A 143,880-nucleotide genomic window follows, 5' to 3' on the forward strand; every position below is an offset into this window, starting at 1 on the left:
TTCATAGATATTTAAATTATCTCATTCAGATGTCAGATAAAGAAACGAGGCACGTTAAAAGTTGCATCGGGTTGTTGTCCGATATTTGTAATATGCCAAGGTGTGTGGTACAGACTATAACAATCATAGCGCATGTGCACATGCCATGGAACACTGCCTTGTTTTTCATCCCTTGGTATTTTTCCCTGATTTTTGAATCTTTTCATTCTTATAAGGTGTCTTATACTTCTGAAACAATATTTTACTCTGATTAAAAATTTGTTATACGATTTTTGATTTATTTTGAACCCTTATTTAAATAAAGCTTTTAGACTTGGGCCTTATTCTGGATGGAAAAACGAGTGAATTCCATCTTTCAAAATAATAGTCCGCTTTGGTGGATATTTCAGGCCATCTTAAATCTTGTCATATAATGAGAAGAACAGAATTTCTTTTATTGATAAACAAACAGAAGAAAATATAATATAATCACCCAATTCCGAACAAACACGGAGAAATGCAGTGCCAAGCCACAACAAAAGAGTTGCCTGAATGCTAAGGAGAGTCTTAATAATTCCTACTAATTAATCGCAAATCAAAGCAAGGAGAGTCGAGGGAGCTGCCAAATTTGACATTCGACCCTGCACTGCTTGTTCCTATATCTTTGATGGCCTAAGTTGAAATTATGAGAATGACCGTGTTCATTAAGTCTTTCCAACACTCATCATTTCACACTGCAACCACCCCACAACTACTATCCTCCCCGTGTATGATTTTCTCTGATTCAACCTATATTGCTCAACGGTATAATTTATTTATTGGAATAATGTAGTAAATTCGTTTAGGGATGCGTCGTTTTCATTGACTGGCGACGGTGAATCAGCGCGATCCCGCAGCAGAGCATCCGATTATGTCAGTTGATAGTGTTTACCCTCCGATTTCAAAAAGTTTGGTTTTTTTTTGGGGGGGGGGGGGTGGATAAGAAGAATGATGGCATTGTAGTGGCGTTTTGTTACGCACTCGGGAGAAGGTTGTGTTCACTGGTGAAAGGGAAGAGAGAAGATGCATGAAAAATTATGGATTAATTACACAATCTGTGTGTGTATTGTGAGTTTCCCCGCTACCGTTCTTGATGATGCATGATGGCCTTCCATACTTTACACACACCTCAGCTAGAAGCAGATGAAGCCATTTTTTATGCCGCGCGTGCACATGACTCATGGCAATGAATTTTTAGTCTCGATCATGTAATTGGAATCCCCAGCTTGTTTCAGATGTTGATTAAGGTTGTACTAAATAATTTTGTATATATTTTTATTTGTTAGTTGATAATTTTTTTATGTGATAATCGGTTTTTTGTCATTTATTTCTAGGTAAACAAGTTATAAGAAAGTGATATTTTTTTAATAGAATATCAATTCATTTTTCGCATATTTAATTACGAGCAAAGGAGTTTTTGCTTGTTAAACCAATATGGCTACTCCATTTTTCCTGCCAGCAAAAAACATGGTTACTTGTATTAAACGTGTTTGGAGATATGTTTCAAAAGCCCATGTCTTTTAATATTTAGAGTTTTTTTTTTTTTCAAATAAGCCTTTTGATACTCGGAGTTGAACTGCCACGAACGGAAGGATTTATTTTGGCCGATCAACACTGTGAGATCTCAACCATTCAAATTTTAATTTGGATGGTTCAAATATAATAAATTATTTTATATTTATTAAAATAAAAACTTATAAAAATTACGAAAAATTGTAATAAATCTTTTTATCATTAATCAGATTTAATTTAAAAGATCTAATTTAATATTAACATTTTATATATTAATTATCCAAATGTACTTTGTATAATTTAGATTTTAAACTTTTAACATATAATTTTTTTAAAAATATTTTATATTTTTATTAAAATCTAGAGTACTGTTAAAATATAAAATTATAGATATTTTAATATTAAATTGGACTATATAAAATATATCTAGGTAATTAATATATAAAAATTATAAATTTTTAATATTAAATTAAATCCTACAAATTAAATATAAACCCAATTAATAATAATATATTAATTTTTTTTATAATTTTTTATAAATTTTTATTTTAATAAATATAAAATAATCTTTTACCATCTCATTACCTTGATGAGCATGGCACCCATAATCAAACCGTGAACTGAACATTCTGGAGTGCTCGCATGAATAACTGCTGACGTGGCTCTGCATCTTCCCCTGCGAATTAGGGTTCACTGAAATATAAAAATAAAAATTCGATCGACACAGAGTTACTGGCCAGTAATTGATAGATGAATTCATATATAACTGAAATTGACATGCAAAATTAAAATTTCCACAGATTTACTAGCCATATTGGTGGATTCATAACTGAATCCCTGTTTATTTGATTACTGTCATTGAATAATAATTACCAATGCGCACTACGTTGGCACTCATCGGATCAAATTCTTCACACGCGTTTGCCATTGCATTCATCCCCCCAAAAACCATTTGTTACTTATTTGTTTTTCAAACATCAAGTCGCTGATTTCTCTACCTGCTTATGGCATCATTCTTAATTGTCTTCGACATAATTGAGTTGCCCTCATTTGCAAAGGACTTCAAAATTCATTATTTTTCCGACTGCATATTTTCAACCAGCTAATTTTTCTTTCCTTAACTAAATAAATGTTATATTCTATGCGTTGATTATTAATTAATATTTCCTCCGGTCATGTATATTAGGCATGTTATAAAAGTACAATCTGACATGCTTTATAAGTTATTATACATGAAATTATTTTATTTTAAATTAAAATTTTCATATTATTTTTAAAAAGTAGTAGAGAGATAAAAAAATAATATTATATATTTTGTTTACTTTTTACTTTTTATTTAAAATTTATGTTTTATTTTTGTATTTTTTTTACATTTATATTAATAAAATTAATAAAAATAATTTATAAGTAAGATAGTAGGGGATATGAATTAGTCAAGAGGTTCGGTTGCTCATCATGACATTGTGCATAAATAAAGTAAACTGCACCACGGGCACAGCTAGAGCTGGGAATTAAAATGGCTGAGCCTATTCGGGATCAAATATGTTCGATTTAAATAGGCTCGAATCACAACAAGCTCAATTTTTTAAAAAATTTAAATAGTTAAATCCGATTTAAATACTTAAAATTTATTTTTAAAATTATTTTGAATTAATTTTTTACTTTAAAAGTAATTATTTTATTTTATAAAAAATATAAAATATATTTTTTTGATACTTAAATGATGTATAGGACTCAAATGTATAGTATTTTAGTATAAAATGACTCAAAACTTAAATAATTAATTAATATTTATTATATTTTATATATTTTTAAAAATAAATTTTTTTATTCGTGTATTCAGGCCAAACCCCAAACCTGATCTAACTTGATTTGAATTTTTTCTAACATATTCGGGCCAACTTGACCTGAATTTTTAGCTCTCGGTGTAACTTTCTTTGCACTTGAACTTGGTAATTAAAATCAGGATAAAATATAAAATGACATTGCTTTAATTTACTCCGTCCGGCTCATGTTATAGGACAATCTTAAACAAATTATTATCTTAAAATATAAAATAATATGAGAAAAATAATATTTTATTACTGATTCTTTTTCAATAATAAATAAAAATAATATTATAACATAATTATTCAGTATACAAATGTATTTTTAAAAGTTTATAATTTTATTTTTAAAAATAAATTTATAAAATATCCTTATTATGCTTTATTAACATATATAATTTTATTTTAAATTATTTTATAATTTAAATTGAAAGGAGTAGTCATGCTACGCAGAGTTGAAGAGAAGGAAAGGCTTGGACACGTGCAATTATGATTGTCTGCTCCTCCCTCGCTAGCCAGCTGCGCACACCACACACATGCCTCATTTATTCTAATCGAAACACGCGTTGAGCTAATTCACCTGTTTGGATAGGTTCTATAATCAACTATACAATACTAAAGCATGGGTTTAGGGGGGAACCCAAATCCCCTCTCAAAAGCTAAAGATTCCATGAATTTCACAAATTTTATCTTTTTTAAAAAAAATGAATATTTTATAAAAACTAATAAAATAAAAAATAATTTAAAAAAAAGTCCACATAAAAATTGATGAATTTTAATTTTAAAGAATTTAAATCCAATTCTTTATATCTTTCTCGATCTTTTGGTAAGATCATAGCACGATGTGGTTTAATAACTCCACAGTTTCTTACAATTCTTTGTTTTATCTGCAGCAAGGTGACTATACATGTGGTATCGAAACTGAGCAACGAATATACAAATTTATACCGTTCTAGTTCATCCATCAAACTAAGAAATAAGGCCACGTTAATCAACGTATATAAAGTCTCCTAATAATATAATATTCGTGTCTTGGAAAATTTCCATTTAAAGTCGCACATGCACGGAATTATTATTTGTTGCTGACGGACCATATATAGTCAAGGGTAGCTACAGTAATAACGTATCATAGTCAACAACATGAACAACAAATTCAATATTCAATACATGCTCTAATATTCACACCCACACATGTGTAGATCCACGTGCCTACACATCAGCATGAATAGTCTCAACTTCTACGTCGCGTGGACAATGACAATGTGCAAAATCTTTGCTGATGTCACTCGCCAATTTAAAAATGAATTTGCTGGCACGATATATTACTAGTTTTGACCGCAAGAAATGCTAAAATTCAAGTTAAAATGTATAATTTTTTTTAATTTTAATACAGTTACATAAAAACTCATTTTACTTTTCAACATTTAAAATTAACCTCCTAACTTTTAATTTTTATTTTTCAAAATCCTCTATCATTCATTAACTATTATTTTATTAACATAGTTATTGTTGTGTTATATTAATGTAGCACGCATGATGATACTATCATTATGATTGTAATTTTATTAAAAATATTATTATTATTTTTTAACATAATTTAATGATTGTAATTTTTGCTTTTAATACACATGATGATACTATCATTTTTTAGTTAAAAGACACCGTTCTTATTACAATTTAGGAAAAAAATTATAATTTTATTATTACTTATTAATTAAAACAACTTTTTATATTAAACAAATAAAAAGAAAAATATATAAAAGTTATCACTGATAAGAGTCATATAAAATTCATTATCTATTTTGTTTATTTTTTTTGATACTTTTATTGATTTGTAGCTATTATTTTTTCCTCTGAATGAAGAAGTTTTCAATATTTATTCAAACAAAAAAAATGTTACTATTATGTTGTAAATGGAATGTGTGTTGCTGTAGAATAAAATATTTTTCTGCTATTGGTAACTTGTATTGGTTTTGTAATTAAAAACAATTGGTAAAATATCATAGTTTCCTTTTGTTAAAGGGTAAATTTTTATTTATGTGATTCCTATCAACGATAGCTTTTAGATATTTTTTTATTTTTTAATATGAAAAGTTGTTTTAATTAATAAAGAATAATAGTATTATAATTTTTCTCACAAAAATGAGAACAATGTCACAGTTAAAAAATGGAAACATCATCATGTATTGCCCCTTCTAAAATTGTGTTAAAAATAATAAAAATATTTTTTTTTGTCATGTGGCATGTATATGGTATTAATCTAACATGGCAATAACTATATTAACAAAATAATAATTAATTAATAGTAAGGGTTTTGAAAAATAAAATTATAGGTTAGGAAGTTCATTAATTTTAAATTTGAAAGGTGAGGAGTATCATATATAACTGTTTTAAAGTTCAAAAAGGTTTTATGTGCATTTTAGCCTAAAATTTAAGGTAGACATTTTCTCACGTAGGATACAAATCTGACTTTGTGATTATTTCGTGTCAATTGACTTATATCTCTAGACAAGCGAGGCTATATGCACTGTGGGATAATAATTACGTGATTCTGTGATAGAAAATAAAAATCTTAGATATAAGAGATCATTATACTTGGTTAATTAAGTTATGAGAGATCAGGCATTGATATGATGAGAAAAAACCTCTTAGATATTTTAAAAAGACTGGACGCAAGCGATAGTTGATCAAAAACCGAAATAATTTCCTCTGTACTACAGTGCTTGTTTCTCATTTTCGATCGCTTTGTCGAATAATACTTAATTAGCTATGCCTTTAATTGATAAAGTTTTATTGTTAATTGAATCCCGAGACCGCCCCGTCTAGATGATAGCTTCGGCTTTCAAATTCAGCGATAATTTCTGCTACGTATAGGTAATTATACAACTTTGAAGCAGACTTCTTTTGTTTGTTATTTATATATACTGGAAAGTGACATGCACTGTGAAGGGAAAAGAGAAGCATCGATAAGTAAGTGAGATGCATGGCTAGATGCGCACACACACACACACACACTAAAATTAAAAACGCCAGGATAACAGAAATGTGTACGGAGCAAGGAGTTAAAGTTGAAAGAAAAAGTATTAAATAGCAATTTTGTAGAATGATTTTTTGGCCGCTGTATTATCTAGTCAGTTATCTATTTACAACCTTATAGATACAATTTACATGTATGTATAAATTCAATACTGCGTTATACATGTATGGCTCATGGACAACAACAATATCTGCTAACGTCTTAATTTCACAACGTCACCTTTACGTACGTGCTTGAATTTTTTCCCGGCGTCCAATTGAAATGAATATTGTTGGTATATAATTTCAACTAAGTAGGTATGATGCTGGAACGGATCGACTTCTTTTTCACTATTTAATTAATGTTTATATATCCTGGAAAGTGACACGCCCAAGCAAAAGGAAAAAGAGGAGCCATATACATATGTAGTGGATGATCGCATGGCTAAGTCACATACATACATCCATATATAAATTTTTAAAGTTAAATGAAAGATATCTATATGCTAACGCTAAATTAGTTAAAAGAGAGATCAGTAAATGGTTCAAATAAAAAAGAAATTGGTAAGTGGTAATGTTTGCAGAATAATTTTTCACGTTATATTAACTAGTTTATATATTTAAACCTCATAAATTTAATTAATTATTTTGCTCGGTAGCCATGACAAACCTCTGTAAAATAACATTTTCAGTTACTGACGTTCCAAAAATCTTTTAATGGCTAAGCTCAAACCTACCTTTTCGCTTAACCGCTTATTTGCAAAGTAAATTGAAGAGGTGATGAACGAATTAAGAATGAAATGCAGATTGTAGGGGATTGAGAATGATTTTTTCTTTTTTTGTTTTTGGTAAAATATAAAAGAAAGTGGTCATGTTTTGTCTTTTGGACGGGCAAAGAAAGTTTTGTTTTCGATAGCTAGTAGAGCAGTGATAGACTATTATGCATAGGTGGAATATTACAGACACATAGAGCAAATGCAAATTAAAAAGGCAACTCCCAGGCCTCAGAGCCTATAAATAACGAGTAGCTACCATGTGTGGGGGCAGGGCAATAAAACAAGAGATCCACTGACCACTCTGGGAGAAGAGCCTCCAAACTCCACCATGGCTGTCGGAGGTTTCGCCGTTGACGCTCCTTCCGACTCTTTCGACGGCAAGATTACTCTCTCCGTCCTCATCACTTGCATCGTTGCGGCATCCAGTGGCCTCATTTTTGGATATGACGTCGGAATTTCAGGTTTTCCCCCCTCCCGCCTTTCATTTCTCTCTCTAACACAGCATATCTGATTATAGACTCATACCCTACTGCCTTGTCTGCAATCTTATTTGATTTCTCTGTTTTTTTAATAATTAAACAAGATCTTTCCCCTGGTAGAAGCTCTGAAAAACCAGAGACTCTGCTTTTCTTTCCTAACTATTAATTTATTATTTTTAAGCCAACCACTGCGTTTTAATTATCAGTAGATCAGTTTTACAATAGCTGCTTTTTTCTACCCGTGTCCTGTCAGCTGAAGTTAAAAGTTGATCTACCCCAAGCTCAAGGCAACGTAACAAAGGAAGTTTCTCGTGTCAATGGGATAAATGTGACACCCGTGCCCTCGAGATTTATTGAATTTTTTTTTATATAACCTTTTAAGGCAAATTCAACAGTTAAAGCATGAGAGTTAATACTATCAATTCTATTATAAGAGCTCTTGGAAGGAAGACCAGAGTAGATATATTCTTGTCCTGCTGACAAATTTGTTAACTTTAGCTTACTTTTTGCTTGGAAAATCTGTAAAAATGAATCCCAGGTGGCGTGACTACGATGACACCATTTCTTGAGAAGTTCTTTCCAGCCATACAGAAGAAAGCCGCCAGCACAGAAACAGACGTGTACTGTGTGTATGACAGTCAAGTACTGACGTTATTCACGTCGTCATTGTACTTAGCAGGATTGGTGTCATCTTTAGCAGCTAGTCGAGTGACAGCCACGCTGGGTCGAAGAAACACCATGATCTTGGGTGGCTGCTCCTTCCTCGTCGGCGGTGCCATTAACGGAGGTGCCGAAAATATTGCTATGCTCATCTTGGGTCGGATCTTGCTCGGTCTCGGAGTCGGTTTCACCAACCAAGTAAGTTTACATAGCACTGGGCTAAAGCTCAAGGATCCATTTATTAGACTATAAATCTACTGACTAATTGTCCTGATGCCTTTGGGATCTGATATGCGAATAAATAAAGGCAGCGCCAGTTTACCTATCGGAGATAGCTCCGCCAAAATGGCGAGGTGCGTTCAACACAGGATTTCAATTCTTCATAGGTATTGGAGTGGTTGCTGCTAACTGCATCAACTACGTCACTTCCAAACGCTCATGGGGGTGGCGTCTCTCCCTTGGCCTCGCCGTGGCACCGGCTGTCATAATGACCACTGGTGCTTTCTTGATTACTGACACTCCTAGTAGCTTAGTCCAGCGTGGCAAGATAGATCAAGCCAGAATTGCCCTACGCAAAGTCAGAGGGTCTGCTGCTGACGTGGAGCCTGAGCTGGATGACCTGGTCAAAAGGACTGAAAAGTCAAAAGCTCTCCAGCAGGAACCCTTCACCACCATATTTGAGAGACAATATCGGCCTCACCTGGTCTTGGCAATCGCCATCCCATTCTTCCAGCAACTCACTGGCATTAATATTGTTGCCTTCTATTCACCGAACCTCTTTCAGTCTGTGGGTTTTGGAAACGACGCTGCTCTGCTTTCAACCATGATACTTGGAGTGGTCAACCTTGCATCTATATTGGTGTCCACTGCTGTGGTAGATAGATTTGGACGAAGATTCTTGTTCATCATCGGGGGCATTCAAATGCTTGTTTGTCAGGTATGTACTTTTTCCTTTGAAGAGTTTTACTGAGTCGTAATATTATTGCTAATGAATCATTTGTGTTGTGAAGATTGCGGTGACTGTGGTGCTAGCACTTTCGAGAAGCACACAGCATATATCAAAGAGCAATGCAACATTAGTACTAGTGCTGTTGTGCTTGTATGCTGCTGGATTTGGGTGGTCATGGGGGCCTCTGAGCTGGCTCATTCCGAGCGAAATTTTCCCCTTGAAGATTAGAAGCACCGGACAAAGCATAAGCATTGCTGTGAACTTCTTGACCGTATTCGTGTTGTCACAGACATTTTTGACCATGTTGTGTCGCTTTAAGTATGGTGCTTTCTTGTTCTATGGGGGTTGGATTGCCGTGATGACGGTCTTTATTGTACTTTGTTTGCCAGAGACCAAAGGAATTCCTCTCGAATCCATGCATGCGATATGGAGAAAACACTGGCTCTGGCATCGCTTTTTAGCTAAAGATGATGCCCAAGATGATCTTCCACGGACCTAACCTTTTATGTATTCTTCTTCGAAACTAATAATATAGAAGATCTTACTCCTCCGCGATGATATAAAAATTACGACTTGTGTATAAATTTCTGCTGTCTGTATGAACATACTTGTACTGCAACCACGTTGAAAGACTTGTGCCTTTTGGTTTGGCATCACATTGACTTTGTCTATTGAGTAAAATCTCGTGGATCTCTCGTCAAATCATTGTGAGTGCAACTCGAGACTCTTCAGGGAGTGCAAAACACTAGCCGTTGACAAGAACAGCCCACAGCTAGTCCGCTCACGGACCTTTGTCTTTCTTTGTGGGCTCCTTGACTTGACACGAGTCGTCTGTGTAAGTATTTTTCAGGCCAAAAAATTAGGTCGGGCCAGATATCGGGTTGGGCTGGTTGGCCATGCGGCTAACCTAATTCATTAAAATATTTGTATATATTAAGAAAGAAAGATGACACTAAAATCTGATTCGTCTAAATAGTTTTATTTATAAAATTTCACCTATAATCTGATATTTTAAAATGTTATAACTTTACTAAAATTTTTAAAAAAATTTGTATTAATAAATTTTTAAGTGAAAATATTGTTTTATCCTTATAAAAAATAATAAGATTCAATCACAATTTTTATTTAATGAATAATAATTTTTATTTTGTAAATCACAAAAATTATACAAAAAATCATAATTTATCAAGTATATTTTTTATTACTGAAAAACAAGCCTCAATCATAACTTTTTTTTAAGAAATAATAACTTTTATTCTATAAATCACAAAAGTTGAATAAGAAATTATAATTTATTAAGTGTAATTTATGTTATTGAAAAATAATTTTTTAAAATAACAAGTTTCAATCATAATTTTTATTTAAAGAATAACAACTTTTATTCAAAGAATCGTAATAATTAAATAAGAAATCACAATTTATTAATAAGGGTAAAATGATCTTTTCAATTTAAAATTTATTAATAAGAACTTCTGTGAAATTATAATATTTTGAGAAATCATATTTTTATTTATATAATTTAAGAGGTTTTATTGTCATTTTTTCATATAGATAATTCATCTAAATATCATATAATAATTTACACAAAAATGAGTATAATAATAAATACAACAGAATTTATTTTGAGGGTAATTGTATAATTTGAGATGAAGTTTTGAAATACGTCTTATAAATTATAAACAATCAAACTTCTATTAAATCCCTTTTGAATATCATAAGCAAAAATTAAAGTTGAGAGGAAAAAAAATTAAAATTTAAAATAAAAAACACACATTTTAAAGAAAATATGCGGCAAACTTGCTTTTTGTCAATGAAATTACAGAAATGAAAATCATAAATGGATTATTGAGTTTTAAGTTATGGCTTTTTTTTTTAATTCTATTATTTTCTTTATTTTTTTTCTTACTATCTCGGCTAACCCTTCTCTATAGAGAAGGGGGTCCACACACAAGTAACCAGACACACGCCCACACTACTCACAACAACTCAAACATACATATTTAACGATATTTCCCCCGGACTACTTGGTGATTTTACCCAAGACCCCGTAAGAAGTAGGGATTGTGCCAATTGAGCTATAAGCTCTTGGCTAAGTTTTGTTCTCTATGTGTGCATTGTTTCTTCCCCTTCCTATGGATACACGCTTATTTTATTTACAATACATAAATTTTATAGACACAAAATATTATTAGATAAATATGAATTTTAAAATTTTCCATGTTCTTCAAGATTTATGAATTATGATGGCAGAGTTCAAGTCTTTGGAAAAACAAGCACTGATTGTCCCGTTAAACGCTGAAAAATATGTCTTGGGCCTTTTACCATAAATGTTATCATAATGCGTACCCAATTGAAATCTCAAAAGCAAGATACTTGTATTTAATCAAGCATTATTGGAGCTACTTTAAAATTGGTACCCCAACCAAACTGACCAGGAATTGATGAAGCGTCCAAGGCACGCAAAGTCTTTACTCAGTAACAAAAATGGCCGGACACTAACTGATGTTTCTCATTCCTCATGATAGTCATGCGCCATATAGAAGACACTTAACTTGCATATGTTGAACAAACTCATTCTCTTGTTATTCAAATACTATCCTTCCCGTCCCACCCTCTCAGATCCTACCTAACTCTGCCATTCAACATAAATTAAGTATTACGAAACCATGTATGGTCCTATCCTTTTAATTGATCCCTCAGTAAATTATATCTCCAGTGACATTTCCATAGCCTTTTGTTTTTGAGAAATCCATGCATGCTTTCCAGACAGAAAAGATGTATTCGAACCAACAAAGACATGCCATCCATTGTCATATTTGTCCATCACTTTGTGAAATACAAATATGGAGATAGATTTAAACAAAATGAAATGAGAGGAACGCAGAGATCTTAGTTAATCGCAGAAATATGAACACTTGAATGGTGAGAGATCGTTTGAGAGAAACCTGACTTTGATGTCACGGAAGAAATAAACAAAATCAGGAAATAATACCATAAGAAAATACAAAGGAGAAGAGAACAAAGGACGAATTTGAATATAAACTGTGTTATATTCATTGATTTCATTCATTTGAAACACGAGAGTATATATATATAAAGGAGAAAATTTATTCTTGTTAAGTGCAAGATCATTTTAGAATAATTACAATAAATGAAACGGGAATTCAGTCAACAAAATTACCGTTAATAGTACAAATCATATCAACTCATAATTATAATTAGCGTGAGCAAGTGCTAATAATACACTAAATCACATCGGAACTGTTATTTTATCCTGGCAGTAGTCTGTCTCAACTCTTAATCCTCAAACATCTGGCGTTGACACTGAGATTAAAGACTGAACAGTTGCTTTTTGTCTCATGTAGTATTATTTATTAAGTCTATCCTCACAAAGTACTTCAAAGAATTCATAAAATGTCGACAGGAACCACTTCTTGCTGCCAATTTCAATCACAAGAGTTGCTTCGAAGACACTGAGCTCTGCTGCCAGTACATGTATGTGTTATCGAAATACATATCAATGACTGGACATACAGACTAGCATACTGATATATTGATATCGATCGTCATCATCAAAATAAAAAAATCAGAAGGAGACCCTCGCACAATATATTAATGAACGACGATCAATTATAAATATACCCTTCTCACATTTAAGATTAACAGAGTAATTGTCGAAGCGTTGAGAATTACTACGGGAGAAAAAAAAAAGGATGAAATCTGACAGACATTGTGATGATGTGCTGATAGGAGTGAGTGAATCAGAGGAACATAAATGAGTGGGTTGGGGGCATTTAACAGGAGGAGCCTGAAGGTGTTGAGAGGTTGAGGGGGAAGAAAGGCATGCAAATGTAAGTAATAGAGAAGACAGTGAATGAGGGGTTGTTTAAAGTTGGTCACTTATTCAAGTCTCTGCATAAATGCGAATTCAAAGTGATTTAATGAAGGCAGGTGACCTTCCTTCAAAGTGATTTAATGGTTTCTTGGTAGTTGGCCTCCTTCCTTGAATCTTCAAGCCAATTTTGATTCTTCCATCTTTCTCTTTGTAAGTAAAGAAACTTAGATTAGGAATAAACACGTGAATCAGGAGGGAAGAATGGTAAAGATTAATTGATTGCGAAATTCCACTTGCACTTATGATCAGTCTCTTGTTGATCGCCAGCAAAATCTTTTAGTTATGCCGTCCATGTCGGTTGCTCGTCAAATTAATTTTATGATCGGCGATATTTGGCTAAAAGTAAACCCGGAGGCATAACCGACCAAGCGATACATGGTATGTGTCTTTTTCCAAGTTGAGAAGCTGGTCATAGATAGAAAATCCCGAGAACCTTTTTATAAGTATTTTGCAGGTGTTTTTATCACGTCTTTCAATTCTACTGCAAGGGAAGAGAAGTATAGTACGGATTGATTAATTGTGAGAGAAGAGGCAATTGTCGTAATTAATTTTGTAGGTGATGACATGATGCATTGTTATTACACGGCGTTTTAATTCGTAACATTCAACTACATTTGCAGACATACGCACACACTTACACGTCTCATAATTTGTTTCTGGTTTCAGTCTCATGAATTGTTTAGCCGTTCGAAGGAGACTCATAAAAGCTGAATCGTGGTGTTCTTAGGAGGAAGTGGGGATCGTTGGGCATGGAGTGCAGCTGAAGAAATTAAGGAGAGCGAGAGAGTGGTTGTTTCAAAGATTTATTTAGGAGAGAGAAGGAAAAATAAATTTCAGCTCATTTTTTTTGGTAACTCTTCTTAGGACTTGGTTGATTTTAATGGCTGAAGAGGGTGTTGAGAGCTTTAAGTGACCCAAATGGGGAAGATGAAGCTATTATATCCAACATTAAAAGCCATGGTCTCTCACTACCTTCCCTCAACTGTATACAGACTCCTAATATTAAATGAATCTTTGCCATACCTCCCAGCCTCTCACCCTCTTTCATAAAGTACCAATACTTACCCTTCAGCTGTCGCCTTTCGGCTTCGATTTATGGTACGTCATGGATTCAAATTAATTCATACCAAAATTAGATGGTTATTTCTGCCAGATACTTTGGTGGGGTTGTCAGTTACTCAATTCTATAGATTTGGAAGGCCAAGTATCAGAATTCAGGCCTTGGTGCTGTGTAGTTATTACGAGGGTGCCAACATGGAAAATCACGTCATGCTTAGGCAGGTAAAGTCCTTTTATTTTCGTGGACCTCCAAGTTTTAACGGCCCAACCTTATCCTATATAACCACTTCAATCTTCATGAACGTTTGGTCATTGATATACACGTAACGTAAAGAAGAGAGGGGGGGTGGGGTTAAACTACACTCCTTGAGTAGAAGTGATGGTTTCTTTTCACAAAGCCCTGGCCGAGAGTCCGGGAAGTGAAGTTGAAGCTTCTTCAAAAAAGAGAAAGTGGGAAGAGTCACTTCCTGTGGAGTTCTTCAACAATCAAACAGAGGCAGAGAAAAGGAAATCCACATTTCATATGCCTTCAGATAAACGGCAACAATACCCCAGTTTACAGGTATATATATTGTCAAACATGTTAGAAGCTATAGCCACATACATGCGTATTATTAAGTTACGTCTTTAATCTTTCTAATGCAGTCAGGGTTCTGTAAGACAAGGATAAATACGGATACGCCAGAGGACCTAAAGAATAGCCCTGCACCACCATCCTCTACTCAAATAAGCTTAGACCTTGAGCTGAACTTGACATTTGATCAATCACAGAGGAGCAAAGCAGTCCACCTCAAAATAAATGAGAAGCAGAAGGATTCTGGAGATAAAAGTCATTCGGAGGGAGACCACAGAGAGATGGTTGCCACTGTTTGCATGCGGTGCCACATGCTAGTAATGCTACGTAAGTCATCTCCTGCCTGCCCTAACTGCAAATTCATGCACCCCCCAGACCAAAATCCTCCAAAATTCTTGAAGAGAAAGTGCGGCCTCTTGTGCTAGAATCGGCAAGTTCTCAGCTTTATCACGACCAACATGTTCCTGGCATTAGTTATCTTCAATTTCTCCAAGTACAAGTACAGTATATTTGACTGTTAGACTGTTAGAGTAAGGGTGAATGGATGACTGGTAAGAAACTAACATCGGGTACCATATGTGTAAATATAGTGTTTCTCAATCATCCAAAAATTTATCCAGCGAAGTTATATGTTGCCAGATAATAGAAGAAATTTGGTGTAGACTCTTTCCGATGCTGGATGATAACTGATGCCCCTTTACTCGTAAAAGCTTGTTTCATAAAGTAGCAAAGAAATTTTATGCTATGGTTTTCTTTACCAGTAACAGTGAATGAACAACCAGTTTCCTTAAAAATGGTCACTGTGATGTTTGAACCATTGCTGGATAACAGATCTACTCTTCTGTGTAAGTGAATTTAATTCTTAATTCCGCCCCCGAGAGTCCCTTGCTACAGTAATTCTGAAGTTCGAAAGCTCATGCCAGCTGTAACAATATTATTCAGTGAAATCTTAAAAGACGTCTTCTTGCGCTCCCCCAACCCAAAAAAAAAAAATAATAATAATAATAAAACAAGGAAGGAAATCTTGAAAGAAGGTTCTATAAACTCAACCGTCCGATACAGGAGCAAAAATAAACACCATATAAAGTAAACCGAAGTTCCCAAGAACTCTCGTAACTGAAAAATAATTAGAAGTGAGACATGAATTAATGACTAAGATGGTCACTGAACCTCAAAGGTGCATGCAGAATATAATGATAGCAGATGAATATCCGTGACATGGATCACGTATTTTGTACATTTCCTCCGCCGTTTAATGTAAATTGAATGTTAGTGTAGCCACAGCCCACAAGGCCCGGGCTCGATCATTTACGTTCTCTGCTTTCTAACTAGCAAACTCGTTTTGGATGCTAGAAATAAATACCAAGTCATCAATATTTGGAATGATCCATCTAAAATTTCAATACAAGGAATTGCATAACAATGACAATTCCATTGATATTTTATCTTATAACTAAATTATTTCATCTCATTTAACTTCACAGTGAAATTGTAAGAAATTGCATAGCAATGACTAGGATTTAGTTCATTAGGTAATAGGTAACTAGATGATCTCACCCGTTTCACAGGGCTATAAATCAAACGACGAAAAAAAGAGACATAAAAAAAAAAAAACCGAAGGAATAGTATACATTGATTTTATTTTTATAATGTGTGTATATATATTGATAAGAACTTAAGATGTCAAACCATAATGATCCGTATAATATAGACAACATGATGCTAATAATTTTTGAAATACTTTCAACAACTTCAAGCCAATTGCTATTCAGAGCCTGCTTGCACGCTTCTAGTTGCAGGACTGTTTTTTGGGTAGGATTCTGAAACTTGACATGAGAGCGATATGGTCTGACGACCAAAGGGGTGAGGGAAGGCCAGCAGCGACATCTTCGTGATCCAGAAGTTCCAGCACAGCTTCAACCTCCAAAGTGTTCACTATAAGGAAGCATTTTATGCTGTTAATGATAATTTTTTTTATTTTTTTATTTTTTTGCTCTCCTTGCCAGCAATGATAAAATGGTTTTAGCATGGAACATAACTTAAAACTCAGCTTCATTAAAGTGAACATGCACAACCGTGAGAAAATCCATGATGCAAATTTCAATGAATAAGTCATGGTAATCTGTAGATTCATTTCTTGACACACCATAAGAAATTACTTTAGAGGAGCCAAATACACTCATTACAAGTCCCACTTAGGGAACTCAATGAAAAGTGGAAAGAAAATTGGAAACCGATAATTACTAGTGGAAAGAATATCACACACCAATACATTACTTGAGATCTCTTAGACAATATGTGACAAATAAGCATTGCCTTCCAAACAATTCCAAATCAAAGAAATTGATTCTGTCCACCGACAACACTCATTCCCTACTGGACCAAGACGTCCTGCCCAAAGTGGGGCACAATCTTTTTTGTATTTATCCAAATATTATCCAATATGACAAGTATATACAGTCACTCATTGGCCTTTCCTCCTCCCGGTCAGAATCAAACACTAACACGCATCTTCTAGTAAGAAAAATAGGGGGAAAAAAAGGATTTAAAAGCTAGCACAAACTACACAGCCATGTAATGGTTTACTGATAGAGCACGATATATCCTATGCCCATTCACTTCATGGAATAGCAAGTATGATTTTGAGCCCAAAAATCCCATTCCATTAAAGGTCAATTTCTTTTCCCTTTCCCATTTCATCTCTTTCAAAAAATATCCAAGAAACCAAATGGGTCCTAAAGTCTTGGTGGCGAGCAAGGATGTCAAAATGTCAAGTCAGTGTCCTGTCTTTGCAGTTCTCACATTTTCAAGGATTTTTAAATGCCTCTTCAGTTATTGTGGGACAATATAGTTTCAGTGGCCTCCCTGTGGTGTTCCTCTCGTGATTTCTTTAGAGGGGCGTCTCTTTTTGATTTTGCAAAGAGAACGGTGACATCACACAACAATGGTTAGCACGCAAACATCTTTGTGACAAGGTTTCCTATATGGTAGTTGCATAAAATGACATCGAAAGAATAGGTAACTTTAGAAAATAAAGTTTATGAAGCCGTGATCCACCTGCCATGGAGGCAAATCTGTAGTTAGCACTTTACAAATTGCTTCTTCCCTAGAGGCTTATTCTATCTGAAGAATCCTAAAAGGGAAAAATTGGAGACGTAGGCCGATTAACACTGATACTTCAATAGAATGTTTAGCATACCTGTATAAAAAATATAATCTAAGGTTTTTGAGAATCGTTTTGAGCGGAAGGTTAATTCAGGCTCCCTGGTTTCTTGGTTAAACTTCCCTAACTGTCTTTCTTGCATTGCAACTGCTAAACCAAAACTTGCATATGCACTTGCCTGTAAAGCATAAAACTTGACTTCGTAAAGAAGAGTCCAGAGATACATTGAAACCATCACAACTACAGTGAGTAAAAACATGAGGCTTACGAGTAAAAAACGATGAACAAGCTTAAGATGCTGATATACACCATATGGATCGACACTTTCACTATGTTCTAGTTTGCCAGTAACCATAAAAGTGTAGGGATCACTGTTATGCCAATAGTAATGATAATTATTAATACCATAAAAGTAAAGCCGGCAAGATATCCTTTTGGAAAAAATGCTTAGGTTTTTCCAGATTCTGGTGTTACTTTTTTATTCACATTATTTAAACAGGAAAAAAGTTCCTTAGTTAGCTCAGTGGAAGCTCTTTCACTGGACACTAACCTTTGGGGAACAGAGTTGAAATCTCCACATATTAATAGAGGTATTTCTGATTGCAGCATTTTCTCTAGCTCATTGACTAGGGTTACAACCTTTACCCGAAGAGATAAAAGATGATACAGGAGTTATGATAATGTGTAAAATTATTCAATAAAGGTTTGGAAGGATGAATCTCCATACTTTTGATAAGCACCTGAAATAATTTTACATCAGGGAGTTTTGGATCTGAACATATATGTGCATTTACCTAGGGATGCATAACAAAGTCAATTGTCAGCAGTCAGCACCAGCAATATCAGTGAAATGAAAAACAGGTAATATAATATATCCAGTACCACACAAATTCTAGATTGGATGGCATCTTTAATGCAGCAATTTCCCAAGGTTTCCAAAATGACAACAAGTGCAACATTGTCCTGCGATACAAAAATTCTATGATGTTACAGCGTTTCATGAGATAAAAGGAACTGGATATAGCACGAACGGATAATTTTCATTTGGAACAGAAAAAATAATTTGAAAGAAAATTACATTTTTTCCTTCTTTGGTTGATGTACACTGATGAGAAAAAGAGAGAATATGGAAAACACAAAGAGATAGGCTCGAGTTGTGCTATATCTATAATGAACAAAAGGCTATACAATAGAGAAAATAAGCACGTGAGACTCAAAGCTTACATTTTGTCACGTAAAAAACTTAGTAAGAGCACTCAAATTCCATCAGCCCCTTCTCTTACTGAAAGATATACAATCTATTTGAGAACTGTTTTCGAAAAACAAAACTTCGTCTGGAAGCTATATGATATTGACTAAGGTCTCCATTATTTTTGGTTAAAATCAAATCAGACTGGAAATACAAATCCTGATAAAAGAACTCCAAAGAAAAAAGGAAATCGGCTGGAATGTTACAAGTTTTTCTTGAGTACTTATAGAATGAATTTGAGTACTCGACATTTAATGGCATTATACTGACAAATCCAAAATCTGAAAGGAACCCTTTGGGATGATAAGTCAGATTCAATACCAAGAATAAGGAAAAACCAAAGAGATAAAATAAAAAGCAAAGAGGGAACCCATTCGGAACTTCTACCTTCATGAGATGTTTGCTAGCTTCACTCCTTAGATCAGGTTCCAGTGCTTCAACTACAGGTGATGTTTTCTTATTAAATTCAACCTGAAAAAAGAAAAAGAAAAAAAAATCTCAAATTAAGTTTTAAAGAAATGAACAATCCAGAGCTTCTTACCTCATGTTTTGCAAATTCTTTAAAGAGATGCCTCCGGTAAAAAGTTGCACACCCATCAGTTACAAATTGATTCCCAGTGTAAACCTGCAATGCATTCAATACAACACTGATAACTTTAAATGCAGCTGGAAGCGGCACTAAGTCTTCTAAGTTTGCGATCTTTACAATGACAAAAATATGAGTTTCCACTTTGAAAACAATCCATTATACGCCCTTATCTCTGTTGTTCTTCCCCTCCAATGAGTTGAATATGCAACATCCACTCTTTTCATTTTGAAATAAAAGTATTCGCAGTGCAGTATAGTGTATCATGTAACATGACAGGGCTAAGAATAAACCTATAAAGAGGCGGTCATCCATTACAAAAATCAGAAAATAAACTTATCGGTTTAATTAGATATCCCTAAATTAAGCAAAAAAAAAAAAAAAAAAAGATGATCCCTACGGGCCTGCAGTCCCCTCCTGACATGTAGCTCATCTTCATCTTGGTTGGTTCACAAGAAGTACAAATAATGACCTTACACATCCATTCATTTTTACCAAGCCTTTCTTCCTCATTCCAACTCTTGTTAAATCTGTACTCCATGAACCAAATCTCAAAATTCATCTGTAAAAGTTATAATAGCTATTGCCACATTACACATACTTTTAACAGTTTTTGGGACATCAGTAGAAATTAATGCATGTAGCGACAACTTAGATTGTTGATCAATATTTTTTTTCCTTAATTTTTTAAAATTCGAAATAGCATGAATGCAACAAATTCTATGATATGTTAAAATTTCAACATCATTTCTACCCTATCTGGTCATTTAACCAATATGTGGGCTAAACACACAAGAGTGAGGGTGACCTACCTCATTGTTTTTTTTCTTGTATATAGCCATGTATCCTTCTTCAGTCAACTTAGGTTTAAAGAAATTTTCAAAATGATCACTCTGTACCTGCACAACAGACAGGACTGGAATACAGCAAAATTTGCATTGAAGTCAACATACACTTTAAAGCAACAAAGCATGGTAGCAAGACAAAAGTGCTAACCTCTTGAAGACAAATGATGTCTGCATTATATTTAATGATTTCACGGAGCAAATTGTGACGACGGTATTCCCATACAAGAGCCCATGGGGGGCAGTTGTAATACTTTTGGTAAGTGTAAATGTCAGACAGGATGTTATATGAGAGAATGCTAAAAGTAAAATCGTTTAGGGATGTGGAACACAAACTTGAAGATTCTTGCACACGTGGAGTTGGAACCATAGGGCGAGGCTGAGCCTCAGGAAATTCAATCACAGGGTCAGTCATTGTTTGATTTAGTTCGGACAAAGCAGTATTTGTTAAAAGGTCAACAGCTACACAATCTAGCTTCAAGATTAGTCCGAGATCATCCACTTCAGGTACATAACTTCTTGAACAACTAACCAAAAACCAATCTTTTCCTCCTCCATCCATCATTGCTGCCTCATCAATTAAACATTCACTACAAAGCTCTGGCCAAGAGCCACTACTTCTAAGTTTTCTTATCGTTTGTGCATCATCAGTTAAAGTCCTCCTTTCAGTTTCGAGATGATGGCGCTGCTGGTGTGCTTGCCATGAATTCAGGAAGCATTTTGTTGAGCAATGGTAACTCTCTTTCCCTGGGATGTTCAATTTAACACAAGATACGCATTGAACAGTAGCCAACTTATCATTATGTATGGAGCAGATCTCTGCTTCTTTATACCTAGAAATATGGAGGTTTCAATATTTTTAGGCTAAGCAAAATCAAGAGCAAGATAGATAGCTAGGGAAGGCTTTTAAATATGATTCAGGAGTCCATGTTAATGATACTATTTGATGCCTCGGTAAATTATCATTGTATATAAAATATTAACTTCAAGCTTTAACACCACCGACTTGCAGGTGAACAGAGTCACGAGGGCATCTACATAAAGTACGTTGCATTTACAGAGTCTATTGACAGGAGAGTGTAATGAAATAGACAAATTACCAACAAACCCAAATAGAAGAGAAAATTCAATTGGCATTGATGAGATTATATCCCTGAAACATAATCTGTGAGACCTTTTCTTTTGGCTACCAAATTAATTTGCAGGAGTCGCTCCTTCAAAGAGTGCCTACATCTTAGAAACATATCAGCAGCTAGAGGTCTTCCGAGCTGTCGATACCAGACAATATGACTCGTTGCTTTTATTTATATCTTAGAAATAAATACCAAGTTTGCACGTTTCAGAATAAACTAAAAATATAAAGAAATAACAGAAAGAAAAACTACCATTTAAAATTGACAGAATAGGAGTGAAATGGTACTGGAAATGGCCCTTTCGATGTGACCGACACCGACGGATTAATTTCGCAGCCCACGACTGGTATAGTTGAACGAAGAGTGACGTTGACTTTGCAATTGTAGCTCTTGGTTTCTTGGATATCCATTTGAACTCCTGGACTGCAGATACACCACAACGTGAAGAAAGAGAATTGGCCAATTTTCAAACGAGGAAAAATTAGAATCGGGTGAACAAAGAGATATATCTCCCTCGGGAGTGAAATTTTTGCGAGTTATTGGCGATCAGCCCACTGCTAATCCCCTCACTTAGACCCAGTTTTTGGAGTCTGTCTGAGCTTGTGAGCATCGAACATAAATATATTTAAAAACGAATGTCCGTTGACGTCAAAACACCATCGTTAAACACAGAGTGCAGTGATGATCCTTTCGTTCTCTGCCAGCGCGGGAATGCTAGCAGGTTCTCTTACAAAGACTTGCCACGTGGCAGAATAGTCGCAACTGCAGATTATTTAGGGACGAAAGACCAATGAAAGCAGGAAGGGAGCAGACAGCAGAAATAGTCTAATTGATTCAAGAAAAGAAATGCTTCGACGATTGTTTTCAGGTAAGAGCATGAAAAGAATCTGATCGTTGATCCTTAATTAAATTAAAATTAAAAACAATAACTTGTATGAATTTAACAGTTCACAAACTCATTTTCCAAGCTGAAGCTGCCACCATTGCAACTTTCTTTCCCTGTTTTTTGTTTGGGAATAGCTGCAAATGTTAAATAGAGTTGGAAATTTAAATTAACCGAGCTTTATTCAGGTTTGACCTGAATAAACTTAAATAGGCTCAATTTTTTGAAAATTTAAATGATCAAACTCAACCCACCCAAAATTTATCTAGTATTGAGCTGTAAAGTGCGTCCTAAATTAAGACTTAATCATCACACTAATCATAATTAATAATTCAAATGAATTATTCATTACGAGATTAACCTAAATAAATTCTTAACATGTATGTTTTTTACAAACTATTTAATACAAAGGAATTCCAAGTCTTTAAAATATTTTAAGAACTCATATCATTTAATTAAACATATGCGGAAGCATGATAATAACTATTTTACCTGTACAAATATTTTGGCCCGTAATTATAGCACAAACATCAAATCACATTCCTCAGGGCCCAAAATACATTTTTTCCAACACAAAACTCATAATGCAAGTGGATTAAGAATATATTATCTTAGATGGCAATATCATAAACTAAATACACATATCAAATAAAAGGAGAGAGGCTTACAGAAGTGATTATTATCACTTGGCCTAATGCTCATTTCCTTTGTTCTTCTTTGATGAGCTAGCTCCTGTAATATGTTAAAAGTTAAAAGAGAGGGGTGAGTACAACCACTCAGTAACCAAGGTATATCTAAGTTATACAAATGCATGATAATTAATCATGAATGCAAGTGACCAATAAATTTATCAAGGTGACCATTCAAACAATCACATTAATAACATGTTAATCACATTAACATTTAACTCATGTGAATAATTTCAAGAATAAAATCAAGTATAAAATTTGCACAAATAGCCACATATACATTATTCACATAATTACTACATGTTCTCATTTCTACAATTATAATCATATTCTCAACATAACCATCAATCACTCAAATGGCATAATAATAATAATATGTATGATCAATTTCTTCCTTATATCCCCCCTTATTTCCTCTGACATGAAATCCGTAGGCCAACAACCGAAAGGGATCGTCCATGTGGTGAGACTACCCCAAGGCCTTAATCATATCATGAGGGGCTACCGGGTCAGGGTTACCTTACTCACTTATGAACACGGTTTCCCCCAAATCACACACTATGGAGTGTCATACCCAAACTAGCTTTACCCAAAACTCCAGATAGGCCAGTAGGGTCAAGTCCCTTAATAGAAATAATGCTACAGTACCTTACAAGGTAAGTAGCGGCTATAACCCTTGGGATTATTGGTTAATAGCCAAGTACCATATGAATTTTGTATAACTGCTAACTCCTTCACTAAGGCAAACTCCCGCCATATGATCATGCTCATGGGAAAAATGCATTTCAAAAACTCATATATATATATATATATATTTCAAAATTATCCCACATGCTCATAAACTTTTATCATTGTGCATAATCCACAACTTATAACCAATAGTGTACACATAATCATCAACCATCAATCTCATTACTCACAAATCATAAAGTCTCAACAAAGTCACATGCATTACAAATAACTATTTCAAATTTAGATATATATATATATATATATATTCTTTTATTTCACTAACATAATTAATTAATTAACATACAAATGCATAAAATAGATTTCCCCCGATTACCTCAACCTTTGAGAGGTCAAAAGTTACCCCTCAAGTTACAATACTTCCAAAACTTTCCAAAGCTTAAATGGTGTCAAAAGAAAATTAATCTACAATTAATCATATTTCAATGTGTCAATAATATTATTAACACAATTTTCACTCATACTCTAACACCTAAGTATTTATTTTATTTTATTTTATATTTATTTTATTTATATATATATTTTTAAGAATTTAGTCTTAGTCTCTTGAATTCTAAAATTTAATTTCATGTATTTGAACCTATCTACTTGGTTCAACAGTCTCCTTCACAATAATTTCATTCAAATATTTTTCTAATATCAAAATTTCTCTTTTTATTCCAAAAATTTGCACATAAAAATACCTAAAAATTACAAACTTGATTTCAAGCCTAGAATCATTATTCTATAGCCATAATAATTTATTTTTTATCTCAAATAATCATCTAAATATCAACAAATCAATTTATATTTTTAGATTTAACCAAAAATCTACCCATATAAATCTAGGGATAAACTCAAATGCCTCAAATTTCAATTCTATCAACAAAATAATACTCTCGAATATTTATTACACTACCAACAACCTCAAAAATCATATTTATTCAACATAAATTCATCTCTCTTCCAAATTCTAAATTTTCTACCACCACAAAATCAGAAACCAAAGAAAAAAGATGACTAAGAAAAATGTTTAGAACACTTACCTAATCTTAGAATACTTAAAATCTCATATGAAGTATCCTATTATGGAGTTTCACCTTTTAAATCAGTCAGCCTCTCCGTCAGTGTCGCTCGCTCTCTCGCTCGCTCTCTGCCTCAGCTCGTGTACAAGGATGAAATGAAGAAACGAAGGAAAGAAGGTGGTTTTATAAAAAAAATACTACAAGTCTCACATATTTTTTTTTATTGTTTCATCTTTCCTCTCTCTTCTTTTTTTATTTTTTTTATTATAATATATATATGTCATGATTGCCGTGGGAGCACGCAGAAAGCAACCATCTCTTCTTCTTCTTCTTATTTTTTTTATACATTTTCGTTTCTTTTTTTAATAATAATAATAATAATAATTTAATATATTTTTTAATTAATTAATTATTTATTTTTTAATTTTAATTTAGAATTATATCCTAATTAGATTTAACAATCATCTCCTATTAATTTGCTCACTTCTAAATATTTTTTAAAATTTTTATTAATCTAAATTAACTATTAAAACTTAAATTGGGATGTTACATGAGTAACTTGAATATTTAAATTTTATTTTTAAAATTATTTTTAATTTAATTTTAAAAATTAATTAATTCATTTGATAAAAATATAGAGTATATTTTTTAAATACTTAAATAATATATAGGACTCAAAATTTTTTTAAAAAAATATGTGGATCTTAAAATCTAAAAATTAATATTAAAATATAATTTAAATATTATTTTGAGATATTTTATATATTAAAAATAATAAAAATATTATAATATAAATATTTTTAGTAATGCACTCAAATATATAATATTGTAATATAAAATAATTTAAAATTTAAATAATTAATTAATATTTATTATATTCAGGCTATCCAAATAAATTCAAAGTATTGATTTTAAAAAAAAATGCACTAAAATTTTTTTTAAAATTTATTTGGACTAGTCCATCCAAAATAATCACACAAAAATGGACATGAAGGCAAAAAAGTGGTGGAAGAGTGCTAGGAATTAGCCCCGTTAGTTTCAAAATTTGGCCTAAAAAAAAACCTGACAAAATTTATGTATTTAAATGCTCAAAAACTTGTGAATTTAAAGATTGATTTTTTATTATAATTTTTTATAATTTTAAATTCTTTCAATGCTCTAATCATTTAAAATTTCAATCATTTCAAACATATCATTTTTTATATTTTTATTGTTGATTAATTGTCTTTATGACTTTTATATCTTGTTCTTATTTTTAGTTGATTAAAAAATAAAAATAAACTAATCACTCTCAATTTTATGTTTATTTGAAATTTTTTAAATTATTTAAATAAAGGATTTTAAATACAAAATTTTAAATCTAAAATGCAAATCTAACAATTCAAAACGATACCTTTTTTTTTTTACCAGGATTCAAACGATACCTTCAAAAATTCAAAGTAGAAGTAAATTTGAATAATACACACTACGCACATGCTGCGTAATGCACATTTGAGAAAGGAGACCGGATTCCGGAAAACGTGCTTCATTTGAATACGGGTCACTGTACATTCACATGTATTCAGTGGAGGCAAAGCTCAGAAATTGATATAGAATACGAGCCATATCAAATCCAGGGACATTCGTTTTCATGAGAAACTCAATTCTCACTCAATCTAAAGGGAGAATGGTAAATATTTCACTCCAACCGTCCAATCAAAATGTGGATTAAACGCAGCTGACATCCGAAGAACTAACCCATCATAGTTGGTAATCAGCAAAAATACAATCACCTCATGAAACAGATGCCATACAATTTAGAACTGAAGATTGTGAGAGACGCATCAAGTTTAAAAGTAAACCAATCGCGGGGACAAGCTGCTTCGTACTACAGAGAATGAGGGACCTAACATTTGGTTAGGTGCATCTGTTGAAAGCCTGTAACAATAGTGTCAAGATGAAAGAACAAAGATATATTGAAGCCTGAGGACAGTCACCGAAGAAGGAAGTTAAATGAAATCTACAAATAACACTACAGAGGAATAATAAAGCATTCATCAAGAAAACGGGGAGAGCAACTTATAAGGACTAATCTATCTGGACATGGAAAATGTGAAAACATGTTACTGAACGATCAGGTAATTAGGTTTGACTGTCCAATGACCCTTTGAATTATATATAATGTGATCCTAACAAGCAAATGCTCATCTAAAATTGACGTTTATTAAGAACCTTTTAAGTGTTTTTCTCGGGGTTCTTCAAGATGATAGCTGCAGAGAATGGACTAGTCAACTCATTACACGTCTAATAGGTTTAATTTAGAAGCTCAGGATTACTATAGGCTAGGCACTATGTTTTTATTAGTATTAGATTTCGAGTTTACAAATATTTTATCATTAGATTTAATGATTTAAGTACTGTCGACATCAAGTATTGGGAATTGGTCGGCAAAGTTTGTTGTCCCTTTCTTATATAAGATGATTATTTTCATTCAATAAAGTAAGTTCAGAGAATTATTAAACCCTGAATTTCTAGTGTGTGTTGTTGAATACAAATACCTCTAATCAAATGCATAGGGGTCATCCGCATAGGGATTTAGAGAACCTTCTGAAAACAAATCACCAATATTTGAAGGAGGAACATGTCCTCCTCCCTTCGTGCCCTGCATTAGAAAAAGAAAAACAAAAGATTATGAACAAGCAAATGTCAACTATTGCACTCAAGATAACAAGAAGGGCAAATGCAAAAAGATTATGAACAATCAGTATTATATAGCTCAGATATTCTCAACCAGCACAAAATAATTGGACATGAGAACATTTGAAATCATAAATTATCATATAACATGTTAAAATTCTTGTTCTCAGAAAATGATAAAAAATTTACCACACAAAAAATAATTTACAAGGAAATAAATCCAAAGTAGCAGTTAAAGTAGTCACAAAACTGATAAGACTCTCAATTCTCCTGATCATCACCATTTCTGGTGGCGTCAGCAAAGTGAACATGAAGATGAAAATGTTGGTGCAAGACAGAGATTGAACTAATTTGTTGCTGAATTCACAACGCAAAATCATGGGAGCTTTGGAACTAGATGTTTTGAAGTAACCACGCTATGCATAAATAAAGTACAAATAAAAGGAAATTTTGGTTGACCATTTGATTACCTTGACAAAACTTCCAGGCATGTTTGCTTTTGGTGTTTTAATCTTATGCTTTCTTGGATCCTATTAAAGCAAAGAACATTGGTAAGCTTGTAAAAGATCTGTACTCTACTTTAAAACCAAGCCATTTCCTGTAACAATATTGTTCACGTGCATCGCTGTAGGTCTAACAGCATTTTTAGAGAATTAGATACATGCCTCAAACATGACAGTACTTCTTGTTTTTCTTCGCTTTGTAACGGTTCTTCCATTGGAAGTCTCAACTTCATATTCATGGTGAGTCACCTGTACATCAAGTTTAGACTATAATCCGTTTACCTCCTACTATCATAAATTGATTAATAGCACCACAACACTTTTCATGCCCTAATTGCAGCAAAATAAGGGGATCTATAGATTCAGACCATGAAAACCAGTGACTTTGGCTGCAGTCACTGGTTCCTTTTATTTAGTGTGAAATCAGTACAATAGATAGGAGAATTCAGGTCTAGAGATATGAGCATATCCTCCTAACTATAGATCCTCTAGAATCTATAAAATAAATATTAAAACAAAATACTCTCAATAACAACAGACAGGTATTAAAATAACAACTAAAAGACTTTAGTAACCCTAATAGCCACATAATGGAATATAGCCTCTCCCTTCAAGATTTTGTATTTGAAGTTCATAGGGAAGTAAGTCACCTTTCTGTGATGCTGAGGAATGCTCATCGTACTTCCTGCCTTAGCATTCTCCACTTTGTGTAACAATTTTGAGACTGGTGTTTGTCTTACTTCAAGGAAAGGAGAGTCCTGTAAAGAGCACAGAAATACAAAGCAAACTAGGTGACAGGGTGAACATTATATTTACATGTCATAAGTTAAGAAATAAATAAACTCCTTTCTTTCTGTCTCCATTCTTACTAAGGCTTGTTGACTATGTTGGCCACCACGAGAGCTCCTCCTCTTAATTGAGGGAGCAGGGTAATCCTATCACAATACAACTAGTGTTATCCTCCTCACACAAACGAAATTGATCTCAAGCTAGCTTTATATAAATATCATAGTTCAACCAAATTAATAACAGCATCTTATTTAAAAAAAAAACAGAACAGGAACAGTAAACATAGTATGATTAAGTTGCAAGCTGGTTTTGATAATCTGAACAACAAGATCATATTTTGTTATCATTCCACATCATGTTAGATTGATAGATATAATAGCTTGGGACTAAAAAGGAAGTCAATACAAAGACTTACAAGATATATAAGCAATCTGAAAAACAAAACATTTTTTCATTTCAGTGAAAAATCAACATGACGTAGATGAGATAGGAAGACAGGTGCACAAGTTCTGCTAAGACAAGCCAACCTGTTTTGAATTCACTTCTTGGTCTTCTTTTGGTTTGTCACTCATCACTTTCCACTGCAATTGCAATAAAGCTCTTTGCCTATCTTCCTGCCATATAGCTTGGACAAATTTAGCAATACTGCAAAAAGAAAAAATAATTATCTTAATTGTTCAGGCACTGCATACTTTTGATTTTTGGATATGCAACTCCTCTTGCAGCTTCTGACACTCATCTTCAAGTTCACACCTCAATGATTTCATCTGAGCTTCTTGTTCATTCCTCAGGAACAATGTTTTCTATAGAAAATCAGCTTAACGTTGAGTGAAGTAAATGCCATTCGAAAGTCATAGCTTAGCCCTATATATATATATATAGTAATATATTAATGAACCTCTCTCATTTCATTTTCAGCTTGCAGTTGGACATGCTTTAGCTTCTCACTGTGTTCAGCTATAAGATCTTGTTGCTTCTTGTTGTGCTCCTGCTGTATCTGACTAACCTGCATGTAGGCAGGAGACTATTTGATCTGGTTGCTGGATTTTTAAACCTAATTTTGAGTACAATTGCGAAGGAAGAGTGCTGACGCAATGATAAACTTACAAGAGGTGCATAACCACCAAAGAAATAGCGTGATACCGAAATAATGTGAGCATAAACAAGTAAACTAATGTACTTAATGCAAATATATTTAGCAGGCTGGGTGATAGATTGTATAGATTTAGAATATTACTGGCTGAGTAATTACTTAGTGCAGAGAAAATGAGTTTGTAAAAGCAGCACGGATTATGAAAAGAAAATAGTGCCTGAAACAACTGAAGAAAAATCAGACCATATATAATTCCATTGACTGTAAGACTTGATGCCATACTACTTCCTTGCCCATAATAATGGTCCATACTACTGCTTTGCCTAAAATAATGGTTAATAACTAAAATTAATCTCCATTCCTTTTACATTCTTTTATGCATACCAGTGAAGCGTGCTCCTCCTGAATGCGCATCAACCGTTGGCTTGACTCTTCTTTGCAATCTGCAAGTTTTTGGTCACATTTTCCCTCTATTTCTGCAATAGCCTTGTCAGCCTGAAGATTCAAATTGGTGAAGAATGTTACATGCGGATAAATGTGAGGCAATAATAAATATATTGTACCAAACCTTGTCTTTTTCCATGTTGGCAATTTCCATCTTCTCCAACTCGTACCTCCTCTTAATGTCATTAATAGCCTGCTAAGTGCTGTGATTGTTACAAGATAGCTGGAGCACAATTCATACTATATAAAGGATTTACAGAATGTAACTAATTACCAATCGCACCTGATCATTTCTCTGAGAAATCTCTTTCAAATGCCTCGATAATTCTGACTGCTTGCTCTCTACCATTAGATCATACTGCTTCTTAGCTTCTAAAAGTTTATTTTCAATAGCAGCCAATGATGTCCGGTTCTGCAGTGCCCAACAGAACGTCAGAAACTAATTAAGTCCACAAAAACCTGTAGGAAAAAAAGGTACCAGAAGTTTGTTCCCAGACCTCTGTGATCTGATCTTCCAGCTTCTTTTCTTGCTCCTTGTACCACAAAATAAGCCGTTCCTTGTCCTCCAAGACATTATTAACTTCACCTACTTGTTTCTCCAGAAAATCTGCATGCTGCTCAAGTTTTACCACTTCCTTTTTCAAACTATCTATTTCCTTTGATTTCTTCAATATTTCTTCCTGCAATCTGTCTGAATTTTCTTTGCTTTCATTTTCTAAGGCTGAAAACTTCAGCAATAAACCTTGCTGCATGGTATTAGATACTTGGATAAGGAATGTGACAGAGCATGCTAAAAGACAATAATGAAGGAAGATTTTTATAAAATCTTTTTGGCCAATAATTAAGGAAGATTAAATAGACATGCCATCTGGTTCTCTAATGATCTAGAACTTTCTGAAAAAAATTCAACTTTCTCCTCTAATTTGGAAATTGATAGCTCAGCTTCTTCCTTGTTTGAGATTAAGGTTTGAGCTTCTGACTCCAGACACTGAATTCTTTCAGCAGCTAATCGGTATTCATCTTCATGCTGGGTTGCCATTGATTCCAGGACTTCCTGAAGTTCAGTCACTTTATCGTTTAACTCATGATTTTTCAATTGAATTGCACCTTTTTCTGATCTCAAGATCATGAATTTATTATGAAGCTCATCATATTGAGCTTGAGCATGCTTAGATAAGGCATCTCGTTCATGCTGGACCAAATGGAAGTAAGAATCATACAGACAATTTAGTTCATCAAACTTGCTCAAAAGGTTCAAGCTTTCTTTGTCTAATCCAACCACATTTGCAGTCAGGGCTTGAACCAATTCATCAAGGTCTTTGATTTTCTGAAGTGACATGTCAAGCTTTTTAGTAATCTCAGCGTTATACAATTGAAGATCACCCATTTCTTTCTTCAGTTTTTCCCCAGTGGTGATGTGATGAGTAATTTCATCTTCTTTGACTTCTAACTGAAGTTGCGCCTCTCCCAACTTTGAATTCAGACTCTCTGAAGCCATTTTACTAGCTGCTAAAGTTTCATCTAAACTCTTGATCATACTATCTGCATGCAAGTTCATGTTTCAAACAGCAATCAAAGTTAGTTGCAAGTTAAGGATGATAAATATTCAACTAATAAGCTATTAAGTTATCATACATACTCCATATGACTAGAACCTCAGGAGTCAACCTTGTCATAAGAAATCAAAATGATACTTTTAAAACACCTTATCAGCCTTTCATCGGTGAAACTGAATAGCAGTTTCAATACATCTCTATGAACTTCAAATATCGTAATACCAGCAGAATATAGGAAATCGCTATTCTGTGCTAACAATCCAGGCATGATAAATCCCCTTATGTTATATGTGAATTATGAGGATAAAGGCATTTATGGAATCAGGATTAGAGGTCATTAGGGTATTTGACACACACCTTATTCTAAAAGAAGAGGAGCAGCATATGTAAATTGGGTGCTGATTAATCAAGAACCTCATGTTGTTGTATTCTGATGGATTTTGCCATGCAGCACATCAACAATAATTACCGCACCTAATACATTTATAATGACACACAACTATGCAAGAACTCGTCCCTTTTTTGCCTTTTAGCAACTCTAAGGGCCAGAAGATTGTCTATATCTTTTGCTTAGAACCACCGGGCTGAAGTATTAATTGTCATATCCTTGCTACCAATTGTTGTTTGTAACTTAATTGTCAAATTTACAATATTGAAAAGCCAAATTACCTTTCTGCTTTAAGAGATTGGCAGATCTAGCCTGATCATCTCTATGAATCTCGTCCTTTGCCACTGACTCAGATTTGAGCTCTTCTATCTCCTTGTCACCTATAATAAAGATCCAAAATATAGACATGTCGTAATATTAATGTTCAGTTCAATACTCAGAGACCAGAGCTCTCCTGTAAACTTATTGCGGTAATAATAACCCTATAGTTACATTGTAGATATAACAAATTAATCTTCTTTATTTCAAACTAACTGATCCAAAATTAAAAACCAAAGCAAAATGTCAATAGGGAGGAACTTACGAGTTCTAATTGTTTCCTCTGCAGAATCTAGCTTCAGAGACAGATCATCCATATGCTTATTCAAACTACCAAGAGCCTCTGAACTTGCTGAAAGTTTAATTTCCAATATCTCCTTATCTTTCTCAGCTATAACAGCATTGCAGCAAGAATAAATTGGTCACTGATCAAAAGTCCATGATTAAAAACCATGGCTTTAAAATAAAGGCATCAAATAGAAGTAAAAAGGATCGAGGAAAAAGCAAAAAGTCTTACCGGACTGAACTAGACCTGATAGCTGCTGCAGAGTCTCAGTAAGTTGATCACACAATGTCTTCGTTGATGAGAATTTAGACTCCAATCCTTTCCAAAGTTTTTCATCTTCTTTCTGCTTGACCTTGAGTTTGGCATTTTCGTTAAAAGCATTCTGAAGTTTTTCTTCTAGAGCATGAACATGCTCCAGGGACTTCTTTAGTTTAGTATTCTGCATAGCAGTAGTGAAAGTAACATTTCTCTGAATAGTGGAAGGCAAGCCATAAACACCAGAAATCGTGATGTGCGTGCGTTTGGTGCAATAGATAACACAAAAGGCGGAATATTATATCATACCGCCATTTCCAGATCAGTCCTCGCCGAAGCTTGCTCTTTCACAAGTTTCTCTGCTTAAGAAGAAATTAATGAAACATGACCAAATTGCAATCAAAACTTAGGATAAAATCTTCATCCACAAGACAAACCGAGAAAGTCAGTATAGCAAAGCTAAATTCCGATCAAAACCTGCGGTGAGCTTCAGATTCGCAAAACTTCCCAATGAGATGGCATCTGCGGAAGGACGAGAAGTGAACGACGAAGCCTTCGCAGTTCCGGATGCGGGACCATACAGTGATTTGAATTTGTCCAGACTCTTCGAGCTGGTGAGTCCTAGCTTCTGCATTTCGAATATCGGTATCAATACCAACACGAAACCTTAGCTTCACTCTTCCCCGACCGTTCCTGTCTCGCTCTGCAAGTGCTCGTGTCAGAGAGCTCTTGATTTAGAAATAGGCGCCAAGGAATCTATTGGGCAGCATTTATACACTATGCCTTAGGCCACAAGTAATGCGTCTCTCTGCAGCTAGCATAGCAGATACAGAAACATGCATAAAGTCAGTCGAGCAATTTCTGTCCTCTGCAATACGGTGCATGAAAGTGACGCGTGTACAAGAGGCTGACGAGTGACTTTTGGCGAGGTTTGAGAATAAATCTGAGCCGTCTACGCTGTGAGCCACTTAGATTTTGCCACGTCGCCTCTTTCACCGCCATGAACGTTGTACTTGTTGCCCTGTTACTGTACCCGTTGCCTTACTGCCATAAAGGGTGGATCTGGTTTGAGGGAATTGTGGGGAGGGAAGACCTCATTTAGCTTGAAAGCCTGGATTGAAATGATTTATGGGTTCAAAATGAAATGAAGATTAGCGTGGAAATAACTTGTACAGTTTATATGTAATTTCAGTTTTGCAAAAATTACACAATTCAGCATAACCTCATGAGCGACTTGGGTATTTTGTTTTCTACTGAACTTCCATCCCAGCCAGCACAAAAGATCCCATACTGCCGCACATCACCCATACCCGTGTTGCCGTGCTTGGATATGACCCCACTTGCACTTGCAACGATTTTCCTCGTCATGTTCTTGTTGTTGTGCTTATCCATCTATCCTTTCTTTCATTTGATGGGCATCAGACCATGTCTACGCTATTTTTTCCACTCTTACTCTCTTTACCATCTGGTCCATGGTGGTTCTCTCTCGTACAAGCAAGCTCCAATGGATGTTGGAAAGCAGGGATCAGTTTACCAGGTGGTTGACTCAATCAGCTAGGCCATTGCCTAAAATTCTCTCTTCCCAGACGATGTCTGCCTCTCTGCCCCTCGCAGCATCCTTTGCTACTATAGTACTGCTCCTCTGAATCAGATGTTTCAGCTGATGGGAGGAGATTGCATGAGACGTTGGGCTGAATTTCGGGCATCTGTCAGGCTCTACCTTGAACCAAATATAATAATAAAGAGTTCTGGGGTTAAGAATCACGCGCCACACGTGTGGCACTATGATACGTCTCACCCAAGTTGCCACTAGCATAATCAAAACACCCATTTTTTATACGCTTTTTAAAATTGAGATTTATAAATTTATATATATATAATTTTACGAAAAATATCAATCAAATTTATAGCAAAAAAGGACCAAAAAAACTTTAAATTATCACTGTAAGATTGAAAGACTAAAATGAAAATAAGTTTAAGTATAAAATGACTTTGGTATTTAAAAAAAAAAAATCACCCCCACTGTCATTGCCATAGGAGACCCTATTGGTGATGAGGTCACCACAATTTTCTTAAATAATTGGTAAAGGAAGTAAAGGAGGTTTGATTCCATGGCTCTTGGATCACTTAAACGGCCATTAAAATACTAAACTTATCTAATTATATATGGCAAAAAAATATATGTAGTTGCCCAAGCTTTTGATTCAAACTTTTATAAATGTTAATTCTTTATTAATAAGTATTTATTTATATTTTGACAACAACTCATTTGAAATTAACAACAATCTATTTAAACTTGAACAAGTTAAAAAATTTGATAGGATGAGCTTAATTATGTAAATGTTATTTGTTCATTAATAAGTATTTATTTATATTTTGACAATAGCTCATTCAAGATCAACAACAATCCTTTCGTGGGCTTTAACAAGTTGGAAAGATTGGCAACACATGTTCAATGAAATGTCTTCACCTTGTATAAAACAACAAGCTACTCTGACAATAATCTATTTGTAATTAACAATAATACATTCAAACTTTAACAAAATAAAAAAAATAAATAGCACAATTCTAATGGACAAAAATCACTTGTTAACCATGCACGTATTGTTGTCATAATTAGAAGTAAACACTTATTTTGTTAGACTCATGTTGTCATTTTTTCTGACTTATTAAAACTCAAATAAATTGTTATTAATTTTGAATAGGCTATTGTCAAAACCTCAATGAATACTTGTTGATGAACAAACACTTTTATGATTAAGTATATTCCATCAATTTTTTTAATTTGTTAAAGCTTGAATAGATTATTATTAATTTTAAATAGGTTGTTGTCAAAACCTGAATAAATATTTATTGCTGAATTACTAACGTTTGTACAATTAAGCTTATTCTACCAATTTTTTATGTTGTTAAAATCTTAATGTATTATTATTAATCATGAATTAATTGTTGTCAAAACTAGAGTGATTTATTGTTTATACAAGGTGAACACATTTCAATAGATCTATACTATTAGTACTTCTAACTTATTAAAACTCGTGAATAATTGTTATTAATTTTGAATGAGTTGTTGTCAAAAATTGAATGGATGTTTGTTAATAAAAAACTAATACTTATAAAATTAAGCACGTTTTACTAGTTTTTATAACTTATTAAAATTTAAATGGATTGTTGTTAATTTTAAATGAATAATTGTTAAAACTTAGATAAATATTTTTTGATAAAAGATTAATAATTATAGAAGCTTGGATCAAAAGCTTGGGCTACTGCATATATTTTTTTTGACATATATAATTAAATAGGATTAGTGACTACTGAGCTTTTTATGTAGCTAAAAAATTATGAGATCAAACCTCTTTTTACCATTTTTACTAATTATTCAAGAAAATTGTCACCATTGTTAGCAACCTACTATGGCAGGTTTTCGACAGCAATCCCGTGGTTGACGCTAATGACAATGGGGATAATTTAAAAAAAAAACTCACACAAGGATATTATAATTATTTCACACTTAAATTTATTTTCATTTTTAGTATGTGTTTGATTTTTAATTTATCAAAAGTTCATTTGATAAAAGTCAGTTGTTGTTATAAAATTTATATTTGGATACATTTTTTTAAAAGTTAGCTTGGTACACTGAAAATTATTTAGTTTATGACAGTAAAATGTGTTTTTAAATATACAATTATTAAAAAGGATATTGATTCATAATGATTTATATTTTTTATTATACAAATATAATATATTTAAAATATTTAAAAAATATAATAAAAATTTTAAATAACATAAATTTTGATCTAGAATCCTAAAAATTTGATCTCTAGTTGTTTGTATTTTTTTAATTTATAATTTTAAAAAATATAATAAAGATTTATAATTTTTATTATACATTAATGCTAAAAATTAACATGATTAATTATTCAATTTATAATGCTAAAAACTTGATACCTAATTATTATTATTATTGAAATAATAATTATATTTTTAATAAATTAATTATTTTTTAAATAAAAGAATAAGAGATTAAATTTGGGATAACATGGTCAAATAACACTTTACTTTTTAAATTCACTTTTTAAAAATTTTAAATAGTTATCTTTTAAAAATTTACTTTTAGCTACTATTTAAATATACTTTAAGGATGTATTTTTTTATAAAATATTTTATCTAAATAATTTTTAATTTTTTAAAAATAAAATTTTACTTTATAAACATGAAAAGCCAAAAAAACCAAACGACCTCTAATCTTTTAGTTCTGCATTGACGATTCAAAGTCTTTTGGCTTTTTTTTTTTGGCTATAAATTTGCTTGTTGATATTTTCTCTTTTTTATTCTCTTTTTAATTTTAGAGGATCTATTTTTTTTTTTAATCTCATCTTTTTTGTTCTTTTTAAATATTTTGTTGTCACTTATGCTAACAAAACTTCCCAGTTCCCACCATGCCATTTTGCTTCCAGGGGTGCAATTTGAGCTTTGCTCGGTGCTTTCCGTGAGCCGCCGATATGCCGCCGTCTGGTGATGGGTTATCCGAAGCCGATGGCTGCTGCTCATGCTGTTCTAGTGAGTGTAATTGTTTACTCCACGATGGCGGTGGATCCAGCGATGTACAGTGTCCTAATTCTAGAAGATCCGGTCTTTCTCCGTCGTCCCCGAGCTCTTCGTCCTTGTTAAGTTTCGATTCGATTCCATTGAATGATCGGGAGAAGCTGAGGAGAATTATTCTTGCCTCGGCCAAGGGCTTCACGATAGGAGCTGGTCTCAAGGGAGGTCTTGCTCTGTTCTCCATCTTAGCTCGACTGCGACGAAGAAAGACACTAAACTCCCTGAGGTAAAATCTTATCGCTTTTGATATATACACCTGAATAATAGTTTCTATTATTCGACTAGCAGCTATGTTCACCTTTCTTTCATTTGAATACTTAATACCCAAAACTATGGATGTTTTGTTTCTCAATTTTTGGTATAGGAAGGATGCTGTGGTAACAAACAGAGAGGCAATTGTTTTGGCTTTAAAGGAAACATTGAGATACGGCTTTTTTCTTGGAACCTTTGCAGGAACATTTGCGTCCGTGGATGAGATTATAGTTGCTCTGGGAGGTCACCGTAGGCATGTTCTCTTCCTTCTGCATGATCAATTTTTGCTCAGTTATTGATATTTAAACTTTAAACTTAACAGGTTTGTTTTGAAATTGTGTATTTCTTATTCGTATTTCTCCCATTACTCTAGTTCAGGACAGCAAGGTGGAGGGCTCTATTGGCAGGGGCGATTGCTGGACCATCCATGCTTCTGACTGGCCTAGGGTCACAACATACAAGCTTGGCCATTTACATACTCATGCGTGCTGCTGTCTTGGCATCTCGATGTGGGATTAAGAGCGAACGGTTTGGGGGAATATGTAAACCTCTTACATGGAAGCATGGTGACATATTTCTGATGTGTCTCTCCTCTTCACAGATATTGTATGTTCTCGTACTGATTTTCGGAAAAGAATTGTTTAAACAGGGTCGTGCGTATTTACTGAATTAACTTTTTCGATTGTGTCTTGGTTCGATAAATCTTCCATTCTTTTTGAATTTGTGGCAATGCCTTGTAGTTTTTACGTAATGTATATATATTTTATTTCACTCCTCCCTCTTTTTTCTATGTACATTGATTGATGCATTTTCAGTTAACAGCAATGATTAATTTATTGTTTCAGGTCTTCTTACATACTAAACCAAGAGAGTTTGCCTTCTTCATACAAGTCCTTTCTCAATAAACATGGTGGAAAGGATGTTGTTATTCTACGAGGTGTAAAAGAGTTAGCAAGTGGCCTGCCTTTTACTAATTTGGAAGCAATAGAGAAACACTACAGGGCAATGGGTGCTGATGTGCACCTTGATCCACAAATGAAAATCCCCTGCTCGGTACAATTTTTTTTTTATTGACCTTATCCTCTTTCTTTCATTGTGTTTCAGTGTAGTACTATTTCTATTGAAATATATAAAGTAAAAGAACTATAGCTGTCATTCTATTACAGTTATCAATCTTGGAAGCTCAACACGTGTTTGTTTAAGACTTTCAATATGTAGTTGTAAATTAGTGTCACAATGTCAATATTTCTGCTTGTCCTGCAAATTAAGCTAATCCTTGGTATCATAACTTTGGCATCAACTCTTATTGGTGATTGGATTGATTTGAAATTTCACTATTGTGGTAATTGCTGATTCATACGTTTGATCTGAGAATACATTATTTACGATGCATTTAATAATGGTGTCTTTAAGTTCGTATACATTTTTGTCTTTCTTTTACTTTATTTTTTGCCCTTTTATGTTTAAAATTAACAATAAAATATGTCATATGGATTTTCTTTTGATACTTTTTTAGTACAGCTGAGACTCAGGAGTGACTTTTGTTGAACAACAACCATGTCATAACCCAAAATCTGAGTTGTGACTGGTGCATACGCTAAGCTAATTTAATTTCACTTAGCCTAGCAAGCCTTTAACTCATTACACCTCTCACACAAAAATATCTCCCAACAATAAAAATCAAATGAGAAAACAAGCTTTGTATGAAACAATGTCTGTTCCTCTGACATTACATCTTGACTGTAACACCATCATAGTAGTCACAATGTCACAATCTTGACAGTAACACCACCATAGCAGTCACAATGTCACAGAATCTCATAAGACTATCCAACTATTTGCAATCTACTCCATCCGTCTAAAGATAGCTAATCATAAAGCACCTTAACAGTTGCCTCATCTGAAAAAAATAAATCAAGAGAGGAGTGAGTCTACCACTAACTCAATGAGGGTATAAATAATAAAGTGCATGGAAGGGAAGCAAAGACGCACAAGAGTTTTTTAGCAATTGATTTTCAATGATAAAATAAATGCAAACCATAGTGTTCAAAATTTCAAATATTCACTTTTACAAATTCTTTATATACTAGAGAAAATAGTATATCAATGCTTTACTAATAAGTAAGACAATCATGTAACAACCACCAAACATTTGTTCCCAACATTTCCTACAATCAATAAACAATCACCATTCTTGGCCGGGAATAACTGTTCCACCTATAATATAGTATATGCATATCCTTTCTATGTACAATGGTGAGGAATAACCATCTTACCCTTATATTGTATAATATACCATATGATGTACAACTCATGGTGAGGAATAATCATCTCATCTATATAATATAGCTTATATATATATATATATATATCTCTCCCGTATGTAATTGTGAGGAATAGTCATCTCACCGAATAAGATATACATGTAAATAAAGACTTGTGAGGAAAAGAAGTTAAATAGAAAGACAAACGGAAAATAATTGGAATAATATTTTTAAAGAAAACAAATCAAACATTGTTTAAAAAAAAAAGAAATTAGATTTAAATTTTTTAAAATAAAAAAAAAAAGATATGATGATGTTGCAATAATAATAAACCAATACTCATAATTGTCTTCACCCTTTGATCATACAATCACTACATCAACCTTAAATTCACATAATCGTAATTTATAAGTCATCAAGATGAATAAGACCAAAATTAATAATTTAAACTAATTTTTTGACTCTAATTGTTCGTCCAATCTAAAAATGTAGAGAAAGAAAAATAAAATTTGCATTTGCTTCCCAAACAAGCCAGATTGAAAGTTAAAAACAAAGAAAATGAATAGTTGAGGCTTAAAGAGATAGCAAAGGTGAAAATAAATGGTGCTACCTTGCTATTCATACACTCATGTGACAATATAATGGTAAGGGTCTTGTTTTGTTATTGCCTATGATTTAGCTCCAATTGCAAGCCTCAAATGTATCACCTATAATTGTTTTCGGATGAAGATATTGTCATAACTTCGCAACTAAAATATCTATAATTAATTGATTACACCTTATATCAAGATCCTAATACTCAATACGAATCCCATCATCACTAGTCTAAAGTCTAGTGTTTCCACCTAGAATCTTAATTTAATTGAGTTTGAGAATTACCTTATAGAGCAGGGAAATAGATACTGATAAATGAGCCAAAATCTAAATGCAAGAATCTAGAATTCTGACTCTGGCTGGCAAAGATTCACTAGTAGCAATCTGGAAATATTCCAGATCCATGTTGGTGGTGTGGCAAAGATAGAAAGTTGAGTCTAGTAGGCATTATTTTAACATAGAGAGTTACACAATAGTGGAGGAGAATGGGTGAAGTAATTGAAAGAAAGAATAATACATGATTATACTTGGGTTAGGCGTTAAAGACAACATTAAAGCCAAAAAGAAAAAGAATTGAAGAAGAAACAGGGTTCTGCCGCATGAGCGGCATAAAAGCCATAGGGAATTTTAGGTTTTTGTACACATTCTGGCTTATATATATATATATATATACAGACTCACATGTAAATGTAAATAATTTATTGGGGCAAAATATTCTAAATCAAATTTTAATCTAATTAAGATATATCAATATCTTATTTATTTAAAATATTTTAATAATTTATTTATCTGGATAACTCTAAATAATTTATAAGATTATCTATTTTTTGTTATTTCTTTCTAATCTTTATTATAATTTAATTTATCTATTTTCTCTCTCTCATTATTTGATGGTTTACCACAAACCTTATAGTCAACATTTTTGGATTTATACATTGTGTAACTGCTTATATCATGGTGAAAAACAGGTGATTTTTATCAAAAGTTGACATTTTCAAATATTTTGCAGATTGTTCACGGGAATCAGTCGTGTGCTGAGCATGTTTTTTCTTTTCTCATCCAAGCCTACAAAAGAGCATTACCCGTTTACCTGCCAGTTTATCTGATCCCTGCTCTATTAGTTCACAGACAAGGACTTTTGAAAAGGTGATACAATTAGTATACTTAATGATCAATCTAACATTGATGCTTCCTTTTGTGAAGATCATATGAACTGTACTGGGCGGTACCTTCTCTAAAAACTGAGTATATTGTCAATGGCATGCTGGCTCCTGTTTATAATGAAAAGGCTCAGATGTACAACAGGTCATGCCATCTGATATTTCTCCAAGCACTCTCAAAATTACTAGTTTGAATATATTTTTAATTCATTATATGCATTAACCTGGACTATAAGCATGTTCAGTTCTTTGCCTTCCTGTCAATTACTTCGTTTACATTGAAAATAACAAACAGTAGAGTAAATTGATGATTTATTCCTGAACAATTACTTTCATCTCAAAATTAGTCCTTTAAAAATAAAGTATCTACATTTAATCTTCTAAAAGATTTTTTTTCTGCAATCAAAATGGCCTCTCTATCAGCCAAAACACACTGTCACTTGATAGATTTGCATGACAGCCCAAGTAGCATCATACTCCTTACCCAGACATGCTGATGGGAATTTCCCCACGATATCACTGTTTTAACAATCACGTAGTTTCATAAATTCACTTAACCAATGCCATTTAGGGGTGTAAGTACTATACAGGCAAGTCTAGATCATGGATTAATAATCACACGAGCTCCTGGTTAAGCCCCCCAAATAACTTTGTTAGGAGATTGTGAGTTTTGCTAAATAACAGAGATCATTTTATTTGTGAAAGATCTTTGGGGAACTAAACTAAGATGCTTCGTCTTTTGTGAAGCTAAGCTTGCCCCCTTTTCTTTTCTCATATATCAATCAATCTTTGATATTGTCTCCTATAGCCTTTTGTATTGCACTTTTGTTTTATATTACTTCCGCATCTAACAATTTGTCTACTCTTTGTTAATTAATCAATGGGCTTTGGTCAACTATTGCTTAATTTCGACATTTAATATACAGGCCCAACACAATATTAGCCAAAGGTCTGTTTGGCACTACAAGATCAAGCTTGTTTCTGTCTGTGTATTGCTCTACTGCCTGGTTAGCATCTAAGTTTCTATCATCCTGTCTCCTATTATGTTATTAATAATTAGTTCATTGTTTTTAAATTGTGTTTTCTTGTCTTCTAGAATTTTACGGTTCTAAAACAGTATGTTTCTGATATGGCAAATGTGGGTCAATTTGCTAAAACATTTTAAATTTTTGCAAGTTCGCATGAAATGTATTAATTAATAGAACAAATAATGGAAGTAGTGTGCTACTCTTTTAACATCTTTGGGACACACGAGGGTGAAACAGATATCCATGTATAGTTAGTATTTCTATATACCTTTTGCTTTAGATTTGATTCAAAAGATGTCATATTGATTGCTAGAGCTCGGTTTCATGCATGTGTAGAATGCAACGAAATCAGCACATTAAGGAAATTACATCAGATGGTTCCATGTGCTTGCTTTTCGATAGATCTGTCTCCCCCTCCCTCTTATGTTATTCTTCGTCCTTCTTGTCGCTGCTGTCTGGCATGGATTTTATTTGCAATTCTGACATATATGAGAGGGATGCCACTATTGTATATCAGGATGTGGACGTGCTTGCTCTTTAGGATATTTAAAAGATGCAACATCCCAATGGTGGTCATGGGAACGGTATTCAACTTGAAATCTGTTCCTTTTGTCCTTTTTTAAACTTGAAAGAATCTGAACTTTAAGAATTACATTTTTTTAGAAGAATAATACCATCCCAAATAGATGATATAGTTGAAGTTGCGGTTGCATCCTTGTGCAGTTCCCAGCCGGGCTGGCATTAGCCATTGAGAAGAAAAGCAGGCGAATAGAGATAGCATTGTACTGCCTAGCACGGGCTATCGAGAGCTTCTTCACATGCATGGCTGATGCCGGATACGTGCCGCGTTCAAGAAAGATCAAGAGAGCTGACGTGGTGGTGTTCAGCTTGTCAACAGCCATCATAATGCATTGCTATGCACAAGAAAGGGAAGTGTTTAGGTCCAAATATTTAAACGTCCTTGATTGGGTGTTTGGTGTGCCTCCTCCTCCAGGGGAAAGTCCCCGCTGCACGGACTACAGAAAAGCCAGCGTTGGCCCATTGGGGTAACTTTTTCCCGCAGTCTGATCCTGAATTTGAAAGCAACCTGAAAAGCCAACAGTAACACAATTGACGTTACCATTGAATTCTTTCTTTGGGGGCTGGGCGGAAAAGATACTTGAATGTAGCGCGGTGGTGTCGCTGTAGGATTTAGTTATTTAACACACAGCCCTTAAGAAAATAGTGTGATTGTTCTCGTGGAGGACCGCTTCATTCCACCTCAGTTATTCGAGTCTTAGTGGTGCAACGGCGAGGATATATTCTGATTCTCTGGATGCAATGGACCTGATCTATAGTGGTGCAAGTCAGCCTATCCGTTTATTGAGGACATACTAGAAGTGAGAGACCTTTTCTTTGTTCACCCTGATTATAGGTTAATATGCTCCACGTGAAGAGTTGACATGTGCAGACCAATTGGCCAAACTTCAGAAAATTCCGCCAACGAGATGGCTTTCCTTCATGACATCTCTCCTGGCTTAGGCTAGCCTTACTGAAGGGGGGGGGGGGGGGGAAGGAAAAAAGGAAATTCAAAGCGTCTTGTCGCTGACACTAATTCTATTTGATTGGTGTTACCTTTGCTAGTGTTAGACTAAATTATTTGCTTGTTGATTGAAGAAATACAACATGACAATCAATAAAAATGTATATGATATATCATTTTTTTATCTTTTAATTTAATTAAGCAAAAATAAGGGAAGGGTGAGATTGAAAAAAAATGGCCCCAACAGGTTAATTTTCATCACCAGAACCAGAACATTCAGCTCGCATGCCTATTATCACATACATGTGCTGCGGAATTGGAAAGCAAGATATATATATATATATTTTTTGTGAATACAAAGGCCACAGTAAACTCGTGTGAAAAATTAATGTCTTATTATATCTATAATTATGAGGCTATTACATTTAAGAGCTGGGTTGTCAAAGATATAAATATTAAAATTATGATAAGGCATTAAGATAAGCGCAGAGGCAAGATAAAATTGAGTCTATGCACTCTCCCTCTGGCATTGAAATCGGTTGAAGGGGAAAAGGAGGAAGGAAACGCTATTTACTCATGTACTAGTTTACTGATCATTGGTAATAATAAGATAAGATAAAATTTAAAGGGAACAAGAAAGGAATCAATCCCCGTTTATTCTTCTATATTTTCTACTGTGTGTGAACGTAAAGCATTTCCCCGCAGCTGCAGAAAAAAATAATATAATTTGTTTCGAATTGAACACAAAACTGATTACTTGGATACATATTCCCACCATTTGTGCAGAGCGTATCCATAAATGGCACCGTAAGCAATCAACCTGAGGGGAGAACTGGCAAACCTGCAGAGAGAGAAGGAGCTAGAAGTAACATCTTGGAAAGGAATAAGCGAGTCCTAGAGAGACGGGGAAATAAAAGGAAAAGGTACCTGGTGAAAGCAGATCCATGAGAAAGAAGAGAAGCCCTCTCGTCAGCAGTAACAGGATAAGGCCAGCGAGAGTAATCACGATCGAAGTAATCCCAGTCAGGCAAGAGAAGGGCGCCGATCCCGAGGGCTCCGAGAACATAAGTGGCGACCATCTTCTTCGGAGAATGAGTGAATAAGCCAACCATGAGTATAACCGCCGCAAGCCAAAGCAGAGAGGTTCTAAGAGCGGCGTCGTTTGCCATGATTAACAGGCAGAGCAAAAGAGATGAATTGGAAGGAGGGAGCAAGAGGAAGGCTTAGCGTGAGGTGAGAGGTGAAGAAGGGGCCGTAGCCATTAGAGTACTGTATATTAGTTGGAGCATCTGCTATAAATGCAGTTTCAACGCTCCCACTAACTTCCTTCTTAGTGTGCGATTAATGTCGCTTGCTGCCGCCATCCACACTCTCTTTTGATTTATTAATTTCTTCTTCTCCACTCGCCTGCCCTAGTGCCATCTCCGGCTGAGCTGGTGCTCAAGTCATAACTGCCAGCGGCTTCTGTGGGCCCACGTCGGGTCGGGTCCATACCATCCCCGAAGACTTGATCCCTTGTCGGCCCTCAAAGAATCCGAATGCCTAGTCGCTTCTTTTTTTTTTAAAAAAAAAAAGAGCTCTGACGTTCGGATAAAACGACTACCCCTTGAATCGTGCGGAGGCCAGTTTTCCTGGGCTTTCGTTGTTACGGTAAACTATAAGTCCATACAATTTTAAAAATATCGATTATGATACTATTTCTAAAAAATTATAAACAATAACGTCTTCCGATTATTTTTTTTCAACTCCATGTTCTTCTCTATTGAATAAGATTAGTTACTGTCGTTAAGATGTTTAGAAATCAAATTGAACTGAATCGATTAAAGTAAATAACGATAATAGTGTATTCTTTATTGGAAATAAATTAATAATTATTATTTTCTGTTATGTATTTGTTAAGTTGTTGGATCACTAGTGTACAGTATAATTGCCTCCGTGCGTATCGCACTATTTGCATCTACTTGTATATATTCAGATCCCCTGTACATTTTCAACTCAATCAATACAATATACACTTTCTTCACTTTATTGTTATTATATTTTTGATCTTCTCTGTTTTCTTGTACGGTACTAGAGCCTTCATGGCTGAACCATGGCTTCTGATTCTTCCTCTCAATCTGCCAATTCTTCCAAGCTGGTTGTGCCGGTAAGCTCGTTGCCTTCAATCACACAATTTTCTCCAAATTAGATGAAAAGAATTACCTCATGTGGTGCCAGCAGATCAAATCTGCTGTTCGTGGTCACGAATTGTTTCCATTTCTCGAAGTTGGTCGTGCGCTGCCTCAATTCAAGTCTGAGGCCGATATGGATGCTGGAAAAGTTTCTTCTAAATATCTTGACTAGTATAAACAAGATCAGTTGCTTTTCTCTTAGCTTCAATCAGCCATTTCTGAGTCTATGCTTCCTCGCCTTGTTGGTTGTACCACATTGCACGCTGCGTGGAAATGAATTTCTGATTTCTTCACTGCTCACCCTCGAGCAAAAATTTCTCTGTACAGGAAGGAGCTTCGAAATACTAAGAAAGATGATAGATCTATTTCTGTATTTGTATTGCACGTCAAAGCCCTAGTGGACGCCTTGATTTCTATTAACTATTGTGTAAGATCATCATGGATGGTCTCCCCGATTCCTATGAGTCAGTTGTTTCTTCTGTGAATTCTCAGAGAGATCCGTTCTCTCTAAGTGAGATTGTTTAAAGGCTGCTCTTGCTTATATGTCTAAGCCTATGGCTAACATTGCACAATCATCTACTCAGAATGATTCATCTCATCCACCACAACAACATTATCGTCCTTCGTTCAATGCTTCTCATGGTGGAGGCGGCGGCAATTTTGGTCGCTCCGGCCGTGGCAGAGGTCGTGGAAGAGGCTATGGTTTTTGTAATTAGAATTGATCTGGCCATGTGTATTAGTTATGTACCAAACCAGGTCACACTGCTATGTTCTGCTTTCACAGGTTTGATCAGACCTATTATACTCCCTCTACTCGTCCCCAAGCTCATCTTCATACTGCACCACTTTTCCATATTCTGTTCCTACTCCTCCACCACCATCTTACCATTTTGATCCTTTTGCTTACTACTCTTTTGACGCATTTGCTGATCCTTGTGCTTCCAATGTTTGGATTGCTGACTCTAGAGCAACGCATCATGCTACACCTAATGTATCCCATCTAACACGAGCCTCTACCTACTCTGGTTCGAGACAGTTCCATGTTGGTGATGGCTTAAGTTTGCCTATTCTTCATCAAGGTCATATTAGTTTTTCTACTTTACAGCCTCATCGTTCAGTATCTCTTAATTTTCTTCATGTTTCTTCTATTGCTAACAATTTATTAGGTGCCCCTAAACTTACTCTGGATAACAATGTGTTTTTTGAATTTCATCCTTTCTGGTGTTGTAACAAATCTGAACAAGCACCAAATTAGGTCCTACGACAAGGTAATCGTAGAGCAGATGGCTTGTACGCCTTCTTCCCTTCTGTTTCTTCTAGTCAGCCTACTGATAAGTCGTCTCATACTACTAGTTTGTTTTCTAATACATTACCTTCTGCACTTCATGGATCACGAACACCTCCCTCTCTTGATTTATGACATCAGCGATTGGTTCATTTTCCTTACTCGCAGATTCACAGACTTTTAAAGAGTTGTAATGTTCCTTTTTTTTTCCCCATAAAAGTACTAATGAACTTTGTTCTGCTTGTTGCTTGGGAAAAGCTCATAAACTGTACTCCCCTCCCTCTGTTTCTACTTATTCTCAACCTCTTGAATTGGTTCCTATTGATCTCTGGGGTCCTGCTTCTTGCTTGTCCACTAATGGTCATTAATATTACATTTCATTTGTAGATCATTATTCTCATTTTTGCGAGATATATCCTCTTACCAGGAAATCAGATGCTTTTTCTGTCTTTATTCAATATAAAACTCTTGTTGAAAATCAACTTCAAACAAAAACCAAAGCTATACAAACTGATGGTGGGGTGAGTTTCACTGTTTTGATCCTTATCTCGTTACAAATTGTATTTTTCATTGTTACTCTTGTCCTTATGCTCATTATCATATAGGTACTATTGAACGACAACATCGTTACATTGTTGACATTGGTTTATCTTTACTTGCTCAATCTAGTTTACCTTTAAAATTTTGGGAAGATGTTTTTTTTTAACTGTTGTCTATGTCACAAGTCTCCTTCCATCCTTTGCTATTAACTCTGCTACACCTTTTACCAAGTTGTTTCACAAATCTCCTAACTATCCTAATCTTCAATTCTTTGGTTGTGCTTGTCATCCTTTGTTGCGCCTATGTGTTGAGACAAATGAAGATCAGGTCCAACGTAGAAAGACTGAAAACAATAAACCCAGGCCTAATATTAAACAATACAAGCCCAACTTTGTCTAGACTGATTCTTTATCTGTATATATGTTAATCTTCCTATATACGTGTACAGATCCTATCTATTCTAGGGTTTAATGCCTCAACTATTTATTGTAACACCTGTCATTGATTAATAACAAGAAGCCAATATTCAGCTTTCCAAATACTTAACTTGGTATTAGAGCGATTCAGTTGGCAGCTATGGTGTCCGCAGATGAACAATCTCCTTCCACTGGTTCTGCTAACAAGCAACCATCGGGTTTGCATTCTTCACTTCTTAACACCGCAAATCTAGCAAAGAACCCTGTTGCTCTTACATCCTTGAACCAAATTTGTTCTGTCAAGTTGGACAGGACTAACTACATGATTTAGCAGACTCATGTTCTCCCTATTATAAGGGGATATAAGCTCGATGGCTTTCTCACTAGTATAAAGCCCTGTCCACCACAATTTCTTGTTGAGAATGGTGAGACATGTCTCAATCTAGTCTTTGAAGACTGGGTTGCAATTGATTCATTGCTTTTCGGCTGGCTTCTTAACACGATGACGTTAGAAGTGTCGTCACAGATGACTCAAGTATCCTCATCTACTGGTTTGTGGAATGTTGCTAAGCAGCTTGCTGGGTCAAAAACTAAGGCTCGAGTATTGTTGATTTGGGCTGAACTTCAACATACTAGGAAGGGTACGTCTCGTATGGAGGAATACTTAAACAAAATGAAGAGTTTGTCTGAATAGCTCGCTATTGCAGGCTATCCCATTCCTCTTCTAGATCTCATTCTTTAAACATTTGCTGGTCTTGATGGTGAATATAATGTAATTGTTGTCCAGCTGTCTAAGGACTTGGATGATATCACTTGGATTGATTTTCAATCTACTCTTCTAACATTTGAGAGTCGTCTGGATTAGTTGACTCAGTTTTCTCAACTTAATATTTCAACTAATTTTGCCAACTATGCTCACTTTAAGAATTTCTCTTTTGGACGTGGTCATTGGCGTGGAGGCCGTAGAGGCTGTAGTTAGCATGGAAGAGGTGGATTCAATAACAATTACAGAAGTAATGGAGAAAATAATGATAAACCTCAATGCCAATTCTATGAGAAATGGGGCCATACTGTTAAGACTTGTTTTTATCGATATGATAAGTCCTTTATGGGTTCTGGTGGCAGTAAACGTGGTAACAGCTCCACTAATCCTAACTCTGAATTTAATGCTTATTGGGCTACTCCTGAGACTATCACTGATGATGCTTGGCTTTTGAATAGTGGTCTTACAAGTCATGTGACTAATGATCTTAGTTGCATTGATAATCTAGCCGTTACTACTGGTAAGGTCCGCATTATTGTTGGTAATGGACAGAAAATGGGAATAGAATGAACTGGATCCTCTACTTTACAAAATCAACCCAATGCCTCAATTAAATTGTGTAACATTTTATATACTCCTAAAACTAATAAAAATTTATTGAGTGTTTACAAAATGGCTGCTGATAATGATGTTGATATCATTTTTAATAAATTTGGTGTGTTTGTGAAGGAACAAGCGACTGAGAAAGTACGACTGCAAGGGGAGAAGCCAATTAAGGGAATGTTTCCTGTGCTTAGTAACAAAGTAGACAACAAGGAGGACCATTTCTTGCTGAATGCAGATGAAGAAGCAATTACAGCAACAGATAATAGTTCTAGTACTGGTAGAAAATTATGGCATTGTAGGCTTGGTCATCCAAATGAGAGAGTATTAAGTAGAATTATTCATGATTGTAATTTGAAGGTTGATTTTAAGGATGCTCATCATCCTTTGTTTTGTGAACCTTGCAAATTTAGAAAATTACATGCTTTGCCTTTTAAGTTGTCTCTCTCTCGCGCCACTAAACCACTAGAACTTATTCATACTGATTTGTGGGGTCTTTCACCTTTTCTTTCTATGAATAGTTTTCGCTATTATATTCTGTTTTTGGATGATTTCAATCGATTCTCTTAGATATTCCCACTAAAGACTAAAGATAAGGCCTTACAAATGTTTATTTAGTTCAAATAATATGCTGAAAAACAATTTAAACTTCCTATCAAGACTGTATAGAGCGATTGGGGTGGTGAATATAGAAGTTTTTCCAAGTTTTTACAAGAATTTGGAATAGTTTTCAGACATTCTTGTCCTTACACTTCTCCTCAAAATGGGAAAGCTGAATGTAACACACCAAATTTTTTTTTTAAAATAATTTAACTCAATCATAGTTGGGTTACAACCACCCAACACATTTTTATATCAATAATTTTAATATAAAATATTTTATAATTGGCTTCAACTCACACACTATAACATTTCAGATAAATTTTTACCTCCCACATGCCATTAGGCTAAATCACATTTGTCCATCCTTATACTCCCAACAAGTAAACTAAATCACATTTGTCCATCCTTATACTCCAAACAAATAAAATAAGCAATTTAGTCAATTTTCAACACAAGCCAGTTATTTGGCCTTATAATCATGTCATTTTAACCAATCCAAAGTAAACCAAATATTAAAATTATAGTCATCCAAATTGTACCAAAAATAGAAATAGTTTGAAAGGCATGATTACATTTATATATTCATATAATTAACAATAAACAAAAAGCCATAATATTGGCAATATAACACATTATAAATCATAAATTAAATACCCAAAAGAGATAGTGGATCTATACCACTAAGCCTATGGGACTCCTCCACGTGTCAGTCGTGGCTCTTCTCCTGAAAATAGTTAACCACATAATGAGACTCAAAAGTCTCAGTAACCAAAGCCAATTTATGATAGTGTATACAAACAGTTAAGTGTGTGTTTACTAAGTGAGAATTAAAAATAATATAATTCTAACAAATATAAGAAATATTACAATACCCACAAACAACCATCCTTATATCCCTCCATTAACCTCGAGCCGTGACCCTCACTCGGTGCTAAATTATCCGGCCAAAGGTAGATTAGTCCGAGCCCTTACAAGCCACCTATTGAGCTCCAATAGGGGCGTACCACGTGGCACATAAATACAACAATAATAGCAAGTTTCCCAACACCTCTCACAATAATTAAACAAATTCATAATAATATTGCACAATTATACAATATTACAAAATTCATAATTTTCTCAATAATCACTCAATTAACATGAAGTAACACTAATCACAAATTAAAAGCATGGTTACCTTGTGGCTTTTTTAATAAATTATTCCTTAAAATTTCTCTCTCACCACAATCTTCACCAGTAATACAATTTACAAATAACATATTATTTATAAATATTAGTTTCAATTTTTGAAACTAATAAAATAATTCTAATAATAAATTAAAAATATAATATAATTCCTAATCTCAATCTTAATACAAATCTATAGTTAATACTATTAAGTAAAATTTTTAACTCCTCTTTTAATTATCAATAAACATTAATAATCTAAAAATCAACTTCTAAACTAATTTCTATTATCAAAATTTTTTTTTATTTCATAAATTCGTACCTAAAATACTCAAAAATTAAAAATTGAGTCTCTAGCTTAGAATCATAATCCTATAACCATAATAATTTATTTCTCATCCCAAATAATCATTTAAACCTCAATAAATCAACATATATTTTCAATCTAGTTTAGAATTTGATCCATAAGCCACAAATTCAAAATCATCAACAAATTTATACTTAGAACATTTATTATACTACTGACAATCTCAAAAACCATATTTATTTAACATAAATTCATCCCTCTTCCAGATCTTAAATTTTCTACCACTACAAACTCAGAAATCAAAGAAGAAGGATGATTAAGAAAATTTTTAGAACACTTACTTAGTCTTGAAAAGCTTAAAATCACATCCTAAATATTCTATTAAAAACTCTTACCTTAAAAATTTAGATATTTCGCACCGGCGACTCGCGTTCTCGCTGCCTCAGCGCGCACGAAGGAATGAATGAAGAAACGAAGGAACAGGTGAGTTTTTATAAAAATTCAGTGGGTCCCACATCTTTTTTTTTGATTATTTCTTCTTTCCTCTCTCTCCCTTTTTTTTATTATTATATACATAATCATTGCATTGCACCGAAAGCTGATCGCATTTTCTTCCTTCTTTCCTTCCTCTTTCTCATACCTTTTCTCTTTCTTTCTTTTTATAATAATAATAATAATAATATTTTAATAATATTTTATTTATTATTTTTTTAATTAATTAATTTTTTTAAATTTAGAATTATATCCTAAATTAGATTTAATAATCATTTTCTACTAATTTTCTTACCTCTAAATATTTTTTAAAATTTTTATTAACCCAAATTAACTATTAAAATTTAAATTGGGATGTTACACTGAACGAAAATATCGGCATGGTGTTGAAATTGGCTTAATTCTTCTGGCTCAAGCCAAGATGCCCCTTTATTATTGGTGGGAGGCCTTTCATACCGCAAATAAGCTAATAAATAGACTATCTTCTATTGTTCTAGGTGGTGTTTCACACTATTTCAAGCTGTTTTGTAAATATCCTAGATATGAGGGTCTAAAGGTTTTTGGTTCTGCATGCTATCCTTGTCTTAGCCCTATAACAAACATAAACTTCAATTCCGAAGTGCAAGATGTGTTTTTCTAGGATATAGTATTGCTCATAAAGGTTACAAGTGCTTAACCTCTAGTAGTAAGGTGATAATTTCTCGACATGTGGTCTTCAATGAAATTGATTATCCTTTTGAAACAGGTTTTATAAATAAAAAGATCTCACCTGAAGTACAAGTTCATCCCAATGTTTTCTTTCAACCCTTGACTTCTTCTGTTCCAGCACAGTGTCCTCACACTGATACCATAATGAGCAGTAATAATCCTGAGTTTTTCTCTACTGGAGAGTTGTCTCAAGCATCAATTTCAAGTAGTGAGAGATCTTTACCTAAAGCCATTAAAGAAGTTGCTAATGATCAATCAGTTGTTCCTTTTTCACCGGAAAGTAATTCGAGCTCACAAAGACAGTCTCCTGAACATCATTATGCTGCTAGATCCCCTGTTCATAACACTGTCAATGATCTCAATATTCCAGACAACAGACATCCAATGATCACTCGAAGTAAGGCAGGTATACAAAAACTTAAAACACCTTATATTGGCATGTTAATGGTTGAAAGTGATACTGATATTGAACCAACATATGTGAGAGATGCTCTAAAATCTACTGAATGGCGAAAAGCTATGTTAGATGAGTATAATGCTCTTGTCAAGAATTAAACTTGGGTTCTTGTGCCCTATCATGGTCGAAGAAATTTGGTTGACTACAAATAGGTCTTTAAAAATAAGTTTGATACTGTTGGGTTTCTTATAAAAAGGAAAGCTCGGTTAGTTGCAAAGGGTTTTCAACAAAGCCCAGGTGTTGACTTTGATGAAACATTTAGTCCTGTTCTAAAGGCTTCTACTCTGAGATTCATACTGATTGTTGCTGTGAATTTCAACTGGGCAATAAGGCAATTAGATATCAATAATGCCTTCCTAAATGGATATCTAGATCAATATGTCCTCATAAAGCAACCAGAAGGTTTTGTCAATTCCAAGTTTTCAAATCATGTCTGTCTACTTAAGAAAGCCTTATATGGTTTAAAGCAGGCGCCCCGAGCTTGGTTTGAGCGTCTAAGAAATACCTTGATTTAGTGGGGTTTCACTAACTCAAAATGTGGCACTTCACTATTCTTTCTTCAACATAAATCAAACATTATGTTTGTATTGGTTTATGTAGATGATATTATAATGACAAGGAACTCATCTAAGATACTAGAGTTGTTTGTCAAACAATTAAATTCCCTATTTGCTTTAAAAGATCTTAGTCACTTACATCACTTTCTGGGCATTGAAGCATTCAAAGATGACATTGGTTTATATTTAAAACAAGAACGCTACATTCAAGAAATTTTGAGGAAAGCTGGTGTGCTCCATTCTTCCCCTGTTCCTACTCCTATGATGGTAAACAGACACTACTCTAAAGAAGATGGCATGTCCCTTACAAACTCAGGGAAATACAGGCAGATCATTGGTGCATTGCAGTATTTAATTAACACCAGACTAGATATTATATTTGTAGTAAACAAATTAAGTAGTTTCTTAGCTGTCTTACTAATGTTCATTGGCAAGCGTTGAAACGCGTCTTAAGGTACTTAAAAGGAACGTCAGATCTTGCATTACATATCAAACCACGCAATCACATTACCTTATAAGGCTTTTCAAGTGTTGACTGGGCTATTTGCCTAGATGATCGACGTTCCATGGGTGGACATTATGTATTTCTTGGAGATCCTCTAGTGTCGTGGTCAGCTAGAAAACAATGAGTGGTTTCCAGGTCCAGTGTTGAGTCAGAATATTGAGCTTTGCTGATCTTTCCACTGAACTCACGTGGTTCCAGTCACTTGCGCGGGAAATTGGTCTTGTTTTCTTCATCCTCCTGTCACCTAGTGTGACAACATGAGCGCTGCAGCATTGGCTTTAAATCTAGTATTCCATACTCAGTCAAAACACATCGAGTTAGACGTTCATTATATCCGTGACCGAGTCCTTAATCACCAGTTATCTGTATGATATATCCCATCATCTGAGCAACTTGCAGATCTTTTTACTAAAGCTCTAACACACTCCAAGTTTTAGTCTTTAGAAGCAAACTCGGCCTAGTCAAATTTCCAAGGTCTCGTTTGAGAGGGAATGTTAAGACAAATGAAGATCAGGTCCAACGTAGAAAGACTGAAAACAATAAACCCAGGCCCAATATTAAACAATACAAGCCCAACTCTGTCTAGACTGATTCTTTATTTGTATATATGTTAATCTTTCTATATACGTGTGTAGATCCTATCTATTCTAGGGTTTAGTGCTTCAACTATTTATTGTAACACCTGTCATTGATTAATAACAAGAAGCCAATATTCAGCATTCCAAATACTTAACTCCCTGTAATTCTCAAATGCTCTCTTTTCATTCTACTCGACGTACTATTCTTGGGTACAACATGTCACACTATGATTATGAATATATTGTGCTTGACGGACGCGTTTTCATTTCTAATGACATGTTTTTTGAGGAGTCAGTCTTTCCTTTCAAGCATTCTTTAGCTCATAATTCTTCTATCTCGCTACCTTCCTCTACTTCTCTCTCTACTTTAATTCCTCTTGTCTTTCTCCTTCTATTACTTATACTTCTCCATCTTCATCCCCTTTCCCTTCTTCTTCTTCTTCCGCTTCTTTCTCCTCCTAGTCCTCTATAAATATTCATCCTATAACTACCCATGCTAAAAGTGGCATTCATAAATCCAAAGTTCTTCCTACTACTATTCAATCAACTTCTTCTAGTTGTCACACCTAAAAATGCGTGAGAGTAGAGGTTGCAGCCTTTGAAGCAAAAACCAACGAAACAGGAGTTACCATCAAAATTTTATGAGAAATCTAAGAAAATTATTTAAAGGAGATAAAAATGGTCTGTAAAATTAAAAAATAAATTTGGGAGTTTATTAAGTGTGAAAAAAGTGTTAGACACCTCTACAATACTCATTCGTGAGAATAATTACCTGAAGTTGATTGTGCTAAATTAATATAGTTTTTAAAAAAAATTAATTACCCTTTCTTATTCTCACGTGAGACATTAAAAATAATGAAAAAAAGTGAGGAAATAATTATTTATTTAGAAAGATAGACTTGACTCAGAATCAAACTCAGGAACCTACGTAGCCTATGATGTGAATTAAAATTCATATAGTTCAAGAATAAGTTTGTTGGTGAAAATATTTTTTGAAGAGAAATTAATTAAAAATAATTTACTATTTTATAAATAAAATAATTTTTTCAAATTTTGATATGCTTGTTTTAAATTATAAAAAGTAATTTAATTTTAATTATTTTCTTAATTTTTAAAAATTTGAAATAAGAAAAAGGAAAAGAGTTTAAAATTTTTTTATTTTTTTATTTTATTATATATATTGGAAATTTTACCTTTATATTTGTGAAGCTTTATTTGCTTATACGGTAATCCGCAGAGATTCTAAAATCTTACACGACAATAAAATCTAATAGCTTGATTATTTCCTTATAGTTTTAAGTAATAATAATATTTTTTAAGGGCATATATACATAGTTTTTTAAAGAATCTTAATCATCTATATACAACTTATATATTTTAATTTAATTTATTTTTTATGCATGTATATATATACAACTTATATATTTTTATATATAAAAATTTTAATTTTTATACTTGTGAAACTTTATTGACTCACATAGTAATACAATTATTCTAGAGGTTTATGGAGATTCAAAAATCTCACGTGACTAAGAGATCTAACGTTTATAATTCAAATACTTTAATTTAATTAATTAGTTTTTAAAATATTTATTATATTATATATTCACAATATTTATTTATTTATTTACTATATGAATTAATAATTGTAATATCTATGAAGACTTATTATACCACACGATAAGATGGTTAATATGAATATCTATGAAGATTTTTCAAATCTCATATGATATCATTTAAATGTTTTTAATTAATTTAAATATATATATATAAAATTTAATTTGGATAATGAGTCATTGAAACCCATGTTTCATATATAAGAGATTGATTCTCATACTAGTGAAATTTTATTAATTTATGCAATATAGGATAAATTTAAATTTAAATACTTGTAAAGATTCTTAAAATCACGCAACAAATAAAGAAACACAAATATATCCTCTCTTATCATTATCACTACCATCAATTCATCATTATTTCCACTATCATCATTATTATCACTATCATCATTATGATTTACTCCTTCCATTCTATATATAAGATATTTTTACCTGAATTACACAAACTAATAAAAGTTAGTTATCTAATTAAAAACATAGCAACATTTCAATTTTGTCCTTAATTGTTGTAAATAAAAAATAAATTTCTTTTTTCAAAGTAAATTAATGAGATTATTATCTTTTTTTCTGTCTAATTTAATAAGGGTAGAATGGTCTATTTATTAAAAAATATACTAACAATCTCTTATATTTAGGGATAAAAAAAGTTTTAAAAGACCTTTTATATATAAAGATGGAGAGAGTATATACTTTAGATTTCATCATCTATTCAAACACATTTGAAAAGCAATGTTATCAATAAATATAATTCTTTGCCTATTGCTAGTTGCTGCTTCTATCTTTACCTAATTGTTATTCACAAAAGTCACTCAATGGAAAGATTTAAGTTTATATATTTGCAACAGATTATTATAGGGCATTATTCTGAATCAAACATACACCACTTGTATTGATACAAGGACTAAAATTGAATTAACACCCATATGAATTTAAGATACAACAGATCACAATGAGAGCCAAAAGTCAAAATTTGGCATATAACCATAGGGTATGGTGCTGCATTTTTGAATTTCACTTTGCTAATCATTTAATTCAAATATAAACATCAACTTATTCCCTTAAAATAGCAAACCACTTGATCATCACTAGGGAAAATACTTTTCATAATTTGAAACAACATGAAGTGAAAGCATTAATAAAATTTCATTTGTTAAGATTAATCACAAAAATTAATTCCCAAATTTCAACTAGCCCAGAATTTTGTAAAGGTACATACACACTTTGACCTTTAAGAAGAATAAACTCAAACCAAATTTTGTCATCTAAAGTGAAGCATATGGTAGTTAAAACTAAAGATTTCACCTAGTTTTCTTTCTTTTTTTCTTTTTTCTACATCAGATTTTTATTTCATAAGGTATTTGCATGTAACAATCCAATTGTTAAAGATACAAAATCATAATTTTGCGTGACCAATGTAACACCCTTAAATTTACAAATCGATTTTTCGCAAATTATTAATTCAACAACTCATTTTTTTTTCATTGAACCCTTATCATACCCTTATCATAGTAGAAAAATTTCTACCATGATACATCCAAGACAATATACCACAGGTCTTAAAATATTTAAAAAGCAATTAGAACCATGAGGGACAGATATGATCCTCATAACATGTTATTCAAATCAGATCATAAATCAAGAGGGACAGACATAATCCTCTTGATCATATAAATACTTTTAATAAAAAGGATTAGAGTACATGCTTCACAAAGAAGATATGTCCTAATTTGGCACAAGATACATTGTATAATCCAAAATAAGAGGCAACGTAAAAGATGGTGTCTCATACACCATAGTTACACCTCTGGTGCTTTCTCGGCCGGACTCGCTCCTGTAAAAATATTAACCACGGGAAATGAGACTTAAAAGTCCCAGTAACTAAAAATTAATATGTAATGATGCATGCGGTTGTAACTAATCATGCGATTACTAAGTGGGCACACAAAACATTTAACCGAACAATATTTTCAAACAAACCGAACAAGTATTTAATTTGCATGACTGCACCTTATATCCTCCTTTCGCCATGCTCAGACGCCAAATCACTCGGCCAAAGGTGAGTTGGACTAAGCGACACGTCACTCATTGGGTCCAATGAAGGCTTACCACGTGGTAATAATTAATCGAATAGAAATTTCCATTAACACCATACATTAAAATACCTTGACAAGTCATGCATCATTCAAATATCCAAACAGAAATATATCCGAATAATAATATCTCATCATAATAAACAAAAATAAATTTTTAACCCACTTGGCAATAATTTCAAACAAGTATATATAGTATTTATTTTTAATAATTCATAATTTTTCCAAACAATAAAACAACACATAACCATTCACAAACACACCCATCACAACACATTAATAATGGTTACCTTGTGTCTTGAATAACAAGTTCCCCTTCACAACTCCTTTTTCACTACTAGCTTTGTCAATATAATCTACATAATTATTTTACAATACTATATATTAATTTTACATTAAAATAAATAACTCTAATTTAAAGAGTTAGAAAGTCTTAGATCTATAATCTATATTAACACTAATTTAAGATTTATGCCTCATTTAACTTCCCAAATTCTTTTCTAAAATTCTCGTACCCTAATAAACTATTTTTTTTATCCTCAAATCACTTCTCGTATCACAATTTCATCCTTCTATATTCTAAAAATTGATCTAAAAATAAATTAAAAATTTTAGAATTATCCTGAAGCCTCAAATCACCTTTCTATAACCTCAAAAATACCTATTCATACTTAAATAAATATTTAATAATCAGATATTCATCCCTACATCTCAGATTCGACATAAATTCAACCATATAGATCTAGAGTTCAACTCAAAAATTCTTAAACATGAGTTTCAACCTCAAGAAAATATTCTATAATATTTATTATATCCCTAAGAGTTTTAACCTATATTTTTAATCCATCATATCATCAGATTAACTATCTTATAGAAAAATTCTAATCGAAATATTTACTCTATCCTACAAAATAATCATATCACTAGAAAGCTAATATTATTTAGAAAATAACTATAAAATTAATTTTATAATTAAATAAATTTTTAAATGCTAATCTAAATAGGAAAGTTAGAACATACCTGAAGAAAAAGAAAATAATCCCCCCTTGCGAGAAAACGCCGAGCAATGTGAGAGGAAGAGTGAAAAATAATATAAAAATGGGATTGTGAGTCCCAAAATTATATTAAAAAAACTATAGGTCTGAATTTAACTATTCAAACCTTTGGGCCATAAGTTGTAATTTTCTCTAAATTGCATCTTAGCTTCTCATGTTTCCTAATGCACACACCCCCTCCTTTTTATACATGGAGGCACCTCTTCTCTTCCCTCATCTAACTAATGTGGGACTTAGAAATAACAACCTTTTACCCCCCTTTTTTTTGTTCCTTCTACCTTCTCTCTTTTTTTTAACACACACAAAAAAAATTATTTATGTATTATATCTTAACTAAATATTGCTTATGTGGTTTTAAATTTAAATTTTTAAATTTATAATTAAATACCTAACCATAATATTATTTCTAAATAACCTCAAATAATATAAATTCCTATTATTATCATTTTTTTCCTCAAAACCTAAATTCCACAATTTCTTTATTATATAAAAATCAGGATGTTACAACCAAAACTTCTTGAAAAATATCCAAGATAGCTAAATCATGAAACAAGCATTTTAGCAACTTTAAACACCTAAGTCCATACTACAAGACCAGATTTCATCAACTTATATCCAAGAATTCAAGATGATGCCTAATTTCTTATGCCACTTTTTCTAATTGGCATTTTAAGCACACCCACACGCACACATAATTCATCAAAATGCAGAGTAATATTTTATGAACCCAACCATTATTAACCCACAACAAGCAACTTTGATAACTATTAAAGGAAGTATTTTCAACCCTTTAATTTATATCTTCATTCAAACATGAATAAACAAGTACACATACCAAAACCCAATTCCTAACTATCAAGTTCATGAGTGAACAAAAATCCCCTCAACCACAAGAGGATTATTTTTTAGTTTGGTAGCATTTTTACAGCTCAATTTTGTGCATTCCAAAACCCATACGAACTTCATGAAATAGAATATAGAAGCAGTCTAGGAATCGAAATATTTATTAAATCAAACCTAAGATTGCTTTCAAATATTTGAATAGAGATGAGTATCTCCAATTGGTCCTTCTTCCCCTTTAAACATTCGGTCTTTCCTCCTATCATGCTCTGTTTCTCTCCTATGACTCTCAATTGTCCTCTTGCTTTCAACCCTCTCATCCTCTCCCTAAAGCTCAAACCTCCTTTGAATACCATACCTAGATCACATAAATCTGCCAAATCTGACTTGATTTGGCTTCTCCTTCATCACATGGCGTTGGATTTTGTCTCTTACAATGCCTGCCTTCTTTTATATTGTCTCTAATCCTTCCTCTTCTTGCCAAAACTTCTCTATCTAATCTCGAAAGTAAACATAGGAAAGGGTTTACTAGAGCCTGCATATGAGGCAAAAGGTGTTTGCATGCCTGATTCTATGTTTTGATCTCCAAGATGTAACTATAGAGAACTAAGAGGTGAGCCGCCTTTACTCCTCTTCTGTGGGTGTGTGGGTGCGTCTTCTTATGATAGAAAATGATAGGGATTTTTATCCATTTTGTTAAACGCTGAGCCTCTCATTTTTATTATTTATTGTTGTTCCTTCCTTTTTCTTCTTCTTCTTCTTCTTCTTCTTCTTCTTCTTCTTCTTTTATCATTTTTCAAAAATAACAAGACATTCTAAAGATTTAGGACTTTATCTAAATAAAGACTTATAGTGATTTTCCTTAACAATATTTTTAATAATTTCCATGATTTTTTTTATTTTTTGTTTTTGTTTTGATTGTTAAAGAAAGATTATCTAGAATAAATAATCTTTATTAATTCTAAATTTTCTTGTTTCTTAATTTTTTAAAAAAATAATAACATTTTTTTAATTTTTTTGTAATTTTCAAATTGATTTTTTTAACTAACTAAAAGAAAATAAAATTCTAGCTGAAAGAAGATTATCTAGGTCAAAATAAAGTTAAATCCTATTAATTAATTTTTTTATTTTTTATTTTATCTATATTATTAAAATTTTATTTTTGGGTTAAATTTTTTTTATTATTATATTTAAAAATATTCGAACAAAATACAATGTTCACACTAGTTCTCCTTCTCCTACTTAATTTCCTACTAATCCCCTTAAAGCTCTTCAGATATCTTATTGGCATTCTGCCATGAATGATGAATATCAAGCCCTTCTTCAAAATAAACCTTGGTCCCTTGTATCATATCCCTCTAATAGAACTATGATAAGGTGCAAGTGGCTTCTTTGAATAGAAGAAAATCTTAATGGTACCATTAATAAATATAAGGCATGCTTACTTGCAAAAAGGTTTCATCAAACCTATGGTTTTGATTATACAAAAACATTTTCATTAGTATCACACCATTCTTACTCTTGTTTTACATAATTCCTGGCCTATTTCTCAAATTAGTGTCAATAATGCCTTTCTCAATGGCACTCTTAAAGAGGAGGTTTGTATGAGTCAACCTCCTAGCTTTGTCTCTTGTGATCCTACTATGGTTTGCAGACTTCACAAGAGTCTTTATGGTTTAAAACAAGCTCCACTTGCTTGGTTTTATCGATTGGCTACACCTTGTAGAAGTTTGGCTTTTTTCCAAGCAAGTGTGATCCCTTTTTATTCATTCATCATTCTTCTTTGGATACAACCTACATTTTGGTGTATGCCAATGATATTTTGTTGATTGGTACCAACTCAACTTATATTGAACAATTGAAAAAGTTGCTTAATGCTGAATTTGCTCTCAAAAATTTGGGTCATCTTCATTATTTTATAAGGATTAAGGTTAAGCATTATTCTTCTAGCGTTATTAGTCTATCACAGCCTAAATACATTAAAGATATTCTTGTTCATATTGGTATGTTGCACTCCAAAGGGGTCTCTACTCCCATGACCACATTTACTAAGCTCACTCATCAAGATCAATGCTCAGCTTTATCGCTCACTTGTTGGTGGCCTTTAATAAGTCACCATCACTCATCCTGAAATTACTTAGAGTGTTAATAAAGTTTGTCAATATATGCAAGCTCTAAAGGCTAGTCATTAGTGTCCTATCAAATGCTTATACGTTATCTTCATGGTACCCTTACTTATAGTCTTATCTTTACTAAACGACCTACTCTTGAATTCTTGGCTTTTTGTGATGTTGATTGGGCAGTGATTTGGATGATCATCATTCAACTTCTAGCCTTTGTGTGTTCTTTAGTGGTAACTTGATCTCTTGGACTACTAAGAAATAACCTCTAGTCTCTTATTCAAGCACGAAAGCAGAGTATCATTCTCTAAGAAGTTGAATACGGTGCTGGCACATGTTTCCTCACAGGCCCACGTGCGACTTTTTCCATTATAGTACATGGGTTATTCATCACCCTACCAAAAAGGTCTTTTAAAACCTTCTCAAAGATCGAGCCCCTAATCTCTCCTACCTTAGTGAAGTTATGGCCAAAGTTGAAGGTTTGAGTTTGGAGAGGTTTCAAAAGACCCCCATGAGGATAAGGTGAGAAATAACCCAAGTATCACCTTAAAAAAAACTAGCTTTTGTTGCAGTGATGTGGATGGGCCCAATTTAAAAGACCCTCGAGAGGGTGGGGTGAAGATTGTTACACTCATCACCCAAGAAAAAATATAGGCCATTCAGATTTTTTTTAATTTTAATTTTGATTAAAATTTCAATTTCAATTTTATATTTTATAAAAATCTATATTATTTATAATTATATTCATCGTCTATCTGAACAGTACTGATTTAATTTGGGTGGTTCAATTTAATGTTATAATTTTTTATAAGTTGACTATCTAAATATAATCTGAATAGTTTAAATTTAATATTAAATTTTTATCTGTGAGGTCTAGATTTAAAGTTTTTATTTTAATTTTAATTTTATATTTATTAAAATAAAAAAATGATTAAAAATTTTAATATTGAATCTGCATTATCCAAAGTACATCTAAATTGTTAATTTATAAAAATTATAACATTAAATTCAACTATCGAGATTGAATCAGTACTATCCAAATTGATAATGAATATATTTATGAAAAAAATTATAAATTTTTATTTTTTATAAAATATAAAATTAAAATTAGAAAAATCGATGACCCAGATTTATTTTGGGTGATGAGCACAGAACACGACCCCGTTGAACCACTCGTGTACACAGTAACTGCCTCCACGTGTATCGCACTACTTGCATCTGCTTGTATGTATTCAGATCCCCTGTACGTTTTCAACTCAGTCACTTTCTTCACTTTACTTGTGTATGTCTTTTCTGTTTTCTTATATTCTTTAAACCCCTAATCCTTCACCCTATATGCATGTCTGCGGCCGAAGCATTGTAGTGGGAATCACTTGGAAAAATGAAGGGGATTGAGAAGTTGGTTTTTTCAAGAATGAACATCAAAGCTCCAGTGAATTTGCTGTACTTAGTGTGCTTCAAAGGGGTCTCCGCAGCTTTGCAGGGCTAAAGGATATCACAATATTGAAGTCATTGTCCACTATACTCAAAGTTATAATTGGATCACTAGGAATACCACTGCTCATTTCTGCTACGCCAACATTTTGAGAGACATAAAGCCATGAAACTTGGGGATTGGAATTTCTCTAGTCTATTCTTGTAATGATGGTATAGCTCTTGTTAATCTTTTAAACCTTGGTTCTGCTAGCATAGATTCTTTTGGCCCCTTTAACTATCAACCTTTTTAGGTTTGGTTAGAGAGTTGGATAGTGAAAGATGCAAGGCTTTTGTCTTTTGGTTTGTAGTCTTCATGTTGTATTCTAGTTAGTTTGTTAATATAAAGTCCCATTTTCATTCCCAAAAAAAATATATATCTTGCGTTTTGTTATCTATCCCTCTGTCGTCAATATTTATTAATGATTTCTGGGCCTGTAGGGTGTGGGCCATTTTCAAGGCAGGAGAGTTGAAGCTGGACAATATTTCAAAGATGCGTGGGATGGAACAGATTCCCTTGGATGCAAACAAGTTCAGGGTATCTTGAGGCCTTTTTTTTGATTTAATTAGCTTTCTTGCTACAGGGAGCGCGAAGCCCAATTACCTACAAATAACAAGCCGGGGGATAGAGATCCCGGTTCATCTATTAGCACAAGAGTCCTCAGTGAGTCTGGGACTTTGTCAATAAACATAAAATGATTCTTATCAGTGAGGACCTTCTTTGCAGTCCTATCTGCGACGACATTAGCCTCCCTAGTGTGAAGTAAATATGGTTTCCCCAGTGTCGCTTACGGAGCTCATAAATGAGAGTCAAAACAGGGGAAATGACTGAAGGGTTAGTGCATTCCCCGGTTACCATATCAACCTTCATTTTGAAATCAGACTCGAAGATAAGTTAGAAAGGATTAATTTCACTGGCTCACAACGTGTCAAATTAAAGTTTAAGGTCCTATTTGGTTATGAGAAAGGAATAGAATGGAATAGATTGAAAAAATATAGGTAAAAATAAAATGATCAAAAGAGATAAGTAAACACATTCATAAAAGGGATAAGTAATTTAATTCATGAGGTTGGGAATCATGATTCATAAAAATTTTTGAAGGTGTGATAATTCTCATATTTGTAATATATATTAATAAGTTTTATCATACTTATCATAGAAAAAATGATGATTTAATTTATTTTTGTTTTAATTTTTTTAGTTCATTTCATTCCATTTCTTTTTAATAATCAAACAGGACCTAAGTTTTTGTTGGAGAAGACATCCCTACTTAATACATTATCATACTTTAAGCAGATCGAATTACTTCCACATGTGCGTGAAAAAAAATTAAAACACACCAAAACGTACAAAAGAGAGAATGATCGAGAGAAAATGTCCGAACCCTGAAGCCGCAGTGAAATACCAGCCAATACGAGGGTATTAAATTTTCAGATGCTGAATATTTGTTCCACTTTGGCTTATATAATATATGTTCTTTATCCAATCCATATAACAAAGAGGAAGGGGTTGGATATAAGTCAATACTGGTAAGACCTATAGGGTATTATTAGAGGATGGAAAGTACAGCCAACCAAGTTTGTGTGTTGGTCAAGATTAGGTTATCAACGAAAGCATTGAACAAGTAATGACTCGTACATGAAGCTGCCTGCAGCAGCAAATGCAAACTCATCGCGTTTCATTAACACTTAGCATTCGATATCTTCAATCTTGCGGAAAACGTATTATTTTCAGAAGCCACTCTGGTAGCTAGCAGATTCGTTTGATATGGACCATATATTTGCACACTCCTTTGGGTGTCTGCTCAGACGAATTCTCATTTCTTAACGCAAGTTTAGAAGGCTGGCCACATTAATTACCATCGTTGTTTTATTACAGGCACATGTATATGCATGCATGTATATCGGCCGCGTTCAATGTACATATAAGCTTGTTTGGGATCGTCCTTATTATCAGTTCTCTCTCTCCCCCCACAATATGCAACACCTGCTCCCCCCTTAACTCGCTGTAATCTCTATTTTTTAACAGATATTTATCTTGTAGAATACGTTTTCTTTGATTATTAAATAAATCTAGTTTGAACGCAATCTAGAATTTGAGTTTATATGTGACAAAAATAAAAATCTCCCGGGCTCAAATCTAATAATTTAAATTTTTGTGATAATCAAATCTTGAAAATCTTTTAAGCTCTCCTTGATATCATTCCGAATCCAATTCCGTTAATAGTGATTGATTCAGAAATTTACATGTTCATTTCAGTCACGCGCGTAACTAGAATGTGAAAATATAAAAAAAAAATACTCAAATAAAAAGAATTTTTTTACCTTTATTTTATGTGTGTATGTATATTGTTTGGTTTTCATTGTCATCCCGTTTGTCCCAGATTCTTGTCTTTTTTAATATTTTTTGAACGTTAAAGAGTTTGTTTTTAACCTTTTTTTCCCCAGAGATGGAAATGCATTACTAATATTGCATCATGAAAAATGATTTATTTTAATTAGAACAATGAGAGTTTCATCCATGGTTGATGGTTGATGGTTGATGGCGGACTATTTTTTTTTATTAATAAGTTAAGGGATCAAATTATAATTGAGCCTATAAATTTCTATTATAGCGTATTTGTAAGCCACCATGAAGTCCTTCTTTCTTTTTTAATGTATTTGTTGGAAACCCATTCGAGCAAGCAAATCAGTTGTTTAGCTTACACTGAAATCAAAGATAATATTTTATTGAAATTATAAAGTTGTTCTTACATCAGTGCCTCCTTTTAGTGATACACATGGAGTCATGGACATGGTCCCCGACAAGGCCTATGCCAAATTGATGGACCAAACTCCAGATTGTGCGTATGAACAGTTAACGAACAACTGTAATTCTTGGTGGGGAGATGGAGGCAACAAAATATTTACTACATATGAACAAGCAACAAGAAAGATTTGATAATTTTGAAAAACGATCTCTCTAGTTAACTTATTGACTCTCTTCAACATGTAGGGTTTGATGCAAAATTAAACAATCAAACTTTAGGTTTGAAAATGTGTGGCTTATGCGTGAAGCAAGATGGGTTCCATATGTTACACTATATGTTTTAACCCCACCTTAAAAAAGCTAGTTTAATCGCAACTTTAGCTCATGTCATTAATTGAATAAATTAACTAAGGTCTAACTTGCGATCTTTTGCTAGCCAGCATATCCAACAATTTATAAAACGCTTGTCTTGTACCAAGCAATATCCTTTTTTTGGCTATTAATTTAATTGCTGAGTTTGATTTCAGAAGAAGGAGGATACCATGGCAGAGAAAACATGCAACAGAACAAGGTGCTTGAGGACAAGACACCAACAAATGCCATTGAAAGGTTTAATTTCTCAACCGTGCATGAGAAGAATGTCTTAAAGGTCATTACGAAAAAGAAAATATTGTGAGCGTTTGCTGCACCAAATTCTCCTTCACGTCTCCAACTGCACCACCCTCCGAGTCAAAAGCTGTCACATCCTATGTGTCTTTTTCAGAGACAATGTGAAATCAACCAACATCGATCTACTATATATGCAGTACTAGCTACTACCTTGGCTTTCCTCTGACTTTTTAACCTCCAGCTTTCTCTCTTCTATTTATACATAATTTATCTACAACGACTTCCATGGATCTTTTAGTTTACCTGTTTGGATATTCAGTTATATGTATATTTACTTGTCGAGCAACCAGCACATGCGGATACATTCAATACATTCATTAAATGCATTAATGACAAATATAATTTAGTAGTTGAAATATAGAGTATCGTTTATACCTTATAATATAGAGTATTGTGAATAAAAATGTGTCAAAAAATGTGCATTACGAAACAATTTTCTGACTATAATATTTTCGTATGGATACATGTTAACAATACCCTTGCACAGTAGTCTCTCCTGTGAGATTAATAAATTTAGTGGTATTATTGAATGAATAATTCTCTGTGGTCGCATGAAATCCAAGGAGAGAGGACGTTGAGGCCATGCAGATTATGACGGATAGGACAAACAGCCTCCTAGCTCGTTGCGTGCATGGAGTAAGTTCCTCCGACAAGCATTCATTCGCCACGTGTTACGTAATCTGATTTGAAAGCTTCGTCCTATTGCTGATACTTTAATGCCACGTTAATAAAAATTGAAGTTACAATTACCAATTTGTCCAGTTTACTCTGCGTAGCTAGATCACATGATTCACATCAGAAGTCGAGAAAATTGAACAATCAAACTGCTGGCGTACGTCGATCCTGCTTTCTCTTAATCATTTTTATACCAGTTTTTTATGCTAGCATTACGTACGTGCACATTGAATTAACTTGGATCTCTTTATTGTGGTGACTTTTACAGTGCTAGTAGTCATGTGCACGAATATGTAGGAAACCAAGAACTGGTGTCTGGTATAGTAGAAAGAGTCGTTAGTTATACGTTGAGTTTTTCGTTTGCATGTTCAGTGAACTGGGAATTACATATGATCTAAAAAGTTGATGCTATCCAATAAAGAAGTATGCAGATTTGTCAAAATAATTGTGATTTTATCAATTGTCAAAGAAGAATTAATAAAAAGTATTACCTAGCATGTTTTGCATGAATGCTTCTATGGGTATACTTGTCAATTGCTGCGGAGGCGTGAGGCTATTGTGCACAGTTCATATATACTCATTAATCATATAGAAGTTTCCTAATATCTTTAATTAATAAAGCAACTCTGAAATGCCGGTAAATGACGTACGACACGAAGCAAGCAAAGAAGACTGGATATAAATAGCTAGTAAGCCCCAGCCCCATGTTTAATTTGGTGGTAAAAGGAGAAAGAACAAAGAAGTAATAGCCTGAGAGATCGATCTAGCTAGCTATATACAGAATGGGAAGATCCCCCTGCTGCGATGAGAATGGCCTCAAGAAAGGACCCTGGACTCCTGAGGAAGATGAGAAGCTTGTTCAGTACATTCAGAAACACGGCCATGGAAGTTGGAGAGCTCTTCCCAAGCTAGCTGGTCTGTCTCTGTTAGTTTTATATATGCGAGATTCTCTCTCTCTCTCTCTCTATATATATATTGATACAGATCAAACTAAATCTCTCCTGCTATTTTTAGCGCTCCCTCATTTCTCCCTTTGTGTGAAACTTGCAGGTCTGAATAGATGTGGGAAAAGCTGTAGGCTAAGGTGGACCAACTATTTAAGGCCTGACATCAAGAGGGGCAATTTTTCTCAAGAAGAAGAGCAAACCATACTGCGTCTCCATTCCATCCTTGGGAACAAGTACTTTATCCATCTTCTTTTACCCTTGAACTATGTTATGACTCAAAACTTCCCTATTTCTGTTTACTGGGGAGGTGCCAGTATTGTGTGTGGACATAAGAGGATGAATTCCGATTTTGCTTCAGTATCTCTGACTTTTGTTTAGAGCTTATATTTGAATTGTTCTGACTTATTATTCTCTCATGTTTGTTTCCTCTGATAGATGGTCGGCAATTGCATCCCATCTTCCTGGCAGGACTGATAACGAGATCAAGAATTTCTGGAACACGCATCTAAAGAAGAAGTTAATTCAGATGGGTTTTGATCCAATGACCCACCAGCCACGAACAGATCTTGTTTCCACCTTGCCGTATCTGCTGGCTCTGGTCAACATGACAGACCTCATGGATCACCATCCTCAAGCTTGGGATGATCAGGCTGTGAAACTACAAGCCGAGGCAGTTCAGTTGGCAAAGCTTCAATATTTAAACTCTTTACTCCAATCCACGACTTCCTTGAACACTACCAACTCCTATGACCAAAATGGCATCATCACGAACATGGAAGCTATCAACTTGCTCAATTCAATGTCTAATTTGAAAGAGAACCCAGATATGAACTACCCACAGTTGAATATTAATCCAGGCTCATTTTCTCATGGGATAGATAGCTCCCAACCACTCCACCACCCAACCATGTTATCTCACATGTCAGACCCACCACAAGTCCCTTTCAGCTCGCAATCATGTTTGAACAGTAGTGAGAAGGGTCAAGGTGCAAACTTTACAATGATTAGTCAAGGGGATCATACGACGCCTGATCATGAATCTTCATCAATGTTGCCATCTATGCCCCCTCTGGCTGGAGATGCCACCAGTAGCTCTTCTAGCTATGGAGGAATTTCCTCGTCTTATTGGACTGAATTATTTTTCGAGGACCCCATTATGCATGAGTTATCTTAGTATTTCATTTCTAGATCCACGGTTTGCATGATGCTGTGTGTTAACTAGTACGTATGCGTTGTTTGCTTATCGGAACACTTGCATATATGGACCTTAAAGTCTCCCTCCCTCCCTCCCTCTCTCTCCATATATATATATATATACATATATATTCATCTATATATATACAAACACACACACATATATCAGCATATTAATGCGTGTCTTCGTACATAGTTTTCGGACAGTTCATCGAGTTAGTTTGAAAGTCATTATCATTTTATTCAATAATAGTGCAACTTCCAGTTGAAATTTGGCTTCCTTTGTTTTTTTTTTTTTTTTTTGCCTTTTCTCCTGTTTTTGTTTTTGTTAATTTTTATTGTGTAGCCTAGACTCCTAATATTTTGGCTGCGTGTTTTTCAAGGACTGGGATAAAAATGTTTAGGATCGGATGAGCATGAAATCACAAGAAGGTTAAAATTGTTGCGGAGAGGCCATCCGTAATGTGGCTTTTCTATTTCTCATTGAACGATTTGGGAGGGAGGTTATGCGGGAGACAAAACGGAGTGACAGTCAATAAATTATCCAGGAATAATAGTTTCACTAAACAGAATTACAATTTAACTATATGAAGAGGCATCCTTAATTTACTTCAATCCACTTTCAGGTAGCCGAAGTGGATTGAAGGCTGATTGTCTCCTAAACGGAACCAGGGGGGAAGGAAAGCATATTTAAGAAATCTATAATTTTTTAAAAAAAATTAAAGGTCCCGACGAACCTAAACTGAAGGCATGTATTGTCTGAAACGACCAAAAGAATCGAAGTGTATTAAAAAAAAAATCATAATATGCAATTATATATAAAAAAGTCATACTATATGGTACAGGCCTCTTTGATCAGTTGAATCTGATCTTATCTTAACATATACTAAATCAGAGTACTACACACACACACACACACACTGAAAAATTTTGAAGTCATGAGAGGACAGTCGCGATTTATATCACTCATGTATAAAAGATCGTGGCCGGAATATTAATTTATCTGAGTTAGAATATCTATGCAGTCTATCCTGGGATAATCTGAGAGTTTGTGATCCGATCAATGCTTAAATAATGTCTGGTTCAGAATCAGAAATAAATTAAATCCTAATACTAGAAGGAGATTTTTCTTGCAAAAATCTTTTCTGCCTTCGTTCCATATTTTCAACGAGAGATTTATTTGCAGTGCAACCCCATTAATGATTAATTAAGATTAAAGAGCAGAAGAATGAACCGATAAAGCCAAGTATAATCATCTTATAGCACTATCCCCATTCTGCATAAAGGTCATTTTTAGAGTATCGCTGTACCGGAACCTTCGATTAGGGCGGCGAAGGAGGGAGGAAGCTTCAAATGATTGAAGATAGATTTATGTGACAGTATTAGCTGGCGATTATCAATAGTTTGAATTTCTTAAAATATTTGGAACGAGTTGAATTTGCAGAAAGTCCGAAACAAAGAGAGCACGTACACAAACATATATAAATGGGTGTGCATGTACAATATATTAGAGTGAGGGAATAAAAAGCGAGGGAATGAGTGCCTATTTCTGTCATTAGTAGTTAGAGATTTGATTCTTTTTCCATCAACAATTTGACTGATTAGCCTTCAGAAAAATGGATCGTTCCATTACAAAAAGTCTTCACGCTGAAGCTGATCATACCCTACACATGTCTACGCACCACTGGGATTGCAACGACATCTGCCCGTACCTATGTGGAATATATATTATATGCGCGCGCGCGCGCCTCTTTTGTCAAAGGTGCTTTAATAGTTCCATTGGTTAATATCAGAGTAACAAAGAAAATTAAGATGTGGTTAGGTTTCCTATCCTTTATATTAAACCCCCTAAATTTTAAAAGGGGGGAATATTAATCCACCACCTAATCCTACCCCGCTGTGTTGCACATCTCACTAAAAAATTCTCGGCTGAAATCATATTAATTAGTGGTGGATTGATTGCATGACATGCATGCATACAATCATTATTCATTAAAGTACATATAATTAATTAGTGGTGCCCGTGTTGTCATGTCGATATGTAAATCGAGAGGAGGATGATAAACATTTATCATTATATCAGAGGAAATAAGGCTGAACGACTTGAGGCTCGCAATAGTTCTTAGTGAACAATAAATAAATAAATAAAGAGGAGGTGGAATGATATTAAGGCCATCGAGAGTTGGGTGGGGGAAGCTAGACACGTGATATTATTGAAATCTCATCATCAAGGTGCTTGACCTGCGAAGGGCGATGGTCGTACGAGAGTCATGCAAAGCATGTACATGTGGGTCTCTGCAGGTCTCATGATTGAGTGTCCTGGTCCTGGACAGTACAATATTCTGTGGGGGCAAAGGCAGACCCACTCTGGCACTCTCCATCTGATTCTAATCTGGACTGCATCAGGTGCCATCCATGTCGCCTCACACGTCTCCTGTTTACAAGCGTCCCTTCTATATAAGTAATACTCATGTCTTGAATTTCATTTGAAGCTACTTAAATACTCCCTAGCTCTATTTCAATTATAGGTCTTTTAAGGTTTTTAAGCACGATATTACCAAATGCAATTAATACATCGTTACCGTCCATGAAGTTTAATAAATGCTCTTTAAAATTGATTAAGTAAATAAGGATATAATATGACAAAATGTTGATAAGTACTGCTTTCATTTGAACCTCTGAAGGAATATATAAAATGAAACATAAAATTTTTCCTTAAAAGGACATTTTGAAATAGAGGGGGTCGTTCATATGGATTAAGAAAATTATGTTAATTAGTTATTTGTAAAGAATGTGCGTTAGTTAATTATTTACATTAAAAACGACCCTTATTAATTCCACATATTGATGTGAGCAATTAATAAAAGGCAGTTCGGAGAAAAATAATAAATGAAGGAGATAAAAGTATATACATGCAATCAAGATCAAAACAAACTTTTCAACTAGCTCCTACATTTATGATCTATATAAGTATTTTTTTATGCTCCTAATCTTGTGAGTAATCAATATTTAGAGAAAACTTTATTAATAAAGTGGATATGGGTATAAATAAAACATGCGTTTGTGATTTTGTGTAACTGATATCTAGATAAATAGTGTTACTAAGAATTGTTGGGATTAATAAAACTTGTATGATGTGCTATTTATCAACTGGGGTTTAGTCTTGCACAAGAAACTAGTCTTTTATATGGTGAATCAATATATAAATTTTCATTAAAGAATATATTTATATTTAGTATTTAATTATGTCTCCAACAAGATTTACCTTGATAAGAAGACACTTGTGTTTAAAAAAAAGTAAAAAAAAAAATTGTGTTGATTTGGTGAAATGTGGAATTTGGGAAGTGAATGGAGCTAGGCAGTGAATTGACTGTGGGATTGGGCCAAAAGGAAAGGCCCATTCTATGTAGATGCATGCCCAGTCTTATTGTCAATTCACGCCCCATCCCTTGCTCCGTTCCCAATCCTAACATCCACTTACTTAAATAACCTGGGCCTTCAGGGTCAGGTACTCAGAAAGTCAGACTACTCCTGCAAACACTGCGTTTTAGTTTTGCCATATTTTATAAATTATTATTATTAGTTATTAATATAAATATTACTGGTATTAATTTCCAAAATTGGCGAGCGTATATATCCATATCATAAAAAAATCAAGATTTAAATACTTAACTTTATATATTTAATATATTTTTATCTAATCAAATCAAGACGAGTAAATTATAATATGTTAAAATTATTAATAACAAGAGTTTATTATAGAATGAATAATCTACAAAAATTAACATATCTTGATTTAATTAAAAATAAATACCTTGCATATATAAGGTTAAGTATATATTTTCTTTGTTTAAAAATATAAAATATTTTTTAAGATATTTGATGTTAAAAAATATAAGGTATTTTTAATTCTTTAAAGTATAATCATCACTTTTTTTTAAAAGTGTCCCTATTAAATAAATTAATTTATATTCATTTTAAGGTTAAGCACCCCATTAAATAAGAATAGATATAAAAAAATAAGATTAATTAAAAAATAATTAATTATTTTATTAAAATGTAAGATTCAATTAAAAATATCATACACTTAACAGGAGGGAGTAACATTTATCATTGTAAAATTAGCTTTTGAAATAAATGCCTCTAACGGAAAGTGACCGACATAATGATTGATTATAGTTATTAATAAATACATCGATACTGTATAGATATGGAGTATTAGAGGATATTTCTTTGCTTTTTTTTTTTATATGAATCATTTCTATCAACTCATCAATATTAATGTAAAAAAGTATAAAAAAAATATATAAATTTTAAATATATCCCTATATAACAAATCAAAAGAGTAACGTCGTGTTACTTTTTCTTTCCTATGAAAGATAATTTTAAAAATACCTTTTAAATATTACCCAAAAGTTACACCGTGACTTATAAATGACATTAAATAAAATTTTTAAAATGTACTTTACAAATAGGACTAGAGGGAGTACACTATATATTTGACAAATTTAAATTTTTGTGGGTCTAAACATTGAGTGTCTGTATTATCTAAGCCGTTGAAATCAATATCAATGATTTAAATAAACTCACTCATTTATTCATCACAAATAAGGTATGAATTTAAAATCATCAATCTAAATTTCAACTATTCAAATAATACAGGCACTTAATGTTTATATTAAGTACGTTCATTGAATTCAAATACATATATTAACACTGATGCTCCTATCTATAACCTTGCTCAAGCCAGGCCCTACCCTCTCCCAAAAAAAAAAAATCTAAGTGCCTGTATGGTTTCTATTCTTATTTTAAATTTTAAATTTTTAAAAACTATTTTGTAATATAATTTTTAAAATTATTTCCTAAAACAAGATAAAATGAAAATCAATTTGGTTATATCAATTAAAAAATAATTTTAAAATTAAAAAATAGACTAATAGTGATGGCTATAGACAGTTAATGGTGGTGATTAATAATAAAAATTAATCAAAGTAACTATAATTTTTAATAATCAAATATAGTGTATTTTAAAAATAAGAAAAATAAAATGGAAACAAATCTATTTTTTTAAACGAAAAAAGAAAAAAGTTTTAAAAACAATTAAATTAAAAACACTTGTCCAAATAAATTTTTAAGTTTGTTTTTAAAAATAAAAAATACTTTTTAAAAATGGAAAACAAACAGGTCTTCAAGATTCCCTCAAAATTTAAATTACTTGATTCATTAATTTCAACATTTCCTTTTAAAAAATATTTAAGCATCTCGAGTTCACAATTCTGTCTGGGACTCCTTATTACTTTTAATATTTTTAACCTTTTCTTTTTAATACAATCAAGCTTTAATAAACATCCAAGCCTCCAAGGTACACAAAACCCTCGATTGGTTTAAAAAGTTCAAGCAACTTATTCATTCAATTATGTGAAATTGTAATTCATTCAGCAAAATCCTCATTCAACAACTGGCCTTCTTTAATTTGTAAGTAAACAAAAGTTATAGTTGCTAAGAGGGATCAAATATCATTCTGATATGACAAATTATGCCTCCTTCTTGAACCCCTTGTCAAGTATACATCTCCCAATGTTGACTCTGTTCTTCATGCTAGAATTTCATATTTCTGTTCCACCAATGGAAATTGAAAGATTGATCAATTACACAGATATCTCCAACCTAAAATCAGTAAACATATCATTATTGTGCAACCGCCAAACTCAAATACACGATGATATCATATATTGGAGACCTTCAAATGATGGCAGCTTCATTATCAAATCTGCTTACAAGGCAATCGATAATCACAGTGACATCAACAGCTCTGAAATTTAGTCTAGCATTTGAAAATGGTCAACTTATGAGAAACTTCCTTTAAAAAGCAGTAGGGATCGACTACAATCTAAATTCACTTACTCTAAAGGAGCATATCCTTGTCTTAAGAATTGTCCCTTTGGTTGTAACTCTTCTAAGTCAACTATTCATATCTTAAGAGACTGCAAGAAATTTAGGAAGGTATGGCTAAAATTAGTCAAACAATCTGAACTAAACACTTTCTTTTCTCTCTACTTACAGGATTGGATAATTCAAAATGTGAAAAAAGATGTGGGCAAAGCTAAAGTGAGGAATGTTTCTTAGCAGAGAATATTCACCCATGTGTGTTGGAACATCTGGAAAGAAAGATGCAAATACATCTACTCTGAGGAAAACACGCCTGACTAAGACATTACATTTACTAGTATTCAGGATATTCACAATGATCAATACCTTTAATATAGAGTCAACTTCTTAACCCAACAAAGTGATAGATCTAAAGCGAAATGGTGCTCTCCAGAAATACGTTGGGTTAGACTTGATACGGATGGCTCTGTTAACAATCAAGGTGCGACATCTTACAAAGGTCTCATTCAAAATGATCAAGGCAACTGGATCAAAGGCTTCATAAAAACTTATAGGCATTTTAGAAGGCCTTAACATTTGTTAGGTAATGAAGTTTAGCAAAGTCAATGTCTACTTTAATTCTATAGAGGCACTCATACTAATACGTAAAGAATTCTCCACTAATCATCCTCTGTTGCAATTATCAATAACATCAGAGAACTTACTATGAGCGATTGGACGATCATCTTTGACCACGTCTTTAAAAAAGCTAACAAATATGTTGATTAGATAACTCATTTAGCATCCATTGATATTTTGAATGTTCAAATTTTTGATAATCTGCCCTCTAATTGTACGAATATTCTATACATTGATAAGATTTAGGGTTAACCTCGTGGCCTTTTACTTAAAAAAAAAAGGCTATAGTTGCTCAGCATTCATCACCAAAATAATGAAATATAGTTCATGCTAATAGGATTGGGTGAACCAGAGGTTGTCTTGTGAGGGAGTTGTGGAGGCCTAAATATTGTGCTTGACTCGCAAGAAAAAATAGGAATGAGAGAAAATAAAAAGGAGAGAAATGTGAAGAAATATAATTTTTTCTCATTGTACTTAACTAAGCAAGATAAAACCAAAATGAGAGAAAAGTTATTAATTTTATATGAATAATAATAAACTTATTATCTATAACAATATTCACATATAATAAAATTCAATATTTTTAAATATTATCTATATATATATATAATAATTTCTATCATATATTATTGATTGCATAAAAATATAATTACAAGTTATTTTAGGGAGAATGACAAAGAGGTCCAAAAGGACTAATTAATTTAAATTAGGTTTCAAGTGTCAAACTTAATAAATTTATAATTTAATCTCTCAATTTGTAATTACATTATGATGAATTTACAACTTATTTTTTAAATTTTAACATAGTTGAAGAATAAAAAAATTTATTTTTCTATTAAAATTTAAAATATAAGTTGCAAATTCATCATAATGGAATTACAAAATTAAAATATTGAGTTGTAAATTCTTGCAATTTGATACTTGAAACCTAACTTAAATAATTAATTCTTTTGGAACCTCTTTGTCATTCTCCCATTATTTTATCCAACAATGACCAAGAATTATTTTATCCAATTTAAAATTTTACTTATTAAATTATTAAATATATAATGATTTTCTTAAAATTTTGAAACTGTAAAATTTGCCTAATTTACCACAAAACTAAATCATAAAATTACTATGATAGTAATTAAAAATTAATCATCTTAGTCACCTTGTCATAATAAAAAGAAAACAATTGTAGTAAGATAAAAAAAACTATAGTAGAAGAGAAAAGACTCAGGTTTAAGGTCTACTATGGTTATTTAAAATAAACATAAAATTCGTGATAAAATAATGCAAATACATAAATTATTGGGATTCTAAAATGTCAACTCAAGTCGATATATAACGAACACTTGAACGGGCATAAATCAATGTTGCAAGCTTTTGGAAGCAAGTGATACTAATCTGTTCAAAAACTTAGTTCAAAAGAGGGATAAAAATGACATCTTTTTTAGCTTACACATATCCTATTGTGTCATGACCTCTTCTGTGTTGTGTGCCATGATGCAAATGCCTTACATAGCAACACATTACATAGCACCAAGATAGCATGGTGTTGTCACATAAACAACACTCGGGAGTGAAAATTTATCACGCCCTGAACCAACATTTGGCATCTAAAAAATAGGGTCTAGGAAAACATAAGGAACTCAAATAGTAAAATAGATATTGGCACTAGCTCCACCTTTTACAATACAACAAAGGGAGAGGGATCTGTGATTTAATTACTAGTAAGTCCTAAAAAATTTTAAAATTTTAGTTCAATCCAAAGGGATAACAATGAAAATAATTTCAAGTATGAAAAAATCAAAGTATCATTCACTTGTTATGCATAATTATTAGTCGTCAATTTTCTTACTTCACTTGTTAATTTAGCAATATCATTTATAAATTACATTCGTTTGTCAGACAAGCAATAACATTAGTTGTTAATTTGCTAATTTTACTTGTTAACTTACTAATATCAGTTGTAAATTACAAGACTTGTTAGTAATTTATAATTGATGTTGGTAAATTACAAGACTTATCAATAATTTACATTTGATATAAGTAAATTAACAAATAAAGTTAATAATTTAATAACTGATATTGTTGTTTATAATTAAACAACTGATATCAAGTCTTATATAATTATTGACATGTCAAATCATATAATTTACAACTCATTTAGTAAATTAACAAGTAAAGTAAAAAAAATTAACAATTAGTGATTTTGTAAAATAAGTAAAGAGTACTTTGGTCTTTTCATAATTATAATTATTTTCACTTTTATCCTCTTAAACTGTATAATGTCCTCCAAACAACAAGTGAGGTCACCTTTACTAATCTATCATTTACTCTGAAATTCAGGTAGTTAAGGGACGAATCCCACAAAAATTATCAAGTTTGTAAATTTATAAAAAAAGGATCTTAAGTTTTTAAGGCTTTCCCAACATGTCAAAACATTTTCACAAGTCAAAATCAGAGTGTAAATTATATGTGGAAGCATAAGAATCCGTGAACGGTCGAAGCATTTGCATTGTAGATGAAGATAGCAAAATAGTATAGAAAGGCATAGGTATGCTTTATGCCATGAGTTGCAGTACATTGTACGAATTTGACAACAACAAAGCTGTCACATGACAGCTGTAACATCTGGGAAACTTAATCAGGGTTAATTAACCTAATGAGTATGAGCTCAATGGTACCAGATTTAACCTCAACTTCATTAATATGGTAAAAGTTGGAGGTTTAAGTCTAGGAAGACTCCAAAAGACCTCTTTGGTAGGATAAGGAATAACTCAAGTACAACCTTGGAGAAAGCTGGCTTCCATTGCAGTGATGTGAGTTGGCCCAGTTTAAAAAATCCCCAAAGGGTGGGGTGAAGACTGTTACACATAAAGTGTTATAATCAACTACTGCAAGGATGCATTAACAATTTACCATTTCATTATCATAATATATTGTTGTGCTTTGCAAGTGTATGAGTAGTACCAAGTAATACAATGAGAATAAAGTATTGCTTTCTTGAGGATTTGTTTAAAAACAATAATTAAACAAAAGACTGAGCGAATTCAATTAAGTTGAGTTAAAACATAATTAAATAAAGATAATTTTGCAAACTAAACTAACATTATAAAATAAAGAAAAGAAATTGATTCACAAACTTTAAGCACAAAATGAAACTTAGGATTATTTATCCACCTTACATTTCATAACATCAAAATTACCTTCTTTCATAAATATTTTTAATAAAAATAAGTGCCAACCTAGGATTTTAAAAATACTTGAACAAGCTCTTTCAAATTATGAATAAATGTTTAGTTAAATTAATTGCCTAATCTCTTGTTATAATTGATAAAACTCAACTTTAAACACGAACCCTAATGTGGCCGTACAAAGCTAGCAAGTATATCTCTATTTTATGAACAAAACCCTCCATTCAACAAGTAAACTTCAAGTTTCAAACTATAAACCTAACATTTAAATGATAGCTAAACACTTAGAAGCATTAAGAAAAGAGTAAAATAAACAAACACACACACACACACACACATCATTAATCACAAAAAGAGAGGAAGAATTTAATGTTAATGCATGTAAGGGTTTTAAATAATCCAAGAATAAAGAGTTTAGCTACTCATAATCATCCATAAGCTACAAATACACAAAATACTTGAAAACCATTTCAAATTACAAGAGAGAAAGGGAAGAGGAATAGAATAACCAAAGAAAATGAGTTCCAAACATCTTTAAAACTCCAAACTCTTCTAATGCCCAAACCCTAATACAACCGAGTTTCAAATATGTCTTAAAGTGGGTAGAATGCATTTTAGGTTGAGCTCTCAGCACATATGCAGCATATCCAAGCATTTTCAGATAAATAAAATGGAGCATTTTGCTAATAGCAATAAAAGTCGCGAACGAAAGTTATAACTTTACTCTGTTTTGCATTGTTATCTTAATTAATAAAATTTATACTATTTGCACTTGATTTCTTCATCCAAAAGCTTTCCAAAAGTATTATTAAATTTTAGAAATGCATCCAACTAAACTTAAAACCAAAATATCAATAAATTAGCTTCAAAATACCAAAACAAAGCAATGGTTTGCATTTTCAAAATAATATGCACATTTTTCTAACTTGAGTATTTAAAATATGTACAATTGTGTCAAAATATATTAAAAATCTAAGAAAAATATACTCAAATGACATCAAATTTTAGAGGTTAACATGTATGCACAAGATTATCATAAAAACCAGTCAACAATATAACATTTTTGATATATTAAACTTTAATTAGAAACAAGGAAAACCTACTTGCATATATTTAATAAAACCATAATCAAATTTATAATTAATTAGGTTCATATTAAATCATTAATAAAACATCCTAAATTAATCTAACAAGCAATAGTATAGGTTAGAAATTCCTCCGATTGCCTCAAATATTTAAGAAATTAAAGGTTACCTCTACACCAAAGGCTTCCCAAGCAATATTAGAACTTAAACAATGTGCTGCAAGATTAATCTACAAATTCATAACAATAATTATCACCAAGTGAACAACAAACATAACACTTTCAACTCTCAATTATCCACTTTAAACGCCGATAATTTCAATCACAAGTGTAACTTCAATTCCAATGAGTTTATTAGCTCACATTAACTTCATAAAGCTCCCAATAATTTAAATAGCAACAATTATAACAACTTATAGCTCATATTGTTTCTCAAAGAGCCCAAGGTTTACCTAAAGTCAATAAATTCATACATAAAGCTCAACCATATGAAAACTATGTTCTATGAGAAAAAGCTAATGCCTAATAATCTTATTTAACTCTAATAATTTGTCGAACAACAATCCAAAGTCCATGAATCATCGTAGGGTTCATATTTGGGAAGAACATCAAACTCTAGCTTAAAATCTAGCTCAAATAGAAGATTAATGGTGTGGGAACTTACTTTAGGTGATTGCTAGCTTAGTAATATCCCAGATCCATTGCAAAACCTTGCCCTAGCAGAGCCTCTAACGATCCTCTGACTTCCTCTCTCTTCCTCTCTATTTTATGTAGATTTCAGGCCTTATAACATGTTTCAAAAGCTTCATCCACGTGCGATAGTAACCTTCACAATTCCATCCATGCATGGACATAGTTTAAAAAATGAAACGCTACATTTGATGTTCATTCGCACACAAATGAACTGTGGGTATATAGAGCTCCTTTCTCGTAAATCTTTGCACTATGGGCTCATGCAGTCTAATAAGCTTACGAGCTTAGTAAGGATGTAACTAACAATAATTAGGTCCAATGGTTCATTTTGATTGTCCTTAAACTAATAAACTCCCCTTTTAATCTTAATCACCCATTGTTAATTTCTTAACTTTGAGAATTAAAATTCAAGATATTGGAAAAACTACAACCAAATATAAGGAACTTAATTAAAAATTTAGAATTAGCATTTGCCTAATCAATTTAAAAATTAAATATATGGCTTGTTTAACAAAAGTTCATGATCAAAATACAAATGCACTACAAATATAATGAAATTTGAAAATTGATGAGTAAATTTGAAAATGAAATTTTTTTGCTCAAATCTCCTTACATTTGTAAAGAAAAGTTGAAGATAAAAATATGCAAATTTTACATGTTATTTTCCTCACATTTATGTATCCTCTCTATTATTTTCTGTAGCCAAGCAAGAGGAAATACTATTCCTCTCCCCAATTTTTTTCTCGTTTTTCTCTCCTCCTCACCTTTTTTCCCGTCCAAGCATAGAAGAAGTGTGGGTGGACGATTCTCGCTTCTTCACATATCTTTCCTTAAAAATTCTCCGCAATTCCAAGGACAGAGAAATAAAGAAGTTCATGACCTCCCTGTTTGTGATGGTTGCTTATTCGGATGTCACTTGAAATATGACGTTAATTATCTCTTGTTGCTGGTCAAAAAATATTTATATTAAATTAAAACTATTTTTATATTAAAACTTGTAAAAAGTTGTTTAAAGGTTATTCCTTCCGTGTAAAAATACAAGAAACAATTATATTAAAATCTCATACAAAAAAATTAATTATTATAAGGTTTAAGTTATCAATACAGTTTAGTTCAATTATTAATGGACCTTATAGTAATTAATTTTTTTGTGTGAGACCTAACTATAATTCTGCCAAAATACAAGTCATTTTTTTAAGAATTAAATATTAAAATATAAAATATTTTTTTTAGTATTTCAAAAGATAGTCATTATATTTTTTAAGTTCTCAGATGAATAAATTATTTATTTTTATTTTAAAATGAAATATTTTATTAAATAAAAATAAATATAACAATATTGTGTTAGTTTAAAAATAAAAAATTATTTTATTGAGATAATATTCAATTAAACATGTCTATATTATTGAGGGAGTATGAAAAATAATATTGATTTCCATTTCTATATAATTGTTGATCGTATTTCCACCATTGTTTATCACATGCATCGCACCAGCAATTCAGCAAACGTATCTAACATCAAAGAGCCCAAAAAAAAAAAAAAAATTAAACGTGGCGTGACCAATTGGAAGCTAAGTCCACTCCGGATGAAATGGCCCTGTCCGGGTGGCGTCTCAGATTATCAGGAAAAATGATAGTAATTCAGTATTGTCGTGTCATTTTTCTGATATTTTGTCTTCACGTCACTTCAGAAGAAACTAGAAACGGGGATGGGACCAATCTTCTCGCGTGCCATCAACAAATTTGAATCTCCAAATATCATAAATAATAATTTTTTTTTTTAAATCTCGCTCAGCCTTGTAACAAAAAATAATTTTTTTTTTGAAAAGTGCATGCAAGTCCGGCGCTAAAATACTGAATTAGCAAGGGCTGGTCTTTGCCATCGTCGTGGATCTCTCTGACATTGTCATCCTCATCGCTCTCCGTCTCGAGAAATATCTCCTTCCTCTTCTTCACACCCCTCAACCCTTCCCCTCGAATCCTGCGATCTTGACCTCTTGTAAGCACGGCCTCCTCTGTTTTGCATGCATTTACATTCAATCAATTTGCAAGTTTTGCTCTCTACTCCGTTCCTCCGTACGTCTCTCCTTTAATATAAATACTAGGTTTTGAAGTAGAGAGGAAGAAGGGGCAAAAGAAGATGATAGTGCGTTTCATTGAAGATATGGTGGATTCAAGGATAGATGGACGAGAGTAGAGGCGCACTCAAAATTTAAGAATAAAGGGATTTAATATTGATATATATATATATATATACTATAAAATTTTTATAAATTTTAAGAAGTCCAAAAATATATAATACTCATATAATATAAAAAAAAAAAATTTGGGAGGGCCATAACTCCTACTGGCCCTCCTTCCTTTGTTATTGGACAAGAGTTCAGGTATACATGTAATGGGTGAATGTGGTTGCTACGGATACTAAATCCAGATCCCATTCCATCCATTGTCTATATTTGAAGGCATTCTCATTTCAAATAATCTTCACCTAAAGCTCTCAGCCGAACATGGAAGCTAATGAATACTTGACCCTCCCTAGTCCTCTGCCTGCATCACTCATTGCCTCCAAACAAAAATCACATATTCAAGCCATGCTTCAAGAGTGAGTTGGACATGGCTGAACTGCTTTTAATTGTATATTTTAATTTGAATCTGGCTTGTCATCTTCTTTAATTTATCGGACAGGTGACGAGGAAAAATTGTTTGGTGTCTAAGGATCGATACATGAAATTATCTCACGAATTCGCATAAGTATTATGTCTAATATCCATGCTTCTTTTATAACTTTATATCTATAAAGTATCAAAATATTTTTTAAATTTTAAAAAATATTTAATTTTCAATCTGCATCCGATACTTTTAAATTATAAGTTGATACTTTAAAATAAAGGGGTAAAAATTATATTTTTTAATTATAAAAATTTAGGAATATAATATTTTGACATATAAACCTTAAGTATGAAACTATGTGTAAAGATTATGCAGTAGACAATTAGGCAGAGATGAAATAAAAATATAATTAATAATTATATTTTGCTTTATATTACCCTAAATTAAAATAGTTTTAAATTAAAATTAAATTTTTTATATTTTATAATTTTTTATAAATATATTTGTACATATCGATATTTTATCTTTTATTTTAAAAATAAAAATATCAACATATCAAATATGTTTTGTATACTATACGCGTATTAATACATGTGCACCCGTGACGGACTTTTGTTCAATAAGATAAGATTATTGAAAACCAAAAATCTCGAGACGAAAAGGTGTGGCTGCAATTTGCTCGTCAATTCATTTCATGGTACACCGCCACTCAGTTAACCAATCCGTTTCTCCTTTGCCAGGCTCCCACTTCGTCTCTCTCTTTCACTCTCTCACTGCCTTTGGTTGCGAATTGGTGACAGGACCAAAATACGAATTTGTGGGAAAAGAAATTCACCCTTAGGTGGAAACTGATCGAATGCTAGAAAGAAGATAAGAGCAGCTGATTCCTGGGTGCGTCTCTTTCTTCAGCACTCGCAGGGACGAAGATAACAGATATGGTATGTAGTTGAGACAGACGTTGTGGGTGAAAAATCTGTTGTAGAGATGTCAGGTGGTGGGTGTAGCATTGTGTGGTTCAGAAGAGATCTGAGGTTAGAGGATAATCCAGCTCTGACGGCGGGAATGAGAGCCGGCGCTGTGGTCGCACTTTTTATATGGGCACCTGAGGAAGAAGGTCAATACCAGCCCGGAAGGGTGTCCAGATGGTGGCTTAAACAAAGTTTGGCTCACCTTGATTCGTCTCTGAGAAGTCTTGGCACTCCTCTTATCACTAAGCGATCGTCTGATAGTGTTTCTTCTCTCCTGGAGGTTGTCAAGGCTACTGGAGCAACGCAACTCTTCTTTAATCATTTATACGGTCTGTTTCATAACTTCATATTTCTTTCGTCTTTCTGAATTTTCTCATAATTGTGTTGGTAGCTGGATCAATTTTGTTTAGTTCACCTGTTTCTTGTTCGGTAGCAATTTTCGGGAATTATAATTGTTGTTTGATTTATAGTTTCTCGTCATGGCTTAGTATTGTGGTTATCTCTCTCCCTGGCCACATCTCCCTACGAGCCTCTTCATCATCCATATCTTCTCAGATTCTGCTTCTTCACGAGATTTTACTTGAATTCATCAATTCTAATTTATACGAAGTTCAGGTGAAATTCATTTGTAATTTTCTGTGTATGTCAGATCCCCTGTCACTTATTAGGGATCACCGGGCCAAGGAGGTTCTAACTGCTCAAGGCATAGCCGTACGTTCATTCAATGCAGATTTACTGTATGAACCATGGGAAGTCAATGATGCCCATGGCCAGGCATTCACCACTTTTTCCGCTTTTTGGGAAAGATGCCTCAGCATGCCTTATGACCCCGAGGCACCTCTTCTTCCGCCTAAAAGAATTATTGCAGGTCTACTCTTGCTCACTTCTTTTCTGAAATTCAGTTATCTTCAAAAATTTCATTAGTAAAGCTGTTCATTCGTTGCCAGGAAAAGCTGTTGATTTGAAGAATCAACAGTTGCTCTGGATTTAATTGCTTCTATACCAATAAAAAAAATGGTGCAAAAGTAAAGCATATTTTTGAACAAGATGAAGTTCGTTGTAATTGTAATCACAATAACATGATGCATTTTATGAAGGCAACCCATGGGCATTTGTATGTGGTTGACCTAAAAGAAACAGCAGCCAACCAAAAAACAAGAATAACCCCAAGCAATGTTCCCTTGAGTAGTTGTTAATTTCTGACTTTGATGTTGGAATTGCCGTAGTCTGCATCTTTGGTATTTCTTTTAGTTTATGAATTCTTTATGTGCAACCATTTACATTTTATAGAGGCAATACTGATCTTTCAGGAATGATCAAACTTTATTTTAATTTACATTTTATAACAACTCTTGCCTTATTTCAGGTGATGTATCAAACTGCCGTTCTGATAATTTGGTGTTTGAAGATGAATCAGAGAAGGCAAGCAATGCACTTCTTGCTCGAGCATGGTCACCTGGATGGAGCAATGCCGACAAGGCCTTGACTACATTCATAAATGGCCCATTGATTGAATATTCAAAAAATCGCAGGAAAGCTGACAGTGCCACGACCTCATTTCTTTCTCCCCATTTGCATTTTGGAGAGTTGAGTGTCAAGAAGGTCTTCCATCTTTTCCGAATTAAGCAAGTTTTATGGGCCAATGAAGGTAACAAGGCTGGTGAAGAAAGTGTCAACCTGTTTCTCAAGTCTATTGGTCTTAGAGAGTATTCAAGGTACATCAGTTTCAACCATCCCAATAGTCACGAAAGGCCTCTTTTGGGCCACCTTAAGTACTTTCCTTGGGTGGTAAATGAAGGCTATTTTAAGGCATGGAGGCAAGGAAGAACTGGGTACCCCTTGGTGGATGCTGGGATGAGGGAGTTGTGGGCCACTGGTTGGCTGCATGATCGGATACGTGTTGTTGTTTCCAGTTTCTTTGTGAAGGTTCTGCAGCTTCCCTGGAGATGGGGAATGAAATATTTTTGGGATACTCTCTTGGATGCAGATCTTGAGAGTGATGCTCTTGGTTGGCAGTACATATCAGGTACTCTCCCTGATGGCCGTGAATTTGACCGAATAGATAACCCCCAGGTGCGCTTGCTTTTGTATAATTGTTTGCGTGCCTATGTTTCCATTTCCCAATATGGATAACGCTTGATCTGTTGCACAATCCAGTTATATATAGCTTTAAGCATTCAACATTTGCATACATGAGCAAAGAAACTTATGCCCTTTTTGAGAGTTTTTGTCAAGTGAAATAGTACAATAAGTATTTCTGACCCTCTTGTCTTGGCTGTTGTGATGCTTGCAATGCATATAGCATACAAGTTTGCTTTTCCCTTCCAGTTCTATGCCTGAATCTGAGTGCAGAGGAAGCAGTAATGACAATCTCATTATAGTTACTGACTTTCAGTCAGTTGAGATGCTTCAATATTCTGGTTGGCGAGGAAGCTGTGGGTGGAAAATGATGCCCTTTTTTTTTTTAACTCAGTTGGCTATGCTTATGTTTTTGGTTTGTGCCATGCGGGCCCAATTGGGAGTAGTTCTCCCAAAGACGTTTTTTGCATTCACACAAACTTGAATCCGAGATCTCGTATTTAAGTGGCCATAACCCTTTCCATTGGGACCCAACACCTATTGGTTTTGAATGGCATGTTTTGTCCTCTCTCAACCTTTTCCTAATTAAGTATTTTCTTAGTCATTTACTCCTTTTCAACTTGTGTATGGTTAGATGCCTAATCAGCAATAGCTAAGAGACCCATAGTTGTTCTTTAACAAATTTTTACAATTCCACCGCAAAAGAAAAATTACAATCGTTCATATTGTCATGTTCCTTAACTGGACTGAGCTTTGAGATTGTTATTTTAAACATGGATATCAACAGTTTCAATTTATGCATTACTATCACCTATCAGAATGCTTAATTTCAAGTAACAGATGACAGAACTGTCATTTAAATAATTGGATTTTATAGTTTGAGGGATACAAGTTTGATCCAAATGGAGAATATGTACGACGATGGCTTCCAGAACTCTCAAGACTACCAACTGAATGGATACATCACCCATGGAATGCGCCAGAGTCTGTACTTCAAGCTGCTGGAATTGAATTGGGGTATAATTATCCTCTTCCTATTGTGGGAATAGATGCAGCAAAAGCCCGACTGGAAGAAGCACTATTACAAATGTGGCAACAAGAAGCAGCTTCAAGAGCAGCAATTGAAAATGGAACTGAGGAAGGGCTTGGAGACTCCTCTGAATCAGCCCCTATTGCCTTTCCTCGGGACATACAAATGGAGGAAAGTCATGATCCTGTTAGGCATAACCCCCATTCTGTTGCCCGGTCATACGAGGATCAGATGGTCCCAAGCATCACTTCCCTAGTGAGGGTGGAAGATGAAGAAGCTTCTTCGGATCTTCAAAACTCCACAGAAGATAGCAGGGCTGAAGTGCCAATGAACGTGAATATGCAACAGAATGCAAGAGAAAGGTTGAACCAAGGGCCTTTGCAGGTTGTTTACAGGAATACTCAAATGCAGAATGGTGCAACGGGACTGGGAAATGCAGTTGAAGATTCTACTGCAGAATCTTCAAGTAGTAGTACTAGGAGAGATGGGGGTGTGGTTCCCGTATGGTCTCCTCCAGCATCTAGTTACTCAGATCAATTTGTAGGAGATGAGAATGGTATAGGGGCTAGCTCATCTTACTTGCAGCCGCGTCCTCAGTCTCACCAACTCATGAACTGGAGGGGGCTACCCCAGACCGGGTAAGATTTTCCAAACCCCTTGAAAAATTGACGATTATTATGTACCTTCTATTGCTCTACAAAACAATTTTGTTTCAACTTACCAAGGTTTTCTGTTTGAAGTCTGAACCATTTGAAGATTTTCATGACATAGATAGAATGATCAACCCGCATTTCCTCCATTGTTTGGTTTTATTAACCAATTATTGTCACAGTAATATAATCAACATCCCGGTAACAGGTAATCCACCCCTAAATAGGCAGAGTAAATGCAGAGAGGTTGAATGTGCAGACTCAGCTCATATTGTGGGAAATTGGAACGGTGAACATTTATTGGACCTGCATCAGTGTTCTTGTCCTTCCCATTTTACCGGAATTGACATGATTAACGGCTGACTTCCAATGTATATGAAATTTCATTCACGCAGGCAGTTCATCTGCATCCCCTTTTGCTTCCTTGTACAATATGTGTAGGCCTATTGTATAGTTTATAGTGTCTAGGGGAGGAGGGGAGGAGACATTATAAGATCCTTACCCCTCTAATAAACTCAGGTTTGCGATCATCATTTTATTATCAAGGCAGATATATTTATTTTTAAGCACGCTACATTTATATTCTATGCTAATATCTGCAGTTTTATAATATATAAATTCTCCATCTCCTTAATATGCAGAAAAACTAGTATCAATTCTGATACTAGTAACGAATTATTTATTTTGTGTACGTTTGAATGGATCCTGAAATGGTTTCATTATGAGACTTTGCCCTAAATTTTGAAACTTCCTGCTTTTGTTCAATTGTCACCGGTCCATTCATTATTTCATTATTACATTACGGACGAGGTTTCTCCCTTACGTTAAATTTAGAGAATTTGAGATGGCCAGGAAGGGGAAAAAAAACTTGGTTTGGATGTCTGCAGATGAGTTCTAGGGGGACGTGGCATTAATGTCTCTTGTCTCTGTCTCTCTCTTAAATAATTAATCTCAACTTGAGATATGAAATGGCGTGGAAAGAGACTGTGATTATCCCAAGTAGTATTTGACAAAATTGTCACCAAAGCTTGATAGAGATTGTGTTTGTTGGGACCTTCATTGCAGCTAATGTACAAACTACATGCAGCGCTCGATGGGCCAGAGTTTTACCCTTGACATGTTCACCGTTTCTCTATTATCTTCTTCCATTTCTTCCTTCAAAGTTGAATACTAAATCTGCTACTCTTCCTGCTGCTGAATCTCAGCTTTGCCTAACCCATCTCAATCCCCTCAAAATGAATTTGATAAGAACCTGCCAATTTTTCTTCTGCCACCTGATAAATTTAGATACGATCGAAATCTACTTTTGGATTTCAAGAACTATAGCAAGGAAATTATCACTTGGAACAGCCTCAAGCTCATTAATGTATTGAAGGTACTTAAGTAACTTAAAATTGTATGTTTTATAGCCCTTCTCAGACACTCCGTCCCTTTTAATTCCAATCGCTGAAGGAGACGTGTTGGTTGTTGAAAACACGATATTATCGAAGTCCTTGTCTGGCAATGGTCGCTATGGCCATTTATAATTGTTCTGGGTGCCGACTGATTGCAACAATTCAAAGTGCAGGTCCTATAAGATCAAGCAACCTTATCAAATCCGAATATAGAATATGCATGCTTCGTATGGCAAAGTCAGTCAGAAAATGAGCCATCCCAATCAGATCGCAATCCACGTTAATCTCCGCGTTATTTTCAGTACACTTAGGGACTGTTTGAGTCTGGAGGGGGGTGAATAAGATGCGCTAAATTATTTAGCTCAAACTTACGCACACGCCATCAAATAATTGTGGTGATTGGTCCCAAAAAAATGGTTGCCTTGACCGTGAAAATAATTTTTTATTGAATAAGATCATAAGATTTTTTATGTACAAAACAGTTACAACCACACCACCCTTTGTCATGGTTCTTCCTTATAAAAGAAAATACACACACCCTCCACATCTGGGGTAAGATGCCATTGTGACACATGGGCTATTAGTTTACAAGATTTGTTGATGAATTGAATTGCGACGGATAGAAACATTTAAAAAAATGCAAATATTAAATTTATATGAATTAAGCAACCCCAATTTTCTCGTGATATTCAAGTTAGAAGGTTGGATTATGTCTAGTTCAAATGTAGTCCTTGTAGTTGTAGACCTGGGTTTTGTTACAAATATGGCCATAAATTTGCCTGCCGAGAACTCAAATCCACGGCCACAGAAAAAAAGAAATGTTACCTCACATGCACCTGAACTTATGGGTTACAAAAGAAGGGGCAGGGTAAAGAGGGAAGGAACGGGTAAAGAGCGGTACAAAGGTATTCCGATTTGGGCAAAAAAGTATGACCGTATCAACGTTATGTGGTCCCTTATTCGGTTTCTCCTTTTTAGCTTCCCTTATCCTTCACCACTCTCTGGTCATGCTATAAAATTAGTTTGACTCGTTAACGGTATATTGTAAGTCTCTTGATCATTTTCAAACTTTTTTAGGTATTAGCGGTGCCGTTTTTTGTATTAGCGGTGCCGTTTTTTGAAATCCTTATTGGCACATGAAGCATGACAAAACTTATTTAAAGCATTACTAAAGGATGGTTATAACCAATAGGATTAGGTCTAGTAGAGTAAGCTAACTTATTACAATATGACAAATTAAAATTTATATTTTTTGTTAAAAAAGATATTTATATTTAGTGTCTGATCGTATCTCAAATAAAATTATTTTTAATAAGAGAATAATTATGAATAATAAAAAATAACGGTTATAAATGATAAATGATAAAGGATGAGCCTTCAGGCCTAAAAAACAACAATAATAAAGGATAAGCCCCCACGTAGCATAAATGAGTTTTGCAACAGCGACGCAAGGATGGAATCTGAGATTCGTAGCATAGAAAAAGACGTGAAGGAGAAAAGGGCAAAATCCAAGCGGGTGCCTGCCCTTATCGCCCCTCGTTGGGACCTTTGGGGTATGTCATTTATAGCCCCATCGTGCAATTAAATCCCATGATCTTTCCTTGCCCCAAAGGAATTAAAAAACAATGCAACGACTCAACCTCATCTAGCTCTATAGAAAGTGACCCCAGAATCAGATGCTCATTTATGATTGATGATGAAGAACTGCCCTAAATGCTATACGAGCCCATATCCCTTTTTCAGTCTACAAACTATGTTTCCTTTGTCAATTAATGATCCCGCACATGTAGGAATATATCCACTTCTGGCTCCAACAATTTGTCATTGAAGTTGTTCATAAATTTGTGTGATTGCAACCTTCCCATTCCTGTTCATATTTATTGTTCATAATTCCTAATTCGTACCATTTTGAACTTGATGCGTACAATTTAAAAACAGCGATTCATTTCTCTGGTTCTTAAAATTAAGGATTTTCTTTCTCTTCTTTCTTTTTTGAGATTTTGATTTTTCTTTTCCGCTTTTCCCTTGACCAATTTTAGAAATAAGTAATTTATTTCATTCTGAAGGAGATTGGGTTGGAGTTGGGATCTTAGAAGATACGATCAAATGTATAACGTCAACAAAATTATGCTTCAATGTTAATATCTAATATCACAGTTGTAACTAGTTTTCCGTTTTGCGTGAGAGAAAGGCTTGATATTTGAGAATACAAAGTGCAAAAGAACGTTTTGACTAAAAAATAAAAGCCCAAAAAGTTAACATGCAAGGATCGGCCGATCGGCAATTAAGAATGCATTTCACACCTTTTCTAAAAATTTTAAAAATCCACATATACTAATTTTTTTTCTTTGGTAAATCCACTTATACTAATTTAACTAAAATATATACATATAAGTTTAACTACGTAGTAATTAATTTCTTTTGACCAAATTTTTTCTAATGAATCCGTTTCTCACGCTGTCACGCAACATTCATGAGTTTGACAGCGTTGCGATTGGAATTTGGAAGATCGTCACATGGGATTTTGAGAAAGAATCGTCTCTCTCTCCCAACACACACGAAACAGATTTGCATGGACGAAGATAAGATTCGTAGAGCACCGAAAGACGATCGTAGTTTGACAGCGTTGGAATTGGATGATAAAACCTCAAAATCCGGTGGCTCAACGCAATTGTTCAGACCTTTATATCAACACAATATAAAGGTCTGAACTGGTGACTTCTCAGTTGGAAAGGAAAATGCTTGAAAAATTTCCCTTTCCTGTCACTTTAGTGAAGAAAAACTCAATGAATGGGATTTCTTATGCGTTTTTTTTTTTTTGAAAAAAATCTTTAGCGGAAAAGTTGTGGCTACAATTCGCCCGTCAATTCATAGCATCCCACTCAGTTAACCAGTCCTCTTCACTGACTCTGGCTGGCTCCTTGCTCCATCTATCTCTTCTTTCAGGCTTTTAGTAACAACTAACAACTAGGGTGATTGAAAGGACCAAATACGAATTTGCAGGAAAAGAATTTCATTCCTTCACCAAAAAGCGGGAAAATGTTGAATGGGAGAAAGAGTTAGAGAAGTAAAGACAACTGCCAAATATAACCAACCCAAATATCAGATTTGCTTTTTTCTCGCTGAGGCTTAAAATCTCCCTCATTAAAACAGAAAGAAAAGTTAAGAGTAAATACAACTTCTGGGTATGTTTGTTCGGCACGCGTATGGGGAGGGGAAAATATCAAAATAGTGATACCGTACGTAGCTAAGAAGGAGGGCGGGTGCGAATAAGGTAGGATTCGCAGAGGTTGTGAGGTAAACCTATTGTTGTTGGAAATGTCTGGTGGCAGATGTAGCGTAGTGTGGTTCAGAAGAGATCTGAGGGTGGAGGATAATTCGGCACTGACAGCGGGAATGAGAGCAGGATCTGTGGTAGCAGTTTTTATATGGGCACCTGAAGAAGAAGGTCAATACCAGCCAGGAAGGGTGTCCAGGTGGTGGCTCAAACACAGTTTGGCTTACCTTGAGTCTTCTTTGAGAAATCTTGGCATTTCTCTTGTCACCAAGCGATCCACTGATAGTGTTTCTTCTCTCCTGGAGGTTATCAACTCCACCGGAGCCACTCAACTCTTTTTTAACCACTTATATGGTCCGTTCTTATTTCTTCCTCATTTCTTAATTTCTGGTTGCCCTCTGAATTCCTTCTACTTGTATTCAATTTATCTGTTGATATGCGGGAATGCCCATATTTTGTCGGGTTTATTGCTTACTAGCCAACAGCATCATCTTGAATTGCAAGGTCCTTGATTCTATGAATTGAAATTTTTCTGCTGCAGTTTGGAAAACTTAGTCCGACTTGTGTTTTTAATTAGGTATACTAGTTTTTATCATTTTTGGGTTAATCATCACTTTGCATTGTGGGTGTAGTCTTTGATGATTTCTTACATATGAGCCCCTTAATTATCATCTCTATCTTTTCAGATTTGCTTTTTGATCATTCCAAAAGAAAAGTTAAGGTTGTAACTTGCGCTTCATCAGATATGATATTTTGCTTGAATTGATCAAATTCTAAATTGAGCCCAGTTTTGGAGAAAAAGCTCTGCCTAAATGTTTGCTTGTAATTTTCTGCATTGTAGATCATCTATCACTTATCAGGGATCACAGGGCCAAGGAGGTGCTGACTGCCCAAGGCATAGCCGTACGCTCCTTCAATGCAGATTTACTGTATGAACCATGGGATGTGAATGATGCGGATGGCCAGTCATTCACAACTTTTTCTGCTTTTTGGGAAAGATGCCTCAGCATGCCTTATGACCCCGAGGCACCTCTTCTCCCTCCTAAAAGAATTATTGCAGGTCTGCCTTTGTTCATCATTTCTTTTCGTTACTTCAGGTCTCTTCTAAACTTTCCTAGATTAAACTGTACATTCGTTGCGAACTGCTAGCTTATACTTAGTTAAAACAACTTACGTTTTCATGTTATAGAATTTAAATTTGATAACAATATTAAATATTGATAATATAAAAAGATATACTCCCTCCGTTCAAAAATGTAAGGCATTTTTTAAAGAGTTAAATGTCTAAAAATATAAGGAATTTTTAATTTTTCGAGGTGTAATCATTGCCTTTTTTTTAAAAGTGCCCCTAAGTAACTTTATATTTATTATAAGGTGTTTAATAAGGGTAAAAATGGAAAAGATAGGATTAATTGAAAAGCAGGTAATTATTTTATTGGAAGGTGAGATTTGGTTAAAAATACCGTATATTTTTGAACGGAGGGATTAGTTATTATATTGAGCAACTAATCAATTTTAATAGAAATAGGGATAAGGTGTGGTCAAGCAGTAAGGCAACTTCTTTTGGTCTCCGGGACTACAAGTGAATTGATCTGGAGAACCTACTCGTAAGTTGTGGTCAAAGTGGTGCGAAGTAAAGGCATATTTTTCATCAAGATGGAATTCATTGAGGTTATAATAATGACAAATGGAAGGTTAATCTTGTCAAGCCAACCTGCAAGAAGAGCGGTTGTTAGATTCCGACTTATGAATGTTGAAGTTGACACTTGCCTTCACTACTCTTGGCCTATGATATTGAATGGTCAAACTTGATTTCAGTTAGCTCTTTTTCTTACTTGTAGTTTCTTGCAGGCGATCTGTCCAGGTGCTCTTCTGAAACACTAATGTTTGAAGATGAATCAGAGAAGGCAAGCAATGCACTTCTTGCCCGGGCATGGTCACCTGGATGGAGCAATGCCGACAAGGCTTTAACCACGTTCATAAATGGGCCACTGATTGAGTACTCAGAAAATCGCAGGAAAGCTGACAGTGCCACAACCTCATTTCTTTCCCCACATTTACACTTCGGAGAGGTGAGCGTCAAAAAGGTCTTCCATCTGGTCCGAATTAAGCAGGTCTTATGGGCCAACGAAGGGAACAAGGCTGGTGAAGAAAGTGTCAACCTGTTTCTCAAGTCTATTGGTCTCAGAGAGTATTCAAGGTACATCAGTTTCAACCATCCCTATAGTCATGAAAGGCCTCTCCTAGGCCATCTCAGGTTCTTTCCATGGTAGTAAATGAAAACTACTTTAAGGCGTGGAGACAAGGAAGAACTGGGTACCCCTTGGTGGATGCTGGGATGAGAGAGCTGTGGGCCACTGGTTGGCTGCATGATCGGATACGTGTTGTTGTTTCCAGTTTCTTTGTGAAGGTTCTGCAGCTTCCCTGGAGATGGGGAATGAAATATTTTTGGGATACTCTCTTGGATGCAGATCTTGAGAGTGATGCTCTTGGTTGGCAATACATTTCTGGCACTCTCCCTGATGGCCGTCCATTGGAGCAAATAGATAACCCACAGGTGCACTTGCTTTTGCGTACAACCTACATAAACTAATTGCAGGTTCATCATTCATGTCTTTTATTTCCTAGTCTGGATAAAATATGTTCTGTTGCATAATCATGCTATGCAATGTTGATAGTTATGAACAGTGTGATTTACTTCCAAAATCTTCATGTATTGTATTGGCCCAGATCTGATTTCTGTTATTTGGGGTTTGTTCAAAGTAGGCAAAAGGATAGTGGAGTGATGCCTTTTTCAGTTTTTTTGACTCAGTTGGCCTTTTTTGGGGTTTATGTGCTAAGTGCCTTGCCATATGAGAATAGAGATTTTTTATTCTCCTCTTGGCATAAAAAAAATAAAAAAATCAAAATGGTCTTGTGCCTTGGTTTGCCCTCTGACTTCTCTCTATTTACGTTCTTGAAAGTCATCTTTGCTTTTTATATAAACTTGAAAAAATGGTTTTACTTTTCGATCTAAAAAGTAAAATCTTAAATCTAGACTACTTAAGCTAAATTTAGACCGTTCAAATCTTATCAGAAGAATGAGCCTACAATGTTAACTCTTAAGACAAACAATGGATTTAGGTCCATAATTATGTGCTTAATCAACAAGAACTATGATATTTATTTTAGTTTAGTTTTTCCTGATATGCTCTAGTTTTGTTGTGTGTGTTACAACTGGACTGAATTTTTGAGTAGTGATTGTGAACATTGGTGTTGAAATTTTCGATCTCTGGACTCCTATGAGCTATTAAAATATTTCTAGCCATAGAAATACTCGAATCAGCTATTGGATTTTTTTTTCCCCCAGTTTCAGGGATACAAATTTGATCCAAATGGAGAATACGTACGACGTTGGCTTCCAGAACTTGCCAGAATACCCACCGAATGGATTCATCATCCATGGAATGCGCCAGAACCTGTGCTACAAGCCGCTGGAATTGAATTGGGGTCAAATTACCCTCTTCCTATTGTTGGAATAGATGCTGCAAAAGCCAGATTGGAAGAAGCGCTAACAGAAATGTGGCAACAAGTAGCAGCTTCAAGGGCCGCCATTGAAAGTGGAACTGAAGAAGGACTTGGGGACTCCTTCGAATCAACCCCTATTGCCTTTCCTCAAGACATACAAATGGAGGAAACTGATGAACGTATTAGACACAATCCACCTCCTGTTGCTCGCCCCTACGAGGATCAGAGGGTCCCAAGCATCACTTCTTCCCTTGTGCGAGTGGAGGAGGAAGAAACTTCTTCAGATCTTCGAAACACAACAGGAGACAGCAGAGCTGAAGTGCCAAACAATGTAAATGTGCGACAAAATGCAAGGGGAAGAGAAACATTGAACCAACAGCCGTTGCAGGCTGTTCAAAGAAATACTCAACTACAGAATACTACAGTAGAACTGAGAAATGCAGTTGAAGATTCCACAGCAGAATCTTCAAGTAGTAGTAGGAGAGAAAGGGACGGAGGTGTAGTTCCAGTATGGTCTCCTCCAGCTTCTAGTTATTCAGAGCAAATTGTAGGAGATGAAAATGGCAGAGGAGCTAGTTCATCCTACTTGCAGAGGCATCCTCAATCTCACCAACTTATGAATTTGAGGCGGCTACCTCAGACTGGGTAATTACTTCTATTCTATGTTATGCTCGGCCTACTAAACTACTTCGCTTCAACTTCCTAGGCTTTCATGTCCTATCCGTCTGAGGATCTTCTATACATGGATACATGCATCGTTTCATTTCTTTGGCCTCAGTCCGCCTCATTGTCTCTTTATTGTGCACTCTTCATAACATTTTTTTGGGAAAATTATGTTGAAGTTTCATGCAGGGAAATTAATTACCATAACAACTGAATTAAGACCATTGTCAATGTATTGTTAATGGCCTTAATTCAACCTTGCAATAATTAATTTTCTTGTGTGAAATCTGTATGTGATTTTCTCATATTTTTTCCTTGTGTAATTTTCCCCCTGGGTTGGGTTTTTTGTTGTTACATAATACATTATTATAACTAATATTTTGGTATCAGGTAATCCTTGTCTAAAATAAGCAGGGGTAGAAGCAGAGTTGGAGAATTCAGTCGCAGGTAATGTGGGAAACTGGGATGACGAAGCCTCATTGGACATGCAACAGCTGTGTTCATTTCCTACTCCTTAGACCAGTCTTAACATGATTAACGGCTGATTTTAAATGTATGTGAAATTTTCAATTCATGCAGGCAAATCATCTGCAGCCCCTTTTGCTTTCTTGTAAAATGTGTATCTTGGGCCATCGTTGGATCTTACATCCCTTCATAAACTGAGGTCTATGCCCATCATTTTACAATCAAGGCATGCAGCTATTTTTAGTTCTAAACAAGTGGTTAGGGTTTGAATCCCGCCAACTTTTGTATATATAACAGCATAATTGAGAGGGCTCTACGTACTATTTACCCTCATTACCTTGGAGGAGATTAGACTTTTCTGCTGGCATAGTGTACTCTTTGTTTCTTATTAAAAAAACATATTTATTGTCTAGATTCTGGATGTTAAAAAAATATTTTTTTTTTTTAAATTTCACCATTTAAATTGTGGACTTCATGTCTTCTATCTGGTAGAAACTAGGGAAACAGATATCATAGTTCTAAATGAACGGCAAACAGGGAGGCACGTGCGAGACTAGCTTTATTTGTAACATGTGAAGTCACAATGGATTCTCAGAGTTTAATCGTTTTTCGTTGGAGTTTATCTCTGGCAGATCAGAAGTTACTAAAGATCCTCGTGTGCGTCTTACTTTGGTGTGATCCTCAGGCATATATCCGGTTCGGGCACTTTAGGCATTTATACGATAGCCTCAAGATGACTCGTTGAACTCGAATACCGTGTCACGACCACCCGATTGTCTGCCTGCCCATCATACAACACCTTGAGGGTAAGGCTTGCCACTTGCCAGTGTAGCACCCATCAGCTGGCACAACACGTAAATGGGCACCTGCTAACCAGAAAATCAAGGCTGTGAGTCGTAGAAGAAACTTGTATTTGAATAGCAAAGTTTGTAAGAGTGCAGGGCTTACAAGTTTGACTGGAAGTTTGAAAGCGACGGCCGCGGCTATAGATACTGCGGGATTGAAGTGGCCGCCAGAGATATGACAAACTGAATATATGGCCACTGTCAAAGAAAGACCTGCCGCAATTGCTACTCCTACTATGGTAAGCTGCTCCGCGTTGCTGACCAGACCAGCCCCACATCCCACGAATATAAGAACATATGTACCAACGAGCTCTGCCAGACCCTGTTAACACCAGAGTCGTGGGATTAAACATGCCTTTGCTTATCTTGGAATTCATGCATAGCATTTGGTTTAGAGCTACCTTTTGGAAACTACTTGGAGAGGGTTCTTCAGCCTCGTGGGTACTTCCTTGGATGTCATCTTTGCCCCTCTCATGGTTCGTTCGAAAGATACTCCAAATTTAGGTGGCGGGGAATCAACTCTAACTGAGAGTGAATCAGCCATAACTGATACACCTACCTGCAAGTACGTGCGTATTCTTATATGCAGGCCAGGCACGCTTTGTCTTTTGCAGCGAACTGTTGGGGAATGCCACGTTTATTAATTTATTAGTCCATGCACTTTGTTTTGATGTCATTGGAACTAACTAATTCAACAATAAAAGCCACGTAGATTTTAAGGTTATAAAAGTGCATAGTATATATTAAAGTATCAGGCGCTGGAATCTACGACTCCAAACGTCTCAGGTTAATAGGAAAGTAAAAGGGAGGAACATCTTTTTTGCCTCTTTCAGTATACCCCTCTCTTCGAAGACGGAGCTACTTTGGATTGGTAGATGTTTACAACATCTAATTCTTGTGGGTCTTCACAACAACGTCAGCTTTCTCTCTCCTCATCAAGCCAATATTCGCTGCAAAAGAAGTTTCCGATGCGCCATGGAGCTGATTGCTTTGGCTTTCTGCCTATTTTAGTGTATTAGTATTTCAGTTTACTTCTCTTGTTCAATTTGTTTTTATTTGCTGCTAGTTTGTTGTATTGGGCTTCTTTTTAAATATGTATCTTATTAATGTTTTAGTAATGAGTAAATTTGACCTTTGATAAAAAAAATGTATATTTTCATCTTTCTCCTAAAAAATGAGAACAAGAATCCAACTCATATTGAAAAATATGAATTGAATATATTCACTTGATTTCAAAATGTAAGATAATTTATCAAATTTGAATTTGTTGACTGTACTTAATACAAATACTGAGTGCCTGTATCATTTGAGCTGTTGAAATTCAGATCAATGATTCTAAATTTATAGTCTATTTAAGATTAATGAATTTATAGCCATCGATATGAATTTTAAAGGTTCAGATAGTACAAACACTCAATTCCTATATTAAATATAGTCACTGAATTCAAATATCAATTTGTGAGGATCCAAGCAATCCCACCAGTCCTTTCAACTAACGAGAAGACGACTTTAGTAGATATTATATATTGAAAAAAAATAGTCATTTAATTCTTGTAATTTTAATTCAATAGCAATTTAGTTCTTAAATTTTGATTCATTATAATTTAATCTTTATATTTTTAATTTAGTTGTAACTCAATACATAAACTTTATCTTTTATAATTCAGACTTTATATTTTTAACTATTTAAATATTAATCCCTATATCTTAAAAAATAACATTATAAAGATTAAAAATATTTTAAATTTTTAATATTTTTAAAGATTAAAAAGGTTTAGTAATTTAAAATATTATTAATAAATTTTAACATAATTTTAGTCTTTATGATTTTATTTTTAAGATATAAAGATTAATATTTAAGTGATTAAAATTATAGAAATTAAAATTTAAGAATCAGTTACAATCAAGTTAAAGTTTTAAGAATTGAGTTATAATTAAATTAAAATTATAATAATTAAATAATTATTTTTTTTTACACTATATAATAGCTATCTTAGGATTGAACGAGCTAGATGGTGCTCACCCTTCAGGTTCATTTTTAGTAGTGTACTGAGTTATGGCATAGTGATAGTGCCCATGTAACGCGTGGCAAGCACCCCGAAACATGCGCTCCAGCCTGCAGGGGTAAAGGAATGCGTGCGTTGGGAAAACAATGAAAGTGGAGTACCCAATTTAAGTTACTTTCTCTTCGAACTTGGGGATGGACAGTTTCCGGGCTCATAGTTTGACTAGAGGCTTCGCAGCGGACAGTAACGGCTCATCAGTAATGATCAAACTAATTATCATTAAATCAAGGTATAAACAGTAAATTGAGGAATTATTGACTTCCCAATCAAGGAAATAGTAAATAAATGCTACTAATACCTATTTTTGAATCTTGAATAAACCGTTCTCATAAAGTTTGTCTTCCAGTCAAACCCAAGTTTACAAGTTTACAGTATAATTTTAAAAGAATGAAATGATAGTGAGGTCTTCAATAATTTTTTAAAATAAATTATAAATATTAATTTGGAAGGTTATAGACAGGAACTGTAATTGTAAATTAAAAATTATATTTAAAATTTAACTATTTTATTTACAATTAAAATTTTTGAATTTGCAGATATTTACATCTATTTTTGCAATAATATTTTTTTCATAAAATTCGGTCAAAATCCTAGTTATCTATAATTTGTTTAAGGATTTAAATGTTATTTTTCCTTGTATGAAATGGTGTATAATTATTCCTCCTTCTAATAATAATCGCCTTTTCGTTAAAAAAAAAATACTCATAAAGGGCATAAGTAGCATGTTGAAATAATGTTGATAATTTTCTTCCCAAATAGTACTAGCTAACATTGAATCTACAGTTAAGTAGTAGTACGTTGAAAAGAAAGGAAATTATATTCACAAAGGCATAAACAATACTAGTAATAAATATTAGCTAAAGTAAACTTTTGATTATCTAATTTTATATAAAGTTTTAATTTAATTCCTTAATTTTATAAAGTATTTTTTCTTTTAATCTTAACACCATTAGTTTCAAATGATTATTTATTTTGGCAATTGTTATTATTTTTTAAAAAAATTAAATTTAATATCAATACTTAAATATATTTTGTCAATATTTAAAAATTTAGTGTAAAATTTTTTTGTGATGAAACTAATAATATTAGAATTAAATGATTAAAAAAATTTATAAAATTAAGAGGTTAAAATGAAACTTTATATAAAGTTAATGAATTAAATGTATAATTTGACCGGTAAATATTTTTCCTACATTTTGTAAAGCTTCCTGTCTTGGTTTTATGGTTAAGACTTAAGACAGTTTGAGTCTTGACTGTTATTTTGACCCTTGAAGATCTCACCGACGGGTGCAAGACTGCGATGAGCATAATTCGAACCCAGATTGAGCTGTTTCCCATTTCGGGTATTGTCATATTGTGACTGATTTCCAAATCGTGTGGCTCAAATGCCACTGGCTGCCATTACCATTTTCTTGTGTATACCCTATAATAAACACACAATTCACAAATCACATATTAAATGAAGCTTTAATGTTCCAATAATAATTATTTTAAATTTGAATTTTTTTAGAAATATTAAGAAAAAATAAATAAAAGATGTTGCTTCATACTCCTTCCGTTCAAAAATATAAAATATTTTTAATCGAATCTCACCTCCCAATAAAGTAATTACATACTTTTCAACTAACTTCATCTTTTTATATTTATCCCTATTAAATACCTTACAATAAATATAAAGTTATTATCAATAGGGACACTTTAAAAAAAAGATAATAATTACACTTCGAAAGACTAAAAATACCTTACATTTTTAAACATTCAACTTCTCAAAAAATTTGACAGAGGAAGTACATACTTTTATGTTTACTGTTTTAATACTTTATTTCGCATTAATTATGGCAAAAAAAAATAATGTGTTGCAATGTTACATTGCTTTGAAAAATGTTAATTTTATAAAATAAAAATTGAACTTGACTCAAACTATAAAATAAAATCTAACAACATAAATATTTGAGCCAACCTGAATTAAGATTGAATGTCTGAATAGTAAATTATATTATTTTGATTGCTCATAAGTATTTTTTTATTTAAGGTGATCCTGTTTGAGATATGATTAGCATTAAATGTGAAAATCTTTATTGGTGAAAATTCAAATTTTAATTCACTACATTATAAAATATTAGCATTTTCACTTACACGACCCCCATTAATAATTTACAGTCCTATTTATTATATCCTTCATGCCATGATCCTTTTTTATTTCTTACAAATAACATGCTATACAATTTGTTTAATGTTTTTAATCATATTTCTTAGTTTAGAGTACTTTTTTTTTTGGGCCAACTAGAGTGCATGTTATTGAAGTCATAGGTCTAGTCTACTTAATTAGTTTGTGAATGTTTGAGTATAACAATTAACAACAGTACTATATTTTGGGTTGAATATTAATTTTATTTTTAAATTATTTTTTAAGAAGTATCTAGTATTCGGATTGATGCAAATAATTCATGAGCTTATTAAAATATAGGACCTAGCACCTATAGTTTATTTTGCACCAATGGACATTGGTTGACTAGGTGAAAGAGCTCTGTTGACCGAAGCTCTATATGTGTGGTGTGACGTGGTGAAGATAAAAAAAAAAAAGCTGGAATGCCACGTAATGCCCTAAAAAAAAACTCTTTCTCCATCTCCCTGTCCAACGCTGCTCCTTCTGCTCATTTTGTCTTCTATCCCAAACCCATCATTGAGCAGAGTAGGACTAGCAGTAGGAGCCGCTATTTCCATTGTGAAGGAGACACTCAAATCCAAGGGCGAAACCAGCCTTGAAAGTTAGAGGGCAATTTTTGAAAAACAAAAGATACATGATTAATTTAAAAATTTAACATTTATCATACCTATTTTTTAAAAAATAATTTTATAATTTAAAAATATCAGATGACAAATTATGTATAATTATATGTAATTTTTAGAAAATTTTAAAAACATTTAAAATAAAATCATATAACATACTTATGCTTTCATCGATTCCTTATATTATAAGTTACCTTTCAAAAATAAAAGCTGGTTTAAATTATAAGATGCCCAATTAAGATAATAAATGATGCTCCATTTTTTGCAAAATGTTTTTTAAAAGATAGAACAATCTAATAATTTTTCTTAACCTACTTGAAAAAGTGTTGAAAATATATATATATATATATATATAAATATAAAGGGTGAATGAAATGAACCTTTGAATTACAATATAAAGTATCTTTTAAAAACCTTACCTAATTCAAAAGATATAGCGTTGGGTAATTTTTTAAATTTTTTTTTACCGCATTCCTACTTCATTTATTACTCTTTTTAAAAAAACTATACATTAAAATTTTAATTATTTAATACTTATATAAAATATTTAATAAAGGTATAATTGAAAAGACATACAATGTTTTAAGAGATCAAGATTTTACCTAGCTTTCTTTCTGAACCGTGAAATATTTACTAATGCCATATATTATATTGTTGACATATATATATATATATATATATATAAAATTTATGTATAGGTGCGCGCGCAATATTAGACATTATTGTAATTGGGGGGGTTATTGTGAAGAGTGTGTGTGAGCATGTGAGAACCAGGAATGGGGTGAGAGGGAGGGGCGTGTATAAGGAAGGTGCAAAAGGATTTTTTTTTTTTTTTTGTTTGGGGGGGGGGGGGGGGAAGGCAGCCCTTGTGGAACACTTGGCTCCGTCGTTGCTCAAATTTGAACACCCACAAACTTTTCCAGGAGAACAAGGCAATGGAGTTTCTTCAACGACTCATTTATCACGGCATAGCCGCCAACATGGATGAAGTGGTGCTAAAAGGCTTGCTTGACATTTGCAATATGTTGTCGCTCTTTTCATATTCCGTACGCAAACATTTATTATTATTTAAAATCTCATTTAAACCCATTTTCTTGCACGGCTTAATGGGTTTTCTCCACCGATTGTTGCTTTTGAGGTTGTTTGTCCCCTGGACATGCAAGAAATCCACCTAATGAAATGGAGATAGTTTTTATTTTGTTTTTTTGGATGTTTCTAGGTTCAATCTTATCTTATGTCCATTTACTTACTTGAATTGGAGTAGAAATTATTGGACTAATTAATGAAAAGGTTGTGACGTTTCAGGATTTGGCTATTTGTGTGGTTGCTTGAGGATATTTTGTATTTACTTGCATACTGTATTCACTAATTCGGTTGAAAGGATTTTTCCATTGGATTGATATGGGTTTGATGTGATCAATGGCCAACACAGATCATATTCCAACATGGAGTAGGTGATCGACACACTAGCTCTTAATGTCACAACCCAGAAGCAAGAGATGAGCTAATGGCGTGCGGGTTAGAGAGAGAAGATGGGATCTGGAAAATGAATGTGGGCCACACCGTTTATAATAAATGGATGTTAGTTTAGAATAAACAGTACTTGCTGGGTGTTACACTTTAATTAGTTGATGAACTATTTTGCGCCCGCTCATGGTTTTAAACACCAGATATTTTTGAAAAATAGTTTAAGAATAAAATTGATTTTTAATCCATATATTTTTCCCATGTTTTTTTTGCCAAAAATATATTTTTCCCCGTGTTACATTAAATAATTCTTTAACTTGTTGATTCTTTGCTCTTTCTTTCTTCTTCTTCTCCTTTTTTTTTTGTGGGTACATGCGATGGCCGATTTGGGTCCTTGCTAGTAAATATTAGTAATAAAGGTGCTTCCAAAGTCGAGCACTAACACAAAAGATTGCATTAATCGTTAATGGTGGCCGCAACGCGCTTATGACGCCGGGATATTAGTAACTTGACGCTGCGAAACTTTTCAAACTCAGCAATTGGATTTCATATGCAATTATATGTCGAGATTTTTTTTCCCGTGGATACAGTCTATGTCGCAATTTTATAATTTAAATTGTGAACGACCACAAACTAATGTATTTTTTTTTTGTAATATCTCACAGGGATTTATTATTGAAGACAGTCTTTTTCATATATCTTTCCCAACATAAATTTAAACTTTCATTCACCAACATAAATTTAAACTTTCATTCACCATCTTCTTTTACTAGACCCAACCTCTTAAGTTACAACTTTTAAATTTATATTACTGAAAAGAAAAGTATCTCTTGCATGCTTGAAGTTGAAGAGAAGTTTGTTTTCACTTTGTTCAATTTGATGGATATAGATATGATTACCTAAATTTATAATTCTAAAACTGTCCATACACTTACCACCTATAAATCAATAAAATATTAATTTTCAGACAAAGACGAAATAAAAGACAACGTTAGTACATGAGAAAATTACAAAAATTTAAAGGACATAATGTGAGAACACAAATAAAATTTTTTTTATCTTATTTATAGGTTACATCATTAACTTTTTTTTTTTTTTACAAATTTTCTCCTTTACTTTCCTTTAAGTGTTGGGAAGAGAAAGTATGGTGTTTAAACATATATATTTAACATGGGTAGAGTTGCAAATATATATTAAACTTTAAGATAGATTCAATGATTTTTAATGTTATTCTTGGTTTTGATAAAACAAGTTAAATATGACTTATAAATAAGATCAAAAAAATAATATTTACAATCATCATTTAATTTATTTTTTTTAGAATCTATCTGGTATTGATTTATTTTTTTGGGATTAGTCTCCCTATTTTTTTTAATGATGTTAATTGATTTCTTGGCTGTAGAGTTTAGTTAAAAATGTAATGGTAATGAATATTGTAAGTTAGTAGTACAATTCTTATTATTATTTCTTTCGTTCCAGCATTCAAGATTTTTGACGTAAAGCAATTCAGCTGATAGTTTGTGAATATCTCTTTGGAGGGACATATATTTCATCGAGAATTCAACCATTGATGTCTATCTAGGACTTGAATTTGAGACTTCTAATTAAATTGGACTAACTCTTTAGCCAGTAAATCATAACACCGTGTGACAGTGTACAGTTAATTTTAGAAATGGAAGATGTGGACGGCTTTGAGAAACTTGGTCAATGTTTTTCTAAAACGTACCATGTAACAATAAAAATCTTGTTTGGACCAATCACATTTCCGTTGAAGGGCTGGGTATCCTATTCATGCAAGTAACGTGTGAGCATCTACATTATTGACCAATTCAAGTTGCTGGTCAATCTTCTTAGCGTCTTGATGGCTCCATTATTCACTGAAAACTCGCTTCAACAACCCGATGAGGCACCACAGTGTTTTGTCATTTTCCATTAATTCAAATTTCCATTACTCGTTTTATTAATTTATTTGATCGCGTCCCTCTGCGTGTTTGTTTGTGTATTTCTTAGCCATGGATGGTGGCTCCCCTAGTTAGTGGCAAACTGAAATCAAATTGAAAATTAGCGGGATTGATATAGTAATCGTCTATCGAAATATAATTGAAAAGTTAAGGTTGTTTTATAAATAGATCAATTTTTTAGAGGATGAACATATATGTTTAAATGTGCTGAGTTTCTCCAGCCCAAATCTTGTAACTTAGTATATGTTAGTATTATTATAATCATTAATATCAATTTTTTATCAGAATCATTAATATCATTATTAGTATCAAACATGAGCAACAATTTTAAGAAATTCTATTGTTTATTATTTTTTTTACAAGTTATAGTACTCATAAATGAGTAATGTGCTCATACTGGACATTATTCAAAACCACTCAATAAAATTTGAGACTTCACCCCAATGTTTTGAAACTCGGACCGGATATCGAACCGGAAAGAGCAGCGGGTCACGATTCTCACGGTTCAACCGGTTAGACTGGCGGTCGAACCGGTGACATAAAATTTAAATAAAAAATAATATTTATATACATATATATCTATATATGTTTATAAACAAGACATTAATTTAACATAAAAAGACAATAATATATCAAGCAACACCATAAATCCACATTGCATAACATATTCTAATTGCTCAAAATCTCAAACAATGACATCATAAATCCAAAATTTATGTGTCAAACATGTTCTAATTGATCAAAGTTTCAAACAAAGATACCACAAATTCAAAATATGTCTCAAACATATCATTGCAAAGTTCACAACATCATAAATTTAAATTTTCATGGCTTATCAAATATTGGGGGATCTTGGTTAATCCAAGCATGGGCAGAATCAACATCTTCACTAAAGCTATCAACATCCTCATGAGAAAATAATTGTAAATCAAGTCCACCAATGGTTTCACCATCTACCACGTTACCTCTTTGCTGATTATCTTCACAAACAAACATTTAATAGATATAATCAAATTAATGAGAATCACATGATAAGTGATAAAAAAAGTGAAAACATTGAGTAAAGAATACCAAACCTTCCTTATCCTCTTGATGAATGATAGCTTTTGGTAGCACTGTGTCATCATAAATGAGATCTCGTTCTATCTCATCAATATTGAGTAAACAACAATCATCTATTCATCTTCTTCCATTACCCAATACTCAATCTTATCAATACTTTCATAATCAACAGGGTCCAAAGCTTTCTTCTTGTTAGCAACTCTAATAAAAACACATGATAGTAACAAAGTATAAGGATTCATGTAACTTATTTTTTATAGCTAGAAATGAAAGCAAAATTTTGACTAATTTAATAAATATAGACAAGATCATTCAATCTTTCATGCTCCAACTTATTCCTTTTTCTTGGAGTGTATTCTTTCAAAGACATTCCAATTCCTTTCACAGCCCGAGAAAGATGCAATTTGGCCTAATATCTTAACAGCCAAGTCTTTAATATTTGGACAGCTACTCCCAAAATGTTTCCACCATTCATCTATAATGAGAAAAAGTAAGTTATTAGAATATATTTTAAAGATAAAAACAATAACTATCAAAGATAAAAGTATAAAGTTTACCAGGTCGCATGGTTTTTATAGATTCTAAAGCCAATGGATGACTAAAGCTCCCACACCTTTTTTGATATTGTGTGCCCTCTAACAAAAACTTGGTCTTATTAGAAGAAATTTTTCTATCTATCACATTAAGATGTCCTTGCATAACCTCTGGCTTTCTAGAAAAATTTTTCTTATCATAAAGGAAAGCAGGATTGAAGAGATATGCTGCTGCATGAAGATTTTGTTGAAGTTGAGAATCCCACCTTCTCCTAATAATACTTGTGTAAGGCTTGTACAGAGATTTTTTGTGCCTGAAAGTACTCTTTTTGCTCTGTACATGCCATCATACACATAGCCAAGTGAAGGTTGGTCATCAGAATCAACAATTCTTAACAATTTCACAAGTGGTTTTACAATTTCAACAACAATTTTACAATTATTTTAGAATTGATTGTCCAATACAATCATTGTCACATCCTTTGCCTTTGAATCTTTGTAGTATCTAGATTCTACAAATGTCTTACTTGTTATCAAAGCTTGAATATCATGCTTGTGTTCATAGATACTTTTCAAGGCAATAAAAGTAGTGGCAAACCGTGTCGCTCCGGGACGGATGATTTCTGTCCAACCTTCTCTTTTCCTTAACCAAGCTGGCAAAAAGACATGGTTGTAAATGAATTTTAAAACCATGGATGCACGTGTTGCTAAGCTATTAACAATCTCCATTTTGCCAATATCTGATAAAATTAAATTTAAGCAATGGGCAGCATAAGGAGACTAGAAAGTAGAAGGAAACTTATCATTTAACAACCTTCCAGTAGCTTTTTAATTAGCTGCATTATCAGTTACCAAGTGGACAACATTATCTGCACCAGCAAAAGCAACCATATCCATGAATAAGTTGCAAAGATTTTGAGCATCCTTAACAATATTCGATGCATCAACAGATCTAATGAAGACTATTCCTCTAAGGCAGTAAACAAGAAAATTAATCAATTGTCTATTTCTTTGATCCTGCCAACCATCGGCCATTATTGTACATCCAGTCTCAACCCAAAAGTTTCTACATTCATCAATCAATAATTGCACCTCTTTTTTCATGTCTTGCAATAATTTGGTTCTCACGGCATGGTAAGTTGGTCCTTTATAACCAGGGCCAATAGCTAAAATAGCATCTATCATAGGCTGATAGTAAACAGAATTTACAACATTTATAGGAATGCAACAATCATACAACCACCTAACCACAGCTAAATCCACTCTATGCCAAGCTTCTTTACCTGCAAATGCACTTCGAATTCCTGGCTGTGCTCCCAAGGTTATCCTTGGGGCAAAGAATTTATTTCTAGCTATAAATGCCTTTTTTTGACTGATTGAGATGAACTTGGAGGAATTATTTCTTGCACAATTCCATCATCTACTTCCAATGGATTATCCTCTTCTTGTTTTCTCAATTTCTTAGTTGGTCTCTTTTGATCAATTTCTTTCAAGTTTTCCTCCAATCGATAGCGAACATTATGTGGCACACTTTTACAACTAATTGCATCTCCTTTTTTCCCAGCAAGGTGTTGTTTCATTCTGTGTATTCCACCACCACCAAATTGCTTTCCACAGTATAGGCATCTTAAGCGAGGTTTGCCACCCTTTTCATTTGGTATTTCAGTACAATGCTCCCATATAGGATCTGACTTAGCTCTAACAGATTGTGTAGATGCAACACTAGATATTTGTTCAGATGACATTTTCTAAATTTAAATTGAAAGCACAGATAAAATGTGGAAAGGAGAGCAGAGCCAGAAATTAGATCATCTCAAAATAATTAGATCATATCCAGAATTCCAGATCAATAAATAACAGAGCAACAAAAAATAAAGCAAACAAGCATATACAGATAAATGGCTGGACGAATCATCTAAACAATATACATATTACTCATTATACAAACTCAAATACATAGATAGAACATAGAAGCTAGAAATCGAACCTGGAAACAGAGCAGAGCACATCAAGAATCAAACAAGCTAGAGCAAAATGAGAATCACGCAGAGGCAGAGGCACGAGCTAGAGCTGGGACCTGGGAGGAGCTGGAGGCAATTTAGGTCTGGGCTAAGAATAGCGAGCGAGATGTGAGAGGAGGACGAATCAAAAATAGAGTACAATATGAGATTTGAGTGAGATTTTGAATTTGAAGGCTTGATGCCTTGATTAGTTGACTGGAGAATGGAGATGAGAAACAGAGAAAGGCGAGAGTGAGACCAAAGGTGTAACTGTGCGAGACAGAGAGACTTAAGAGACGAGTCTGAGCTCTAAGGGTATGACCGTGTGAGATTGAGACTGTGAGTGTGAGACAGATCAGGCGAGAGCAAGATGCCGAGACCAGAGGCTAGAGAGACGGTGAGGCTCTGAGAGACGAGTTTGAGGCTCTGAGCTCTAATCTAAGGGTGTGAGAGTGAGATTGTGACTGTGATTGTGAGAGGTCAGGACTCAGGTGAGCAACGATCGCGAGATGGCGAGAGTGAGGTCTCAATCTCAGCTCAAGTCGTCTGTGACTCTATCTACTACAATGAACTCAGAAGAGAGAGAGAGAGAGATAGACGAGGAAGGCGAGACTTGGAGAAGAGAGATAGAGAGTGCTCAAGATCACTCCGTGCTCCATTACGGTGTCTGGCAGTGTGGGTCTCCGTGGTGTAGTGTGGCCGTGTGGGCGGCTCTGGTCTGGAGGTTGTGCGAGTGCGAAACTGGGAATGCTTTCTTCATCTTTTAATTTTATTTTCCTGAGTGCTGAGCCTTGGATTGGACTGACAGGTGAAGGTGACAACACGTGAGGAGTCTGAGCTGAGGACGTGACTGAGCCGTGAGGTGTAAGTGTGAGTCTGTCTGTGACACTGAGAGCCTGACTGCTTGAGATGTCGTGTACGAGATTGCGAGTAATTTTTTTTTATTTTTTAACTGACCCGGATTGACCCATGTTGAAACGTCTCCGGGTTCTGGGTCAACTTTGGTTCAATGAAAACCGGACAGTTCTATCCGGTTCAATCCGGTCCAATAGCTAAAACAGTTCAATTGGTTAAACCAGACCGCTTTACTCAGCGGGTGACGGTCGAACCGATCGAACCGTCCGGTCTGATCCGGTTTTCACAACATTATTTCACCCTGCTGGTGCAGTTCATTTGTTGTTGGTTGGTTTGTTTGTTTTCTTTCTTTCTTTCTTTCTTTTTTTTTTTTTTGGTCGTGGTAGTTCATTTGTTTTTGGGTCTACACAGTACACATTTGCTTGCTTTATTTTCAAAATTTGGTTCAAGGACGCGAGGCTGCTTTTCTCCTTGGTTTTGTCAAAGACTTCAGAAGACTCCGAAAACGGTTTCATATGACACAGCATTGTGGTCTTAGGTTACCCCTCAGGATATTTTTTCTTATCATCCGTGTTGAAGAAAAGCTTGCAAATGTTTTGCCCCTTCTCTATGGTTCTCGAATATCATGCGTTTGATCTATTTCATGTTCGAACTGACTAGGAGGTGAAAGAGCATGAACTATCCAGCTAAGGAAGACCGGGTCGAAACTTTTTCTAAATTTTGATTGGTCCCGTAAGATGAATTTCTCTAATACTGATTTGTATTTCCCTTGTTTTTGGATTTTGTTGCGGCAAGTGTCTTTCTGGGATTTTAGGGTTTTTTTTTTTTTTTAAGTTTTCATCTACCTTCTTTGTATCGATTGGGTTTCTGTTTTTGATTGCACAGCTCGTGATTCTGGAGGAAGTTTTGTGACCGCGGCAGGTGGGTTTGCTTCGAATTTTAATTCAAGCTGTCCATCAAGTGGTCTATGTTGACAACTGGTTGAAAATTTGAACAACTTGTTCAGCTGTTTTCATGGATAAATTATGTTGTTTTAAGTCTTCCTACTCTCAGGTAAGAATGCAATATCTTCCCGATTTGCCTCTTTCTCTGATGCTTCTACTTTAAACTTTGTGTTCGCTGCATTAAGTCTCAAAGAAATTTAGTTTTCGGTTGGGAGATGATTAATTTGAATAACCATGTCTATGTTCTTACTTGTTATTGGTCACCAGCTTTGTTGGAATCTTGAAATTCAATTTCTGATATGTGAATTTTGTGGGTACTTGTTTATCCTAGCCATCCTCGTGTTTGAAAGGGGGCATAATTTTCTCACCCTGTGCGTGCCTCTCTATTTGTTTTTTTTTTTTTTCAGTTTTGCATTTTATTGCATCACATGCTTAGTAAGGTTTATTTTGTTACTGAATGTTAGAGTTTTCTTGGATTTACTGCTTATGATATTTTTGAAATTGGTCTCAGGTGGAGGTTGAATGGTTTAATTGAATACTCTTACTAAGTTAACACTTATTTGAGAATCGCTGGTGATCTGAGATTTACTGCCATGAAGTCTCCATTTTGCAATTTTTATGCGGAAACATTTTGTTTTGGGGTATTTTTGAACACAGTCTCCATGTAATGCTCCTAGAAAACTGAAGGCGCTGTTTTTCTGACAGGGAATTGTAATTGGTTATTTATTCTGGATTGGTTAGAAAATGAAATCAAATACTTTTCCTCGGTTAAATATATCTGTCCCTAGACTTGCAGGACTTTTTTCTGATTAGTTTTGATTTCTTTGCAGCTTGTAGCTTCACGTTCTTCATCAAGCACGGGTAAGGGGAAAAATAATGAAGGATCAATAAAGTATGGTTTCTGTCTAGTAAAAGGAAGAGCTGATCACCCAATGGAGGATTATCATGTTGCAAAGTTTGTGCAGATTCAGGGAAAAGAGCTGGGGTTGTTTGCTATTTATGATGGCCATTTAGGAGACCGTGTACCTGCTTACTTACAGAAACATTTGCTCCCCAATATCATAAAGGAGGTGGGTTCTTCCTACCTTTTGTGCTAATTTTATTTGATATTAAATTGAGAAGGCTATGTTCTAATACTTAATGTAATATTTAGGAGGAATTTTGGGAAGATCCCACTGGATCCATCTCAAAAGCATACGAGAGAACAGATCAGGCAATTCTTGCGAATAGTTCTGATTTGGGGCGTGGTGGGTCAACTGCTGTAACTGCAATATTGATCAATGGCCAAAGGTTGTGGATAGCTAATGTTGGAGATTCACGAGCAGTTCTTTCAAGAAAAGGTCAAGCTGAGCAAATGACTATAGACCATGAGCCCAACACAGAACGGGGCAGCATTGAGAATAAAGGTGGTTTTGTCTCCAACTTGCCAGGTACTTGAGCTACAATTATTTCAATTTCCAGTTTCTGTGCCTCCAGGTGCTAGTTTCTTGAGAGGGTCTTATCATTCTGTCCAGCCTGCAGTCACATTTCCAAGGTGTTAGAATAGTGTGACTATGACGAGTTTAAAATGAGTGTGCTGTCTACTTGTAGGCTGGGCTTTCACTAGTTGTCTTATCCTTGTATTTGACATGACTTGTTACAAATGGGCATGCAAGAGCTTGAATTATTAAATTAGTGATCTCATTCAAATTCTTCAATCTTTTCCTCGAGTAGCATGGTATTGGAGTTTAGTATGATGGAAGAGTAAGCCTTAGTTAGCTAGTTGTTTTTTCAGGATGGAGCTCCAACCACTTCTCCAGGAGAGTTCTTGGCCCATTTCTTTATCATAGCTCCATTATTTGTTTTCCAACCTTTATCAAGTCACTAGAAAATTTTCACTAAGGTCCTTTTATAGAGACACCCAGCTTCAAAACTATAAGAACAGAACATATGATGCAAGTAGACATGTTTATGTCCAATAATGGCTGAACGACCTTCCTATTACCCCTAGAATTCTGGATACGGTGTAGGTCATAATATTCTTGGTGTTGTTTTTGTTTTGCCTGGGCTTTCATGGTGTTTTACTTTGTTTTTCAGTAGTTTCATAGGATGAATTAGGTGATGTGAGGTTTTGGTCTGTGGCTTGGAACCTTCATTTGTAGGGAAAAAAAGCAACTAGAAAATGTCATCTCTAAAATGTTGTTTTGTTGGGTTACTTGGTGTGTAAACCAAGAAGTAGAGATTAGTTTGAATGAGTGTTAGTGGGAAGGCTCAGTTAAGTGTTTTAATTACTTGAATTGCCTTTGTAGATGGCTCAATTTAAGATTGCAGATAGACAGGAGCCTGAATAATTAGGTCAGTGGTCCCATTTGAAATTTTCTTTCTTTCTTGCTTTCTCAGTTACATCAAAGTAATGAACTATGTTCAGGTTGCTTGTGCAACATTTGGAGTCCTGTAGAAGCAGGTGCAATGTTTTCCCCTCAGTTTTGAAGTCAAATAAGGAATAATCACCTAACTACGTGTCTATTGAGCTAGATTCCATGAACTTGCCACAAGAACGATTCAATATTTTGTTTTGGACGCTTTCATACAAATCGTCAATCATTAAGATAAAATACTGTGCAGAGAAACTGTTCCTTATCTTTATTTTACATGATTCCTAAGCTATGATCTCAAAATCAAGGGATTTTTGGTAATGGTGCTAGACTGTAAGTATGTGCTGTTGGTGATTTAAAAAAAAAAACATAGATCTGGTGTAGGAATGTATTGGTTGTTGCGTGCTTATAGTGTACTCTCTCCATTTTCAAATATAAGAGAAAATAACCAATTCACATAGTTTAAAAAAGTTGGTTAAATATAATAATTATTATACCTATAATTAATGAAACAAATTTGTCTAGTAAAAATAAACATTGGCTTTATTAGAGATGATTTAGGAAAAATGTGATAAATACTTCTTGAAATTTGTAGTTTTACTTATAAATAAAGACAAAAAGACAATGGTAGTTTTTCTCATATTTAAAAACAGGGGGAGTAACTATGTTATTTTTATGATGAGAGTATGGCATTGAGACGAGTAGATATGAACCCTAGCGTTAATAGTGATCTTTGATGCATCTCAGGTGATGTGCCTAGAGTAAATGGACAATTAGCTGTATCACGTGCCTTCGGAGACAAGAGCCTCAAGACACATTTGCGGTCAGACCCTGATGTACGGAATACTGCTATAAATTCTGATATCGATATTTTAATCCTGGCAAGTGATGGACTGTGGAAGGTGAACTATTGCAGCTCAAACAGTTGTTACCAATTAGAAAAGGCTATGCTTGTTTAAATATATCTTGCATTTAAAGTTCTTTACTATATACAACAGGTTATGTCTAATCAAGAGGCAGTTGATGTTGCTAGAAGGATGAGAGACCCACAGAAAGCAGCTAAGCAATTAACGGCTGAAGCATTGAAAAGAGACAGTAAAGATGATATATCTTGTGTTGTGGTTAGGTTTAGGTGATGACATCCATGTTTCTTGCTGGGTGCAGTTTATACAAAAAAAAATTAGGTTATCTTTGCAGGGCTTGCCAATTTATGAAATGGACTAAACGACATACATATATATGACTCACACTACATACTCAGGTGGGTTAATCTTGAATGAGTACTCCTGAATCAGCGACACGCGGTAGAAAATGTTAACAAGGGTTTATTCAGCTATAAAACTACCTGCTTGATGAGGTTGTCGGGTTTGAGATTGTTTGATTTCTTTCTTTGAAGGTTGATGGGAATCTGCTGTATATTTGGTTCGTTTATTCTGCACGTGACCAGTGGGCTCTGTGTCGGTAAGGAAAATGCGTCTTATGGGGATTGATTTTATACAAGTTTGAATGGAGATTGTTTTGAGATTGAAATGGACAAGACACGGATCTTTGACTCTCTTCTATGTTGCAGCATGGGAGGGGGTCTTAACTAAAGAGTGGCAAGTTGATCTGTATTTTGTATGTAGAGATGCAAATCAGTGTGCTAATATCATGGCTAGGTTATCTCATAACTTGGTGACCTTCGGATCTTCAATTATTCCCGATCTTGGTGTGAACAGGTGCTCGTAAATTTTTAACTAATATTATAAAGATTTTTAATTATTTTTTATTAATTTTTCAAGTGATAGTAAAAATATAAGTGATTGACTTGTGATTTATAATTGGTTATAGTAAATTTTTAACTGATATTATAAATAATTTTAAATATATTTAATAGATTTTTCAAGTTATTTATTTATATACTGACAACAAAAAAATTATGAGTAATTGGCTTTTGATTTATAGTTGATTCCGGTGAACTTTCAATTAACGTTACAAATGATATAAAGTGTATTTGTTTGATTTTTTATGTGGTTTATTTATATATTGAGAGGAAAAAGGTTGAAATTTACAATTAATTTTTATAAATTTTTAATTAATGTTATAAAAAATTTGAGGTGTATTTAGTAAATTTTTTAACTAATTAATTATATTTTTTAATTATAAGTAAGAATCATGATTCATTATTGAAATTTTAATAATTTAAGGTTTTTAGTTGTTATTAATGTTTTTATGTGGTTCCTAATTATCATTTTTCTCTTTTTTTTATGTATATCACAAATAATGATATAAACATCATAATTAAACATTAGTTAATTAATATGAATTAAACATCCATAATTATATACTATGAAGTTAACCATTAACTGTGTATAATTATATAATATTTATAAATTAATTATGATAATCAGACAACTTACATACATACATACATTTTAAATATTACACACGCATACTGTACTGAGCATTAAAAAAAATAAATAAAATAAAATAATATGAAAGCAAACTTATCTGTCCATTATTACACATGAAGTTAACCATATAATTGTATATTAACTGTGTATAATTATATAATATTTATAAATTAATTATGATAATCATACAAACATACATACATACATTTTAAATATTACACACGCATACTGTACTGAGCATTAAAAAAATAAAAATAATAAAATAATATGAAAGCAAACTTATCTGTCCATTATTATTTTTCATCCACTCCAATCAAATCAAATAAGATAATATTAAAATTCTTTATCTCTCCTCTCTTCCTTTGAAATCTTTCTTTCTCCCTTTCTTGGTGAACAAAACCTAGGAGGCTGAAAGATAGAAATTTATTTGTGAAGTTCTAATTCCAATACTTATTGTTCTAAAAGGTTGGGAAGGATTGCAAAAGTAAAAAGATTTTTTTTAAAAAAAATATTTTTTTAGACTGAAAGTAGGCGTAAAAATATATTAGGTTGAGCTAAATTTTAACCAAATATGTCTGAGCTTATACAATAAATTAGAGGCTTAAGTTTGTATAAGACTTTTTTCAGGCCTGAATTTACTTAAAGCTTGGCCTGATTTGAAAAACCTACTTAAAAGTAAACATTTTAAATAGGTTTGCATTTTAGTTTTAAACGTTTCAAATATACTTTAAGATTATTATAACATATAATATATAACCTGATTTATTAATTATAATTGTAATAATTGAAAGGCCTTACCAATTATAACACAATATAACAATAAAGTAATGACATTAAGATTAATATATAAGTCTAATATGATTGCAAATATAACTAGAAAAAAAAAAATAGATTGATTAAAAATTAAATGATAAAATTAATGTGCTTGTGATATATTACATAATATATATATATATATATATGTGTGTGTGTGTGTGTGTCCATTTATTGGGCTCATAAGTTAGACTTTGAAAAATAGACCTGATCTATTTAATTATTTATGTTTTGCTAAAAGCCTCGAACTGGCTTGAGCTTATTTAATAATTAAATTAAGTTAGGTTTAAAATAAGTTAGATTGTAAAATTCTATTAAAGATTTAGCCTATTCTCATCCCTAATTGAAGGTAAAGGGAAAGTCATGATTTTTTACGGAAGTATTTTAAAAAACTTCTATAAAGCACTTTTTTTTGGGGTAAAATCCTATAAAGCATTTTTGTGGACCTTGTTGGGCCATTATTTACGCATGGATGTTGTCACCCCAAAAGAGAAGCCCACATTAGTAGAGGTCCATATTGGACAATTCTAGGGTTTCATATCCTTTCTATATATATCCACCATCGGAAAACCTTATTCTCACCTCAACAAGGTGTTATGGTCTTAGGCTCGTAGCATATCTTTCATTGCTGTGTTCTGGATTGCTGCGTTTTGTTGGTTGGTTAGTTGTGTGTGTGTGTGTGTGTGTGTTTGTTGGCGGTAATATGATAAGAGTAGATAACGATGGTAGCGTAGCATAGTGTGAAAGCGAATTGCCTCTCCTTTCGGCTGCAAGGGCTGAGATCTTAAGATCGATTTCTTGACGGCTTTGTTCTGGAGGCATACATCCATACTCTGACCAAAGTCTCTGAGGGACTCATCTTTATCCAGATTGTACTTTCCTCCTCTTCTGGATTTCCCATTTTGGTTACATTTCCTGTTCTGTCCGTGCTTTGGATAGATTCATGTCGAGAACCGAAATAGATTAGATTAGATGATATATAGAGTTGCTAGTTGTACTTTTTGTGCTGGTTTGCTGGCCCTCAATCTCGATTTGGATGAACAGTTTTATCTTAAGTCTTTGTGAATTTGATTTTGGGATAGGTTATTGCTCTGATGTTGGTAGCAACCAGGGATTAATCATTAGATTTAGCGATCTCCATTTTGTCTGTTTTTAACATGTTAATGCAAAGTATCAATTAAAAATATAAAAAATAGATTATATAAATACTTTTATTAACAAACTATCCTTATATGTAATTAAAGGATTATCGCATCACACACACACACTATACACAACCCATCTCTTTATATATGTGCTTCCGGGTTTCCATCTATCTGAAATTGAGTGGAAGGAATGAAGCCATGCAACAAACCCACTTGCTACCATATTAACCTCACGTTGGCCAACAATTTCTTCTTTGGTCCAATGAAATGGAACGGTTGGGAATGAAATGTGAAGATGATTACTATGGTGAGAGTGTTTAGCATGGCTTTAGCAAAATGTGATTTTTTTTTATGTCAAATAAAAATTATTAGGCAATGACCAAAATGCCCTTGAGCAAATAGGAAAATTTCATGATGCAGAACAAGGCATCGCATAAAAAGGTTTTATGGGCACAGTTGGAATTTGATGTGCCCGTGTGCTCACCATCCTCCCAAAATCAGTCCATTCAAAGCACCCAAAGAATGTCTTGAAGAGGAATGATGACGGATTTCAAGATCGGGATTGTGGGTTCAGACCGAACGAGAAACATGTAGGTGTTAGTGGTGTCGTGGGTTCAGTTTCAAGAAAGTCGATGTCGGGTTCGTGGGTTCAGATCTGGATTAGGGAAGAACGATTTCAAGAACAACATGTGGGAGCTCATGGTTCTGGTTCAGAGGGTGGCTTGGAGATCCAGAACGAACCATTTTTGATTTTGAAGGAGAAGAGGACGAAGTGTCGACGATGAGAAAGGAAGGTGGTGGTGGGGCATCGGAGAAGAGGTTCGCCGGTGAGGGTTGTGACAATGTGAGGGAAGGTTGTCGGAGATGAGGAGACCAACCAAGATGAGGCGGGTTAATGAGTAATGGATATATTCTAAATATGTACTCATCCTAGATATTTAATATTTTTAGATTTTTTTTTATTTTATCTTTGTATGACTAATCCTCCTTTCTTGTGCAACATGAGAATCTTTCATTTCCTGATTCCATTGGCAGCTTTATATCATTTTAACTCTTTTACATGACATCTATAGTTAAAAAATCATTGATATAAATACTCTCTTTTTAATTTAATTTATCATTGATAATTAGGGTTAAGATAAAAAATTATAGATATAAGTAAATTTTATTGATATGTAAATTATAGTTAAAAATTGCTTACAATTTAGATGGGAGAGTTTACATCCCGTTGTTTGAACTAATGCATTTGGTAATCCTTTACATTGAAAGATAGCAAGTCTTGCTCAAAAAGAAAGAAAGATAGCAATTCAATGTAATATACTCATGCAATAATAAAAATCCATTCGCAAAAAAAAAAAATGATAAAAATCCTGTCGTGCCAAAGCATTTGAGGGGGAAAAAACACTAAAAAGACAAGCTTCATTTTAACAAAAAACTTCGTGCAACTCTTTTTTTTTTTTTTTTGGTTGGGGGTGGGTGTGGGGAAGTAGAGCACTAAACGGATTAAAAAACAAAAACTCTGAGCACAATTCTTATTCTTTTTAATCCATCCAATACACAACAACAAATCCTAAATCACGAAATAAAGCTGATTACTTAATTACATTGAATGACATGATGAATGACATAATGTCATTCCAAATCTATTGCAACTGATAAGTAGCTCTTAGAGCCATGATAGCAATCAAACCAAGTGAGGGGGGTATCTTTTTTTTTTTTTTTTTTTGGTTTTCCTAGGGACCACTCTAATTTCATGGCCAAGCTAAGGAAATCCACCGTCTTTTCTGCCAATCACAAGATCCTGAGATTTTCAATCAGTCGTACCAAGATTGCTGACGTGATCACGTTAAGAATCCTTTTTCGATTCCTTTTGCATGGTTTGGATTCTTGAATGCCAATCATAACAACCTTATACTTCCTCTGTGGAATGACCCTCCTCTCTGTTGACGATAAGGTGAGAAATTACTTAATTCAAATGTCGTGTATTTGTTAGACTCTCCTAAGCATCATGAAACTCTTCATCCTCCCTTTCCTAGACCATTCATACTTGAGAATTCCTTCATCGATTATCTACCAGACTACTACGCATTTCTCCCCGAGTGGCCTATTTCACATGCATGTTATTAGAACAAAGTTCTGGAGAATGCTACGTGAGATATTGTTTTGTCAAGAGTAACAGCATGCTTTGTGAGAAATTACTTTGTTAGGAGAAACAGCATGCTTCGGCCCTGGGTCTATAGTAGGCAAAGGCTTGGAATCAGAGATGTCAAGAGTGATGGTCCTTCGGCTCGTATAACTTGAATAGAGATTACAAATTAAGGGCTTTGGCCCAAAAAAAAAAAAAAACAACAGAGAGGGAGACTACAAATTAAGGGTTGTTAAAATGAATGACTTGAATCAAGGTCTCTTATTGAAGATGTACCGCTTACATCGCATAGACTTAAAGTATAGGTGGAGTATATAAATAGAGCCAAACTAGAAAAATGGTCATTGATCCAATCCAAACAACAAAACAACAACGAACCACTTCAAAGGAAAACCAGTCAAGAATCAGGACAACCAATAATGAACTAGTTAAAACCAGTGATGCAACTAGTTCAAACATGTCTAGTTTTCAATTTTTATTTGCATTTCTAACTTATATGCACGCAGTGGCGCGTTGGGTTGCATTGCACCCCTTCACTTTAAAAAAAATTACAAATAAGATATATAAAATTTACAACTTTACACTTTTTACTCTTAATATATTGCACCCTTTGAATTACATGAAAAATATTTAAGTTTAAAAATTTATTAAATATATAATATTTTAATGATCTAAGTAAAATATGAAGAGCATATTTACAATAAAAAACCATACCAATATGTTTAATATAATTTTTTAAAAAATAAAAAATGATGATAAAACTATTTATATCATTATAATTTTAGTCCTAACATAATTATTATTTTTTAAAAAATATTAAATTTTTATTAAATTATTTCGCACCCTAACTCGAGATTTTGCCTCCACCACTATATGCATGTATATTTTTTCCCAACAAGTATATATAATATAGATATCTTATATCTCAAATATATTTTCATTTTTGCTCACTTTAATTTTTGTTAAATTTTTAAAATCAATTTTTATATTTTTTTTATTTACAATAGTTAGTAGAATATAATTAAAATTAAAGGTATACTAATTTAATTATGATTGATTAAGCCACAATTCCATCATATATCCAACTATTAAACTACGAACTAATGCTTCACCGTCTACCTTAATGGATGATATGTTTCATAATAGCTCGCTAACAGGATTAAACAACCAGGAAACCTCGATGTCAAAGCGTGAGCTACCTAGGCAGCAATTGATGGTCAGTTTCTCAAGGCAACTCAATATCGAATAAAAGTTGTGCATACTTGTGCAAACATTCAGTAGCCATTCCGTGCCTCAAATCTTTCTGCTCATATATGGCATCAACCATTAACACCTCGCCAAAGCATGCATTCATATTTCTCAAACAGTCATCACAATCGACCTTTGATGCCTTCCTTTTCTTTAAAAGGGAGAGGAAAAAAAAAATTGGAACCTATGAAGAGCACTCTTCGAGATGCACACTCATCAAATCCATGCTGATCAAGATGTCTCACGAGAGAATCACATCTGTAAAACGAGCCACGGAAGTCAGTACCATCAAATTTCAAAAATTCAAGCCCAAAAAGCTTTGATGGGAAACGATATAGTAGTTGCGTTTCAGTATGAGAACCAATTTGCAGTCAAACAACTGGGGGTCAGTCTCCGTTTGAGCTGGAATCTACAACATTCTAGTCATGATGGGATGTCAAGTTGGTTGAACAAGTTTTGTGGCCATATCAGCTAGGAATGCCTCCATGCGCAATACCAATTGCTTGAGGCCATTCATCTCAACTTCATTCATTTCGAAACCGAGTTCTAAATCCCGCATGCAATCCTGAGAGCAAGTATCTTTGGTCATAGTTGGAGGAAAACACCAGTGTTGATGCCAGAAACGCTCTTTGATACCAAAGATGGCAAACTTTCACAGATGGGACGGGAGAGAAATCCAACGTAATATTCAAACATAATCAACAGAACCATCCAATGAAGACAGGACTGCCATTAGCATCAGTGTACCGAGTATAATCATTCACGTGGTCCAAACCCCTCCCTAACGGACTAACGGCCTTCCTAAGTTTTTCACTCTCCTAGCTAACTGATTAATTTATTTAGCGCATATTCCCTTTTTGCCACATATCACATGATTTCCGTAATTTTTCCACATAAACACTACGCTATTTAAAACATTTTCTCCAGTGACCGATCACATCTTAGGTGCCCACAATACCGGCACATCCACTTACTAAAATCATTTACATTCCAATTCGAATTTCAAGATGTCAATAAAATGACAGTATTATGTAATAATTCATATGCACTTGAGATCTTACAATTTAAGAAAATGATTGACAAATAAAGGAAAAACACCTTAATTCCTATTTATAAAAATAAAAAGGATATTTAAAATTGTGCAAACTATAAAAAATTAAATGTATGAGTCACATAATGAAATTATAAAAAAGAGTGATTTGGTATAAGTTGAGATTGAAGATTAGTATTTCTTAAAATTAATTTGGCTTTATGCCAGGTAGGATAATTACAGAAACGATTTATCTACCACAGGGATTAGTGAAAAGTATCAATGTAAAACTAAAAATTTACACATAATTTTTATTAATTTAAAAAAAGCTTACAACCGTGTATCGAGAGAAATATTTGAAAAGCTTTGAAAAAGAAAGGAGTCCAGGATGCCTATATTAGAACTATACAAGACATGTATGAGAGGACAACAACTAATATAAGAACGCTTGGTAGAAAAACAAAAAACTTTTTTATAAAGATTAGGCTACATCAAGTATTATCTTTAAATTTTTTATTTGTTTGACCTAGTCCTATATATTTTAACTGAACATATTTAAGAAAAATTTTTCAAATGCATGCTTTTTTTGTAAATGATATAATTCTTATTACGGAGATAAGAAAAAAAATTAACTGTAAACTTAAGTTATAAAAAAGAGCATTTTCCGTTTAAGTAGGAATAAGATAATATTTACATTATAATTTTGATAAAAAAAATTAGTTAGTAATAATTTGAAAGTATAATTGCGAGATAACATTATACCTAAAGTAAAAAAATTTAAATATTTAAAAGCCATTATTCAACATGATGAAAAATTAATGGGAATGTTGCACAAAAAATACAAGCCAAGTGATTTAATTGAAGAAAGACTAAAGAATTATTTGTAATTTGAAAGATACTGAATATACTTAAAAATAAGTTTTATCGAATTGCTATAAAATTATATATGTTATATGATGGTGAATGTTGAACTTTAATAAGACAGTAAAAGCATAAAATTACAGTAATAGAGATAAGAACGTTGAGATGAATGTGCAGTCATACACGTAAAACTAAAATCCGAAATGAAAATATATTAAAAAAAGTGGATGTAGCATTTATTAAAAAAAATTGCAGAAAATCATTTAAAATAATTTGGATATATACAAAAAAGATCGTGAAGACACTGGTGAAAAGAGTGAAATAAATAATTTTAAGCCTTGTTAAAAGAGGTAAAGAGGGCTAAAAATAACACTTGTGAAAGTAGTTAATTAAGACATTTTAGCTAACAACATTCCTAAAAACTTGATAAATAATAGAAGACAATAACATCATATAATCTATACAGCCAATCTCACTTAATAAGATAAAATTTGTTGTAGGATCGTTATTTGATTATTTGTTTGTATTCTTTCTTTCTTTTTTTTTTTAATGTACTTTCATCATCTACAAAACAATCCATGTCCTTGGAGGGAAGAAAGCACCATTGGATTAGTAGATGAAAGCCTATTGTAAACATTAATCATTCCCACTATTTAGCGGCTGCACTTCCACAGGGCTGATCCCAAAATAATGATGATGATGATTATAATATGGAAACCATTTTATTAGGTTCTGTAGCCGAAAATTTTGAGATAAAAATCAACAAAACTCAGAAGAAAAAATCAATCTTCATAAATTTTATAATCAATTCCAACAGATGCGCTTAAAAAATGAGTTCCTAGAAATCCACCAGCTCGTGCATCAAACAATTTCCAGCAGTTACCCAGGCTATCTTACTGTAAATTAAGATAGAATGATTACCTTTTCTAGGATATAATCCTTGTTAGTAAATTGAGAATATACAAGCATAGGATTGTGGAAATTAGTTCATTCTGCAAAACTACCATCCACAGCTTGTTTAGACATTCTTCCATGAACGGCTTGTCACATCAACACCTGACTCAATCTGGTCGCAGCCAAATGCTAGGAATGCCCTCATCATTCTCACATATTTCAACTTGGTCACCCTTAGCCACCTTCGTTAAGCAAAATTTATCAGCATTATCCACTCCATCATGAGCTTGCTCCTCAAATTTATTTTGAACACTGCTGCTCAAAGGATTAGATACACAACCATCGGATCTTCCGATTACAATGCTTGCGGTACTACATGCATCTACTGCAGCATCATTGTTGCCAGACACAATGTCTAACTGAGGGTTTTTGCAGACCTCTTCAGCAGTTGTAAGGGTATCTAAAGTGCCAGAGAAGACAATATTTGAATTATTATTAAAAGCAGAATGGGGCTCATCACCACCAGTTGGCACGACTAAATTTATTTCAATGCTTCTGGTAAATGAACTGTCAATTTGGCAGCCGGAAACTTTGCTTCTTCGAGGAACTCATTTCCAGCGCAAAACTTGTCACAACGTCCTCATTATGAGAAGCAAGATCATCATTAACATCTTTAATTACTTTGACATTAGGATCAATATCAAGTCCATCTATTGTGTTCATACTATTAACGGAAACATCTTTTAGCTCAATATGAGAATGGACAGCTGAAAAGCCTTCTGAACTACCAGGAAGTTTAAGACTGCTCAAAACATCAGTTTCTGTGTGACAGTTGCCTGAGTTAGTTAGCCACCTGTCATTCTCGAATGGACTTCCACGTCTAATATTCACATCTTCCAATCCATCAGTAGCACATCTTTTCTCTTCAAAATTTGGAGGAAGCTTGCCACTTCCAAAATTTATCTGCTCCCCAAGGTCCTCCATCAATCTAAAAGGAATCTCAAATCCACTGCTTCTGAAGACACATGGCTGTGCATTTCCACAAGAAATAGTTTCAGGGCATCTGGCATTTCCATCTTGACTAACAAAATTGCCAATTCCACTTTTCATGCATTTGACAGCATTTATTTCATCAATGAGTTCACAATTACCATTACTCTTATTATTGGAGAAATTTCTGGCACCCAAAGGAGCATCAGGTCCGGAAGCAGCATCTTTAGCCTCATCCAATTTCTCATTAACTTCATTACCGACTTTATCATCCTCGGGAGAACATCCGTGAGCTGCAGTTTTATCATTGTGATCAGCCTTCAAAGGCTGCTCATCAATAAACAAACTTCTATGATGGTTGAAGTCAGTAAAAATTCCACAAGCCATGCTGTTTCCTAGTTTAGTACCAGAAGCCAGATCTGGATTGACATTCTCATCACTTCCAATTGATGATGATAGGGTGGCCCGATTTGCAAGATCAGTGGATACAGATGTGCTAGAAAAATGCAAATTACTTGAAACATTCATGTCCTTCATGTCACTTGGAGGGACCGAACCAACACCCTGTGGGATGAAAAATAAAAAAATAATTCCTTTCCTTCACTTTTATATTTTCAAATGAAGAAACATATAATTCCATAAAATATTGACTTACATTTTCAGGCGCCATTCTACCCAAAAACTGCAGGCTTGCATCAGTATGAATAGATTCTAAATTGCTTAGATCTTGAAGTCCAAAACAAGAAAGCAAGTACGAAGAAACTTCCTTGCATGACACAAACTGTCGCCCATCAGGGCTGAAGGGTACCAAATTAAGATGTATAAGAATATCATAAAAACTACAGCTATAACAACAACAACAACAAAACTATAATAAAGTGCTGATATTTTTATCCCAAAAACTGAAATGCCACACACAAGTAGAGACACATCCTTCCATCCATAGCAGTTGAATTGAACTAACGGATGAATGTAGTGAACTGAAGAGAGAGAACAGCTTTAAACATGCTCTGATTCTAAAGAAATCATAAATCTTAGATAGGCTGATGATGTACAGAAGACAGCCAATAAACACGAGGATAAGACTCAAAACATGACTTCCCTAACCTAAATGTTTTCAGAGAAACTTGTTACAAAAATCATCACCAATGCAAGGCAGAGTACACCCATGAGAAATTAATTTTCAAAGGCTAGAATTGGTTAAATAGCCAAAGCCTTAGCTTACAGCGTAAAATGTTGTCTGATTTACCAAATCAACATGGAAGTTTCCAGCTGCAAGAAGAATGCCGATGCTGGACAACTTCTGGTTCTTCATTTTTCCTTTGAAATTTATAAGATTAGGGAATGGTGAAATTGATGGAGAAGAATGATTTAAATTTTAAAATTTCATTAACTATGGTTTCTAGAATGATTATGCTTCTAGCGATGAATGATTAATTTTAAGAATTAATGTTTCTAGATGGTGTCTAGGCCAGGAAGGAAGAAGTTAAGATGGGGGAGAGAGATGGCAAAAAATTGAGGGAATTATAGTCTTTTTGTTTTATCATTCTTTTCCATACACACTATACTCTTTTGTTCAAAAATGTAAGACATTTTTAACCGAATCTCACCTTTCAATAAAGTAGTTACTTACTTTCAAACTAATCCTATCTTTCCATATTTACCCCTATTAAACACTCTATAATAAATACAAAGTCACTATCAACAGGAGCACTTTTAGAAAAAAAGCAATAATTACACATCGAAAAACTAAAAATGCCTTACATTTTTAAACATCCAACTTCTCAAAAAATGCTTTACATTTTTGAACGGAGGGGGTATATATATATCACAAAAAAATTCTTACAATTATTCCACTCAACTTTCTTTGCATGCCAAGCATACTTTTGAAAGCGTTTTCCTATTCTTTCTCCTATTCTCATTCCAATTTATTTTTCCAATTCCAATTCCTATATAATATTGTATGTCTCCAATAAGTGTAAGATTTCTCATTAAATTTCAAACATTTTTAAATTCATAAAATTCAATTTCTATCAAAATCTAACTTTGATTTCTAAATTAAAAAAAAGTTGGTTTAGTTCACCTCATAAATTGTAAAAAGAGCAAACATTTTCAATCCACGCTCAATTTCTTCATACCATTTTTTTAAATTTTTTTTTTTTAATCATGAACTTCAAACTGATTCGAAGTATTTTCATGGGCACCCTATTGGGTGGAGAACTTCTCCTAAAAGCTAGTAAACTTATTAAGTTAAGAAAATAAGTCCCTAAAAGTACCTCTTAGAGTACCCTGTACTATTCAATGTGAGACTTAGCAGCTCACTTTTGTCTCCATCAATTGGCCACAATCCTTGGAAATTGACATCTCAATAACTACATTTTGCAACACTTCATTTGACTTCTTTGTTAGTCAAAACTCTGTCCAAACCCTACCAGCTAACATTTCCAGGAGTTGCCAACCACAAAGCTCTTATTATTAGTTTATAGACACCCAAGTGAGATGGGGAACAAAGGCCCTTCTCACTTTAGGTCTAAGCCTATGCAGCTAATACTAACTTAGACTCCAATCAAACTCACTATTAAACTTAACAAGCAAAAGGCACTAATGTCCATCAACTCAAGTTGACATGATTGGGGCTGCTGTCCTTTAAGCAAATTGTTGTGGGTTCAATTTCTAACTTGTGTAGAGACTAGAGAGCCAATCTAATTGGGAAGAGTCTGCCCTTTACCTCCCCCTAAAGAAGATTAGTCTCCACTACCAACAAAAGATAAGGATACTCCGAGTCTCACCAAAAAAGCACCAATTTGCTAGGAAACAGCAAAGTAGTTACATTTGAATTGGTTCTTCCTTCTTCACATCCTTTCTCACTTTTTGGTTGGATTTATTTTAACCTTGAAGAGGCTATCCTAAAATAGTCTGCAGCCTATAATTCTTTTTGATTATAAAGCATATATCTAAAACAAGAACATAGCATACATGTTCAGTCAATGTAGTCGTACAATCTTGCATTTGCATATCTTTACAAATTACAAAGTCTATATGTGGCTCTTGAAAGAAAAACAAATCAAGCTTAGGTAAGGGGAACTTCATGCAAGCTTGAGCTTCATAAAGATTATTGAAATGCAAGATTGTGTCATTAACAACACGTGCATGATTTTATCATGAGTAGTAACCCCTTACTATTGTCTATTTTTGAAGGTGCTCACAATATTGTCACATTGAGTGCCATTTATTTGTATTGAATATGGTTTTCTTTACACATATTACCTAATGTGATATCATTCTTATTTGTCAATTTTGTAAAAGTATAGCTTTGATTGTTATATTTCTTTAGAGGAAGGATCTTTTACTCTTCAATCCAACCCTACAACTTGATCATTTTGATTACTTGATAGATCTTAGGGAAGATTTCAACCTTGAGTACCTTCTAACAATAACATTAAAACATGACTCCATGTTATTTAATTATTCTTTCGCTATATAATAAATTGAAGCTTATGATAGCGGGCCGTTTTGATGGATGGAATAAAATAATGGAATGCAAAAATGGTAACCAAAAGAAGGAACCATCTGATCCATTATTTGAGCATACAATAACTTGGAAAGAATAAATATCAGTAATAAAGAAGACGGGACCCAAGTCCACACTTCCCTAGCCTAAAGGCAAGAATTTCTCATGCCACAAATTAGTGTGAGCGAGGGCGTGGAGGCTTATTTATATATATTAAAAAACCGATCAATTATTTTCTTTCCGTTCTCTTCTCTTTATATCCTTTTTTATGCATATATTCTTATTTTAAAAATCACAACATTGGCCATCCCTTCTCAACACTAATTAAACATCCATTCATTTAAAAAAAAAAAAACATGTATATATATATAAAATCAAATACGCCCCCTCCATTCCTTTATGAACCACTCCTTCCCTTCTCCCCAAAACAGCCAGACATAGTCATAGCCTAGTGCAGACTATTTGCAAAGGAACGTTTAACAGTAATATTTCCATAATATCCCATCCAAGAATGACTATCATAGTCCTTGCTATTCTGTTCTGTTTCCAGCACCCAAACAAGTTGTAAAAGAAATAGATGAAGCTAATCTAAGTGTCATGCATTAACAGCTCCGACACGAGTGAAATGACGCTGAGCATATCCATGACTGACAAGGTACACAGATGTTCCATAATAATCAACTATGCACCAGTGCAAGCTCAATGCAATTATACAAACTAACGGTATCAGTTTTCAACTCTTGTAACTTGTGCGTATCAAGAAAACAAAATCAGAAAAGAGAGAAAGCAAAGGCCTTTGCTTAAGAGATACTATATAAAATAGAGAAAATTGAAAACCTTATGTAACGGCGACAAATTATCCACACGTGACCTGCTCTTCTCTTGAGAGAAAGCATGATCTTCCATCCTCTGGGCAAAAAGTCGCCAAAATCACCAGCCTGCACAATCCTCCTTCTCTTCCTCTGGCTCGCCCATTCTCCATCCAACCTTCCCATGAATTCCAACAATTGGGACTCCGTCTGCAACCCCTGGGTCCTCATTTTTAACTCCTCCCCAAATGGATCCTCCACATTCACCAAAGCAACTGCATTCACAAGAACACCGTTGTTGTCAACCATTGTTATCGCCTACCGCAATCCTCTTTTGGTTTCTCTTCCATATGTATTCCTGCACTCTCGTTCTTCCGCGGCCGCCCACGTTTCCGCTTTCTCTGACCACCAGCAACGATGTCAATTGGAATGTTTTGGAAGACAACGGTGGAGGACTCGGTCTCTAGGCCTTGGGTCCTCCTTTTTAACTCCTCTCCAAACGGATCCTCCACGTAAGCCGAAGTAAGCGAGTCCACGAGAACACCGTTGCTATTCAGCAAAGTCATCGCCTTACTGCCCTCCTTTCTTGGTTTTTCTTCCACACGTATTCCCACGTTTTCGTTCTTGCGCGGCCGCCCACGCTTCCGCTTGGTCTGACTGACATCAACGATGTCAATTGGAATGCTCTGGAAGGCAACAGTTGCGGAATCTGGTAAAGGATCTTGAAACTGGACCTGGACAGGAACGAGGCTAGTATCATCATGCTTAACGTCTCCATAAGACTCGACGCCGAAGAGTTGTTGTAGTAGAGCAATGATTTGGGTGCTTTCTTCGTCGATGGGCTCGGAATTTTGGCGGGGAATTTGAATGGGGGTGGCGTTAACAGAAGAGATTTGGTTGTTGCGAGGGGCAAGCCGGAGGCGAGAGAAGGTCTGCTTACGACTGCCGGCGGATTCGTTGAAAACGGAGCGGTCGATTTTGGGGATTATCGCATCGTCGTCACAGCGGCGAAGAATGTGGGAAGAGGAGCAAAGAGAGAGGGAGTAGAGTTCAGATTGGGAGAGGAAGCGGAGGTCGACGAGTGGGAGAGACTCGACGTGGAGGAAGTGGTGGTCGGTGGAGGAATCCACCGTGGCCATGGCATTGCGATTCGCCTCCGTCTGTGCAAGGTTGGAAGAGATCGGGACTGGCGATAACAAGAGAGGGCAGTTTCAAGTCGCAGAATAGTAACATTGATATATATATGATATGTATTAGCCAATCCGGTTTCTTTTTTATGCTTCAATCCGGTTACTTTAGGGAGAATTCCCCAAAATGACCAAATGGTTCAAATACTCATACAAAGTTCCAACCGTTTTAAGAGACCATAGTTTTGGAGGAGAATTTCATAAAAAGACTAAAATGCCTCTTATAATTAGACAAAAGATATAAAAGATGAGATTGCCCTTAAAATTAGACAAAAGAAGGCAACCCGAGGCTACGGCTAAATTAAATAAAATCCTCTAAGGGCAATAAGCATAACCATTATAAAAAGCGATCGATACCCTGCACCCTAATCGAGTTGCCTAAATATTTCAATACAAAATAACAGAAATTAAAACCAAAAAAAAAAAGCAAGAACATATGATATATGTTCCTGCTCTCTCTCTCTCTCTCTCTTATGTGTTGTATATATAGAAGGAGAGTTTTTATGGAACAACTAGATATCTAGAAATACAAAGGTGAACAATCAAGGCTAGTCTTTATACTTATCTCCATCCCTAGCCCTAAAATATGCCCACGTCAAATGAATCATGGAGACATTTGAATTGAGTCCAGTAATTTTCTATTTGATAAATCTTACTTTTGTTAGTCATCTTTTTTACCTCACTCCACAACAGTTGCTTCATGTATTCCTACATGATATAATGCCAACAACAATTAGTTTTTTAATATTTAACTAGACAACAACACTAAATCATACCCAAAAAAAAAGGTGGTTGAAAATTGCAAATTAGAACTACTTCACTTATATTAACACGAGTTTTCAAACACATTCATTTTTAGAACTTGCAACACTTGTGGTGAAGCTATATAATATGAATGCAAGATTTATTATTATTTAGGATAAAGGTGCAAACTTGATCATATATTATTTTTTAAGAAGCATCTGATAGCCTAAAATATCAGATGATGCAAAATAAATTATGAACTCTAAAAAATAAAGCATCTAGTAATATACCGTTAACTTCAACTGACAGACGTTATGTAAATCCCACAACGACACGTGGCACAACACGTTAGCATGGTAAAGATGCAAATTTAGCTAATAAGTATTTTTTTAAAGAGTACTGGGTAGCTTCTATTATGAAAAAAAAGGACTATCCAACATCTTTCCCTCAATTTTGATCAAACACCATTTATTTTTATACTTGTAAGGCTCACGAAACATTAATCTTTTGAATCTTCTTGCTTTCATTTTCAATCTCAACTTGAGAAAAAGAGGTTCAAAAATTTTTTTCTGAAAATATTCACAAAGACGACGCTAACAAAGTAAAAATAATCCGTGGCTAAATTAAGCTAGAATCAAGCTTCTTTCATGCATAATAAAATCAAGCTTCTATTTCATTAACATCATCTTTGTGAATGTTTTTAGATAAGAATTCATTGAACCTCTTCTTCTGGAGCTGATATTGAGAACGAAGGGAAGAGGATTGGAGAGATTAATGTTTGTGGCCTCATAAGTATGAAAATAAATGGTGTTTTATCAAAATTGAGGAGAAGGTATTGGATGGTTCGTATTCCTATAATAAAGGGTATCTAGTGCTCTTGAAAAATAGTTCATGACTAAATTTGCACCTTTACCATACTGACATGTTGTGCCACATGTCATTATAGGCCCCACATAATATCCGTTAGCTGAAGTTAACGATGGGCTACTTACGCTCTAATTTTTAAAAGTTTGTAATTTATTTTACACCATCTAATAGCTACCAGCTCCTTGAAAAATAGTATATGGCTAAATTTGCTATTTTACACTATTATTTATAGTGTTCAACAACTTGTACCTTATTATTTCTATATGCATAGTAAATAGGGAGAATTTTAATTAAGGATAAAGGAAGAAACTTAATTTCATTTGAGTCTAAAAATATTTTAAAATTTCAATTTAGTCCAAAGGAAAAAAGTTAAAAGAAATTCGACAATAAAAAAACTAAAATACCCTTCACCTGTTATATAAAATTATTAGTTATTAATTTTCTTACCCCACTTGTCAATTTATAAATATGAGTTGTAAATTACATGAGTTGAATATCAATAATTATATAAAATTTGACATCATTTTTTCAATCATAAGCGACAACATCAATTATTAAACTGATAGTTTTACTTATTAATTTATTAACATTAAGTTATAAATTACTGACCGGTCTTATAATTTATTAACGTCAATTGTAAATTATTGATTGATCTTATAATTTACAACTAATGTTAGTAAATTAATAAATAAAGTTAATAAATTAACAATTAATGTTACTGATTGTCTAACATACAGATATAATTTATAAGTAATATTGATAAATTAATAAATGAATAAGAAAAAATGATTCTGCATAACACATCAAAGGTATTTTGATCTTTTTAATTATTAATTTTTTTTATTTTTTTCTCTTGAATTAAACTGATTTTTTAAAATATTTTTAAATTCACCTGAAATTAAATCTCTTCTCTATCCTCAACGGAAATTTTTCCTAGTAAATATGTATTTTAGTGATAAAAGGGGTTAGGAAGGCTTCCTTCCATGATAATTAAAAAGGATACCAATTGATAAATCTGATTTAATAGTAGTCCCTGAAAAAGAAATCCAATAGAAGAAGGAGAATACAAACCCTACCTTAACAAGCATTTAAAGCGCTTGTTATTAGAGATGATATGTGAAATTCTCAACATTGAAAATTGACGAGCTAATACAAATGGAGCCTGAACAAACCCATAAATAATGCAAATTGAGAATTAAAGGCACCATTACCTCGAAGGAAAATCATCTCCTACTGTCAACCCCTCGCTGAACAACAAATTATTGTCGCCGTCAAGGACTCGCAATGACCACCACCTCTTCTGCCTCAATGTCGCTGCTTAGCTCTCTGCTACCTGAAAAGTGCTTCACTAATCTTTCTCTTTATTTTAATTTCTTTTTTTTTCCCAACTCACTACAGGGGCAATTTAGTCCCTTCTCTAAAATACGTATCCCCCTCTAGGATGGGTTGATCTTATGTGCTTATCACTGTGGTGAGATATGGACATTCATATCTAAAGTATTATTATATGTTTTTATTTTATATTTATTAAAATAATTTTATAAATTTTTGCTTTTAATATGGTTTGGATTTAATTTGAAAGATCCAATTTAATATTAAAATTTTTATAATTATTATATATTGACCATTCAAATATACTCTAGAATTATGGTCTCCAATCAGATTTAATTGAAAATGGAGACTTTTATCCAAATATTTAGACTTTGTTTTATTTTTCAGCAAATATTTAGGCTACCTGATCCTTTTGTTCAATTCTCCCTTTATTTTACCTTTATATATAATATAAAGTGTAAAATCGTATAATCACATCTCATTAATATTATATGTCACCTTAAATTTTATAAGAAACGTGCTCATGAATCACTAGTTGATCACAAAATTAAAATTATAACAAGGATATATAATTTTTTGTTTCCCAACGTTGGATCAATTTCAAAGTCTTATAGAATTTCCTACCTAATTAATTATCTTGACTAGTAATTAACAATAAAAAATATATTCTAAATTTGAGTTCAAGATTACATTTAATAACATAGTACTATTAGGGGGGGCTTATATTGAGTGTAAATAGATAAATAGCATTTATTTTCATAAAATATGTCATTAACAAGTATTAATTATTGTAGAATCTCTGAAAAATAAAGTGGTAAATAATCAGAGAGGAAGGACTTGGTATAATGAGAATAAATTGGTAAATAATATTTATTTTTAATATAATTTTAAATTAATAGATATTATTTTGAAATATATTAAAAATATTTATAACAATTAAAATAGATGAAAAGATTTGTAATGAAAGTGATTTTTTAAAAAAAAAAGAAGTTCACATTATTTTTCTCTTATTATTATCATCAATGCAGTATGTTTTTCAACAACCATTAGCCATTTATATTTCACATGAGAGAGGACAGAGTAAGGTTGAGTTTTCGACCTTGACAAAAAAATTTATATACTTGACATTACATATTTAATGTACTTGTTTTGAGTTAAATTAAGATACATGAATTTTTTATAAATTATTTATTCTATAATAAATTCTTGTTATTAATTTAATTGACATATTATGATACACTTGTCATAATTTAATTGGGTGTAAATATATTAAGTATATAAAGCTAAATACATATATCATATTCTACTTGTTTTTACTGTATGAAATTTTGTCCAACTTTTTTTTTTAATAACAAGGAAAAGAAAACCAAGCTAAATAATAGTACTTCAATGTAGCTACATAACTAAAACCAAGCCAGAAGGGAGGATTGAAAATAGGATGAAATCCATCCACACTCTAGAGAGCTTTGTTAGCGAGCAAATTAGTGGCTTCCTTAGCATCTTTCAAAATTTTTTGAATATCCACCTTCCTATTATAAGCAGTGAATGTTTTAATTCAATGGCAGTATCGTTCATCAAATGGCTTGAAAATTCCTCACTTTTTAACAAACATACAACTTCACAAGAATTAGATTTTTAGTATGAGCTTTCCGTAACTAAGATCTCAAATCATTTTGAGACCCCATATACACTCTCAAAGTTCAACATAAAATGAGTCATCATTATTCATCTTGAACATAAATCTTACTTTAAACTCTCCTTTTAATCACGAATCAAACTTCCACATCTTGAAATATTTTGATTTGCAAAAGGGCCCCATCCACATTTGGTTTAAACCAATCCTCTTTAGGTGGAAACCAAGTGCCACTCAAGATAGGATCTTCTTGTTTCTCCACACAGTGCCTTTCAACTTGCTGAAGTATTCTATCCAACTCATGAGTTTCTTTTCCAAGTTTTCTGAATTCATTTTTTTTTCAATGAACCCAAGGCTTGGTGTGATTCATCCCAAAGTCATTAATGGTGTGTTTAAATTAATGTCAATTTAGATTTGGATTTAAATTTAAACTAAATTTCTCATTTGGACACACAAAAATTTATGAATTTAATTTGAATTGAATCCAAATCCATTTCGTAGTATAATTTCTTTATAATTTCAACTCCTATATATCCCAATCATTTCAATTATTTTATTTTCTTCAGATTTTCACTATCAATGCCTATATAACTCCTATATCTTTTCTCATTTTGATATTATCTTTTGTCGATTAAAAAATAGAAGTAAATTTTTATTACTCCTAATTTTCTGCTTTCTTTTCAAATTTCAACTCATTACTCTTCTTTATTTGAGTTTTTAAATTACTCAAATAAAGACTTTAAACACACGTATTTTAAATGTGAAATTTTTAGATGTGAAATTTTAAATATAAAATTTAAATCCAAATACACACATCTAAACATATCTAAAGGATTTCAATTGGCTAATTCAAGTACCCTTTCAAATAATTCTACCATGATTAATCTTGCTCAGGAGAAATAGGCAAGGTTTCCCGTTGAACGATCAAGACAAGAAGTGGAGGAAGAGTGAGGAGCAAAGGAAGTAGGAGAAGCCTAGCCTTGAATGCACTTATCCACACACATCGTTTGCAACTTGTGAACTTTATCTACACACATCATTTGCAATCTGCAAACTTCATCAACAAAGTCCATCTCCATGGCATTAATGATCGCCTGCTCCTTTGAAAGCAACTCATCCATAAATTTCAAGAAGCTGGACAGCTAAACCACATCTTCCACAGTGTGCCCGTAAGTCATAAAAAACAAAGGATGGTGCTTGCTTGAGTGGAAATCTTGCAACCACGAGGAAACCCCAACTTGTTCAGCATCTATTGTATCCTATGAGTTTATGTCTAAGTTCTAACTTGGTTTTAGGCTCATCTTTCCCATTTACAACTCTTATTTTCGTTTCCTGTGATTTACGTGTTGTCTTTTTTGCCCAAGTTTTATCTTATCAACAATATATGATATCAGGAACCAAAAATAGCAGCGGCAGACTTTGGACTGAGATGACCATAGCAACCCTCACTTTCACTTAGTCATGCCTAGCAAGGTTTTGTATGGCCATCAAATGATCACATTGGCAGATTAAGTAGAGTGCTGCCAAGCTTTAACAGAAACGAAGAATAGTCTATAAAATGAAAGCAGAAGATATCTGTAAGGATGAATTAACCGCTGAGCATTTTATACACCGCGGCGAACAGCAATAACTTATTCTATCATCACCTTCACAATCTTAATCATGAGGCTGTGTAACTGTAATAATATTACATCGAAAGCAAAATCAAATCTACCAGTATACTCCCTCGTCTGCTCTGCACCTCGTTTGGTAATTAATTACAGGGCCCCATGCAAACCTTAGGACTGCACAGGATTTGTATCATTCATCAGGATCCACTGTTTCCTCTATGGTTTTCCCGGCTTAAAAAAATATTCAATCCCCACTTTCTATGGAGCTGTGAGTAAATGAACATCTCGATAATGAAAATGAATAGTATGGTCTCAATCCTAAAACTTCAGGTCTTCAATTGCTTAGTTAGCCTGTCTTTTAAAGAACGGTTTCTGACAGATCAGGAGTCTCTGATCGCTGTCACTTTCAATTTCCATGACTCGAGCATCCCACTTCAGCCGTGCTGTTAGAGTTCTTGCTGTTTCTATTAACGGAACTGCGTCACGGATAATAATCCAACCCTACAAACATCAATATCAGCATATGAAAAAATCCTTCAAACTAAAGTAGAAAAACCTTTTACTGAAGCTGCTTTTAGATTTCTTTGTCTCTAAATGCTGACACTTGACAATTTGGGTCGGACCCAGCAGCCACATAACAACATTAGATGCCACCTAGCGCATATTGCATGACGCATTTTTTAGAACTTTCTAAGATACATGTCGATGAATTGATTTACCTTGGGTTCAATTTCAATAAGAAATTCGATCTACAATATAACTTGATTAGATGGTTTAACAAGCACAGCCATCAGGGTGAAGGGGGATTTAATGACCAAAAGATGCTGCAACTCAATCATGTTCTAAGCCCCACCGGAAAATGGAATTTAGATAATTCCTTTCTCTACGGGCTTCAGGCAAGCGCCAAATTCAACTAGCTTTGTTGTAAAGATGTGCTTTAATACTTAAAATACACCTTTTATAGGTTTTGCATGAACTCTAAGGGGCCCAATTCGAAAAAATTACTTACGTCAGGCAGAAGCATTTAAAAAAAAAAAATTGTTGCCCTAAACTCAGTTATCCATGAAACAAAGTGAAGAAAAAAGCAAGGTAAGGGATGCCATGAAAGAATTTAGCTTACATACCTCTGGACGAAGTAATCTATCAATCTCAATGAACAAGTCAAGCATCGTGCATCTATGCTGCTGAGCAGTTCTTTGTGAAAGAAGACCTGCTACATGCACCAAGTCATAGGTTCTAGGGTACGTTGGAAAGGCCTCACACCTAGATGCCAGGAAAAGAAAGATCGTCATTGCAAGACAACGTAATGTAAGAGCGAACGACAATTGCTATGACTAGCTCATAAAGACACGAGTATACAGCAATAACAAATCTTAAAATTTTCCATGATGTAATTCATATACCTATCATCAACCATTCTGTTTCTCATTTCCTTTGCAAATGATTAGGTGCTAAATTTGATGTAATTTCACAATTCAATAGTTTCTAGACAAATACAATGCTTAGTATCTTACTGTGAAAAGAGTACTTACGGAAAACGTTTGGTTTTTGCTGTACAATACTTTAGTGAGTAATATTGCCTTTATTTTTCATAATCTTTCTGAATTCAATCATGTCCAACAAAACTCACAAACATTGAGATTTAATGTGAATATGGATTTTCCAAATTTCTTAAGAAATTACAGGGTCAAATATAGAAGAGACGAAGTTTAAGGCCCTGCATACAATAAAGGGACCCCAATTGACTCTAAAATGGTGGGTCTCATGCAAGAGATCCAAATTCAATATATCTACATTGAAACTTAAATCAATTGAAAAAAACCAAGATCAAGGCTTTAATACTAAGATTTTACAAAATTAAATTGAAAAAAAAAACAATAATTTTATGTACTTTGATGGAATCATGACCGACAAAAAAACTTAGCATATGGCTTTGGATTTTATATTTGACCAGGCATATATGTTGACGGAAACAGAGAGCCATGACATTGCCAGATAAGAACAAGAGAAAGGATAAATACCAATCATGCAAAACACCAACAAACCCCCTGTCCTGGATCAATGGAAGGTAATTGGGTCCACCGCTTGGAACAACATTCATTACCCACACAGACTTTCTAGCTTGCAGCAATGCAGAATTGAAACCACCCAAATGAGCATTCATGTCAAGCACATTTCTGAGCATATTGTAAGGAGGTGGGGGATCCTCATCGCCAGGCCTCTTCGGATGATCAGAGAATATTAGAGGTGACAGAAGCGACCAATAATTCCTCACCGCAGCTCTCCAGATTTCAGAGTCGTCAAAAAATTCTTCAGATTGCAACCCTGGTAAATTTAGACACATTAAAATAACCTATCGAGTACAAAGTTTCATTAGGGAGACATCACAATGCAATTACTTTCACCAAGAGATCTACAAAAAATTGTTTTAAGAATCTAATGACTACCATGGATAGCAAGCTCCTTCTTGTTCAAGTTAGCCCGAGAAGGCCAGATCCCCCTCTCTTCAATAGAAATCCATCGGCTGCTGTGAGTTCCTCCTATGCAGCTTTGCAGTTCCCGATAATATGGGGACTCCACATCATGACTTTTCATACACAGTGAGGGCCCAGAACCAGGCTTTCTGATTATAATAACAGGTAATTGTAATAATCAGCAGCACTTCTTATTTCTCATGTAGTAAACGAAAGTCTCTATGTAGTCTAGATGCAATTTAGTAGAAATTGCAGGATATAGGGAAAAGGTAAATTTTCATAACATATGCCCCCAGAAGCTCTACCTTGAATTATAGCAATCTCGTTTGCTAGTTTTCTTCCAAACAACTGTTTCATCTTGCTGTGACAACATTTCCCAGCAAAGATTTTCAGTAAAATCATGGATAAACCTCCAGCGTTTCTGATTCTCTTTGTTACGAGCATTTGTGAGTGGTGATGTCCAGACAAAGTAGCCAGCCGGTTTTAAAAGTCTATCAGCTTCAATCAAAAGAATGCCATCTATACCATGTATAACAAATTTATGGTTAACCAACAGAAGTCCAACAGTTCACATCGCTAACCACAATGTGAAAAAATATAATAAGATAAATCCAACTGGTGCTTTTGAAGCTAAGAAATACTTTTTCAGATGCTAAGTTTACCATTTACAGAATCACAAAAAAGGATTACAATGCTATGGGCATTCAAGTGAGATGAGAAACCCTCCCCAAAAGCTGGTTATTGAGGTGAAAGTAGCAACCACTTAAATACCCCATCAAACATTTTTCACTAGTCAATATGAGATGCAGGCATCCCATACCACAGTAACGTCCATCATAATACTGAATAGAAGAAAAGTCAATTATAATCCTTTTATATTTTTGTTATCAAATTCTCCGATAAGAACATGACAAGTGTAAGGTTTTTGTGGCTAAGCGTTACATGATTGAATCTTTTAAAAGAATTTTTATTTCATATTTTTTAAAAAAGTAACAGATACCAGAGATATAATTAACTGTATATAAGTCTAGTCCAACTAAGGAAATTCGTTAGAAGTCTAATTTTGCATAGACATCAGCAGAAAGACTTTGAACAATTAACTCTAGTTTGTTTGATTCCTCAATGACAATGGGCTGTTTAATGATAAAATGAAGAAGCTTATTTGCATTTAGTATGTTCGCAACAGTAGCTGGATGTAATATACAACTTTAGTTGGCCCCAAGATAACTTTAAAATAGACAGGAAGCCTGTATGCAGTCACTGACGAGATCTATTCATAATGCTTGGCTATCCAGGATCCCCAGGAAAAGGGGAAAAAGATGGAGATTAATGATAACAAGTGCAATATTCAGCTCACCTATTGAAGCAAAAGTCTAAGCTACATAACATACAAAGGCTACAAGAAGTAGATTAATACAATTAAGGCATGACATAATTTTTATTATGCTTTCCAAAATTATATTTACAAGTCAGAAACAGACAACAAATGCATAGCTTGACGTTAAATAAGCTTTGTGGATAAAAAAACATCACTGCAAGGGCAAGTGATAAAGATGGCTAGAACACCGATATTGATCAAAATGGGAAAGGCATTGAGAACATGTTATTTCTCAATATTGTAAAATCATTCCAAAACAGGGTCAACAGTTCAAGGTTTGAACTTGACTAGGAGAACAATACGAATTACAAGCAAAAGCCTAACCCCAAAAGTCGAACATATGAAGGGTGTAAAAAAATAATATACCTACAATACTTATAAAGTTTATTTGTTTGTTTATGAATCTCGTTTCTCCTTTTAATGACCCATTTGTATAGAACGTTTGCAAGGA

General features: G+C 33.7%; 13 protein-coding genes and 1 long non-coding RNA gene across 28 annotated transcripts in view; 8 read left to right on the plus strand and 6 right to left on the minus strand.

Moving 5' to 3' along the window:
- Positions 1-7,286: 7,286 nt before the first annotated feature.
- LOC129303679 (sugar transport protein 5-like) lies at positions 7,287-9,891 on the plus strand. The gene is made up of 4 exons (XM_054943153.1): positions 7,287-7,608; positions 8,165-8,484; positions 8,594-9,223; positions 9,297-9,891. The coding sequence occupies exons 1-4, from the start codon at positions 7,476-7,478 to the stop codon at positions 9,732-9,734; spliced, it is 1,521 nt and encodes a 506-aa protein (XP_054799128.1). The 5' UTR covers positions 7,287-7,475; the 3' UTR covers positions 9,735-9,891.
- Positions 9,892-14,301: 4,410 nt separating this feature from the next.
- Positions 14,302-15,508, plus strand: LOC129304078 (uncharacterized). Its single transcript, XM_054943715.1, has 2 exons — positions 14,302-14,751; positions 14,835-15,508. Exons 1-2 carry the CDS (start codon positions 14,569-14,571, stop codon positions 15,186-15,188), a joined length of 537 nt encoding a protein of 178 aa, XP_054799690.1. The 5' UTR covers positions 14,302-14,568; the 3' UTR covers positions 15,189-15,508.
- Positions 15,509-16,388: 880 nt separating this feature from the next.
- LOC129301655 (carbon catabolite repressor protein 4 homolog 1-like) lies at positions 16,389-22,657 on the minus strand. Of its 5 annotated transcripts, XM_054940240.1 has the most exons (11): positions 21,992-22,653; positions 20,758-21,439; positions 20,574-20,660; positions 19,717-19,800; positions 19,563-19,646; positions 18,809-18,889; positions 18,667-18,720; positions 18,477-18,565; positions 18,195-18,297; positions 17,963-18,104; positions 16,389-16,698 (listed from the first exon to the last, which is right to left on the minus strand). In XM_054940240.1, exons 1-11 carry the CDS (start codon positions 22,147-22,149, stop codon positions 16,553-16,555), a joined length of 1,710 nt encoding a protein of 569 aa, XP_054796215.1. In that variant the 5' UTR covers positions 22,150-22,653; the 3' UTR covers positions 16,389-16,552. The 5 variants fall into 5 exon arrangements, 4 of the variants coding, with proteins under 4 accessions (XP_054796215.1, XP_054796214.1, XP_054796216.1 ...); XM_054940239.1 differs by having other exon boundaries at positions 17,963-18,297; positions 21,992-22,654; XR_008591065.1 differs by lacking the exon at positions 18,195-18,297 and having other exon boundaries at positions 16,565-16,698; positions 21,992-22,657.
- Positions 22,658-26,574: 3,917 nt separating this feature from the next.
- On the minus strand, positions 26,575-35,069 carry LOC129303554 (synaptonemal complex protein 1-like). Of its 2 annotated transcripts, XM_054942933.1 has the most exons (19): positions 33,851-35,069; positions 33,683-33,732; positions 33,350-33,557; positions 33,098-33,223; positions 32,796-32,894; positions 31,436-32,112; positions 31,068-31,316; positions 30,854-30,982; positions 30,695-30,763; positions 30,511-30,621; positions 29,932-30,039; positions 29,726-29,836; positions 29,561-29,647; positions 29,114-29,179; positions 28,895-29,002; positions 28,407-28,493; positions 28,212-28,271; positions 27,603-27,706; positions 26,575-26,982 (listed from the first exon to the last, which is right to left on the minus strand). In XM_054942933.1, the coding sequence occupies exons 1-18, from the start codon at positions 34,005-34,007 to the stop codon at positions 27,605-27,607; spliced, it is 2,604 nt and encodes an 867-aa protein (XP_054798908.1). In that variant the 5' UTR covers positions 34,008-35,069; the 3' UTR covers positions 26,575-26,982; positions 27,603-27,604. The 2 variants fall into 2 exon arrangements, with proteins under 2 accessions (XP_054798908.1, XP_054798909.1); XM_054942934.1 differs by lacking the exons at positions 33,683-33,732; positions 33,851-35,069 and having other exon boundaries at positions 33,098-33,257; positions 33,350-33,489.
- Positions 35,070-37,781: 2,712 nt separating this feature from the next.
- Positions 37,782-44,971, plus strand: LOC129301647 (uncharacterized). Of its 4 annotated transcripts, none has more exons than XM_054940223.1 (8): positions 37,782-38,201; positions 38,340-38,480; positions 38,606-38,833; positions 39,073-39,280; positions 42,095-42,231; positions 43,172-43,252; positions 43,791-43,857; positions 43,997-44,971. In XM_054940223.1, the coding sequence occupies exons 1-8, from the start codon at positions 37,876-37,878 to the stop codon at positions 44,321-44,323; spliced, it is 1,515 nt and encodes a 504-aa protein (XP_054796198.1). In that variant the 5' UTR covers positions 37,782-37,875; the 3' UTR covers positions 44,324-44,971. The 4 variants fall into 4 exon arrangements, with proteins under 4 accessions (XP_054796198.1, XP_054796201.1, XP_054796199.1 ...); XM_054940226.1 differs by having other exon boundaries at positions 38,091-38,201; positions 38,429-38,480; positions 38,601-38,833; XM_054940224.1 differs by having other exon boundaries at positions 38,091-38,201; positions 38,429-38,480.
- Positions 44,972-45,297: 326 nt separating this feature from the next.
- Positions 45,298-46,199, minus strand: LOC129301648 (signal peptidase complex-like protein DTM1). The gene is made up of 2 exons (XM_054940227.1): positions 45,723-46,199; positions 45,298-45,636 (listed from the first exon to the last, which is right to left on the minus strand). Exons 1-2 carry the CDS (start codon positions 45,962-45,964, stop codon positions 45,549-45,551), a joined length of 330 nt encoding a protein of 109 aa, XP_054796202.1. The 5' UTR covers positions 45,965-46,199; the 3' UTR covers positions 45,298-45,548.
- Positions 46,200-69,946: 23,747 nt separating this feature from the next.
- Positions 69,947-71,466, plus strand: LOC129303798 (transcription factor MYB93-like). The gene is made up of 3 exons (XM_054943320.1): positions 69,947-70,152; positions 70,288-70,417; positions 70,620-71,466. The coding sequence occupies exons 1-3, from the start codon at positions 70,020-70,022 to the stop codon at positions 71,356-71,358; spliced, it is 1,002 nt and encodes a 333-aa protein (XP_054799295.1). The 5' UTR covers positions 69,947-70,019; the 3' UTR covers positions 71,359-71,466.
- A 14,643-nt stretch (positions 71,467-86,109) lies between these two features.
- Positions 86,110-90,747, plus strand: LOC129302466 (cryptochrome-1-like). Its single transcript, XM_054941377.1, has 5 exons — positions 86,110-86,751; positions 87,072-87,290; positions 87,789-88,495; positions 89,379-90,169; positions 90,390-90,747. Exons 1-5 carry the CDS (start codon positions 86,439-86,441, stop codon positions 90,391-90,393), a joined length of 2,034 nt encoding a protein of 677 aa, XP_054797352.1. The 5' UTR covers positions 86,110-86,438; the 3' UTR covers positions 90,394-90,747.
- A 3,387-nt stretch (positions 90,748-94,134) lies between these two features.
- Positions 94,135-99,008, plus strand: LOC129302478 (cryptochrome-1-like). The gene is given in 5 exon segments (XM_054941399.1): positions 94,135-95,206; positions 95,694-95,912; positions 96,704-97,120; positions 97,123-97,409; positions 98,202-99,008. Coding segments are annotated over 5 exon segments (2,043 nt in total). The 5' UTR covers positions 94,135-94,893.
- Positions 99,009-113,501: 14,493 nt separating this feature from the next.
- On the plus strand, positions 113,502-118,079 carry LOC129302901 (probable protein phosphatase 2C 10). 3 transcript variants are annotated; one of them, XM_054941805.1, is made up of 6 exons: positions 113,502-113,798; positions 113,952-114,119; positions 114,841-115,080; positions 115,164-115,440; positions 116,299-116,344; positions 117,112-117,233. In XM_054941805.1, exons 2-5 carry the CDS (start codon positions 114,081-114,083, stop codon positions 116,310-116,312), a joined length of 570 nt encoding a protein of 189 aa, XP_054797780.1. In that variant the 5' UTR covers positions 113,502-113,798; positions 113,952-114,080; the 3' UTR covers positions 116,313-116,344; positions 117,112-117,233. The 3 variants fall into 3 exon arrangements, with proteins under 3 accessions (XP_054797780.1, XP_054797778.1, XP_054797779.1); XM_054941803.1 differs by lacking the exon at positions 116,299-116,344 and adding an exon at positions 117,363-118,079 and having other exon boundaries at positions 113,508-113,798; positions 117,112-117,266; XM_054941804.1 differs by lacking the exon at positions 116,299-116,344 and adding an exon at positions 117,363-118,079 and having other exon boundaries at positions 113,509-113,798; positions 113,952-113,987; positions 117,112-117,266.
- A 2,062-nt stretch (positions 118,080-120,141) lies between these two features.
- LOC129302902 (uncharacterized) lies at positions 120,142-121,779 on the plus strand. The gene is made up of 2 exons (XR_008591337.1): positions 120,142-121,022; positions 121,136-121,779. It is a non-coding gene; the product is annotated as an uncharacterized LOC129302902 (long non-coding RNA).
- A 4,990-nt stretch (positions 121,780-126,769) lies between these two features.
- LOC129303057 (uncharacterized) lies at positions 126,770-132,517 on the minus strand. The gene is made up of 3 exons (XM_054942062.1): positions 132,233-132,517; positions 128,540-128,681; positions 126,770-128,448 (listed from the first exon to the last, which is right to left on the minus strand). Exons 1-3 carry the CDS (start codon positions 132,511-132,513, stop codon positions 127,465-127,467), a joined length of 1,407 nt encoding a protein of 468 aa, XP_054798037.1. The 5' UTR covers positions 132,514-132,517; the 3' UTR covers positions 126,770-127,464.
- LOC129301947 (methyl-CpG-binding domain-containing protein 8-like) lies at positions 132,516-133,343 on the minus strand. The gene has a single exon (XM_054940576.1). The coding sequence runs from the start codon at positions 133,341-133,343 to the stop codon at positions 132,516-132,518; it is 828 nt and encodes a 275-aa protein (XP_054796551.1).
- Positions 133,344-139,539: 6,196 nt separating this feature from the next.
- Positions 139,540-143,880, minus strand: part of LOC129302857 (probable pectin methyltransferase QUA2) — a 7,342-nt gene continuing 3,001 nt past the window's right edge. For all 5 annotated transcript variants that reach the window (XM_054941734.1, XM_054941731.1, XM_054941733.1 and 2 more), the window contains 5 exons: positions 142,357-142,570; positions 142,025-142,200; positions 141,599-141,902; positions 140,702-140,840; positions 139,540-140,078 (listed from right to left, as the gene is read on the minus strand). In XM_054941734.1, coding sequence (XP_054797709.1) covers positions 139,920-140,078; positions 140,702-140,840; positions 141,599-141,902; positions 142,025-142,200; positions 142,357-142,570 — 992 coding nt within the window. In that variant the 3' untranslated portion in view covers positions 139,540-139,919. The remainder of the gene's footprint in view (positions 140,079-140,701; positions 140,841-141,598; positions 141,903-142,024; positions 142,201-142,356; positions 142,571-143,880) is intronic.

Source organism: Prosopis cineraria, unplaced genomic scaffold (genome assembly GCF_029017545.1).
Source record: "Prosopis cineraria cultivar Desert tree isolate PC_DT_omini unplaced genomic scaffold, ASM2901754v1 PC2, whole genome shotgun sequence".
Classification (NCBI taxonomy): domain Eukaryota; kingdom Viridiplantae; phylum Streptophyta; class Magnoliopsida; order Fabales; family Fabaceae; genus Prosopis; species Prosopis cineraria.

Bases quoted from the DNA above. Each gene is read 5' to 3' on its own strand.
- LOC129301647 (XM_054940223.1), top strand. From the start codon at position 37,876: ATGCCGCCGTCTGGTGATGGGTTATCCGAAGCCGATGGCTGCTGCTCA. The intron at 38,481-38,605 runs GCATGTTCTCTT...ACTCTAGTTCAG, and splicing joins GCTCTGGGAGGTCACCGTAG to GACAGCAAGGTGGAGGGCTC. The intron at 43,253-43,790 runs GTTAGCATCTAA...ATTGTATATCAG, and splicing joins GTGTATTGCTCTACTGCCTG to GATGTGGACGTGCTTGCTCT.
- LOC129302901 (XM_054941803.1), top strand. From the start codon at position 114,081: ATGGATAAATTATGTTGTTTTAAGTCTTCCTACTCTCAG. The intron at 115,081-115,163 runs GTGGGTTCTTCC...TGTAATATTTAG, and splicing joins TCCCCAATATCATAAAGGAG to GAGGAATTTTGGGAAGATCC. The intron at 115,441-117,111 runs GTACTTGAGCTA...GATGCATCTCAG, and splicing joins TTTTGTCTCCAACTTGCCAG to GTGATGTGCCTAGAGTAAAT.
- LOC129303679 (XM_054943153.1), top strand. From the start codon at position 7,476: ATGGCTGTCGGAGGTTTCGCCGTTGACGCTCCTTCCGACTCTTTCGAC. The intron at 8,485-8,593 runs GTAAGTTTACAT...GAATAAATAAAG, and splicing joins GAGTCGGTTTCACCAACCAA to GCAGCGCCAGTTTACCTATC. The intron at 9,224-9,296 runs GTATGTACTTTT...TGTGTTGTGAAG, and splicing joins TTCAAATGCTTGTTTGTCAG to ATTGCGGTGACTGTGGTGCT.
- LOC129304078 (XM_054943715.1), top strand. From the start codon at position 14,569: ATGGTTTCTTTTCACAAAGCCCTGGCCGAGAGTCCGGGAAGTGAAGTT. The intron at 14,752-14,834 runs GTATATATATTG...TTTCTAATGCAG, and splicing joins AACAATACCCCAGTTTACAG to TCAGGGTTCTGTAAGACAAG.
- LOC129303554 (XM_054942933.1), bottom strand. From the start codon at position 34,007: ATGCAGAAGCTAGGACTCACCAGCTCGAAGAGTCTGGACAAATTCAAA. The intron at 29,003-29,113 runs GTAAGAATGGAG...TGCTCTTTACAG, and splicing joins AACATAGTCAACAAGCCTTA to GACTCTCCTTTCCTTGAAGT. The intron at 28,272-28,406 runs GCATGTATCTAA...TTGCTTTAATAG, and splicing joins GAAGTACTGTCATGTTTGAG to GATCCAAGAAAGCATAAGAT.
- LOC129302466 (XM_054941377.1), top strand. From the start codon at position 86,439: ATGTCAGGTGGTGGGTGTAGCATTGTGTGGTTCAGAAGAGATCTGAGG. The intron at 87,291-87,788 runs GTCTACTCTTGC...GCCTTATTTCAG, and splicing joins GCCTAAAAGAATTATTGCAG to GTGATGTATCAAACTGCCGT. The intron at 88,496-89,378 runs GTGCGCTTGCTT...TGGATTTTATAG, and splicing joins ACCGAATAGATAACCCCCAG to TTTGAGGGATACAAGTTTGA.
- LOC129301655 (XM_054940239.1), bottom strand. From the start codon at position 22,149: ATGGATATCCAAGAAACCAAGAGCTACAATTGCAAAGTCAACGTCACT. The intron at 19,647-19,716 runs GTAAGAAGCTCT...TTCTTTTTTCAG, and splicing joins AAGAATTTGCAAAACATGAG to GTTGAATTTAATAAGAAAAC. The intron at 18,566-18,666 runs GTGCTTATCAAA...CTTCGGGTAAAG, and splicing joins CTGATGTAAAATTATTTCAG to GTTGTAACCCTAGTCAATGA.
- LOC129301947 (XM_054940576.1), bottom strand. From the start codon at position 133,343: ATGGCCACGGTGGATTCCTCCACCGACCACCACTTCCTCCACGTCGAG.
- LOC129303798 (XM_054943320.1), top strand. From the start codon at position 70,020: ATGGGAAGATCCCCCTGCTGCGATGAGAATGGCCTCAAGAAAGGACCC. The intron at 70,153-70,287 runs GTCTGTCTCTGT...TGAAACTTGCAG, and splicing joins AGCTCTTCCCAAGCTAGCTG to GTCTGAATAGATGTGGGAAA. The intron at 70,418-70,619 runs GTACTTTATCCA...TTCCTCTGATAG, and splicing joins CATTCCATCCTTGGGAACAA to ATGGTCGGCAATTGCATCCC.
- LOC129303057 (XM_054942062.1), bottom strand. From the start codon at position 132,513: ATGGTTGACAACAACGGTGTTCTTGTGAATGCAGTTGCTTTGGTGAAT. The intron at 128,682-132,232 runs GTTTTCAATTTT...GGTACCCTTCAG, and splicing joins ATTTGTCGCCGTTACATAAG to CCCTGATGGGCGACAGTTTG. The intron at 128,449-128,539 runs GTAAGTCAATAT...TTCATCCCACAG, and splicing joins GTAGAATGGCGCCTGAAAAT to GGTGTTGGTTCGGTCCCTCC.
- LOC129301648 (XM_054940227.1), bottom strand. From the start codon at position 45,964: ATGGCAAACGACGCCGCTCTTAGAACCTCTCTGCTTTGGCTTGCGGCG. The intron at 45,637-45,722 runs GTACCTTTTCCT...CTCTCTCTGCAG, and splicing joins CATGGATCTGCTTTCACCAG to GTTTGCCAGTTCTCCCCTCA.